Source organism: Megascapheus bottae, chromosome 15 (assembly GCF_031878675.1).
Source record: "Megascapheus bottae isolate mThoBot1 chromosome 15, mThoBot2.hap1, whole genome shotgun sequence".
NCBI lineage: Eukaryota > Metazoa > Chordata > Mammalia > Rodentia > Geomyidae > Megascapheus > Megascapheus bottae.
In genome coordinates, this window is record NC_143523.1 from 55,404,472 (window position 1) to 55,546,922 (window position 142,451).

A 142,451-nucleotide genomic window follows, 5' to 3' on the forward strand; every position below is an offset into this window, starting at 1 on the left:
CCCCACACTCACACCTCCTGAGGATGGCGGACCTCCCACCCGCCCAGAGGGAGAGACTGATGCCTGAAAAAATATTCTATCCGGTCCAAAAAAAACGAGCTGTCCAGGAGGCTGCATAGTCTCCCTACCAGTCTTGGGGTAGGGTCCACCCCTTCCTGGCACTCAGAAGCCTGTAAAGGAGAGGGGTAGGAATGTGCCTACCAGCCCTCCAAGACCCTAGAGTCCACCTGCAGGGCTCTGAGTCTAGCCCAAGGCAATGGCCACCAGGGTTCTCTTCAAGATCGTCTATCACGCAGTACCACCAAGGCCAAATTCAGGAGCCCTACCCAGGTCGGAACTGAGAGGCTGGGTCGTGAAGCCAGGCACCCACAGTCTCCCACAAATTCATACCCAGAGACAGGAGCAAAGCCCCCAACAAGCAGAGAGGGAGGAAAATAAATAAAATACTCCCCTGCCCCTAAAGTGAGTGGAAATGCTCTTTGGAAGGACTTTTAATCCCCCAGCCCAAGTTTCCCAAATAAGGCCCACAGCCCCCCTGGAAACCCAACCATCCCATCCCATCCCTGGGTCCTGAATGCTGGGTGGTGCCTCCAAGGGGGGCAGGCCTGTGGACACCTGAGATTGAGTACCCAAGTGAGGGGTGCCTAGGCTACACCCCCCATTTCCCTGAACACCTCCAATGGCTTTCAGTGGGGTAAGAGTGGGCAGAGGCCCATGGGAACCAGGGTTCACCTATGGCTCTGTGCATACCGTGTCCCACCCTAGAAGGAGCAATGGGGGAGGGGAGGGGTTGAGGACAGTGTGTGTGTGTGTGGTGGGGAGATCCCCAGACCCCATCTCCATTCCCATGGGAAGACAGGGTGAGAGAGTCCCCGACGCCCACCGGGATCCCTGTAGAGGGTTTGGGAAGAGTTAAGAATCATGGCTATTTACAGACAGCCCCAGACCACCTCCCAAGCTGGGTGGACTAAGGTCCAGTCTCAGCCCCTTGCCCCTTTGCTTTCTTGAGGTGGGTAGAGGCAAGGCTAGGGCTCCCTAGTGGTTCCCACCATAGGCCCTGCGAGCAGACATGTTCTCCTGTTCCCTGCTGAGGGCTAACAGGGGGGCCACACCCAAGGCAGGAAGACCAGGGCCCTACAGGCCTGCAGGTGCTGGGCTGGGCACGGGGCTGGGCACAGGACTGCTAGCCAGGCTGCAGGGCAGAGTCGCTGGGCGAGGTGCTGCGAGCCCCTGGGCGTCGGAGCAGTTCCGGGGGGAAACCAGGGTGTTGGCGGGCATGCTTGGTCAGGTGGTCACTTCGGGTGAACCGCTTGGTGCATAGTGGGCACGGAAAGCGCTTCTCACCGGTGTGTGTCCGGTGGTGGCGGGCCAGCTCATCGGAGCGTGCAAACTTCTTGTCACAGCCTGGCCAGTCACAAGCGAAGGGGCGTTCACCTGTGTGCATCCTCAGGTGCGACTTTAGGTGCGAAGACTTATAGTAGGCTTTGGCGCAGCCTGGGAAAGGACAGCGGTGGCTCTTGGTGGTGGTGGCGGGTGCGGCGCCGGGGCGCGGCCCGAGGACAGGAACGAGGCAAACGAGGAAGAGGAGGAAGGCGAGGCGCCCCCCCCCCCCCCCCCCGGGGCGGCACCGGACCCACCCCGCAGGTCCAATCCTGGCTCTCTTAAATCAGTGTTCTTTTTTAAAAAATAGCTCACGCTTGAAGTCCTAGCTGCTCAGAAGGCTGAGATCAGAGGATCTCAGTTCAAAGGCTGTCCCTGCAAGGTAAGTCAGTGAGACTCACCTCCAATAAACTACTCAAAACAAACAAAACAAAAAAACCCCAGAAGGCCAGGAGTTTGGCCTAGTGATAGAGTGCTTGCCTAGCATGCATGCAGCCCTGGGTTTAATTCCTCAGTACCACAGAGAAAAGGGTGGAAGTGGTGCTGTGGCTCAAGACGTAGAGAGCTAGCCTTGAGAAAATCCAAGGACAGTGCCCAGGCCCTGAGTTCAAGAATTAAAAAGTTGCCTTTCCTGCCTCCACTGGTACTAGCGCTTGAAATCAAGACTGAGGCTTTCACAGATTTTTCTACCCATGCTGGCTTTTTTTTGTTGTTCTTTTCTAGAAATTGTAAAAGTACAACGTTCAGATCTCAGCCTCATTCTGTATTAAGCCATGGGCTCCTGGGTCTCTGCACTGCGCTACTTCTGGCTTAAGAGTCTCATGGACTTTCTTGCCACTGTTGGCTTTGAACCACAATCCTCAGATCTCCCTTTTCTGAGTAGCTAGGATTATAGTTGTGAGTTAATGGCACCTTGCCCTTGAGTCTTTTTTCTGCTAGTCCTGGGGCTTGAACTTGGCCTAAGCACCGTCCTTGGGCTTCCTCAAGGTTAGAGCTCTACCACTTGAGCCACAGCACCATTTCCAGCTCTTTCTATGTATGTGGTACTGAGGAATCGAACTTGGGTCTTTGTATATGCTAGGCAAGCACGCTACCACTAGGCCAAACTCCTGGCCCATGCCATTAAGACTCTATCTCCAATTAAACACACAGACACAGACTCAAGTATCTATAAAGACTCAATTCAACAAGATAACTGCTACAACATGGGAAAAGGATTTAAATAGAATGGTGAATATGGAGGCAATAAACTATTGTTTGCAAGAAACCCTGGAAGTGTTTTTTGGGCTCTAGATCAGAATTCTCTGCAAGGAATGATTGCCTATTATGACCCTGTAGATTTGACAACTTGAATACATCATTTTTTTTTCCTTTTTGAGGCACAGTCTTGCATGTATGTCCAGATCTTGCTGATCCTTCTGTCTCAGCATTCTGAGACATTTGATCCTAGGTGAGGGATGCTGCTGGAATCTACAAGGCTGAGGTCAGAGTATTGTTAAGCATTCTAAAAGGCACTGTACAGTACTGCTTCTCTACCCAGGGAGAATTACCGGCATAAAATGTCACTGGATCTGGGTTTGAGAAAGTATATGAAAACTATGTGTCAGTTTGATTTTTTAAAAAAGGTCAGTGGAAGTGATCTGTTAAAAAACAAACAAACAATTGAATACCCACACTACAAAGCAGTACTCCAGACTTTTGTAAAAGGTCCAGAATCCATGTCTTGGTTATTTCATTAAACAGCAGGACTAAGAAGGCCTTAGGGATATGGGATTTGCTTGTGAGTTAAGATGCCAGGCTCTTGCACACACACACAAAGCAGTCGCAAATCACTTATTGTAGAAATGCCCAGAGCACTTCTTTTTGGTGGATACTGGGGCTCGAACGTAGGGTGTCAAGCTTGCTAAGGTTTTTTTTTTTGGACTTTCTCAAGGTAAGAGCTCTACCACTTGAGCCTCAGCACCATTTCCAGCTTTTTTCTATGTATGATACCGAGGAATCGAATCCTGGTCTTCATGCATGCTAGGCAAGCACTCTACCACTAGGCCAAACTCCCAGCCCATTAAGGTTTTTTACACTTTGACATTGCCAGTCAAAAACAAAATTTAATTAACCAAAACAATGAAAATACCTTCTGGCATAGGATTCATAAGTGACCATTAAGAACTCTGGACCTGAGTTGCCTCTGAGCTCTTCAGCTCAAGGTTACCACCCAATCCCTTGAGCTGCAGCCCCACGATCCCTTTTCTAGTGATTAGATATGAGACTCTGGAAGAATTGTAAGGTGTTGGGGGCAGTAATGCTATCTTGTGTTTGGATCGCTGGCCTGGACCAGATTTTTGTTTTACCCATCAAGAGCCCCTTCCTTATGACAACTCACTTCTTTCACTTTAATATTAGTAAACCTTTCATAATCAGTACTCCTGATGTTCAGCACAGGCCATGACTAAGCCTTATTACTCTATTCTGGGTGGGGTGAAACACCGGTCTCACTGAGCATCCTTCCAGATTTGGAAGAGAATTTTACAAGTGCAGACAGATATGAATTGCAAGGAATGGCTACATCCCAATGCCACCAGGCTTGCTCATCTGACTGCTTCGGCTACAAGTGCAGAGGCAGAGCCATGCAAGACAAGCCAGTAAAAGTTACACTTACGCCGGGCAGTTTAGCTGGTAAAACTTCAATACAGGACCCGGCTTTGCTGATGGCTAATATTCTTACACAGTGGTTACAACACTGTGGCTAAGTTATTCCAAATAAAACCTCCCGTAATTTAAAGGGCACTAGAAATCACTTTTAGTATGTCAGCTTTAAGCATTATAGCCACTGATACTGCTTAGAAAGATAAAACAAAGGCATTTAGGAATAAAATTTGAGCAGGTCATAATACTGAGCAGAAAAATTACACAGGCATTATTAATCCCAATTAAAGCTCTACTATCTATTCAGAAATTATCAGTATTAAAAACCACAGAAAGGAAACATAGACTTTAAAAAGGTAGGTTTTTAATAATTGCTCTTTATCACCAGGTTAAGTCATGCAGTTACAAAGTAGTTAGAAATTTCTGAAAGGATAAGGTTTAAAAAAAAAGTGTTCATTTTTACATAAATAATATCTAGGAATTCATTGGAACACTACTGTTCTGAAGGACCCGAGCAAGTGACACCTCTCCTGCCCCAACCAAACACTCAACCTCAGGCTGCTTCCCACCTGCTGCTGAGGCCAAGTGCAGTGTGACTCCCCTGTGAAGGGAGGACACGGTCCAGCCTTTCGCTGGAAGGGCTCACACTCCTCCAGACTCCAAAGGAAGCTCAAACTCCCCCCGCCTTCCTTTTTTGGAATACTCTACTTGAATTATGGTTAAATTACGCAACAGTAGCTCTTCAAAAGGGAACAACATGATAAGGAGGTTGTGTTCTTTGGACTATGTGCCATAATTGTAGTTATTTAGCAAATTCTCTAAAATAGCCTCTGTCATCTACAGATAGTTCTCCATAGGGCTCTTTCTGCTGGATAGTGTAATACATGACTGATAAACTACGAATGATACTACTTTATGTTATAAAAATACTAGCTTTCATCATTTACTATGTTTACAGGCTTTTGCTGCTTGCATCAAGGTTAGGCCTGTTAAGTAATTAAAGGCAATATTATTACAGCAGCATGTTCTCATTTTATTCTGAAAGAATAAAATGCAGTAAGAGAAACCTCTTTAATTCTGGTTTTGTTGATGTACAAAACCAGTAACTCACTTGAGGACCATGCCACCTTGTGAAAATGCCATGTTCTACTTCTTACACATGTCAGAGTCATGTGCCAGGCTTGTCTGGAGCTAAAATAGTGGGTAGCTGCTCTTGATGCATTTCCTGGAAGCAGCATAGACCCTGCAGGGAAGAGCCTAGAATGAGGCAGCAAAGCCAAGTGGGAGAGACTTTCTATTAAAAGGTAAAATACCTAAATGGCTCTCTAGCTAAAGTGATTTGTACTTTTACACTCCATTTATACATGATCCTCTAAACTTAATTTCCTTCTTAAGGGGTTGAATCGGACTGACTTGTTGAGAACAGTGCCCATTACCTATGAGCCATGAGAGAGAGAGTTCTGTGGTTACATGTAAACTTGTGATAGGATGGCAGAAGTTGTGGGTGACAGGGGTGAGGAAGGTGGCCACGATCCATCTATGTGAAAGTCACACCGGCCTCGTTGTACACTTTGAAAACTTTCTCAATGGCGTTGACATAGGCAGCTGTTCTTAGGTCCAAGCCCAGGTTATACTTCATGGCTGTGCGCATAATTTGCTAGAATGAGGAAGAAGAGGAAGAGACCACATGACTCATGTACCTGGGACAGGACACACCAAGTACACAGAAGTATCAAGGCAGTGCTGATGGAAAAAAATAAACTTCTGTGGCAATAGAACTCTCTCTAGGCAGGAAGGACTAGTCTTATAGAATATGAATGATTGTTGTTTAGGCAGTAACCAAGAAGTTACCCTATGATCTCTGTCCAGTAGGCATTCTGTTCTCTGGAATGAGTTCCCATCTATACTAATAACTGCTCAAAGTAACCAAGAATGTGGTGATGGCTGCACATCTTCGTGGATATATGAAAGGCTTGTGAACTGCATACACTGAAATGATGGATTTACAACATCTCATTTTTAATTGGCTTGCACTCTGGGTCTGGGTGTTGCCTAAGCTTTTTTTTTTTTTTTTTTTTGGTTAGCACTCTACCACTTGAACTTCACAGCTTCATTTGCAGCATTTTTTTATTTAATTGGAGAGAGTCTCATAGATTTCCCTGTTGGCTTTGAACAGAGACCCTCAGCTCTCAGCCTCCTGAGTAGCTCTGATTATAGGTGTGAGCCACAGTAACTGGCTGGGTTTATAACACTTAAATCAGATCGCAACAGAAGAACCATCAAAACAAAGCACCACCTTTTTTATCAGCATCTGTTCATGCCATTTCAACTTGGAGCTCCAATTAGAGAGAATCTCGGCTCTAGACAAATTAGAAACTATGCATTTATTTTTGGGCCTTCACTGAATGGTCAAAAACCCCTACTTAGACCAATTTCTATAGTAAGATAGCTTCCTATTGTTATCATGTTGTGAAAAACTAAGTAGCATATTTCAATGTTTGGTTATTCAATATTTAGCCAACTGCCTAGCATTTCTGACTCAGCCTGATTTATTGCTGAAGGCTGAGAGATTTATCTGAGGGCTGACAACAGTGCTCCACATGTGAACAGGCATAAATCTGCTGCACATAAATGTAGATCATGTAAAAGATTGGTGTTTGTTTTCCCTCACCACACACAATCTGTCCCAAGATAAGAGCTGAGCAGAAAGACAGATTCCCTGCACACCTACCCGGGCGGACCGCTCCATGGTGTAGGCTAAGCCAGAGTGCACAATGTCTTTTTCTGATGCTCCCTGTTAGGAAAAAGAACACAACTTTAACAAAATTATACAAAGATTAGATTTCGGTCTCTAAAAGAGTATGGCAGATTTGAACTCTTGACCCAGGTAGGTTCCATCCATCCATCCATCCATCCATCAATCCTTTGCTGGTCCTGGGCCTTGAACTCTGGGGATCTGGACATTGTCCCTGAACTGGTTTGCTCAAGGCTATCAGATGTCACAACTCTACTGACTTTTTTGTAAACTCTGAATCGTGACTCTCAGATCTCAGCCTCCTGAGCCATATTTGCCAACGGCATCTAGCACATGCCGGTTAATTTTGAGACAGGGTGCTACTTCCTGTCTGGGCAGGCTCCTGAGCTGTCATCCCACCTACTTTCTGTGTGCCACATGTCTAGCTTCATTCCTTAGAGATGGCCTGGAAAACTGTCTTCTTTCAGGGAAGACATGTAATTTCTGTATACTTTTCTTTTTGGTGCTGAGAATGGAACCCAGGGTCTCAGGCACGTTAGACATTTGCTCTACTCCTGTACTATGTATGCTCAGCCCAAAGCATAGTATCCTGATAGTCTCTTCATTAAAGAAGTTACATTTTAATCACAATTGAGTTTTAATGATGCCATTTAGAAAGAAACACTCATGAAATAAGATGGTAGAGTAGATTCTGGCTAAAGCTAACAGCTCTAGGGTAGTACTAACTTTAACCAGTATTGACATTTAGCCTGAAGGATCTTGGCAGCAGTAAAGACTCTTACCACTCTTAACATAACATATACAGCTATAAAACAAACCTGGCATGCCAGATACAAAGTGGATCATTAACAAAAAGTTACCTGTGCTGAACATCTTGCAACTCAGACTATATTCATTTGAGAAAGTATACCTATATAACTTTCGTATTAAACTTTGTTTTATTCTGTTAGGGAAAAAAGAAACTTGCTTTGCACTCAGAATACTGTTTCATTGATTCATTTACTCAAACATTAACCAAGTACTTCCTATATGCCAGGCTCTTTCTGGTATCAGGCACACAGCTGAGAAGAAAACATGTTTGCACAGAGCCTACATTTTAGTGTGGGGGAGGGAGAGGGCCAAGATCCACTTATCTTTGACCTTTTCAGCAACTGGGATCATAGGTATGCACACCACTCCTGAGTTTATTACTAAAGGGGTCTCACTGACTTTTTGCCTTGGCTTGTTTTGAACTGATCTTTGCTTCCACTGGGCTTTACAGGCATGAGCTACTGAGGTGAGCAGTTCGTGTTCTGTTTTTGATCTCTGAGGCAGGGTTTCATTAATCATAGCTCAGGCCAGGATCCCATCTAAATCACCCTCGTGCTGGACTAAAGAGGCATGGTAACACAGAAAACGGGAAGTGGGGCTATGGATCAGGGGTAGGGTAGTAGCCTTGAGCTGAAGTGCTCAGGGACAATGCCCAGGCCCAGAGTTCAGGCCCCACAACTGACAAAAGCTGCACATGGGGTCAGGCTTTCCAGCCAGAGAGCAGAAGGAAGAGAGCCATAGTTCTGGGAAGAAGGAAGTCATGGGGGATAGCAATGAGCACTAGTCTTATCTACCATCTGTGCCTGAATAGATGTGAAGTGCCAGACTTACCGATATCCTGTCCTGGAATTCTGCTGTGGGAACGACAGGAATTGTTCCACCATGCTTTCCAAATTTTCTTTCTAAACTCTCTTGAACAGACACTATAAAAAACCAAGAGGTCAAAGTAAGATACTGTTGGTAGAGGAGGGGGAAAATATTCAGAACTCAAAGTAGCCCCAAACTATACCCATAACCCTAAAATGGAATAGTTTTAGATCCTCACTCAGCACTAATGACATGGAAGGGTTAATCATTGAAAACTCAGAAAGGAACAGAGACTGCCAAGTTCCTCTATAAATGTGAATTTAGGTCACTGCTCTGTTTCCATAACACCCAATTACCAGAGGTTTCCCTTAGTTCTAACTAAAAAGAAAATGCTGGGGGAAAAAAAAAGACAAGCACTGGACCCTGCCAGCTTCTCAGTGACTAGGTACAGGAGCTCAGCTGGAGGTCCCAGCCTCATCTCTGCCTGAGGAGAAATTCTCCTCTGTGAGCTGACAAAAACAAGATTCTCATCAAAGGCCTGAAAACATTTCAACGCCAAGGAGAACTTTTCTAGGAGCAACCAGAGACAGAAATGGATGAATTTCAATGATAAGTTTGATGCTTAAAAGGCTTAATTTGCAGATTACATTCTAGAATATAACATTGTCATATAAAAATCTCAGTACAATATGTGAGAATCAATAGACTAAATACTTAATAAGGTAGCCTTTTAACTGTCCTACATGATTATTTCTAGAGAACAAAATTATAGGAACTCACTGAGCAAGTGGTAGTTAGAATCTCTTTCATATTTGAAGGTCAATCGGCCATAGCTGACATGATTTAGATTCTTCAGCCACTCAAAGTAAGACACTGTCACTCCTCCAGCATTCAAGTAGAGATCCTACATACAAATTGTGACAGAAAAGAAATAAGAGCATGAACATGCTGAGTACTTGTGGCTCATACCTGCAATCCTAGCTATTCAGGGGGGCTGAGATCCGAGTATCAAAGCTGGCCCAGAGAAAATAAATCCCATGATACCTCAAGTCCAATTAACCAATAAATTTTCAGGCTTGAGACATGGCTTAAGTGGTAGGAGCAGCAGCCTAGAAAGCATAAGGCCCTGAGTACCACCAGTACCCCAAAACCCCAACAAAACCAAATAAATAATCAATTTTCTAGTTTTTCTTTTCTTTTCTTTATTTTTTGTGGGTCATGGGGCCTGGGCCCTATACTAGACCTTTTCAGCTCAAAGCTACCGCCCTATCCCTAGAGCCACAGCACCACTTCCCATTTTCTAGTGATTAACTAGAGATAAATCTCATATTCTTTAGTGTCCTGGCTGGGTTTAAACCATGATCCTCAGTTCTCAGCCTCCTGAGTAGCTAGAATTACAGGGGTGAGCCACCGTACCCAGCTTCTACTTTTGTTTGTGTGTGTGTGGGGGGGAGGTCAGTTGGGGAGCTTGAACTCTGGGCATGGGCGCTGTCCCTGAGCGCTTCAACTCAAGGCTAACACTCTACTATGTTGAGCCACAACATCATTTCTTTGTTTTCTGGTGGTTTACTGAAGATAACAGTCTCATAGATTTTTGTGCCTAGGCTGGCTTTGTACCTCAGTCCTCAGACTGAGTCTCCTGAGTAGCTAGGATTATAGGCTTGAGCCACTGGCACCAGGCTTTCTAGTTGTTTCCATTTGTGAAGAGATTCAATACCAAGGCAGTCTAAGCTTTAAACAATTCTACAGTACCAGAACTTTCAGAGTTAATGACAGCTTTGCTTCTTTCATTACGTAAGGGTAGCCTAAGTTCAATTTCTTACATGCTTCTTTCATGCATTTCAAAATGCATCTTCTGTCCACACTAACCTCCAATGGCATGAACACATGTTCCTCACAGTAGCTTTTCCTCATTTTTGGATACAGGGTCTTACTATATAGCTGAGGCTGGTCTCCAACCTACTATCCTTCTGCCTCAGCTTTCTGAGTACTGGGATTAGAAGCATGAACTACCATGCTTCATTTACTTTATTTTCTCAAAATAGAAGAAAACAACCTCAACACAACTTGGGAAATAAGGAGGCCTTCCCGCCCCAGAATTCCTAGTGAAGTATACTTATGGTTTCAGATAAACATAGATGACTTACTGGAATAACCATGATGTTCCTCTCCAGGAAAATCTTATCAGCTTCTGGGGTGGTTGGTCCATTGGCACCTTCAGCAATGATCTGCAAGTCAGGCACAGAGGAAAAATGTCAAGAACATACTCTCTGGGCAAGAGGTGTGGTTAGGAGGCTGAGAAGAATAGCATAATTGAGTTATACAAGTTATTTTGCTCTATGAAATTTATGAGGCTATAAAGCTAACTTTCTGTTTCTCAACTTTTTCTTCCTTACATTTTGGAAGTTGTACAGCTCTGTAAATATAGTAAAAATTTTATGTGAGTAGTTTAAGTAAGAGTAGGATTTGTGGTATATTCCAATAAAGCTGTTAATGAGACTTTATTCAGATCACCCTAATGTTATAACACATTGATAATGCTGATTCTGGTTTCTACAATGCTTTCACCTTGGCTTTGACTCTAGGTGCATTGGCCTTGGTCAACTGCTTCTCGCTGGCAGCAGGAATCAGTATGTCACAGTCAGCTTCCAAGATGCTTCCCTCATAGACCTTTGCCTTAGGGAAGCCCAGAATCGATCCATGTTGCTGTAATTGATTGAAAATCAGAATTAATGGCTGAACCAAAATGTACATGGCTTTTGTGCCCACTACACAAAAACATACTCATTAAAAGCTTAATTTATACCTAACAATTTAACAAAGAACGGGAATAAGTTTAAGTAAGATAGGCCTTAAAGTAATCAGATTAACATACCAATTTGAAATCTTCCAGTTCCTTTGGGTCAATGCCATCTGGATTCCATATACTCCCATCAGATTCACCAACACCAACACATTTAGCACCAAAGCGATGTAAATATCTCATAGAGTGCAGGCCCACATTGCCAAATCCCTGTGAAGAACAATTATGGATGACACAAAAAAGGATGGGAATGAATCATATTTTGTTTAATGTAGTACTATGGTTTTTCATTCCACAGTAATATCATTTCCTGGTGACCATAAGTGCCTATGGCTCTACAAAGGTATGTCACTAGGTCAGAGGAATACAATTTCTTTTCTAAAGTATCATTCATTTTCACTTACAGTCCCTTAGATTCACATTTTGGGTAATTTTGAGTCATGCACAAACCTTCCTCCATTCACAACAGTTGTGAGGCTTGGCTCAAGGGTAGGGTGGTAGCCTTGAGCTGAAGAGCTCAGGGTCAGCGCCTAGGCCGAGTTCAAGCCCCAGGACCCTGACCTATACCCACATCCACAAAAAAAGGATGTATTATACAGAGAATAACCATTCTAAAAATCTAAACGATTCAAAAGAATACAACTTAAGCTACAAATCCATAAACATTAAAAAAACAATGTAAATTATGTAAGCTTTTTTTTCTTCTTTTTTACCTGCACAACAAATGTCTTATCCCCAAATCCTGGTGTCATTCCTAAAATGCTCATGTAAGATGCTTCATTGATGAAATTTTCAATCCCATGGAAAACACCACGGCCAGTTGCGGAGATGCGCCCGTGGATGCCTCCTTGACTGATGGGTTTACCAGTTACGCAGGCATGCGCATTAATATCCTGCAAGAAGAGGCATGATTTAAGGAAGGAAATAAGTCCCACGATCAACCAATCTAATGAACCAAAGGAGAAAGCACATTCTCTTTTAACAAAAAAATATTCTCATGAAAAATGTATGACAGGAGGCAAGTTCAAGACCAGTCTGGGCTACATGCTAAGTCTTTGTCTTAAACCACCAAAAAACAAAACAAAACAAAAAAACCAATGCATAGGGTGACATGGTAGCACACACCTGTAATCCCAGCATTTAGGAGGCTGAACTTTGGAGTATGAGGCTAGCTTGGGAAGCCTAGTGAGACCTCAAAAAGCTGAAAAAAGGGTGTAGTGCCAAGTGCTTACAAGTGTGTAAGGGTACATAGACCTACAGCACAATTCGCTAATAGGGATAGCCTCACTTTTTCAACTTTGTGCTCTGGGAAATATATAAAGTTCCTGTCAGGGGAAAATAAAGTTTAGGAATTAGTGTCAAATGCAAATACCAATAAAGCAGGCAATTCCGCATGAAGCTAATTATTTCATTAGATTTAAGTCATTCCAAGTCAAGATAGACAGTCCGTACATGTTAATGTATTCTAAGACTTGACTATGTCACCATATCAGCTCGAAATGGGAAGAGGTAATATACTGCTTTTTTGGGAGATTCAAAAATGCTGAATTCTTCTGCCAAGCTACACTTGAAATTAAATGCTATTTTTAAAAAGGAACTTGGAAAGATACTTAAGTTGACTCAACAGAGATGAAAAGTATTTAAGGATGTTTAAAAGGATGTGTGGACAGGACACTAAGGCCTGTGCCACTATGAGTGGCCAACACCAGCGCTCTGTGAAGTGAGAGGGATCAACCTTTCCTGAGTCCTTACCACTCATCTCTGGCCCCCTTTCCACTGAAGGTCTACATGCACAAGTGGTCAAAACTAGGTTTAATTACAAGAAAGGAAGAAGGCTTCCTTCAAAGCATCATACCTACTATAAACATGGCAAGCAGAAGACTGGAACAGACACATGGGTCATGGGTCATGAACAGGAGAGGAGAGGTAACCTGGCTGTATACTGGAAATCAGAGGACCGAGGCAACTTGCTACCTTTGGCCACATGCAGTGCATCACACCAAATTCTTATTCCCAATAGAATGCTATGGCTGGGAGTTAGTGACCTTGTCTTTATTTATATTCATTAAATATTTTTACAAAGAGAAACCTGTATAATTACCAACAGAACGAATGAAAGAAGGTTTAAAAAGACAGTCTTATAAAGCACTATAGAAACAGTAGTTTTCCCACAGTTTCCCTCCATGAATAATTAAAACTTAACTTGAAGCCTTGTGAGTTGCCAAATGCTTCTGGACAGTGAGAATGCCAACGCTGAGGCTGAAGGACATAGTGTCTGCAGCAGGTCTGGTGCCAGCCACCAGGCTCACCAGAATACCTAATGGTCCTGGAAGCTTGGGAGGTGGAGAGACAATACCATGCTTTCCCAGCACTGCACTGCCAAAAGGACAGGTCTCCAGCCCCAAAATGAAAAGCAAAAACTATGACTGCCTTACGTAGGCCTGGATTTCCAGTTTCCTATCAGTTGGAGGAAGGTCTCTTATCAGTACAGTTTAGCTGACAATGCCATTTTCTTGTGCCTCCATCACTCTATAAACAAATGGCAGGGACAAGGTCGCCTGTACACTTAAGTTACTCAGAGGCTCAGTCTGGGAGGATAGCAGTTAAAGGCCAGCCCAGGGAAAAAAGATGGAGAGACCCTACTGTCAGAAACATTAGGGCAGTGAGTACCTGCTATCCCAGCTACAACAGAAGTGTAAATTAAGAAGACCGTGGCCTGATCCAGGTCAGGTCAGGAAAGAGTGAGACCTTACCTCAAAAAGGGCTGAAGATGTGGTTCAAGAGGAAGAATAGCAAGTGTGAAGTCCTACATCCAAGCCCCAGTACTATATTCCAACTAACCAAAAGTGGAGCTCATTCAATATTAAAAGGCCACATATGGATGTGTTCCTTTTGGGAAGGGCAATCCAGACCAAGATTCTTTGATGTATCTAATGCTGCTCTGTTTACTTCAACAGATATGTGCCATTTACTACATGAACTTTGTCATATCTTTTTGTTCCTCCTTTTCTCCAAGACCTATCTTCCCACTAGAGCTCTTGAAAGACCTGCCCTCATCACCTCCAACTCCTGTATTCCCGGAGGGACACTTTTCATCTATTTCTCACACCAGTGAGTCCATGGCTCCCAGCCAGATTCTGAGCTCTACCATTTCTATTCCTCTAATCCCCCCAGATCTCTAGGTGTTCAAATCCAACTCATTTTTAAGATTTATCCCTCTTTTAGAAACCACAGCCCTCCAGAAGTTCTGCAGTTTAATGCAGTCCCACTTATTCAGCCTTTCTCTGATTTACTCTTGTATTATACTTTTTGTACCTTATCTGCTCATGCACCTTAGCAACTCCTAATTCATAATCTTCTATCTTCAGCCCTGAAAGCTGAGATTACACGTATGCCACACTAGGCCCACCTCGGAATGTTTCATTAGTAACCTATTTCAGTAGTCATGAAGTGAACTGCCCTAGTTGGGGACAGTCCCAGCCCCAGCTTAATCACTATGTTTTTTACAGTTGTAGAACAAAGAAAGAAAAGCGAAGTTATATGCATGTTATGCTCAAAGAGAAGAGATGAACCCAGATTCCCAGCATTTCATACAATTAGCTGGATTGTTTATTCTTGTGGACAGCAGTGCAGGAAGCCTGGGGGCTCCAGTGGATACTCACATAATGCCCTATGGTGCTGGCATAGGTGTCAGCGATCCAGGACATCTCCCGCTCGCCGGTGCTCATGTCCGGGGCAGGCACATCAATGCCAGGACCTGGGATCACAGGGAAAGGGCAGTACGCCAGTTTTGAAGACAAACTTACCCCAAACCAAAAAAAAAAAAAAAGTCCTTGACTACTCAAAGAGAACAAAGTCACTGTGGCTAGAAAAATTTAGATCTCATTTAGGTTAGGAAAGGCCAGAAATCCCCATGAAATGTTTCTCTACATGTAGCACTTTCTCCTACCTGCACTGACAAGCCTGCATGCTAGCTATGCACAACAGATCAAAGCCCCTTCAAGGGAGTTTTCAGTGTGATCACAGGCAAATCAAGTTGGTCTCCCAACATCAGTTTCCTAAACTGCAATAGAGATAGCACTACTATCTTGCTTGAAAAACATGATTATCATGGCAAATGGATACACATGATATATAACACTATGTGGCTTCTGGCTCATTCCTTCTCACCACACTGTGAAGAGGAAGCAATCATTTAACACCCAGAAAACTTTTTCACTTGTGTTAGGATGCTGTTCTGACCTATCTGATGTGTAGTGTATAAAATTTTAAGCCTCAGGTCACTGCAGGTCTAAAACTGATGGTCGGAGTGTGCCCTGAGAAAACATATGCAGTGATGCTCATTCCAATCTGTAAAGGCAGGGCTATGCAGAAATACTCAACAAAGTAACAAAATTATAAACAAGGTACTATTTTATTTGGATTTAAGCCTTCTTACAAAGTTACAACTATATAGTTAATTGTATTGGACAAGTTCATTTTTATAAAAACACAACTTTAAAAGTGGTTTAGCTACTTATTAATTCCCTTCCAGGAAATCCTATAAATCTCATGCTGTCTAGCCTCCCATTACCCTCCCTTTACCAGCCCTGCCACCTGAAACCACTGAAACCCTATTCTAGCCTCTTCCACTGAGAAAAGGGTTTTATGGACCTTAGGTGCTCAATTTCATTCCTTGAGAGTGACATATTCCAGCTGCAGCTTAGTACACTTCTTTTTTTTCCCTATTTATTACTTGTTTTCTAAGGCACAAAGGACACACTGCCACTGAGTATTTTTAGAGATAATCCACAAAGGTATTACTGTTTCTACCAACATGAAGAATAATAGTGTTGATTCAAATTAACAATTCCAATCGGCAAGCCTAAGATAGTTTTGTCAATCAGAAAAGCATATTAACTGTCCTTTAACACATCAGTTTAGACATGCTACAGACAACCTCCCCTACTGAAGACAAAAGCAAAGTACTATTGGGTTTATGAATGTTCTACTTCACAAAAATCAATCTATAGTGGCAAATTGACTACAACTAATTACTGACTCCAAGTGGTTCCTGAATAGCAGAATTTATCTATAATATTTTAATAGAGACAGGTCTGTGGCAAAAATCCCTTCTTTCTGAAGCAATCAACAGCTCTAAGAACATGAGCACAAGGTGAGAGCTGAAGAATATGGAGATGTAGGAGATGAGCAGGACAGAGACAAAGGGAAATGTCACGGTGTGGACAGGTGGTTTCTAATCTGACACAAGGTAATCAGTAATTCCAAACTTCTTAAAAATTAGAAGAGAAAGCAATACTTTCCAACTTATTCTGTTAGGCTAGTAGTGCCTTGATCTTAAGGTTAGACAAAGATACTACAGGAAAACTACAGACCACATATCTCTTACAATTGCAGCAAAAGGAATAAAGTATGTTGCTCTAAAGCTCCTAGTCTGAGAACTATGAAACACCATTGTAAGAAATTAGTGATCTCAATAAACAGAAAGATCATCTATGCTGACAGTTTGGAAGAAAATATGGTAATGCTGCCAACACCCCAGGAATTGGTCTACAGACTCAACATTTCATTATTAAAATCCCACTTGTTCCACTTCCCTCTGGCAGGAACTGGTTCTGAAAATCTGCTCAGAAATTAGACACAAACATAATCTCCCTTTGCCTATGTTCTACGTTACATAGTTTTCTGGACCCAGAAGTTACTTTTGTTGAATTGTAGTTTCATGAGTCTTCGCAGAGAAGCAAAGAAACCAAATTACTAGTATTTAAACTTTGATGTCACCTTTCAACTGTAGGTTTTTAACTTACTGGTCAAGGTTCATCAAATTAAGCTGTAAGCATTCTAGATGTGAGCAATAAACAAGATTGGATAAAGGTTGAAACAAGAAGTTATTAAACGCAACTAAGACTCATACTAAGAGATAAGATATAAACTCTAGCTTTAGTTGTATTTAATTTTCTTAGTAGTTTACCTTATGCTGTAATTTTCTAAAAATAGGCCAAATTTCACAATTGGAATAGCCTAGTTTGCCAGTCAAGGGAATGTGGGGAAAGAAGATAGTAAAGGTAGAAAGTAAACAAGTGAGGAACTTTCTAGATCAAGAAACATAAATAAAAAAATATAAGGCGGGCGTTGATGTTTCATGCCTGTAATCCTAGCTACTTGGGAGGCTGAGATCTGAACACTGCAGTTCAAAGCCAGCCTGGGCAAGGAAGTTGAGACTCTTATCTATAATTAACCACCAGAAAACTAGAAATGGCGCTGTGGCTCAAGTAGTAGAGTGCTAGCCTTGAGCTGAAGAGCCCAGGCCCAGAGGTCAAGCCCCATGACCGCCAAAACAAAAAACAAAACAAAACAAAACAAAAAACACATAAGTTAGCCAGGTGCCAGGGGCTCATATCTGTAATCCCATCTACCCAGAAGCCTGCGATCTGGGGATCATAGCTCAAGGCCAGTCTGGGCAGAGAAGTCCCCAAGACTATTATGAAGACTCCAAGAAAAAGCTGGACATGGAGCTGTGGCTCAAAGTGATAGTGCACATACTATAAAAGCAAGATTGCTTGAAAATTTATACTTTGCAAAATATCCTGTCACACAGAATATATAAACAAACATTAGGCAGTAAGGCAATAAATATCTAGCAAATGAACACAAGTACCCTTAGAAATGCCTCACTACCTATTTTTTTTACAGCTTTAAAGTTACAGCTATACTGTTTTTAAATTACTAAAAAGCAGATTGTGAACCAAAAAGCATGATTCCTCCCCACTTTGGGGAAGATAGGATGGCTATTTTAAAGACTGCTTTCTATATGCAAAAATTTTTATGAATATGGCTATTTCATGCTTATGTCCTTATTCTTTCACTGGCTTGGTAGGGAAGGTTTAAGTGAGTATACTGATCTAAACATGTCAGAGAAATGCACAAGAAGTGGGAACCATTTCTCCAGGTGCCCACATGCAAAAGGAAGAGAACCTTTACTCCTTTTTTTCATTTTGTGTTTGCCAGTCCTGGGCTTGAGCTCAGGGCTGAGCACTGTCCTTGGCCTTTTTCAAGGCTAGAGCTCTACCACTTGAGCCTCAGTTCCACTTCCAGCTTTTTTCTATGTATGTGGTACTGAGGAATCTAACCCGGGTCTTTGTGCATGCAAGGCAAGCACTCTACCTCTAGGCCAAACTCCCAGCCCCGAACCTTTACTTTCCTATTATGGATGGGTTATAGAGTCTTGAGTATGTCTGCCTATGACAACTATCACAGAACTTGGCTTTTAGAAAAGGGCTCTGTGTTCAGGCACACAAAAAGACAGGAGCTTATCATAATTACTTTGTATGTGTTCTCACTGTACACAGAAAAGCACACAGCAATACATACCAATAAAACCCTTCTTTGCCAGTTCCATGGTGAACCTCCTTGTGATCTTTTCCAATTCATTATCCTAGAAAATGGTGGATGGGGAGGGGAGAGAAAACAATAACAAAGCAGTGAAAACAATCATTAAGGGATATTCATATTTTCCAGGATTTTATTGTGATCTTCCATATAACCCATAAATTATATATAATATATTTACATTTTAAAGATATAAAAAAGGATTAAAAAATTAAGATTATAGGGGAAGAGGGTGAGCTCAGCATGTATGAGGCTCTGTACTCAATCTCTATTACAAAAAGGTTAGGAGAATGATGTCAGAACTAGGAGTCAATCCCAGTGCCTACTCTTCAACTGTAAGAAAAAGACTAAACCTTAATCAAGCTTAACTGAAAAATGATGTAGCTAGGTTTGGTGACACATGCCTATAATCCCAGCACTCAGGAGGTCAAAGAGGAGGATCTTGAATTCCAACCTCAAAATGATGTATTATAATATGGAACATGTGAACTATGTCTATTTTCATTTAAATGACATTTTAAAGAGAATAAAATGATATGTATTTATTACATTTGTATATAAACCACTTAGTAATCAGTAGATCACTACAAAAGCTAATTTTAATTATCTTCGAATTGACACAATCAACAACACACTTCTTACTGGATTAAGATATCTGCTCCCTGTAAGATATGTGTACTAAAAGTTTAAATCAGTTTTCAATCCTAGATGCACCTGATCATAGTAGGAAAATTAAAAAAAAAAAAAGTACTGATATATAAGTCAGTTTTTTTTCCTTTGGGTTGGTTATGGGGCTTGAATGATGGGCCTGGGTGCTGTCCCTGAGCTCTCCAGCTCAAAGCCACCACCCTAACCCTGGAGTCACAGCACCACTTCCGTTTTTTGGAAGTGATTAATTGGATAAGGATTTCACAGACTTTAGTGCTGGGGTTGGCTTTGAACTGTGATCCTCAGATTTCAGCCTTCTGAGTAGCTAGAATGACAGGCATGAGCCACTGGTGACCAGCAAATAGGTAAGTTTTGACATGACAACACATTTTATTTGCTTTTTGCATACTGCTTCTGGAAATCATAGAAAAGCATTAGTCTCACTGGTATGGGTTATCAATAGAAGTCCAGAAATGTCTAGTTCTTTGGTAAATGCACTGCGTGTTTACGTCTATGACTTTGTTACTTACTGTATAGCTCTTGGGGTTGATCTTAACACCAGCTTTAGCACCCCCAAATGGCACATCTGAAAAAAAAGTAAAAGTTGTTACTCTACATTAATATAGGTTGATGATTCTTTATCTGAATGTTTGTTTCAGAAGAGTTAGCATTTAAAAATATCTGCATATATATGTGCTACCTTAGGGATTCATGTCTAAACAAGAGGTTTATTTCTGTTTTATAAAGACATGGAAGCATATAAGAAATCTGGCTTGATACTGGCAGTATGCTTGCTCTTTCTTTAACCGACACCCATTGTATAAGGTGGTCAAGTATACAATTTTCAAATTGCTGCATATTGGATTTTAGAAAAGATTCAAATAAAGCTGAGAAACCCTTTCAGAACACTGAAGAAATAAAACTCACACCAATCTCTTCTAAAGTAAACTTTAAATACTAAGCTTTACTCATTAAGACTAATTGGAAAATGTATATGATTTAACATGCAATTAGAAACAAAAAAAAAAATCAATCTGCTAAGATATATTTCCAAATTAAAAATAAACCTTGTAAGGTTTCCATATATGTAAATATACATTGTCCAAGAGTTATTAAGTAGCAACAAAGAGGATCACTTACCCACCACTGCACACTTATATGTCATCAGAGAAGCCAAAGCTTTTACTTCATCCACGCTCACATCAGTACTGTAACGGATACCTGGTGGTGATTTTTTATGAAAAAAAAAAAAAAAAAAAAAGGGAGGGATGTTTATTTAGAACAGACTTCCAGTAAGTTTCAAAGCAAAGAAACTTCCCAAACACAGTGTCCATGCTATTATCATTTTGTTTTGAAGAATACTTGAGCTAGCTCATGTGTAAGAGTATAAAACAAAATGAAAAGATGCTCATTAGACATCCAGAAAGTACTTCGGAAGTAAACACTGAGTCTGGTTGAAAGTATTCAGACAGTGAAGAGAAGAAGTGAAGCAGAAGGTTGATTTCTGCTGAGGCAGGGTCTGCAGGGCCGTGGAGAGGACAAAGGCAGTTCCTTGTCCTTGAGGAAGTTATAGCCTAAGGGTACATAATAACTGATTTCTTTTTTTTTTTTTTGGCCCCTTTCTCTTTCTGGCCCCGCTCGCTCCGGCCCGGCCCTGCTCCTGGCTTGCTCTGGCCCCGCTCGCTCTGGCCCGGCCAGCTCTCGCTTGCTCCTGGCTCTGCTCGCTCCGGCCCCTTCTCGCTCTGGCCCCGCACGCTCCGGTCCTGCTCGCTCCGGCCCCGCTCGCTCCGGCCACCACTCGCTTCTTTCGCTCTCTGTCGCCGTCGCAGTCTCGTCTCTGCCACTTTTCCGGTTTGGTTGTGTCTCGTCTCTGCCACTTCCGGCTTGGTTGTGTATGTGGGATACCGAGGAATCGAACCCGGGTCTTTGTGCATGCTAGTCAAGCACTTTAACCGCTAGGCCAAACTCCCGGGCCCAATAACTGATTTCTTAAGACTAATTTTATCTTCAAATTAATGCTTTTATAATGCTTTCCAGAAGGCAACTAAGTTTTTGTTGTTGTTGCTGCCTAATTTGGGTGATGTTGCAGAAATGATTTAAAAAAAAATTCTGGCTGGGTACAGTGACTCACACCTGTAATCCTAGCTCTGCAGGACACTGAAACTCGGGAGGATCATGGTTTACAGCCAGCACAGGCATGTCCATGAGATGCTTACTTCCAATTAACCAGCAGAAAAAGGGAAGTGGTGCTGTGGCTCAAGGAGTAGAGCAGTAGCCTTGACCTGATGAACTCAGGTACAATACCTAGGTCCAGAGTTCATGTCTCGGGACTGACAAAGATATATTTTTTATTTCATTCTTTTTTCGTGTGTGTGTGTGTGTGTGTGTGTGTGTGTGTGTGTTGGAGAGAGAGGGAGAGAGGGAGAGAGGGAGAGAGGGAGAGAGAGAGAGAGAGAGAGAGAGAGAGAGAGAGAGAGAGAGAGAGAGAGAGAGAGAGAAGGAAGGAGAATATCTGGGCTTTAACTTGTGCTTGCTTGGACTGCTCACTCATTTGATTGAACTCTATCACCCGAGTCATGCTTCCAGTACAGCTTTTTGCCGGGTTATTTTTGGGGATGGTATTTTAAAGACTTTGGGCCTCAATCTTCTGGCTCTCAGCCTCTTTAACAGCTAGGAGGATTACAAGCATTAGCCATTGGTACCCAGCTAGAATTCTGCTTTCTGTTATTACATGAGCATGGGCAAATGAGCCATTATCAAATTTGAGAGAACTTCAATAGGGCTCTAAAAGTTTTGACTGGGATATGAAAAAAAAAATCCTTTTAAATATTAAGTCCCCTCACCCAACTGCCAGCCTCTCTCAACTGGGAGATGAGAAAGGCTACCTCTCCTTTTTTGGGGCTGAGTATTTCTAGCTCTGCTTATACTTCCTCAAGGATAAGAGTTGGCCAATGGATGGCAACTCCAAGTACTGATGCTCCTGAAGACATCACGTATTTGGTAGAAGGAACACAGAATGTGAGCTCGCCTTTTCCACTGGCTTTGGGGATCTGGGTCAATTCCTCTTCTAAGTTTCATAGGGTTAGGTTGCCTCTCCTCTACTGTATCTCAACCCCTGTGGGCTCTGACACCACGTGAAGGACACCCACAGGAAGCTACCTGCTCTTTTAAAGAACTCTGGGAACCACTGGCAGTTAGTTCAACAAAACCTCTTTATTCTAGAAACTATCAATATAAATACTGACTTGCGTATAGAACATTTTTTCATAGGACAACCATAAAGAGCAAATTCTTAGGGGCTAGAGATAAGGCTCAAGTGGTAGTGTACCTGCCTTCCAAGTGTGAAACTTTTTTCAGTTCCACTACCATACAGGGGAGAGGGGTATGTGTGTAGGAACAAATTCTGACTAGGCATCGTGACACAAGTCTGTAACTCCAACACTTAGAAGGCTACAGCAAGAAAATCGTATAGTCAAGGCTGGCTGAGAGGCCTTAGGTTTGATCCCCAGCACTGAGGGTAAGAAACATTTCCTGTCAAAAAAAAAAAAAAAAAAAAAAGGAAAACAACTAGTGCCAAGGGAGGTATACACCTGGGGGTTGAGTCTATATGGACAACATAAAAACTTCTCTCAACCAAGCTCCTTACCCCCAAATAAATCACAGAAGTGTTGGACACCAGTGACTCATGACTTTAGTCCTAGATCTGAATCCAGTTTTGCCTGGGCAGAAATCTTTAGTGGCATGCATCTGTCATTCCAGCTACAAGAAGCTTACAATAGGTGGATCAGAGTCCACACACGCCCAAAAAATGCAAAAATAGACTGGAAGTATGGCTTAGCAGTAGAGTACCTGCCTAGTACCAGCCCTCCCTCAACACCCCCCCAAAAAAAGGAAATTCCTCATGTAGAAGAAGTGTATGTAATCTAAATTTCCATTTAATTTTAAGTCTTGGAACAATACTGGAAACCATGTAACAAAAAACACATTGTCTCTACTGGATGGAACCCAAGTGTTCTTGTTTGTAAAGGGAGAAAATTTCCCCCAGCTACACTCATTTGGAATTACCTGTCACACCACAGGTATTTTTAGGCAGATATGAAGTAAAGTAGAGCTCTACTGACTGAGGCACAGGAGTGGCTGTATGGCATACAGCAGTAGCTTAGAGGAGTAGGTCTTGGAGTAGATATAGGTAAGGGCAGGAAAGGGAAGAAAATGAAGACACACAACTAATGCACAAAAGCTTTTACTTCTGGAAATTGGCAGGCATACTAATAAAGATGTAAGCTACTGACATGAAAAATAAAAATCTCAAAGTACATCCACAAATAAAATATGTAGCAGTACTGGAGACCAACTGCAGTAAAACAAGATACACTCACATTCCAGGATAGTTAAAAGATAACCACTAAAAATATACTGCTACTCCAAAATTCTGCACAATATTCTAATGGAGTAAAAGACTACAAAAAGGAAGATATTCTGCACAAAATTTATGTATTCCGTTACATCAAGAAATGAGTATGATAGGAGTATGTGGACAAATGAAACTAGCATTTGTGAGTGGCTATATACCTTAAAAATTCCTAATTTGTTTCCAAAGTTTTAAAAAATAAGGCCTCAAATAGATAATATGCATACCCACATAAAAAAATCCCTAAAACTTCATAAATCAGAGGAACTGCTTAATTCCTTGGGCATGGCTTGCCTGGCAAGCAAGTACAAGGTCCTGAGTTCAAATCTCAGTATAGGAACAACAAAAGAGAAGACAAGACATTCACTTGCAAGCTAAATATTGACTTCTTCTAGTTAAACAAGTCTTCCTTTATCTATGAGACAGAAGTGTGGCAGGCACTAAAGGTGAGCACGTAAAATGGGAGTGGCCACTTCCCACCTTGCATCGCTGGATTTTGAATTCAGGGTCTCATACTTGCTAGAGACTGAATGAGCACAAAAGGGACAGGAAGTAGAAGCAGCAAGGTAAATGAGGAAAGATATTAGACACAGATGGTTTTAATGAAGAGTAAGTAGTAAGTAGTCCATGACTGACTAAGCCATTATTATTTCTGCAAAGCCAAATACTATTACATATGGGGTCTAAAGTAAAGGACCACATTCTGACCTCATGAAAAAATAATCTATGCTCCTGCCCACCAGAGGAAATGAGAACCACTATAGTAATGTTCATATTCATCAACTGGGTAAGAGCTGAACGAAGGGCGGAGAACAGTATGCAGTTATTACTTTAGCAGGATAGACCTTCTCTTTTCCTTCCTTCCTGTGTGTGCATGCGAATGTGTGTTAGTAATGAGGTTTGAACTCAGGGTTTCATAGTCAGCTATTTTTTTTCCCTCAAGGCTGGAGTGCTCCCACTTCCACTTTAGCCATGGCTTTGGTCCCAGATCTTGTACTTTTTTTTTGCTTGAATTCATAGTGGGCCTGTCCCTGAACTTCTTTGGCTCAAGGCTCGCACTCTACCACCTGAGCCCCAGCACCACTTCTGGCTTTTTCTCTTTATGTGGTATTTAAGAATTGTACCCAGGGCTTCATGTTTGGTAGACACACATTCTACCACTAAGCCTCATTCCCAACCCTAGATCTTGCTTTTTTTTTTTTTTTTTTTTTTTTGGTCAGCCATGGGGCTTGAACTCTGGGCCTGGGTATTGTCCCAGAGCTCTTCAGCTCAAGGCTACCACCCTCCCTTTTGAGCCACAGCACCACTTCTGGTGGTTAACTGGATATAAGAATCTCTCGAACTTTAATGCCAGGGTGGGCACTAAAGTGCACAGTGAACTTTGATCCTCAGATCTCAGCCTCTGAGTAGCTAGGATTACAAGTGTGAGCCACCTTGCCTGCCCAGATCTTAATGCTCTTAAGAGAAACTGACTGCAGCTGTTCTGAGTTTTCCAGCATTCAAAATGAAACAAAAAAACCCACAAAAGGGCCGGGAGTTTGGCCTAGTGGTTAAAGTGCTTGCCTAGCATGCACGAAGACCCGGGTTCGATTCCTTGGTACCACATACATAGAAAAAAGCCGGAAGTGGTGCTGAGGCTCAAGTGGTAGAGCTCTAGCCTTGAGAAAGTCCAAGGACAGTGCTCAGGCCCTGAGCTCAAGCCCAGGACTGGCAAAAACAAAACAAAACAAAACAAAAAAACCCCCACAAAAACCAACACACACTAACTAATGAAATATAGCAGACATCTGTAAGCTACACACAGAACAAAGCAGTCCTCTGCCTTTTAACTATGATAGTTATGGCTCAAGAATCATAATCAGTGTATACTCAAATTTTTCTAGAAGAAATAAAAATCAACAGTAAAAACTAGGCTGAGTTACCATAGCAATCAAAACAGACCCATTTATTATTTTAAATATGATTCAGTGAAAACCACAACTGACTAAATTTTTTTCCCTTCTGTGGGTGACTCCAAACATACTGCAACCTATCACCAGTTTTATGTGAGTCAGTAACTTTCAAGTTTAAAAAAAGCATATGGACTAAAATATTTTTAATAAGTTATGACTTATTCACTAGAAAATCATTTTCCAGCTGTATAAAGATTTCCTATTATCGGATACAAGTGGCTTTTTTTTGGGTGGGGATCCGGGGCTATCTCTGAGCTCTTAATCTCAAGACTAGTTGCTCTACCACTTGGGTCACAGCTCCACTTCTATCTAAACTTTTTCTTTTTTCTGTCATTACTGGGGCTTGAACTCTTTGCTCAAGGCTACTGTCTACCACTATGAGTCCAGCACCACTTCCTTTTTTCCCTTCTAGGTTTTTTAAGTGGTTAATTGGAGATTCTGCTTGTGGTGGCTTCTAACTGTAATCCTCAGATCTCAGCCTCCTGAGTAGCTAGGATTACAGGTATGAGCCACCATCACCACACTCATATTAACCATCTTCAAGAAATAAAATTTAAGCTTCCTGGGAAGCAACTGTTAGTTCAATGAAAAACATCAATTTCTTATCATTAAATGTGAAATTATAGTTAAGATGGAAATTTTGACTCAGTGGAAGAGTGCCTATACTTCTCAGGTCTTATCTTTCCAAACCATTCTCCATGTGCTCATAAAAGACAGTGCTGTCATATGCTTAAATCTTCACCTTATTTCTGGATAGATGGAAGATTATGCATTAAAAGGGGGTTCTGGCTAAATTTTTCTTTCTAAATTTCTTATTCTGACAATGACTAATGGTAAACTCTAAGTCATACTTTCATTCCCAGTAGTCTTGCCCATTCCCCAAAGAAACCCTTAAGATAAACAATATTTTAGAGAAAGAGAATAACTTGTTATATTCAGTTTCATATTTATATTTACAATGCTAGGCAATATGTAAGATGGGTCTTCAGGAAGGAAAAGAAAGATGGGATCTTAGGTAGCCCAGGCTGGCCTTAAACATGAAATCTTCCTGACTCAGCCTCTTCAGTCAGTGCTGGGTTTACAGGTGAGTCACCATCCTTGACTATCTGCATACATTTTGAGATCCCCTTTATCTTGAAAGTTTAACTGTCTCTTCCCCTTTGTTTTGTTTAAATTTAGGCTTGTACATGTTAGGCAAGTCCAGTATCATTAGGCTGTTTATCTGATTGTTTTCTTTCCGTTTCAAAACAATATCAGGAGTAACTTCTGGGTCTTGGGATTACAGATGGGTACTACCAAGTTCAGGCCACTGTCTCACTCCTACTCAAGACTATTCTGGGAGCCTCAGGGATCTCCCAGTGGATAACTGCAAAGAGGAATAGTACTGAACCCTTTAAATACTGGCTTTTCTCCCACATACTTATCTATTACAAGCTTTCATTTTTTAACTAAAGGAAGCATCTTATGTCTTCTCTCTGGTAAACCTGAATGCCAGCATCACTCTTGTGCTTTGGTTCCATTAGTAAGTAAAGTTAGGGTTATTTGAGCCCAAGTACTGTGCTTACCAAGAACTCTAATAAGAGACTTAATGGGGTAGGTGGAACATACAGTAGGGATACACTAACCAAGATAAAAGGGAGCTATTGTAACACTTTTCTGCTCTTGGCACCATCACTTTTATACTAACCTCTTATACTGGAAACAACCTAGGTCTTCCTTCCATACCTACCAACTGGGAAACACCACACTTTCAATTCTGATTACCCAGAGTTGATGCAGATCCTACAGATTACAGTAACTTCAGACACTGGTTTTACGTATAAGTGCACACACTTTTGTTCTCCTTGGGTGCAAATCAGGGTATTGAGGGGAGCCACCTCCTTGGTTCAAACCCTGAACCACCAAAAATATATACATGAAAAACTCCTTAAATTTACAGCATAGCACTTGGTAAGAGTGAGCAATTTAAAAACATAAAATGAATAGGCTATCAGCAACTACTGTGAACCAAGGATTTTTTTTTTTTCTTTTTGGCCAGTCCTGGTGTAGGAACTCAGGACCTGAGCACTGTCCTTGGGTTTTCTCAAGGCTAGAGCTCTACCACTTGAGCCACAGCACCACTTCCAGCTTTTTTTCTACGTATGTGGTACGGAGGAATCAAACCTGAGTCTGTGCATGCTAGGCATGTACTCTACTCTACCACCAGGCCAAATTCCTGGCCCCTCATTATAAAGTTTTAAAGATACTGCTTATAGGTGAGGAAAACCCACAGAATGAAAACCAATGATTTAGAATATGGACCCTAGATCTTAGAGAAGGCTCTTATCTCAATCTGTATATTATTACCCTTGGTTATTCATTTGTTCTTTCTCCCGTGATAAGAGTGGTTAAGGAGTGGAGGGAACAGGCACATGAGCACTCATGTAAATCCTATGAAGGCTCAATATGAACAAGATGTCTTTGAAAGTTATATAGTGGTATTCATCAAGATTAATGTAGAGCTGGGATGTAGCTCAGTGGCAAACTTCTTCCCTAGAAAGTACAATGTTCTGGGTTTGATCCCCAGAACCAATAAAGACAACATAAAAACTCAGTTAAAAAAAAAAAAAGAAGCTGGGTGTGGTGGCTCATACCTGCAATCCTAGCTACTCAGGAGGCTGAATCTGAGGACTGCAATCCAAAGCCAGCTTGGGCAGGAAAGTCCTCAAGACTCTTACATCCAATTAACTATCAGAAAAGTGTTAGCGGGTAGAGCACTAGCCTTGAGCAAAAAAGAGCTCAGGGGGCCAGGAGTTTGGCCTAGTGGTATGCTTGCCTAGCATACACGAAGAACCCGGGTTTGATTCCTTAGTACCACATACATAGAAAAAAGCTGGGAGTGGTGCTAAGGCTCAAGTGGTAGAGCTCTAGCCTTGAGAAAGTCCACGGACAGTGCTCAGGCCCTGAGCTCAAGCCCAGGACTGGCAGAAAAAAAAATAAAAATAGCTTAGGGAGAGTGCCCAGGTCCTCTGTTCAAGCCCTACAACTGATGGAGGTGGGGGATAAATATAAGGGCTTGGGATATAACTCAAGGATAGAATACTTAGTATACACGAGGTCAGGGGGCTCAATCCACAGTATTAAAGAAAAAGAAATGCTGGATTTTCTGATATTTGCCTGTGACCTCAGCTGTATGGAGAGCATTGGCTAGTTAGGAGAATTCCTGCTTTTTTAAGGTCAGCCCTGGACAAAAATTCAAGACCCTATCGGAGAAATAACAAAAGCACCAAAGATGGTGGTCATAAGTGGCAGAGCACCTGCACCAAGTTCAAACCCAGTACCATCCAAAAAAACCCCATAAAACTGCCCAGAGTTCAAGCCCCATGACTGACAAAAAATAAAAATAAAAAAATAAAAGTTTTGAGCAAAATACCTGTCAAAGGTTTTTTATTTACTACTAGGGATGGGCCTAGTGGTAAGAGTGCTTGTCTAGCATGCACAAAGCCTGGAGTTCGATTCCGTGGTATCACATACATAGACTAAGGCAGAAGTGGTGATGCTGTGGCTCAAGTGGATGAGTTCTATGTAGCCTTGAGAAAGCCCAAGGACAGTGCTCAGGCCCTGAGTTTGTCAAGCCCCAGGAGTGGAGAAAAAAAAAAGAAAAGAAAAAGAAAAAAAGAGGCAGGTCATCTTGCTAGGCATGGTGGCTCATGCTTGTAGTCCTATCTAAGCTACTCAGGAGGCTAAGGTCTGAGGAACGTAGTTCAAAGACATCCCAAACACTACAGAATGTGGGACTATTGTCTCCAATTAACCATTAGAAAAGGGGAACTGGGTATGTGGCTCAAGGAAGGGTAGGGTGGTAGCCTTGATTTGTAGAGCTCAGACGCAGGCTAGGGTGGTAACCTTAAGCTGTAGGGCTCAGGGACAGCTCCCAGGCCCAGAGTTCAAGCTACATGACCTACAAAATAAATAAAGTAAATGTAGATCTTTACTGTCAACTATTACTGTTTTATCACTTTGCTTTGCCAGTAGGTAAATGGCATGTGGCTGTGGGATCCCACACACAGCTGTTTTTTAGTAATAGTAAGTTCATCATTTAACTGATATATAAATCACATGTGTTCTGAAAGGGGTTTAAAGAATTATGGGCCATTTATGAATCTGTGTACATTATTAAAACACACAGATTTAATATCTCCTTTACTTGCAATGAAAAGACTGATTACTTTGCAAAACAGAGGAGAAGCAGAGAGAAGTGGAATTTGTGCCTTGGGTTTTTGACATAGTTAAGTTAGTGCTTTAGTCTTTATCAGACCCAAACCCAATCTTCAATATCTCCAGTATTAGTGCACACACACAAAGACTTTTCCAAGCAGACTAAATCAACTAAGTCTCTGCTCTTTGTCTATGAGCAATTAGTATATAGGGCCTCACACTTGCATTCCACTGTATGAGACATGCCTTCAACCTTGTTTTTGCTTGTTAATTTTGAGATAGGATCTCAAAAAAAGGCATGAGTCATTGGTAACAAGCAGATAAATCCATTTCCCCCTTATTCATAAGCCAGAAAACCCAAAATTTAATTTCTTATCCTTAAATGTTAATTACTACAACTTTTACTGGAGTTTAATAATATATACTTGTGCTTAGTTTTCAACTGATGGTGTCCTAATTCTTGCAAAGTGTACTTTGAATAATGAGTGACCAATCTTTTTTTTTCTGCATGTGGGTTTTTTTACTGCCAGAGTGAAGTTGCTAAATGGACTCACACATAAATGAAAGGCAAAATGAAAAGTATCTGAAGCATATATCTATCAGCATTACAGACCTTTTATTCTCTGGTATAACAGTTCTGCTTTTAACTACAAAGTATTAAAAATAGCCTCTGGACAGATTTAAAAGATATACACATTATCTGTCTTCAAATCTAACTATCAGATAGGTTAATTTGCACGCGTTTATCATGTGGCAGCAAGATACAGACACAGCATACTTTTAAAATATTAGAAGGGCTTTGCCACTTGAGCCACAGTACCACTGTTTTTTTTTTTTTTTTGGTTTTTTTTTTTTTTTTTGAGTGGTTAATTGAAGATAAAGAGTCTCACAAGAACTTTTCTGCCCTGATTGACTTTGACCTGCAATCCCCAGATCTTAGTAGACTCCTGAGTAGCTAGGATTATAGGTGCAAGCCACTGTTGCCTAGGCTTGAACTCAGGGCCTGGGCACTGTTTGTCCCTGAGCTTCTTTTGCTAGCATCCTACTTGAGCCACATCACCATTTCCAGCTTGTTCTGTTTACATGGTACTGAGGAATCGAACCTAGGGTTTCATACAGGTAAGCACTCTACCACTATGCCACATTCCCAGCCTCCAAACTGACTTTCAAGTGTTACATTTTCTACTGAAATGGGTACGCCAGGCATTTGCAAAAAAACTAGGATCAATGATTAAAGAACGTGTTCAACATTCCCATGTTCCTACTAATTTAGGAACAAACTGTTGAGAGTGGTGAAGGGACCCCACTAGTTGGCTGGATCTGCATCATCAACCCTTGGAAACTAAAAAAAGGGTAGAAGAGGGAAACACTGAAGCTCATAGTATTTTTAGTATCAGCATGACATCAAGATGAATCATTTTCCTTGGTGCAGTGGCTCAGGCCTGTAATCCTGTAATCAGGAGGCTGAGATCTGAGGATCTGAGGTTCAAATCCAGCCTTGGCAGTAAAAAGTCCGTGAGATTCTTATCTCCAAATTAATTACCAGAAAAGCATAAATGGCCCTGTGACTCAAGAGGTAGGGTGGTAGACTTGAGCTGAAGAGGTCAGACCCACAGTTCAAGTCCCACCACCACAAAAACAAAACAACAAGAAAAGACGAACCATTTTCTTGTTTCTTTTCTCAAGTTTAGGAGACTTAATCTACTATGTTGTTTAGGCTGGCTCTAAACCCCTAGACTGAAGTGATTCTCATGCCCAATACTCCTGATTAGTTGCGAATTTAGGTGTGCACTCTTTTATACTTTAGTGGTAGTACTGGGGTTGAACTCTGGGCCTGATGCTCTACCACTTGAGCCATGACCCAGTTTTTTTTTTTTTTTTTGCTGGTTATTTTGGAAATGGATTATCACACTGTTCTGTCCTCCTGGCTTTGAACCATGATCTCAGCCTCCTGAATCAATAGGATCACATGCCTGAGTCACCAGTGCCCGAACAGCAGTTACTTTTTTAACAACCTTTTTATACATCAAAAAAGCTTTGTCCCACAAAAACAGTCCTGCTTAAAGTACTTTTTTTTTTTTTGCAGTAGAACAAGGATAATGAATACATATGCACCCAAGATGCCGAATGCATCTTGAAAGCAAGACACAGAAATTATACAGTACCTGAATTTTGCCAGCCACCTATTTATTAACTTTTTAAAGGCTTTCACAGCTGTATATTCCTCAATACAGCCTTTCAAATCGTTTAAGATACTAAGTTATTATTGTACCAATTTTCTTTCATTCTGTATCACTTTGTAATGCTTGCTACTTTAACTAGTTTCCCTGCCCAAAGTAAAACAGCTTTAGTATCATGCTTCCTGTAAATGGGATAAACAGAATAAAGACTATCAGACATTCTAGCACAATCCAGTTCTACAATAACAGTGCTCTGCTAAGGAAAGCTGATGCAATTTATTGCTAGGTTTAATATTTTGGTGTTGATACTGCTGTGGCAACAAGAGGAAGAGGATTGACAAACTACATGGAACTTGAGGTGCTTTAGTTAATTTGTGGAGAACTTGGGCACAGAACAGAAACAGAACTTCAGAGACCAAAACAGATTCCGTAGCAAAACTAATATACTGATTTATATGTGGATCTTTTAAGGGATGGAAAACTACTACGGGTAATTGTGAAATATGTTTGATGTCCTTTGTAAAGAAAATCTGTAACTTTGTATTGGCATACAGTCTTTACTCCAATATCCTTGTTAGCTTTTCATGGTTTTTTGAACTTCCATTCCTGTTCTGGAAAATAAGGGAGTGGTAGAAGGAAAAGCAAGTGGGGTAATAATTTTGGAGTTTTTTAAAAGAGAAATTAGAGGTCAGAGTGGCCTCATCAGTTTTTCCGCAGAGGAAACTGAGCCAAAGGACAATTAAACTCCAAAGGTAAAACTTAGAAGTGAGTGGGGTCAATGTAAATTTAGTAAATCATTAAATCCTCACCTGCAATCTTTGTCTCCGCCCCCTGGAAACACCAGTCAAGCTTAAGATTTTGGGGGTAGAGATCTCTAAAAATTAGCCCTCCCCAAGCCAGCTGGTGTTTGAAAGCAATGGGAAAGGTTGAGGCAGACAAAGGATCTTGCCTAACTTCCTTAATGTTTATTATCCATCTCCAGTTAAGACTTTACTCTTGCTGTAAAAGGAAAAAGAAGTGATCTTGTCCTTTCTTCAGTTATTTGAAAGCATCTTTACAGATATATACTGCACAATGTGTTGGGGCGACAATATGAAGAAGGCCCTAAGGAAGCAATATTGACTACAAAAAAGGAAATCTACCAGTTTCCAAAAATTTAAACGACCGGATATGTCCGTGACTACTAATTGGTAACTTTTTCTGACGCTCAAATCTGGTGCTAGCCAGGACCAGTACACACCCCCAAGGCTATTTCATTCCATTGGCTGGCAGGCTGTTCTTCAGTCTAGATTTAATGTCAGGCTGTCCGATGTTTATTTGTCAGAGATGTTTCGCTGCCTTTTTTTTTTTTTTTTGATTAGTGGGTTCCTTTTGTTAATACAACTGTCTAGATCTCTATCCTAGATCTCAAATATAAGTGAGTTCTTTTTCTATCATCTGTTACTGTTGGGGGAGAACAATCAAAACAATTTGTTTGCATTCGAAGTGAGTCACCGAAACCACCCCGGCAGCATCAGATGGGCTGGGCACTGAGTTCTGTGGAAAGGGGCCAGCCAGGCCGGCCCAAAGAAGACCGGTGCGGCGCTTTCTCTGCAAACGGCGCCAGCAGATGCAAAGGCCGGGGGTGATGGCTCCCGGGGTGAAGGAGGCGGGCCGACTACGTGGACACTTTGCGGGGGGGGGGGGGGAGGAATCATTATTCTCCAAGCCTACCACACCCGAGCTGGACGGGGCTGCTGCAAGCAGCGGCCGGGGGTGGGGGGAGCCCGAGGCCCGCAGCCCGAGAGCCGGGGCGGGTCCGCGGCGGGGACGCTCACCTCCCTTGCACGGCGTGCGGTGCTGGCTGTGCTGGGCCCGGTAGCCCTCGATGACCTCCCAGGAGCCGTCGTCGCGCCGGATGGGGAAGGAGACGCTCAGCACATGGTTGCAGGGCTTGATGATCCGCAGGATGCCCCGCACCCGGTTCCGCTTCTGCTCTTCGCTGTCCCGGGTCCGCAGGTCCTCCACCAGCTTGTCCTCCACGATGCTGGCCCCGCGGTCGAAGAAGCCTTCCACCATCTTGAAGAAGTTGGGGTCGTCCTCCCGGTCGGCCGCCGCCTCGCTGTAGTGGCGCCGGGCGGGCGGCGTGAGCCCGGCCGGCGGGGCGGCGGCGGCGGGAGGCCCGCGGGCCCAGCCCAGCAGCGCGGCTGGGTCGGCGGCGGCCGAGCCCAGCGTGGCGGGCCCGGCGCGGGACAGCAGCAGCGCTTCGCCCAGGCGGCGGTACATGGCGGCGGACGGAGGCGAGGAGGCGAGCGGTCCGCTAGGAGAGGAGCGCCTGGAGACCGGAGACCCGAGACCCAGGGAGGAAGGGCTGGGTGCAGGCTGCCCTTTTAAGTCGCAGCTTCCTGCCTGCCGGGCTGTCCCCTCCCCTAGGCGGCTCGTCGCCTAACGGGGGAGGACGGGCCTCCGGGACCGCGCGCCGCCCAGGGCGCCCGGCCTCCGCCTCCGCCGTGGCCTCGCCCGGCCTCCCGGGCGGCGGCGCGTGCCGGCGCAGTGACGGGAGCGCGCAGGCGCGGGCGCGCTCCTTGCGCATGCTCGCTGGAGGGCAAGCGCGCGGGTGGGGAGGGGGGTCCGGGGTGTGTGAGGGAGGACGCCCTCGCCACCGGTGGGGCTCTCAGGTGTGTGCGCGGCGGAGGAGGGCCCTGGTGGGGAAGGGGTGCGGACGTGGAGGCGCGGTGGGGCGTAGTCTGTGGGAGCCGGGCGGGGAAGAGGTCGGGCTCTGGCCGCGGGCCTGGGCGGGTGAGTGACGGAACTCCCCGCACCCGTCTCATTTCCGCCCCGGGGCCCAGGTCCCCGGCCCGAGTCCCGAGTGCGGGCCCGCGCGGGCCACCCGTGCGGCCTCGGCACGGCGGCCTCCTCAGCCCGCGGGCGCGACGGCGGAGGACCTGCAGAGGAAAAAGCCCTGGGGTTGGGGGGATCACTAGCAGACTGGCCTTTTCTGTCCCACTCAGTGTAGCAATGAAGAGGTAAAGTAGCTACCCGGGCAGCATTGGATCTCTTCCTGCGCTTTACCCGCGTGCTTGGCGCTTTCAGAACTGGGTTTGGGGTTTTCTGGTCGGTCGTGGGGCTTGAACTCTGAGCCTGGCCGCTGTCCCTGAGCTCTCCAGCTCAAGGCTGCCGCCCTGCTCCTGGAGCCACGGCACCACGTTCGCTTTTCTGGCGGTTAATTGGACATAAGAGTCTCACGGACTTTAGTGCCACAGATCTCAGCTCTCGGAGTGGCTAGGATCGCAGGCGGGAGTCCCTGCACCCGGCAGGACCCTGTTCTTGAAACAGACTAAAAGGAAACAAGGAAACTAGAAATGTTTCAGAAGCAGGGTAATGTCCTCTCCCTGGAAATGCTGGAGGATAGGTGTATCCCTTAAAGGATCCAGGATCTGATTTGTAGATGGGAAGCAATAGGAGGGTTCTGTGACATGCACATATATATATATATATATATATATATATATATATATATATATATATACTTGGTAAAACCTAACGTTCCTTGAATAAGTCAGGTGCTTAGAAAAGTCATTAAGGCAAGTTACCAGATGCTACATTATCGTCATTAGTGGTCATAGAGTACTTGTGTGGTTTTTATAATGGGACTTTTTTTGTACTTGCTGAAATAATTTATTAAGTGACTTTAACTATCTGGTAGAATATGAAAGAGGTCTTAATTCTCACTGCAAAATTCTGCAAAGCATAAAGTGATCACCTAGACCTATTAAATTGCATTCACCTCTCAAAGTACTCTGAAAGCAAAATTTATTTTTCCTTACCAATGAAGTTTGTGTCTTACTTGCTAAGTAAAATGATAGCCATTAATTATTTTTGTTCTGGGTTTTTCAGCCAAAAAGATGCTCTGAACTGTATCAGGAAATTGTCTCGATGGTTAAAAGACTAAGGTATCAAATTTTCCTTTTCATTTGATGATTTTATTTTACATTAAAAAAACAAAAGACACAGAAATCTACTTTAAAGACATAAATCTATGATGGGATATATATTGTATAGACATTGACATATAGATCGATATGAATGTATGACATACAAACTCTCAGCTTAATGTTAATTTTTTTTAAAATCTATGTGCCAGTGATTGCATATAGCGATTCCATTCTTAAAGTCTTTTAATTTAAAAAATGGACAAGAAAAAGAGACAAATCTGAAGCTTAAAAATTTCTTCAGTTTGCCTTGGCATCAGTGGCTCATGCCTGTAATCCTAGATACTCAGGAGGCTGAGATCTGAGAATCAAGGTTCAAAGCGAGCTTGGGGACAAAATTCTGAGACTCTTTATCTCCAGTTAATCACTTCCAGAAAACTGGAAGTGGTGCTGTGGCTCAGCATGGTGGAGTGCCAATCTTGAGCTGAAGAGCTCAGGGATAGTGCCCAGGTCCAGACTTCAAGCCCCTTTGCCAAAACAAAACAAAAATAAACTTCCTCTGTTGGAAGAACAAAAACTCTTAATCACTAGCCAGGCATGGTGGCTCACACCTGTAATCCTAGCTATTCTGGAGGCTGAAATCTGAGGATCAAGGTTCAAAGACAGCCAATGCACTAAAGTCCTTGAGACTCTTATCTCCAATTAACCACTCAAAAACCAGAGTGGTGCTGTGGCTCCCGGGGTAGGGAAGTAGCCTTGAGGTGTAGAACTCAGGGACAATGCCCAGGCTCAGGGGTAGGGTGGTAGCCTGCAGCTGAAAAGGTCAGGGACAGCCTCCAGGCCCAGAGTTCAAGCCCCAAGACTGACAAAAACAAAAAACAAACAAACAAAAAAAACAGCAAACAAACTCTAAATCATAATGTAATTAGTTCCAGTAAGCTTATAGAATTTTCTTTTATCTCTTTTATCTTGTTTTTGATAATATAACAGTCAGAAAAACAAATGTTTAACTTTGCTGTTTCAATGATTAGTTTCTATTCAAGAGACTTTACATAAAGTAAGAGTGCTGTGGAAATTATCTTTATGGAGCATCTATATAAAGATGTCTTACAAACTGGCTCTCTAAAAACCACATAAGAGCCAGATCTGTGCATCACAGTTTGAATACACCCTAGACAGAAAAGTCTGTGAGACTCTTTTTTTTTTTTTTTTTTAAACCAGTCCCAGGCCTTGAATTTAGGGCCTGAGCACTGTCCTTAGGCTTTCTCCAGGCTGGAGCTCTACCACTTGAGCCTTGAGCCACATAACCACTTTTCCTACTTTTTTTTTTTAATAGTATGTATGTGGTACTGAGGAATTGAATCCAGGTTTTTGTGCATGCTAGGCATGCACTCTACCACTATGTCAAACTCCCTATGTATGAGACTCTTTTATCTCCAATAAACCATCAGAATTGGAGCTGTGGTTCAAGTGGTAGAGCACCAGCCTTAAGTAAAGAAGTTTTGGGATTGCACCAGGCCTCGAGTTTAACCTAGTACTGCTACAAAGAAAATAAAAGAAACTGATAGGAATGCATCTTTGTTTTTTAAAATCTTTGTTATGTTTTACATACAGTAAAATTGCAGAAAGTTTAACTAGTATTTACAGGATTTTCTTTTGGTGCCAGTCCTGGGCCTTGAACTCAGGGCTTGGTTACTGTCCCTGAGCTTTTGCTCAAAGCTAGCTGTCTCTGTCATTTGGGCCACAGCTCTACTTCTGGCTTTTTTTGGGTAGTTTAGTGGAGATTAATGTCTCAGACTTTCCTGCCCGGGCTAGCTTTGAACCATGATTCTCAGATTTTAGCTTTTTGAGTAGCTAGAATGGCATGCCTGGCATTGTATACACCTGAGGAATAGGGTGGGGGTCTGTAGAAAGAATGGGCTGGGACCGGGAGTGTGGCCCAGTGGTAGAATGCTTGTCTAGCATGCAGGAAAACCCAGGCTGAGCACCACATTTAGAGAAAAAGCCGGAAGTGGTGCTACCATTAGGGTAAACTCACAGCCCCTGGAGTTATTTTTCTTAACCTGAAATAAGTATTGTTGTTTCTTACTTACCAAAAAGGGGAATCTCAGCTCAGAGACCAAGTCATTTTTTTTTTTTTTTTTTTTTTTGCCAGTGCCCTGGTTGTTTATTTTCTTATTTTGGACTTTTCATTTAAATAGTCCTTAGTGACTTATTTCTTTCACTTAACATAGTATTTAGAAGTTTTTAGCCACTATTTGTTGTATGGCTGTATCTTTTTTTTTTTTTTTGTCAGTCATGGGGCTTGAACTCAGGGCTAGGCACCGTCCCCTGAGCTTTTTCACTCAAAGCTACCACTTCACCACTTTGAGCCATAGCTCCACTTCTGGTTTCTAATGCTTAACTGGAGATAAGCAGAGTTTCCTGCCCAGGCTAGCTTTGAACAGAGATTCTCAGATCTCAGTCTCTTGAGTAGCTTAAGATTGCAGGCATACGCCATCTACACCTGGCATATATTAATTATTTTTTGGTGGTATTTTACCACTGCGCTCTATCCCAGCTACATACATACATGCATACATACATCTGTATATTTCCATCCATTTGTCATTGGCAGGCATTTGGCTTTTTTTCATTGTTAGTATTATGAATAGTCCACTTACGAGCATTTTTGTCCAATTTTTGTGTGGATCTAATTCTTTCCGTTCTTTTGGATGTTTATCTAGAAGTGGAATTGCTGAGTCCTATGGTGATTCTGTGCTTACTCCTTTGAGAAATGGCCAAATTGTTTTGTATATTGCTTGTACTATTTTAGTTTCTCTTAGCAATATTTCTCTACATCCTCATTATCACTTCCTATCTTTTCTTTTCTTTTCTTTTTTCTTTCTTCTTTTTTTTTTTTTCCTTTTGGTTGGTCATAGGACTTGAATTCTGGACCTGGCCTCTGCCCCTGAGCTCTTCAGCTCAAAGCTAGCACTCTACCACTTAAGCCACAGTGACACTTCTGGTTTTCTGGTGGTTAATTGGAGATAAGAGTCTCATGGACTTTTGTGCCTAGGCTGGCTTTGAACTTTGATCCTTAGATCTCAGCCTCCAAGTAGCTAAGATTCCAGGAGTGAGCCACCAGTGTCGGGCTCCTATGGATCCTTTTTGGTATAGTTTTCCTGTTGCATATGTAGTATCATTTGCATCATGACAGCTAATAATGTTGTTTGAGCATCTTTTCATGTGTTTAATGCCATGTATTCTCTGGAGCTGAAGGCCAGCCTATGCTACATGTAATCCAAGTGCTGGGATTGCAAGTATGTGCCACCAAGCCTGGCTGTTTTATTCTTTTTGATGCTATTATAAGTGAGGTTGTAGCTCACGCCTGTAATCCTAGCTACTCAGGAGGCTGAGATCTGAGGATCATGTTTCAAAGCCAGCCCTCAAAGCCTTACTAAGTTCATTTGAAATTAGGGATGTGTGTGTGTGTGTGTGTGTGTGTGTGTGTGTGTGTGTGTGTGTGTGTTTTCCCATCTCAAACTTCAGGCTTTTTTTTTTTTTTTTTGATGGTTAATTGGAGATAAGAATCTTGGAGACTTTCTTGCTTGGGCTACTTTTGAACCTTGATCTTCAGATCTCAGACTCCAGGATAGCCAGGAATATAGACATTGCTCAACTATAATTAGCTTTTATAGTTATTTCAGTGATTCTTTAGAAACTACATTTTCAAATGGAGATAGTTCTATTTCTTCCTTTCTAACTTAATGCTTCCTTTCTTCTCCTCCTTCTCTTCTTCCTCTTTGTTCCCTCTTCTCCCCTCTTCCTTTTTTCCCCCCTTCTTCTTTCTTTTTCCCTTTTTTGTTTTCTTTTTGCCAGTCCTCAGCCTTGAACTCAGGGCCTGGGTACTCTCCTTGAGGTTTCAAAAGGCTAGAGCTCTACCTCTTAAGCACCACTTCCGGCTTTTTCTGTGTGTGTGATATTGAGGAATGAACCAGTCTTAGTGCATGCTAGGCAAGCACTCTACCACTAGACAAACTCCAGGTCCCCCTGCCCCCTTTTCTTTTTTCTTGGTGCCAGTACTTGGCCACTGTTCCAGAGATTTTCTGCTCAAGGCTAGCACTCTACCACCTTAGCTACAGCAATATGGACAGCTTTTTGGTAGTTAATTGGAGAAAAGAGTCCCGTGGGCTTTTCTGTCTGGACTGGCTTAAAATTGTGGTCATTAGATCTCAGCCTCCTGAGAAGCTAGAATTACAGGCATGAGCTACTGGTGTCCACTGGTACCCAGCCATTTGTGCCCAATTCTTAATCCATAATTTTTATTTTGTGTAGACAAATGATTTAACGAGTATAGTTTCCCTGTCACAACACATGTATACATAGGAGATACGTGCTCTAAGCAATTTTGTCTTGTTTCCCAGTTACAAAAAATGCCATATAATAATAGACAGAATTTAGCAAACAAGGCAGACATTGCCTATAAGTAATCATTCAGTAAAGTTATGAAAGCATTGGTGGCTCATGTTTGTAATCCTCTAGGAGTCGGAGATATGAGGATTGAGATTTAAAGTCAGCAGGAAAGTATGTGAGTCTCTTATCTGCAGTTGACCACCAGAAAGTTGGAAGTAGAAGAGTGCCAGCTTTGAGCAAGAAACTGAATTTAAACCAGAATACTGGCACACACAAAAATTATAAAAGAAGTAAAACTGGATTACTTTGACCGTTTCTTTTGAAATGTACTAATTATCATAGTAGTAGTAATAATAACTATAATTTATTTAGTTTTGTTACACTTCAACAATCTGGTGCATTTTATTTATTTTATTGGTCTCCTCATCTTCCTTTATTGCTGTAGTATTTCATTGTATAGATGCATCACAGTTTTACTCTTGTATTTACTAAGATTTTGACCAAAAGGGCAAATCATGGTTTGGAAATACAGGGTAACATAAACTTTGGCTCAGAACAGCCTAATCAGCATAGCAATTTGACTTGAAAGCATTTAGACTGAGAATTGGACATTTTTAAAATACTGGTAAATTTATTACATCATAGGCTGTTTTTCCAACTTGTGCCCCAAAAGCTTTTGGGAAAAATTTTCCCAACATTTGCTTTTGTGTTTCTAATTGATTTTCTGATAGTTTTGTGATTTTGACTGTTTTCCTTTTTAGGCAGCTGCTTTTGTAAGCAGCAAAACTCACACACACACACACACACACACACACACACACACATTCACACAAAACCAAAAATAAAATAACCTATATCAGGGAAATAGTCTTCTGGAGTCTTTAAGGTTGTAGTCTTTGGTCCCTGTCCCCCCACTCCCCCCCAAAAATCCTCTTTCCTAATAGGTCCAGTATCTATTTGATTTGGTTAAGTTTTCATTTTGCTACATTACTGAGTAATAATGCAAGAAACATTGTACTAATTCCTGCCTGAGGACTCTTTCCATGAATAAACAGGAAAGCTCATGGAACCATGTATCCCTCTCAAAATTTGACTACACTGAAGTTGGATTCCGGTCTCACCTCTGTGTTATTCACTATGCCTCAGTCTCTTTCACTGTTTGAAAATTGAGGTTAGGGGTCATGAGTTTGGCCTAGTGGTAAAGTACTTGCCTAGAATGCACAAAGACCCAGGTTCGATTCCTGGGTACCACATACATAGAAAAAAAAAAGCTGGAAGTAGTGCTGTGGCTCAAGTGGTAGAGCACTAGCCTTGAGAAAGCCAAGGACAATGCTCAGGCCCTGAGTTCAAGCCCTGGGACTCGCAAAAAAAAAAAAAAAAGGTTAATTTTTTTGTTTTCTTATATGTACAAAGCATATTTAGTAACTCATCATTCAGATCTGTCTATCTTAGACAGCGTCTCCTTTCTGCCTCAGTCTCCTAACTGCTGGGATTACCACCTGGCTCAGGTGTATTTATTAATCTATGTGAATGACTCACTACAAAAGCAAATTTTTGCCTGTGGTATGCAAGACCCCAAGTTCTGTTCTGAGTAACACCCACATACATACAATTTGCTGTTATTATTAAGGTGTTGCGCATAGGGGTTACCATTTCATGTCAAGTATGTTTCATTTTTTAGACAATATCATCCCTTCCTTCCCTTTTCTTCATCCAAGTACATTTAAAAGTTAAAAAAGAAAGGAATCACATCTTGCTGGGCCTGGTGGTACGTACTTGTAAATCTTAGCATTTGGGAGACTGAAGCAGAATGGTCAGTTTGGGACCAGTCTGTACTACATAAGGAGCCCTTGTCTAAAAAAACTAAAACAAATCTTTATCCTCTTTGTATTAATTTGTCTTTTAAAAATTATGATTTCTCCATTTTTGAATACTTGTTTGTTAAACCTGACATTTGAAATATGATGTAAAAAAGTCAGTGTTAATAAAATCTTTTAATAAAAATTAGAATTTCTTTGTGTATGCTTGTGCATATGTGGTGCGCACATGCATATGTATACTGGTACTGGGGCTTGAATTCAATGCTTGGGCACTGCCTCTTTGTTTCTTAGCATAAGGCTGGTGCTCTACCACTTGAATCATACCTCCAGTTCCAGTTGTTTGCTCATTAATTGTAGCAAAGAGTCTCACAGACTTTCCTACATGTGCTGGGTTTGAATTGAATCCTCATATCTCCGACTCCTTAATAGATATGATTATATGCATGAGTCACTGATGTTCCCTGCTTAATTGTGATTTTAATATGGGGTTTGTGTTTGGATACTAAGAAAGTCCAAGGTAAGAATTGTGATATATTTGTTAAGTTTTTTAAAAGCAGGAAAGCAAAATCTTATTTTCCCTTGACTGTTATGGAGGAGCTAAAGAAAAAAGAAACTTTACTAGGAAGCATATGAGTATCATTACATAAAGCTTGCTTCTCAGAATCATTCATTTTTTTTTTCTTTCTGCAATTAGTTTTTGAAAGGCAGGAAAAGATACACTCCAGTGAAGCAGAAGGGAGTGAGATAGAAACACTGATAGTGTTGAGTCAGCACTGATAATGTCCAGTCAGCTAATTTCACACTATTTTTCTCTTTCTGCCCTCCTGTGTAATGGTGTGCTAGCTGTAATACTTGGGATGCTTTGGTTCTCAGTAACACTATCCACATAAACTAAGATGACTGTAACCTAGCAAGAAACCTGGAGGCAGAACCTTTCCATGCTTGGTACAGCGGGTCAGGAATCCACCAGATATTACCTGGTCATCATTATCATCTCTATATCCAATTAACTAGTGATACTTTTTTAAATTTTTGCCAGTCCTGGGGCCTTGAACTCAGGGCCTGGTCACTGTCCTTGGACACAGTTTGCTCAAGGCTAGTGGTTTGCTAATTGAGCTATAGCACAACTTCCAGCTTTTTCTGCATATGTTGTACCAAGGAATCAAACCCAGGGCTTCGTGCATGCTAGTCAAGCACTCTACCACTAGGCTACGCTCCCGGCTCCTAGTGATACTTTTTGTAATTGGAAGAAGGCCATGGCAGTTCCAGGGGTCACAGACTCCAACAACTAGATACTGTAGAGACGTAGATCTCTTCCTATTTTTATCGCTTTGTTAGCAAGGTGATTGCCGACTAGCTTCAGCTTGCTGAGCCCCAGTAGTGAGGCTTGGGCTCCATGCCCAGGTCCTGGCTGAGAGGGAGCATGGGGCTTTCTAAAGTACTTTTAGCCTTTGCAGTGTAGGCAGGCTCTGCCCTCAAAGAAGGGTGGAATCATAAGTCAGCAACTAATAGTGTTTGCTGGTGTAGGCCCAGAAAGTAAACCATACTAGTGTTTGTTTATTTGTTTGTTTATTTGCCAGCCCTGGGGTTTGAACTCGGGACCTAGGCACTGTCCTTGAACTTTCTCAAGGCTAGTGTTCTACCACTTGAGCCACAGCACCACTTCAGGCTTTTTCTGTGTATGTGGTACCGAGGGATTGAACCTAGGGCTAGGCAGGCATTCTACCACTAGGCCACACTCCCAGTCCATCCATACTACTTTATTGCAATAAAATAATTCTGTCGATTACAAGTGAAATTTAATAAGGGAGTATACTTCTTAACTATGTCCCTGGAAATTATGATGCTTGTAGTTTGATATTCTCTACAAGGAGAAAGCTGCCCAAATTCTAATTATCTTCAAAATTTTAAGTAATGATGGTAATTGTAAAATTATATCTTTGTAAATTACCATTTATAAACTATTGCTTTGGAGCCAGGAGTTTGGTCTAGTGGTAATGTACTTGCCTAGTATACACTAAGACCCAGGTTCGATTCCTCAGTACCACATACATAGAGCTGGAAGTGGTGCTATGGCTCAAGTGGCAGAGCTCTAGCATTGGAAAAAGCCCATGGACAGTGCCCAGGCCCTGAGTTCAAGCCCCAGGACTGCCAAAAAAGAAAAAAAAAACTTGCTTTATAAAGTGCTTTGAACATGAGCAATTATAAAGCAATGTCTTCATGCTGTGGTATTACTCTGTTGCTAGAAAGGAGCACAGGTCAGAAATACCCCCCAACTTGTTGGAATTACAGTGAAACACCCATGGATAAAATGATGTCAGATTTTCTGACGAAGTTGCCATCAACTACTGACTGTCTTGCACATAGATAGTTAATAAGAAGAGGGTAACTTGGTGGTTAGGTTGAAGTTAGAAATTCTTGCCTTTCTTTACCCTAACTATAGAAATGACAGACTCATGAGCTTATCTAGGTTATAGTAATATAGAATCATAAACATAGTTTGAGGTGAGACTACTTTAAAGATAAGTATGGTGCCCTTTACGTAGTTACTATCTTTTCTATTTCCCCCATTAAGAATATGAAATCTTTACAGTTGCATCCTTGGAGGGCCATTAAACATCAGCAAAGCACGAAGATCCTGTACCTTGGTTCTAGAAATTGTTCTGTGCTGGCCATCCACAATGGATGTTCAAGTCAGGTCTTCCAAATCAAAACTAAATGAAACAAAACAAAATCGTGAAGTGAACATATAAATGTCAGCATGTCAGGGCCGGGAGTTTGGCCGAGTGGTAGACTGCTTGCCTAGCATTCATGAAACACTTGGTTTGATTCCTTAGTACCACATAAACAGAAAAAAACCCTAAGTGGTGCTGTGGCTCAAGTGGTAGATCACTAGCTTTGAGCAAAAGAAGTTCAAGGACAGACTGAGTTCAAGCCCCAGGACTAGCAAAAAAGAAAAAGGAAAGTTGAACAAGTGCTTAAAGATGTGCTCAATATCAGGTGCTGGTGGCTCACCCCTGTAATCCTACTCAGGAGGCTGGGATCTGAGGATCACAGTTCAAAGGTAGCCTGGGCGTGAAAGTCTGTGAGACTCTAATCTCCAATTAACCACCAGAAAACTAGAATTGGCCCTGTGGCTCAAAGTGGTAGAGTGCTAGCCTTGAGCTAAAGAGCTCAAGGACAGAATCCAGGCGTAGTGTTCAAGCCCCATGACCTGGTGGTGGGAGGGGGGAAAAGATGTATTTCAAGGATCATGAAAAGCACACTGATTTATTTACAGTACTAATAAGTGATAAACAGCAATATGAAGGTTTTTCTCCTTTCTTTTTTCCTCTTTGTAGTATTGGAGTTTGAAATCAGGGTCTCATGCTTACTTGACTGGCACTCAGATATATGATCCACACCTCTAGTCTTGCCTCCTTGCCTTTTCTGATGGGGTTGGCTTTGAAACATAATTCTCTTGGTCTCAGTCTTTTACGTAGCAAGGATAGCAGGAATGAGCTACCTGGGGATGGCTTCTACTTCCTGTAATTCATTTTTTTTATTTTAAAGTTGTTTTATTTATTTATTTTGCCAGTCCTAGGCTTGAGCTCAGGGCCTGAGCTCTGTCCTTGGACTTTCTCAAGGCTAGGGCTCTACCAGTTGAGCCTCAGCACCACTTCCGTCTTTTCTCTATGTATGTGGTACTGAGGAATCGAACCTGGGTCATCATGCATGCTAGGCAAGCACTCTACCACTAGGCCAAACTCCCAGCCCCTAAAGTTGTTTTATTTGCACAGTTTGTTTTGAAGTATCTTTAGAAATAATTTTAGATTTACAGACTTGCCAAGATAACCACAGAGTACTCATAAGCTCAATTCTTCCATAGTGATAACATCGTATGTTGTTATGTTACCATTGCTAGAGCTACAGCCTTTTTTGCTGTTGTTTGTTCTAGTGCTTAGGCTTGAACTTGAGACTCAAGCTCTTGCTTAGCTTTTTGGCTCAGAACTGTAACTGTACCACTTGAGTCACACCTCCACTTCTGTTTTTTGTTTGGTTGGTTGTTTGTCTGTTGTGGGACTTGGGCTCTGGGCCTAGGCACTGTCCCTGACCACTTCAGCTCAAGACTAGTGCTCTCCAGTTAAGCCATAACATTGCTTCCTGTTTTTTGTTTCTTGTTTTGCTTAATTAGAAATAAAAGAGTCTTGAATTTTTTCTACCCAAGCTGGCTTTGAAACCTTAGTCTTTAGATCTTAGTCTTCTGAGTAGCTAGGACTGCAGGCATGAGCCACCAGGGTCCACCTACTTTAGCCATTTTTCTTTCTTTCTTTTTTTTTTTTTTTGTTATTTCTGGGGCTTGAACTTAGGGCTTGAGCATTTCTCCTGGGCTTTCTCAAGGCTAGTACTCTGCCAGTTGAGCCACAGCATCACTTCTCCCTTTTTCTGAGTATGTGGTATGGAGGAATGGAACCCAGGTCTTCGTGCATGCTAGGCAGGCACTCTACCACTAGACTCTGCTCCTGGCCCTGGCTTTAGCCGTTGTTTTTTTTTTTTTTTTTTGTCAGTCATGGGACTTGAACTGTGGGCCTTGACACTGTCCCTGAGCATTTCAGCTCAAAGCTACCGCATTACCCCTTGAGCCACAACTTCATTCCCATTTTCTAGATGTTAGAGATAAGAGTCTCATGTTCTTTAGTGCCCAGGCTGGCTTTGACCCTCAATCCACAGATCTCAGCCTTTTGAGTAGGTAGGATTACAAGCGTGAGCCATCACTTGCTTTAGCCATTTTTGAGGGTCATTTGTCATGTTGATCAATATGCTTTCTGCCAAGTACCTGGGACTGGGCTACTGATATTACTTGTAGTTACTTCTGTGTTCTTAGTGCTTTTAGATCGTCATGTTTGGTACCCTGTGATCTTACTCTGTTCTCAAGCTATAGATGACTGCCTTTTAGACAGATGCCCAGCTGTGCTCACTATAAATGCTGGCCAGAAACCTATGAAATGACCTTGTCTGAAAATGGCTTTCCAATTTTAATTTTATTTTTAATTTGATGGCTTTATAATACCAACACCCTTGATTCTTTTAAAAGGTAAACCAAAGAATCTTAATATAGCCATTGAATACCTGTCATGGTTGACTGTGGCTTCAATGTACACGTGTATGTGTGTGTATCTATGAGAGAGAGAAAGGCAGTCAGGCAGGAGAAGGGATGGTGAGAGATTGGGGCATCTCAATGGGGAATGCCTATCCGTAGGGTGAGTTTATTAACTTTTCTGATATTCTTTTTTTAGGCTTATTCTTTTTTTTTTTTTTTTTTTTTTTTTGCCAGTTGTGGGCTTGAGCTCAGGGCCTGAGCACTGTCCTCGGACTTTCTCAAGGTTAGAGCTCTACCACTTGAGACTCAGCACTATTTCTGGCTTTTTTCTATGTATGTGGTACCAAGGAATCAAACCCGGGTCTTCGTGCATGCTAGACAAGCACTCTACCACTAGGCCAAACTCCCGGCCCCCTAGGCTTATTCTTTGTGTTTTTTCCTTGTCTTTTTTTTTCTTTTCTTTTTAAATGAAAGTCATGAGGCTTGAACTCAGGGCCTGGGCTCTATCCCTGAGTTCTTTCTCTCAAGGGTAGTGCCCCACCATTTTGAGCCACCGTGCCACTTCTAGTTGTCTGGTTGTTAGTTACAGATAAGAATCTCACAGCCTTTCCTTTCCTAGCTGGCTTTGAACCCCAATCCTTAGCTCTCAGCCTCCTGAGTAGCTCGGATTACAGGTGTAAGCTACCAGTGCTTGGCTATCTCTCTATTTTCTGTGTGTGTGTGTGCGTGCGTGTGTGCATACACACGCACGCACACACACACGCCAGTACTAGGACTTGAACATGAGGCCTAAGCACTGTCTCTTAGCTTTTTCATTCAAGGATGGTGGCTCTACCACATGAGGGGTAGCTCCACTTCTGTACTTTTTCTGGTAAATTAGATAAAGGACTCTCACTTTCCTACCTGGGCTGGCTTTGAACTGTGGACCTCAGATCTCAGCCTCCTGACTAGCTAGGATTACAAGGTGTGACACTAGTGCATATCTACCTATAATAATCTTTTATATTGCTCTCTCCTTACCAATATATTAGGATTTTCCTCCTTCATCCTCAAAATGAGCCTCCAAATAGGACAGGAGGTCAGATCAGACTTACATCTAGACTGGTTAGTTTTTTCTCTGAATTCCTGTGTTTCCATATTGTTTCAGTGATTGTGAGAACTATACTTGTCAATACCTGGTCTTCTAGCTGTAGTTTATATGACAAACTTTGCTATTAAAGTTTTCTTCCGTTGCTTAATGATTTTTAAAGTCATAGTTTTACAGAGTAAAAAGCTGTCATTTATGCTTTTAGATTTTGTAATTAAAATTTTTTGCTTTCAAGAATTTCGATTTTAATAGATCAAAAGAGAAACTATAAAACTTTTAGAAGATAGCTGAGTATGATGGTTTATGACTATAATCCCAGCACTCTAGAGGCCAAGACAGATGGATTATGAGTTTAGGTCAGCCTGGGTTACACAGTAAAACCCTGTTTTTACAAACAAACAGAAACAAAAACCAATTCTCCCCATTTTCTTCTCCTAAGAAGAAAATGTAAGTATTTATGATGTGGGTTTTGGCATCAGTATCTTCAATAAAGAAGTTCATATAAATAAATTATAGTTTATCAAAATTAAAATTTCCATGCTTCTCAAGAAAAGACAACCATGGAATGGGAGAAGACAGTTAAAGATTGGGTATTTGATGATAGTCTAGTATCTAGAATATATAAAAAGCTCTCTTGTGTTGACAATAAAAAACAGATTAGTCAATTAAAGGATGGTTAAAAGATTTGAGTATATATTTGTCCTAAGAAGATTTACAAATGACCACTAAGCTGGGTACTGGGTATTTATGCCTGTAATTCTAGCTACTCAAGAGGCTGACACCTAGAGGATTTTGGTTTAAAATCAGTCTGGGTATAAAAGTGGATGAGACTATATACAATACAGCATAATGCTAGGCTGGAGGCATGTATGGTTCAAATCGTAGAGTAGTACTGAAAAAAAAAACACTCAAGCTCAAAATAGTCCCCCCTCGCTGCAGTTCCCCACAAATGGCCAAATAAACATGTGAAAAAGATGCTTAATGTCACTATGCTTTAAGGAAATTTAAATAAAATGAAATTGAAGTTAGTATTTGCTTCCTTTATGTGTATAAAGGATAGCATGTTCAGTTATCATTTAGCTCTTTTCATTCATTCATTCATTCTAGACAGAGTCTTGCTGTGCAGCCTAAGTTGTTCTTGAACTCAAATCCTCTTGCCTTCAACTTCCCAAGTTCTGGCATTACAGGCTCTAAGTTTATTGAGGACTCCATGACTGTGTTATGCTCATTTTTTCCTTCATTCTTATCATAAAGTTATTTCAGTAAGTGCTTGTTGAATTAAGTCTGGGAGATTTTAAGGAAAGCCATAGTCAGCATTGTCAAATGTAGCAATAGTTCCGTTACTGTGAGGACAGAGGAGTAACCCTTGATTGTGCTAGAAGGCTGGTCAGTCATCTTCTGAGGAGTTTCCATGGTAGAGATAAATGCTGTGGTGCTAGCATGACTGGATTGGTAAGACAGTGGAGATATCAAGTGCAGACATTCTTTTAAAAAAGTAGCAACAAAAAAACCCTCTTTACTGGGCTGGGAATTTGGCCTAGTGCTAAGAGTGCTTGCCTGGCATGCCTGGCATGTTCGATTCTTCCATACCACATACATAGAAAAAAGCTGGAAATGGTGCTGTGGCTCAAGTGGTAGGGTTCTAGTCTTGAGAAAGCCCAAGGACAGTGCTCAGGCCCCGAGTTCAGTTTCTGTGACTGCCAAAAAAAAAAAAATCTTTACTATGATGAGAGATCTCAGCATATTTATATGCTAAGGAGAAGGATCAATAGAAAGTGAAATTGAAGATGTAGAAAGAAGATTGTATAATTGATTGGACTTGTCCCTGGATTAGCAGGAATGGAATGAGATACCAGGTTCTATGAAGGATAACAATATACTTTCTTCTGGTCCTGGGGCTTGAACTCAGAGTGTTAACACAGTCTCAGAGCTTTTTTGTTCAAGGTTATTGCACTTCCACTTGAAGCATAGCACTACTCCCAGCTTTTTGGTTGCTAATCAGAGATAAGAATCTACCTAGAGCTGGGCAAGGTGGCTCAGGCCTGTAATCCTAGCTACTCAGGAGGCTGAGATCTGAGGATCATAGTTCAAAGCCAGCCCAGGCACTAAAGTCCTAGTGAGATTCTTATCTCCAGTTAACCACAGGAAAATGGGAAGTGGGGCTGTGGCTCCAGGAGTAGGGTGGTAACCTTGAGCTGAATAGCTCAGGGAGAGTACCCAGGCCCAGAGTTCAAGCCCCAACAACAACAAAAAGAATCTAGCTAGAATTACAGGTGTGAGCCACCTGCACCTGGCCAAAAGAAGTACTTATATGTGAGAGTGACAAAGTCATCCTGGGCAAAGGGTGTCTTTTGAGGTCTGTGTTTGTTGGGTGAGAGAAAGTAGTTTGCACTCCAATTTTAGCTTAGGTAAGACTTGCAGAGTATTAGTGGACTTGATTCAGGATTTAGGTATCTGTTTACAAAGGAACAGACAAAAATGTGTCAAGAGAATGCAGCTGTTGAAGGCTGTGTGAAAGGAAAGAGGATTCACAGAGCAGAACTGAGATGAGAGTACAGAGAATTTAATTTTGTGGGAAAGCTGGGTGCCAAGACTCATGCCTGTAATCCTAGCTAGTCAATGAGGCTGAGATCTGAGATACAGCCCAGGCAGGAAAGTCTTTGAGAATCTTATGTCCAATTAATCACAGAAAATAGCTGGAAGCGGTGCTGTGGCTTAAGTGTTAAGAGTGCTGGCCTTGAGCAAAAGGAACTTAAGGACAGTGCCCAGCCCCAGAGTTCTAGCTCAGGATTGGAAAAATAAATAAGTAAGTAAGTAAATAAATAAATAGATTTGGCATGATTGTAACAATGAAAAACTTGCCAGCCTAGGCTGATGTCAAAATTGTGGTTAGTTTTTCAGAAAAATGTGTTTATGTGGATGGATTGAAATCCTACCTTATGTATAAAGCCATGAGTGAAAAAAATCTAAGGGGTAGTGTCTAGGCCCTGGGTTCAAACTTTAGTACACAACACACACACACACACACACACACACACACACTTTTTTGCTCAAGGCTGGCATTTTAGCACTCTACTTCCCACTGTTCATTGGTTAATTAGAGACGAGTCTCATGGACTTTCCTGACTGGGCTGGTTTTGAACTTTAGTCCTCAGATCTCAGTCTTCTGAGTAGCTGGAATTACAAGTGTGAGCCGCTAGGGGCCAGCTGCTGTCTTTTTTTGGGTGGGTCATGGGGCTGGGTGCTGTCCCTGAACTCTTCAGCTCAAGGTTGCTGCCCTACCCCTGGGCCTGGGCATTGTCCCTAAAGTCTTCAGCTCAAGGCTACTTCTCTACCCTTGATCGAAAGCATCACTCCTGTTTTCTAGAGTTAATTAGAGATAGGGGTCTCAGGTCCTTTTGTGCCCTCAGATCTCAGCCTCCTGAGTAGCTAGGATTACAGCGTGAGCCACCACGCCCCACGCCCAGCTCCAGCTGCTATTTTGTTCTTTAGCAGAGCTCATCCCTGAGTGACAAGGAGAGCCTGGATGGAAGCCATGGTGCTCATTTGATTGTTGGCCTTTGGCAGTCTTGTTTCTAAGAGGTACATGAGTGGGGAGGGAAAAGTTTGTGTCTGAAGTAGGGTGAGAAAACATTGAATCCATTAGTGGCAGATTGAGAGGACAAGGAGGAAGCTGAATCGCATTAGGAATAGCAGGATGAGTGAGCCTTTGCTCTTTTTCTTGACTAGCTACATGGCCTTAGAACAGTTACTTCATTTCTCAGAACTTCTGTTTCTTCCTCTATTCCACAAGAATTATATCTTACAAGATGGTATGAGAATTAAATGAGGATATTTATGTAGTATATAGCATATGAAGGGCTTTCAGTTAATTATCTCTTTTTTTTTTTCCTTAAGGAGATGATCTTTGTATACCATGAGTGAATGAATTATAGAGTAGTTGGAAAGGAAGGGACTGCTTTAATAGGAAATATCTTTTTATGCTGGCATCAGCTACATTGCTGACAAAGTGATATAGTCGTGATACAGGTTAGATGGGAGTTAAAACCAGTTTCCTTCCGGTTTCCATCGGGCATAATAAGCAAAACCTGACTGAGTGAGTAAATGCAGGCCTGTTTATTAGTTCACTTATTATTAATGTTAAACTAGCTTTGGTGCTGACTTCTATTCTTTTGGAAATTTCACTGTTGTCATTTGAAAGATGACATACTTTCAAAAGCTTTACAAAATGCTCAGTAGCTCAAATCATCCTCCCAGAGGCCTGAAGTGTCTTTTCTAAAGTGGCCTTATCAGGCTGTGTGTTCACAATCATTGCCTGGAAGATGAATGTGCTGGAAACCACCATATGCTCATTTGGGTTTGGTAGGTGTCAGCATTGAGGTTTTATAGATAGAACTTAACATGTATGACCTAAGTAAGGACAGTCATTTCAAAGCTATTTAAGAAAAAAAATCTACAGGGAATTTTCATTTTCACAGCTTACTTACTCAGGTGGTGAGGAACAAATACGGTCCTGTGATCTCAGCATTTGGGAGGGAAAGGCAGAGAATTATGAGAATCATCAGCCTGGGCTGTAAATCAAGACCTATTCTCATTTTTCATAGAAAATGAGAATGTTGCTTGAGCAATATGCTGAAACCCTGTTCGAACAAACAGCTCTGGGACATAATAGGTACTTAGTGAATTTTATGCATTTATTCATTTATTTATTTATTTCGGTGCCAGAAATGGGGCTTAAATTCAGAGGCTGGACACTGGCCCTAGCTTTGTTCACTCAAGACTGGCACTCTACCACTTGAGCCACAGCTCCACTTCCAGCTTTTGGTGGTAAATTGGAGATGAGTCTCATGGACTTTTATGCCCAGGCTGGCTTCATATCTCAGCCTCCTGAGTAGCTAGGATATAGGCATGAGCCACCAGCTCCTGACTCATCTATTATCTTATATTCATACCTTTCCTTCCTTCCTTCCTTTTTCTTCCTTCCTTCCTTTTTTCTTTCCTCTTTCTCTCTGTCTCTCTCAGAAGGATATTCCTTAACCACTAAATTTTCGTTATATTTGTGCCTCGCCCAGCTCTGCTGTAGGTTTGCTTCACTGAGTGTTTCCTGTATGTGGAATTCTACAATATGTTGTCTTGTATCTGGCTTTTTTCTTTTAGCATTAGGTTTTCACTTAGCTTAATGTTTTCAAGGGTTATTTGTGTGTGTGTGAGTTGGGGTGGGGGGGTCAGTCATGGAGCTTGAACTCTGTGCCTGGGCACTGTCCCTGAGCTCTTTAGCTCAAGGCTACCAGTCTACCACATTGAACCACAGTGCCACTTCTGTTTTTTTGGTAGTTAATTGGATGTAAGTATAAGATTCTCCTGGACTTTCGTGCCCAGGCTAGCTTTGAGCTACCATCCTCAGAACTCTGCCTACTGAGTAGCTAGGATTACAGGTGTGAGCCACTGGTGCTGCGCTCAAGGGTTATTGTAGCACAGATTAATACTCCATTTCTTTTTATAACCAAGTAATAATTCATTATGAGCAAATGGCCACATATATTTTGCTTATGAGTTCATGGACATTTGAATTATTTATACTTTTTGGTATTATGAAGAAAATACTGTTATGAGCACTCATAACACATATTTGTTGGGGCATGTATTTTCAGTTCTCTTTGATATTTACCTAGGCTGGAATTACTGAGTCATATGGTTAAACAGTTTTTTGTTTCTTTATTTTTTTGGTGGGAGGGCGTCCATAGGGCTTGAACTCTGGCCCTGGCACCGTCCCTTTAGTGAAACATTACCACTCTACCACTTGAGCCACAGCACCACTTCTGGTTTACTGGTGGTTGATTGGAGATAAGAGTCTCACGGACTTTAGTGCCCAGGCTGGCTTTGAACTACCATCCTCAGATCTCAGCCTCCTGAGTAGCTAGGAGTACAGGCGTGAGCCACCAGTGACTGGCCAGTTTTCTGTTTCTTTTCTTCTTTTTTATGATGTTACTGAGGTTTGAACTCAGGGTTTTCCCCTTGTTAGCTGAGCCCTTACTTTATCACTGGTTTTCACCCGTTGTCTAAAAAAATAAGAGTCTTGCTTCTTGTCCTGGTACTCATCTGAACTCTGATCTGCCCTATGTTTAGCTTATTAGTGCTAAGATTACAGGTGTGCACTACTGTGACCAGTTTCCCTTTGTGGAGATGGAGTCTCAAGAACTGTTCTGCCTAGGCTGGGCCCAAATAGTGATCCTCCTGTTCTTAGCTTCCCAAGTAGCTGGGATTTGCAGGCAGGAGTTATATGACCGCATGCACTCCCTCCCTCCCCCCCACCCCCCCCCCCCTCTCTCTCTCTCTCTCTCTCTCTCTCTCTCTCTCTCTCCCACTCTCTCTCTCTCTCCCACTTTCCCACTCTCCCAGGCTAGCCTCAAATTCAAAATTGTCCTTCCTTGCCTCCCAAATGCTGGTTTTATAGACATCTCAGGCCATGTTTAACTTTTTGAGGGACTGCCCCAACTTTCAAAGAAGCTACATTTTGTTGTTGCTTGTTTTTGTGGTGCTAGAGATTGAATCCAGAGTCTTGCCCATGCTAGACAAATATATTACTACTTAGCTACACCCACAGCACTGTTCTGTAGTTTTTGATGTTCTCACACTTGAATAAATGACAGAACTCTATTAAAATGTTAGCCTGAGGCCATTCATTCTCAACACAGCCCTTCTGGCAAGCCAGATGGAGGGTAAGAAACCTTAATTTGCCTCATTTGCTTCTCAGAATGAAAACATTCCAATATAAACCTACACTTGGGAATAGAGCCAAGAGTTTCAGCCAGTTATTCCACCCACCTACTTCTAACAGTTATAAATACGCTTAGAATTGAGGGCGTTTACTGTCAAATGGAGATAGTTGTCCTAAAGTGACGTGTTACAGTTCTTATTTTTCTTCTTAGTGAGTTTCATATTTTGTTACATAGTATATTAAAACAGGAACTTGAGTAGTGCCTTTTCTACAAAAAACATACTGGCTCAAAATTTAAGTGTAGATTTGTAGTTTGTTAGGGAAGGGTAGTCTTAATGTGAATCATGGACTTGAAAAATGTACTAAAGGCAAATTAATGAAAAGTATTCTGTGAAGGTGTTTGAATGTTTTATGAATAAAAATATGAAATTTAAAGTCTCTGGAATAGATTTACTTGATTATAATTAAATTTATTGGATATAAAATAATATTCAAGATTGTAAAAAGATATTAAAAATCTCATTTAATTTTCTTTGGTCGGAGAAAAAAGAACCTCCACACACTGTCAATGGGAATGTAAACTAGTGCAACCACTATGGAAGTCAGTATGGTGTTGCCTCACAAAACTAAACATAGAATTACCTTATAACCCTGCCATACCACTTGGGCATATATCCAAAGGAGAGTAATTAAGTATACAAGAGAATTACCTGCATATCCTGTTTAACTCTTCACAATAGCCAGACTATGGAATCAGCCATGGTGCTCAACAACTCATGAATGGATAAGGAAACATGATGTACATGCCATAGAATACTGCTCAGCCATAAAAATGCAGTTTCATTTTTAGGAAACTGGAGGCTATCATGCAAGTGAGAGCAAAAATGAGCAAGCCAGGTTCTGGTGACTTATGCCTGTAATCCTAGCTACTCACAGGAGGCTGAGATCTGGGGATCTCAGTTTGAAGCCAGCCTAGGCAGGAAATTCTGTGAGACTCTTACCTCCAGTTAACCACCAGAACAATGGAAGTGGTACTGTGGTTCAAAGTGGTAGAGCGTGGTAGAGCTCTATCTAGCCTTGAGTCAAAAAAGCTCAGGGACAGTGCCCAAGTTCTGACTTTAAGCCCCATGACAAACTGCCTCCCAAAAATAAAATGACCAAAGGAAAACCTGCTCTGTTGGGAGTGGACACCAGCAGAAAGTGGATGGGCCAGCCAGGCATGGTAGCTCACGCCTGTAATCCTAGCTATTCAGGAGGCTGAGATCTGAGGATCAGGGTTCAAAGCCAGCCTGGGCACAAAAGGACCTGAGACTCTTATCTCCAATTAACCCCTAGAAAATGGGAACTGGGGCTTGGGAAGTATTTTATATGTATGCATATAAGTAAAATAGGGAAGCCTGTGAAAGTTTGTTTAAGAACAAGGAAGTATCAGGGAGTGATGCAGGGGTGAGTTTGATCAGGGTACATTGTGTACATGTTTAGAAATGTCCCAGTGGTACTCCACTGTGAATGAATACATGCTAATATATGTTTGTGTGTTTGGGGTGGTGGTTGGGGACGGGGGTCCTGGAGCATAAATTCAGCGGCCTGAGCTCTGTCTTTTAGCTTTTTTTGCTCATGGCTGATTACCACTTGAGCTACAGCTCTACTTTGGGCTTTTTCTGGTTAAGTCTCAATGAGACTTTCAAGCTCCTCCAGAGCAGATGACTTCTCAGATCTCAGCCTCCTGAGTAGCTAGGATTACAGGCATGAGCCACTGGTGCCTGACATGGACTTTCATATCTGTTTTTTCTGTGCTGGGATTACAGTCATGTACTACATGCCTAGCTAAGGGAATTTCCTCTCTCTCTCTCTCTCTTTCTCTCTCTCTCTTTCTCTCTCTCTCGCTCTCGCTCTCGCTCTCGCTCTCTTTCTTTCTTGTCAATACTGAGGTTTGAAATCTCAGGAGCCCCTTCTTCACTAAGTGGACATCCCGCCTCTTGTACTATTCTACCAGTCCCTTTTTGTTTGCAGTGGTTAATTTTAAGATATGGTCTCAGTTTATGTGTAGACCAACTTGCACTGTTCTCCTTCTTGTTTGTTCTTCACTTTGTGGGAGAGAGCTAGGCTGGGTCCCTATTGTTTCGGTGCCATTTTGCTTCTCTTGATCATCACTTTATGATGTGTGTGTGCTGTCACGCCCAGCCCTTGATTGAGATTGGTTCTCCTAGACTTTCATATCTGGGCTGGCCTGGCTTTCTGTTTCCTAAGTAACTAGGGTTATAGGCATGGGCCACTAGTGGTGCCTGGTGACTTTTTGTTTTCATTTTTAATGATTGAATTCAGGTCCTTTTGCTTACTTGGAAGACTTTTTAGGTTTTTTTTTTCTTTTAAGTTTTATGAAGGGCAGTATCATCATGAACATAGGTTGTATAATAAATTTTATAGTTTTCACTTAAAATCTTCAGTAATTGTTGTATCATCTTTGTGCTTAAGTTTTTTTTTTTCTTTTTTTGGTCATGGGGCTTGAACTGAGCCTGGGTGCTGTCCTTGAGCTCTTCAGCTCAAGGCTATCACCCTACCCTTGAGCCAAGTCCCACTTCCCATTTTCTAGAGGTTAATTGGAGATAAGAGTCTCCTTTTGTGCTAGGGCTGGCTTTGAATCTTGATCCTCGGATTTCAGCCTCCTGAGTGGCTAGGATTACAGGCATGAGCCACCGTGCCTAAGATTTTTTTTTTTTTACTATTGACTTTGTGTTATGTAACTTTTCACTTTGGAAATGTGTGAATACAGATGTATTCAACTTAGAAAAAAAAATACTGTGCAGGGTTTTTAGCTGAATAGAGTCTTTTGACAGGTACCCGTGTGTGTGTGTGTGTGTGTGTGTGTGTGTGTGTGTGTGTGTGTGTATGTGTGTGTGTGTCTATGCAATATGCGTGTGTGGGTGACAGTACTGGAACTTTTAAATTCAGAGCCTCACCCTCTTACTTGACTTTTTTACTCAAGGTTGGTGTTCTATCATTTGGGCCACACCCCCACCACCAGTGTTGTGGTTAATTCATTAATTGGAGATAAGAGTTCCTCAAATTTGCCTGCCATGGCTGACTTTGAACTTGGATTCTCATATTCCAGCCTCCTGATTATCTAGGTTACAGGAATGAGCCACCAGTGCCCAGTTGAATACTGAGACATTCAGTACTTTCTTTCTTTCCTTTTTCTTTTCTTTTTTGTAGGTCATGGGGCTTGATCTTGGCCTGGGTACTGTCCCTGAGCTATTCGGCTCAGGGCTACTGCCTTACTTCTGGGCCTATGTATTATCCCTCAGCTCTTCAGCTCAAGGCTAGTGCCCTACCCTTGAGCCAAGCCCCACTTCCCATTTTCTAGAGGTTAATTGGAGATAAGAGCCTCAGGTCTTTTTGTGCCAGAGCTGGCTTTGAACTGTGATCCTCAGATCTCAGCCTCCTGAGTAGCTAGGATTACAGGCATGAGCCACCATACCTGGCTCATTCAGTACTTTCTTGGGGAGATCATTATGGCCATAGTAAGTGCAATTAATAGCTTTTGCACTAACTAGGATTCTACAGAAACTGCAATAGAAAACATGACCAAGAGAAAAATATTGATGGTTGTTGTTTTTATTTAATGTAATGATATGAATGAAGAAATATAATGATAATCCAAGCTACTCAAGAGGCTGAGATCTTAGTATTTCAATTCAAAGCCAGCCTGGGCAGAAAAGTTTAAGTAACTCTTATTTACAATTAACCATCCAAAAGCCAAGAATGGAGGTATGGCGCAAATGGTAGAGCATCAGCCTTAAGTGAAAAAACTAAAAGTGAGCATGTAGCCCTGAGTTCAGGTCTTTAGTATTTGCATTAAAAAACAAAGTAATCGAAAGTTGTCTAAATGTATTCCTTTTATTTTCTGTGAGTTTTAGGTACTTTATGTATTAAATTGGTCTTTTTTTTTTGTCTGAATTTTCAACTTTATTCCACAACTCTGTTTCTTTGGAAAAATGTTCCTCAAATTTATAGTGATGCATAACTACTCTTGAAAAACACATTCTATGTGTGCTGCCTCAGAATTACTGAGTTCATCTGTAGTTGGTAAAAAGTTTTCTATTTAAATTGCTAACTTGCTTAGTGAGAGTGAATGATTGATTACAACAACTAAAATGTGTAAGATAAATAAAGCCTGAGTGGTTTATAGCATATCCCTTTCTTATGCTTGATAGGAATCTCCATAAATAACTTGCACTGATTGTTTTGTTGGTCATAGTTTCCAAGATCAGATTTAACTGCCAAGTTGAATTTATAGTCTAAGGAAATCCTCAAGTACTCACCTTCTACCATTTTTTTCTCATGCTGGTTCTGAGGCATGAACTTAGAGCATGGGCACTGTCACTTAGCCTTTTCACTCAAGGGTGGTACTTTATAACTTGAGCCATACCTCCATTTCTGATGGGTTTTTTTGTTTTTTTTTAAGCTGGAGATAGGAGCCTCACAGACTTTTTTTCATATATTTTTTACTGTAATTAATAGAAGGGTTACATTATATTTGCCAGATAGAAGGTGCATTAATTCACATACATTGATACCCTTTCTCATGTTTTGGTCCCCATTTCCCTCCCCCTACCTCCACCCCTCATCTTGTTTTCCCCCCTTCCCTATCCAATTTCAAATAACCAGATACAAATATATCCAATATATCAGATAACAAAGTGAGATACTGTAGCAAAAGAGATGAGAGATAACATAGTACATTAAGGACAACAATCACTCATTATATGGCTTTTGTTTCTCTATCCTAGAGGTCCTTTCATTTAGCGTCATACTGTATGGCCTTATGTATCTAGTTTTTGCTCTATTGCAAATCTCTGCTAGGAGAGCCCAAGGTTTCTACTGATTATGACAAATGAGGAAACCCATTGAGCTTATGTTCCTTTGAGTCTGGCTTACTTCACTTAATATGATTTTTTTCTAAGTCTTTTCATTTCCTTACAAATGGGGCAATGCCATTCTTTGTGACAGCAGCATAGAATTCCATTGCCTCACAGACTTTTTTGCTTGAGCTTTGAAACTTTATCCCCAGATCTCAGCTTCCTGAGTAGCTAGGATTACAGGCAAGGGCCACTGGTGTCTGGCTCTCTTTTGATTTTAAAGTTTCAAAACTCCTTATCTTCTATAAATGTCCTTTGCTTTAATAAAATAGGGATCTTATATTTAATCAGCTTCAAACCAAGCTAAATTATTATGTGTAAGCCATTGTATTTGTTCCCTACTGTTGTCCTTAGTTATTCAAAGAAATAGATGAGCTGATCAAAATGCAAAATAATTGATCAGAATGCCAAATAATTTTGAGAAATAATGAAGTGTTTTATTTCCTGATGTGATGATTGTCTTTAAAGGTACAGTCTCATCTTAATCTAGGTGGAACACAATAGAGAGTTCAGAAACAAACTATGTTTGCCACTCCAGTGCCAAGCTAAGTCAAATGGAGAAAGAAAAATTCACCATGAATCTTTATGTACCTAGGAAACAGTCAATTCCCCTCTTATTGGGTCCACACACAGAAATAAGTGCAATGGACTATCATATGCCTAAAATGCAAAAACAAAAACTCTAAGAACTGTTTTCTCTTGCTATATAACAAAATTCCCTAAGACCTGGTGGCTACAAGCAGCAATATATACTACCTTACACTTTATGGAGATGTCAGGAGGAATTAACCAGATAATTCCAGCTCAAGGTCTCTAAGGAGCTTGCATCCAGATATTAGCAGGGAAGTCATCCAAAGCCTGGACTGGGGCTGGAGAATTCCAGTGTGAAGCAGTCATGTCCCACAGCTGAGCTGGACGGAGCAATAGCTCTTCCCTAGTGTCAGCTGGAGAAGCTGGTTCCTCACCCAGTGAACCTGCCCAAAGGGCCTCTCCAGTGCCCTTAGGACTTGGCAGCTGGCTTCCCTCAGGCTGCGTGACCCAAGAGTGAGAGCAGGGAGGAAGCTTCAGTGCTTCATGTCACACTCTGTCACCATGCTGTGTTATAGTCTACTTGTTACTCAAGGGTAGAAGAATTAGTTTCCTTCACTCTTTTGAGGTAAGACCTTGCTTCGATTCCTAGGCTGGCCTCAAACTCGAAGATTCAAGGGACCATTTCCCCCACCCTTCCAGCTCCCTTATTCTTGGCTTATTTAGCCCCCTGAGTAACAGAAACTGTAGGCATGGTACCTGCCTCCTTCCCCTCCCCCTCGTTCTCTCTTTGTACAAGGATTTTCAGCTCAGGGCCATATACTTGCTAGGCAAGTACTCTGCCACTTGAGCTAGTTCCCTGCCCTAGAGCCCTACTCCCTTCAATAGAGGACTATCAAGGAATTGGTTTATTCTCTATATATGTGTGTGTATGTTGCTGGAAATTGAACCCAGGACCTCACATATGCCACACAAGGTCTTTACTACTGAGCTATGAGTAGAAAAACACCAGAAGGGAAAAAATATATCAGCATATCCATCTGTTCCACCATTTATATATGGAGTATATAAGCTGGGTGATAGTGCTTCTAGTTATTCTGGAGGTTGATATCTGAGGATTGAACTTCAAAGCTAGCCTGAGCAGAAAAATGTTCAATCTCCAATTACTTCAAAAATGGACACGGGGGGGCCGGGAGTTTGGCCTAGTGGTAGAGTGCTTGCCTAGCATGCATGAAGACCTGGGTTCGATTCCTCAGTACCACATACACAGAAAAAAGCCGGAAATGGTGCTGAGGCTCAAGTGGTAGAGCTCTAGCCTTGAGAAAGTCCAAGGACAGTGCTCAGGCCCTGAGCTCAAGCCCAGGACTGGCAAAAAAAAAAAAAATGAACATGGGAGAAATGGAGAGACAGAGGGTGAACAAATTCAGCAGTGGTACCCACTAGACACTATATTGAAAATGAACTATACAACTACTTGGGAGTGTTGATGAGAGGGAAAATCTGGCGGAAGAGTAGGGGAAGGGGTGACATTGTCCAAAAAGAAATGCTCTCTATACCTGAGTTATGTAACTGTAACCTCTCTGTACATCACTTATGATAAAAATAAACATTTTCAAGTCATGCAAAATTAAAAGAAATGGGGAAAGAATAAACAAATTGTATATTCACACAAACAATTGCTACTAAAAAAAGTATTAAAAATACTGAGTTACTGGAGCCTCTAACTTTTTTCCCATGTATTTTTATTGTAATTAATAGAAGGGTTACATTATATTCACCAGATAGAAGGTACACTAATTCACATGCATTGATATCCTTTCTCATGTCTTGGTCTCCATTTCCCTACTCCCACCCCTCATCTTGTTTTCCCCTCTTCCCTATCCAATTTCAAATAACCAAGTACACATATATCCAGTATATCAGATAACATGGTGAAATACTGTAACAATATGAGATAACCAAGGGACAGCAAAAGAGATGAGAGATAACATAGTACATTAAGGACAACAATCACTCATATGGCTTTTGTTTCTATATCCTAGAGGTCCTTTCATTTAGCGTCATACTATATGGCCTTATGTATCTAGGTTTTGTTCTATTGTAAATCTCTGCTAGGAGAGCCCAAGGTTTCTACTGATTATGACAAATGGGGGAACCCATTGAGCCTATGTTCCTTTGAGTCTGGCTTCACTTAATATGATTTTTTTCTAAGTTTTTCCATTTCCTTACAAATGGGGCAATGTCGTTCTTTCTGACATGGGGAACAGAAAATGTTTCTCTCCTTTTCTATTTCTCCCTATTGTAATCTTCCTTTTTTTTTTTTCCCCCCCAGTCCTGGGCTTGAGCTCAGGGCCTGAGCACTGTCCTTGGACTTTTTCAAGGCTAGAGCTCTACCACTTGAGTCTCAGCACCACTTCTGGCTTTTTTCTATGTATGTGGTACTGAGGAATCAAACCCGGGTCTTCATGCATGCTAGGCAAGCATTCTACCACTAGGCCAAACTCCCGGCCCCCCCTACTGTAATCTTCTTATACTAAAATAAATTCTTGCTAAAACTTGCTCCCCCCCAAAATCTACTGATACCTGTAATACAGATAAATCTTAATACCATGTATTTAGAAAAGTGAACATTAGTGCTCATTGCTACATGATGTTTGTGGAATAAAAAAAATGGAAAAGCTATTCTATAGTTAGACACATCAAAAAATAGCTGTGGGGTGGAGGAAGCTATAAGAAGACACAGGGGATTGCAGAAGCCCTGGAAGTGCCTCTGTCCTGCTTTCGGTGGCTTTTCAATAATCATTTGATTGAACTCCAAAGTCCTATGCATTTTATTGAGTGTTTAATTATACTTCACATTTAAAGGCAATAAGTAAAGCTGGGTGAGGGAAGGGTGGCGATGGGAGCAGGCTTTAGGACTGGCAGGCACTTCCCTAGAACCCAACTTTTGAGATTGTGATCTCTAGTCTTAAAGTGGCAGACCTTTAGGTGCTATGTAATTGGGGGAGTGGAGTAAGGTGTGATGTTTTAGGATGGGTGACCATGGATAGGTCTCTAAGGCATTTTCTAGTAATAGATCTATTCCATTGTCTGCTGCTTCAGTGCCCACACCTGTCAGTCTGGCTCTTTTTCCCTTAGTTACCAAACATTGGCTATTTTCCTTCCTATCTGCCTTTACTTTTTCACATGTGTATAATTAATTGTTAGATACTATTTAATCTTATTATTTCACAGTTACTTAATTTTTTTATTGTAGTAATGATTAAACTCAAGGCAAGTTCTCTCATACTTCAACTAAACCCTTACTTAAGCATTTTAGTAGGAAAACAAATCAGAATGTTTCCATTTAGTGCTTAAGTTGTTCCTATTTCTCATACCTTCTCAAAGAAAATGCATGGAGACCGTCTCTTCAGAAGTCAAATATATAATCACTAGCTGACTATATAACCTGTTTCCTAACAGAGGCACCAGTGAGAGTGAAAGAGAAAGTTCATACTTGGGTAGCATGCTTAAATTAGAATTGGTGAGGGCACAGCTGAATGTGTTGTCACCCTATTTGTAAGGTAAGAGAAATAAAGCAAGCCATGCACCAATGGCTCACCAGCTAGTAATCCTTGCAACTAAGGAGGTCGAGATCTGAGGTTTGGGGTTTAAGGCTGGGGTGGAAGGTCTCTGAGACTTTTATCTGTGATTAGCCACCAAAAAGCCAGAAGTGGAGCTGTGGCTCAAGTGGTAGAATGCCACCCTTAAGCAAAAAAAGCTAAGGGATGGGGCATTGAGTTCAAGTCCTCCTCCTCCCCTGAAAAAGAAAAAAAGAAAAGAAATGCAGATTAATATTCATTTACTGTTGAAATGCTTTATTGGGAGAAGCTGGAAAGGGAGATAGAACGAGAAAGAAAAAGAATCCTTACCTGTGTTATAATTATAAGCAGGAGTAAAAGGCTCACCTGCATTGCTCTAACCTTAGTGCTTGGTGATGATGGGAAATAAGAATAAGAATTAGATTACACGTGTCTTACTTGAATTCCAAAGACAACTTCAAGCAAGGGAAAGATGAGAGAATCGTTTGTTTGCTTTTGCCTTTGTTTAGGACCTATTAGTTCAGATAGTGATAGTTTTAAATTTCAGTTGGCTTTTGTTCTTAAGATACTAATAATATACACCTGTCTTATGTCTTTTCACAAGTAGTAAAATGTGTAAATATTGCATTCTAAATAGTAATTCAGAAAACTGGTATCTTATAAATACTGGCAATTCTGTGTGTATGAATGTGTATACAGAAACTGGACCAGGAACTCAGGGCCTAGCACTAACTGTCCCTTAGCCTTTTGAGTCAAGGGTGGCGCCTTACTACTTGAGTCACTGCTCCACTGCCAGCTTTTCCATGTTACAGACAATTGGAGACAAGAATCTCACAGATATTCCTGCCTCAGCTGGCTTCAAACCTCGATCCTCAGATCTCAGTCTCCTGAGTGAGCCATTGGCACCCAACCAGTATTGGTAATTCTTAAGAGTAGAGATTATTTGGGCACCAGTTCTGTATGCTATAATGTTAGGAAATGTAGAGATAGAGAGTACGAGGTTTGAGGCCAGCTGGGGCGGAAGTTCATATATTAATGATATTAATCTAAGTGAAACTTAAAGTGTCTGCCTTCAGTTTTGCAGGTAATTAGGAAATGGACTGAAACAGCAGTGAACTCTGTTAAGGCAGGAACTGGTGGCTCACACCTGTATTCCTAACGACTCAGGAGTCTGAGATCTGAGAATCACACTTCAAAGCTAGTTCAGGCTAAGAGTCTATGAGACTCTTTATTTCTAATTAATCACCAGAAAACCAGAAGTAGAGATGTGGCTCAAATGGTAAAGCATTAGCCTTGAGCAGAAAAGCCCAGAGACAGTACCCAGGCTCAGAGTTCAAGCCCCATGACTGATGAAAAGATGGGGGTAGTTCATTAGTACCCTTATTAGCAAAATTACCTTTTAAGATACTAGCAAGGAACCGTACTGTGTGTGGCGTTATAACTGTCCAGTTCTTCTGCAACCAACAGTAAAATATATGTTAAGAGCCATAAAAGTATTTAGTAATTCCATGCCCAAGAGTAAAACAAAATTGAAGTAATGCTAAATGCATTTTTATAATAAGTTGGTGGATTAGAGGTATGTTTACCTAGCTTAGATTTATGATTCAGATATTAAGGTAATGTCAAAATGATTAAGAAAATTGTAAATGATTAAGAAAACTGGTGTAGAAAAATGATTAAGAAGATTCTAAATTGATGTAGAAAAGTGGTCAAATATGTATTAAAGAAAAAAATACAAAAACCACTTTAATTTTATCATTACCATATTATAAAAAGCACATGGGAGAAGTATAGTGGGTCTATGTACCACCAAGTATGTTTAAAACCATAGAAAGCTGAGGCCAGGAGTTTGGCCTAGTGGTAGAGTGCTTGCCTAGCATGCATGAAAAGCCATGTTCGATTCCTTGGTACAACATATATAGAAAAGCTGGAAGTGGGGCTGTGGCTCAAGTGGTAGAGTGCTAGCTTTGAGGAAAGCCCAAAGACAGTGCTCAGGCCCTGAGTACAAGCCCCAGGACAGGAAAAACAACAACAACAAAAATCATAGAAAACTAGTGTTCATTGAGTAATTACTATGCGCCATCATATAATACCAGGGGATAGGAATGGTTGTTATTCTCAACAGACAAAGAATCTTAATTCTCCTTTAGCTGAGAATATTGTGTTTTCAGATATACAAAGAAGCAAAAATAGTAGCATAATGAATCCTGTGATACTGTGACCTGGTTCAACATTTTTCATTTTGCATGTTTAATAAATTTCAGGGTAGTTATTGGGCATTAGTGGCTCACACCTATTACTTTGGAGGCTGAGATCTTAGGATTATGGATTGAAGCTAGTTACAGGTAAATCTGTAACACTCTTACACAATTTATCAGCAAAGAAAACCAGAAGTGAAGTTGTGGTTCAAGTGGTAGTGTGCCAGGCTTGAGAAAAAAAATGAAGCAAAAGTGTCCAATTCAAGCCCCAGTACCAGGTCTGACTAAAATAAGTAAATAAATAGATAAATAAATAAATGTAGAGTAGAGATTTGAAGTCACATATCTCTTATTCCAAAAGTCCCGTATTTAGTTACCATCTCTCCCTGTTGCCTCTTGATTTTGTTATTGATGCTATTAAGTAATCCTCTGATTGCACAGTCTTTTGGGGAAGGGCACATGAAAAGTTCAAAGTAATTGTAATCTGAAATCTTTATAGAAGCAAGACTTTTTTGTTGTTGTTGTTGTTGGTTATGAGCTCAAAAAAGCACTCGCATTTTTACCACAGCTAGTTTGGAACAAGTTTTTGTTTTGTTTTTTAGTTATCGTGTTAGGAAAAGACAAAACGTGCTGATATAGTTCATCCTGTTTTATAAATCTTTGACCCATCCGTCAGACTCTGACCATTCTAAAGATAAAGGATGATGGTTGTATTGGTTTTCCTGAGTGGTGGCCTTCTGCAGATTGAGAAACTGTATAATTATTAACTGTGCTAATGGATATGTACTTGCAGGTTTCATCTGGTATCATGATGAGCTTTAACCTACTCTGTGCACACCCAAAACGTATCCTAGAATATTTGAAACTCATCAGTTGTCAGTGCTTGTAATTCTGCTATGATAAATGTTGTTTTCCTTGTTCTCAGCCCTCACACACACTTGTGCCTCCTGTAAGTGCTTAGGAGCAGCAACCTTTGGTATAAATATTTTTAGTACACATTATTGAACAATCAAGGGGTACTTTCTAGTTAATTTTTATTTTTCATTATTTTTATAATTATAATTGTAATAATAATAATTATTACTATTTGTTTTGCCAGTCCTGGGGCTTGAGCTCAGGGCCTGAGCACTATTCTTGGACTTTTCTCACGGCTAGAGCTCCACCACTTGAACCTCAGCACTAATTCCAGCTTTTTCCTGTGTATGTGGTACCGAGGAATCGAACCTGATCTTTGTGCGTGCTAGGCAATCACTCCACCACTAGACCAAACTCCCGGCCCCTCCAGTTAATATTTAGAGGGCTGGGAGTCCCACACACAAACAGATATTTATGGAGGCTAATAGCCAACGGCTATGCAGTGAAAATTTTTGTGCTTTACCCAATTTTGATTAATATCAAACATCTCTCATCCTGGGAGATTAGATTCCTGTGACATTTAAGACTGATATGTGTTATGGATGCGCTGCCATCTTGCCCAGCAGGCAAGGAATGCTTTGAAGCTTGTCTTTGATTCTTTCACCATAATGTCAAATGAACTGAGGCTAGAAATAGAGGCCTGAAGTAGGGAGAGAGAGCTTTCAGTGCCAGTTTGGAAAGCATAATTGGATATGGGGTAGTTAAACAAATGGGATTCAATGTAAATCTCTAGAGATGTATGAAATGGAAGAGACAACCCAAGGAGGAAGAGAAAGAAGAACCAGAACAGTGAAAAGGATAACTAGGAAAGAATGGTGTTCTAGAAGCTAAGGAGTTTCAAAGTTGGGGAGATGTAATAATGTGAATACGTAACTTAGCAATTTGGACTTCGTTATTGTTAATAGAGATAGGAAGTGAGCCTGATTTCAACACATTTAGAAGAAAATGGGGAGCAGGGGGCAAACAGGAAGTCTTTTTCACAGTCTTTTTTACACATGTTGGCGATTACTGGCAGCAGGCCTGACCCTTGGCTAAGTCAATTTACTGCAGCTTACTTAGGCTACCTTTGAGCTGGGGAGTACAGATCACTCCTGGGCTGTGTTGAGCTCTCTCCTCTCACCCCTACCCCCACCCCAAACATTATTAGATTCAGTGTCAAAATTTTATGATTAGCCATAGTCCTAAGAGTCCACGGAAAAGGCAAGTATAGAGCAGCCTGAACCCACATTGGTTTTGTCCCAGGTTTTTCTCTTCCAGTGACACTCTGCTTTCAATCCTGTAATTTTCTAAGTCATTCTTTTCTAGTTACCACTCTGAGCTCCTTTTTAGGGTTGAATTCCCAGTATTCAGCAGAATGCCCACAAGTAATGTTTGTTATGTGAATGATTGAATACAAAAGAAACAATAAATATCTGTCCTTAAAGCTTCAAATAATATATTTTGGTGGCCACACAAATTTAATAAGAATACAAGGATTATGGAAAGGATTGATAAACAGTTGCAAATGTCAGTAATTGATGAGGACCAAAAATTATCTGATCTTCGGATTTTCTATTAGACTACCATTAGTTTACATACTGAAAATATTAGAGCAGAATTCTGAAACAGAAGGCATATTTAAGTTTGTTGAGCAAAAAAGAGAAAAGAGAACAAAGAAACAACACAGTAGAAGTTTCTCTTTTTCTCCTCCATTTTAAAAGATTTAAGGCTAAAGGAATGAAACTATTGCAGAAGAAACCAGCTCATTATCATAGTTACTTGTATACACCTATTTGTTTATATCTATGTATTCCTACATTATGACTATTTATTTCTGCCTTCCTCCTCTCCTTGGTTCTTTTTTTGGTGGTTGATGTTGGTTTGTTTTCCTGTGCTGGTTTGAACTCTGGCTGCTGTCCCTTAGCTTTTTCACTCAAGGCAGGCACTCTACCACTCTACCGATAGTTCCATTTCTGTTTTTTTGCAGGTTAATTGGAGATAAGAGTTGTTACGGGTTTTCCTGCCTGAGCTGGTTTTGAACCATGATCCTCAGATCTTAGCTTCCTGAGTAGCTAGGGTTACAGGTCTGAGCCACCAGCCCCATTCCCCCTTGGTATTGATACAGATTTTGAATGTGAAGGCTCTTGCTATGCTATTTGAGGGCCTCCTAGTGGCATATCTAGTACTGGCATTTAAATAGTAAATTAAAATGTCAGGTTGGGCACCAGTGGCTCAAGCCTGTAATTCCAGGTACTCAGGAGGCTGAGATCTGAGTATTGCAGTTTGAAGCCAGCCAGGCAGGAAAGTCTGTGAGACTCTTACTTCCAATTAAACACCAGAAAACCAGAAGTGGAGCTGTAGCTCCAAGTGGTAAGCTGTAGCCTTGAGCAAAATAGCTCAGATAAAGCACCTAGGCCCCAAGTTCAAGCTCCATGTCTGACTGACTGACTAAATAAATAAATAAAACCACACACATAACACATATATTGTCAATGTATCTTTGTGCTGAATTGTTCTTTCTCTGAAGATTAACTGAAAAGATGCTTGGATCTTTGAGTTTCAGTGAGTCACTAGTATAAGCTGTTGGAAAATTATTATATATCTATTTGAATTGCTAATACTGCAGCAGCTGCTATCATTGTACCCCGATACTGAAATCTTATAGGGTCATTGTTCTGTAATGTATTTAATGTTATATTTGATTTGAAGGTCAGGCAAGAAATGTATGAGTTACCAAACAAAAGAGATTGCCTCAGGCCAGGAGTTTGGCCTAGTGATAGAGTGCTTGCCTAGCATGCACGAAGACCTGGGTTCGATTCCTCGGTACCACATACATAGAAAAAAAGCCGGAAATGGTGTTGAGGCTCAAGTGATAGAGCTCTAGCCTTGAGAAAGTCCAAGGACAGTGCTCAGGCCCTGAGCTCAAGCCCAGGACTGGCAAAAAAAAAAAAAAAGAAAGAAAAGAAAAAGAGATTGCCTCTATGAAAATAATACAAGTTAATTATTACAACAAAAACTTAGAGTGTAGATATATTTTAAAAATTCATCCATTTGAAGCTAGAGTGAATCATGTTGATTGAGATAAGTCAAGACCAAAGGAACAAAAGGTATGTGGTGTCCTTAATATGTGGATATTAGATCCAAAGAGTACAAGAGCAATGACTCAATATTTGGGTACCCAAGGTTATGGACATAGTATTGGAGATATAAACTTAACTACATAGACATAAAAATCCATGATGAATTATATACTCTATAGATATAATGTTTTATTACGTACATTAATATGTGCCTATGACATTCAAACCCTCAGCTTAATTTTAATTATGTTCTAAAATCTAAGTGCCAGTGATTGTATATAGATTCCCTTCTTGATACTTTTTGTTAAACATAACATTTGAAATATGATATAAAAATCAATGTTAATAAATTCTTTAATAAAAAAGAATACAGAACCAGAAAAAAAAATTCATCCATGATGCTGAATGTCAGTGGCTCACACCTGGAATCCTACCTACTCAAGAGGCCAAGATCTGAGAATCGTAGCTTGGTAGGAAAATCTTTCCCCGCTCTTGCTCTCTCACTCTCTCTCTTTTTTTTCTACTCCTGGGCCTTGAACTCAGGGCCTGGGCACTATCCTTAGGCTTTCTCAAGGCTATAGCACTACCACTTGAGCCACAGCATCATTTCTGGCTTTTTTCTATGTAGATGGTACCGAGGAATCGAACCTGGGTCTTTGAGCATGCTAGGCAAGCACTCTATCACTAGGCTAAACTCCCAGATCTCTCTTTCTTTCTCTTCATTTCTTTCCTTGTTCCTTTTCTTTCTCACTCATTCTCCCTCCTTCCTTTCCTTCCTTACTCCCTCCTTCCCTCGATCCCATCCTTCCTTCTTTTTCTTCCTTTCTTTCTGTTCTTGTATTAGGGCTTGAACTCAGGGCCTGGAAACTGTTCCTTAAGCTTTTTTGCACTTGAGCCACAGCAGTTTCACTTCAGGTTTTTTTTTGCGGTTAAAAATGAAAGTTCCATGGACTAGCTTGCTTCAAACCACGATCCTCAGATCTCAGTCTCCTGAGTAGCTAGAATTACACATATGAGCTTCTGATGCCTGATTGTGGTATGATTCTTTTTTTGGGGGGGGGGTTGGGGGGGTGTCATTTGGCTTGAACTCTGGCTCTGGGTGCTGTCCCTGAGCTCTTCAGCTCAAGGCTACAGCCCTACCTCTGAGCTACAGCCCCACTTCTCATTTTCTAGTGATTAATTGGAGCTAAGAGTCTCACAGACTTTAGTGCCCAGGCTGGTTTTGAACTGTGATTCTCAGTTCTCAGCTTCCTGAGTAGCTACCATGCCCAGCTATGATATGATTATCTCAGGAAATAAGATATTTACTTAGATTTACTTATATCAAGTGCCAAGGCTAATGAGAAGCTTAAGTGGAAATACATTTCTTATGTTATAAAATGACTACTAACCAGCTATTTGGATTATAGGAAAGAAGATAACTAGATACAATTATTGATTGTATGAACAGATTGAAGGTAGAACACACAATCACATGCATATTTTGATGAAAACTTCACTTTTTTATATTCTTTGCCTCCTCGCTTGAACCTTCTATTTTGGTTTGGGAAAGTTGATTTTGCAGTTGAAGGAAAGGAAGCTCAGAACTTTATGGAAATAATCTATGTAGTAAAGAGAACAAACAGCTAATTGTCATGCAATAAAATGAATGCCGTTCCATTTTTAGGCCAAATTGTTATTTCAGTGACAAATTTTTGCAAGTATGACAAATGAGTGTACTAAAAATTTATTTGTTTAATACCTAGCTTTATTTCTCTGAGGCACTGTTTATTTATTTGTTTGTTTCATTATTTATTTATTATGGGTCATGGGGCTTGAATTCTGGGCCTGGACACTGTCCCTGAGCTCTTCAGCTCAAGGCTACTTCACTACCCCTGGAGCTACAGCCATACTTTGCATTTTCTAGTGATTAATTGGAGATAAGAGTCTCACGGTCTTTGTGCCTGGGCTGTCTTTGAACCACCATCCTCAGATCTTCAGCCTCCTGAGTAGCTAGGATTACAGGTGTGAGCCACTGTGCCCGGGTCTAAGAATCTTTAGATGAAGATTTTTGATGACTGTTTTAATTTCTCTTATAGGTATCATATTTCTCTTAGGATTTCTTGTGTACTTATGAATTCTATAAATAAGTGGAATGTCAGGAGAAACCACCTTATTAATTGTTTTTCATTCAGAATTTATATTTTATCTTGGTAAAAAATATATAAGCTGACAAAAAGTAATTTTGTACTTTTAAATTTTTATCAGGAATGATGAGTGGAAGATCTCAAGTCCACATTTTTTGGGGTGCTCCCCCTGTCCCACTGAATATGATGATATCTCAGGGAACAACTTCCTCAAAGCCCACTGCTGCCCCCTGGAAGGAAATGCAGCTTTTGTACAATCAGGATTGTTTCCATCTGAATGAAAACCATGAGCTCAAAGATCTGAAAGATTGTCAGATCCCAGAAGCTGAGGGACTTCCGAGCCTTCTTAGTGACCATCTTTTAGAGACCTCTGCACACGGATCCACTCTGTTGAAAGATGGCTGTATACATTCCACACAGAAGATAAAATCCCAGAAGGGTCCCCCTTGCGGCCCAGATGATGAGCCAGGTGGATTTAAAAGTGTTGTTCAAAATTCACCTGAAGAAGAAATGTTTCAAGAGCTTCACTGTGAAAATAAGAACATTGTAGGTGAACAGCCCCCAAATCAATCAAATAAATGTAGTCAAAACTTCCAAACAAATTCTTTTCAGTTAAATCTTAATTGTGCAATTGTGCCGGATTTGGCCCATGGTGCTGAACAGATTAACACAGAGCCAGAAGCTACAGAAACAAAGAGTGTGCCAACAGAACATCACAAAATACAAAACCAGCCTGGCACAAGAGAAGAATGGTCTGAAGGAGCAGTCAGAAAAGCCTCCATTCCAAGCATATCCACTGACACAGAGTTCCTCAGTATCTTGACCTCCAGCCAGATTGCTTTTTTAGCTCAAAGAAAGAATAAAGAGAAGGAGGATATAAATAAAGGCATCATAAATACGCAGACTGAACCAATGCCGGCCCCTGGGGACTTAGGAATAACTGCAGTTAATGCGATTCAGCCAAATGGTTTTGCAGAAGCTTGTGAAAGTGGGCAGAACCAAGCCTGTTCTGGAGAACTTCTGAGCCGTGTTTTTCCTGAAACAAAAAGTAGTCACATTTACATCAATCCTGCAAAAGGTCACGAAGAAAATTCAGGATCTGAAGAACTTTTCAGTTCTGATGATGAGCTGCCACCAAATGAGATACACATTGAGCTGTGTAGCTCAGGGATCCTGTGTTCCCAACTAAATTCTTCCCATCAAAGTGCTGGCAAACGAAGCTGGACTTCTGAAAATAAATTGGACCACCCTTATGCTTGGTCTAATGTCCTCCCAGTGCCTAAGAAGCGGAAGTTAGATTCTAATGCAAGAGAGGCAGCCGGAGCAGTGTGTCAGAGGAATGTGTCCACATTTAAGAATATTAAAAAAATATCACTAATCAAAAATTGTAATTCTAAAAGTCAGAAGTATAATTGTTTAGTTATGGTGCTAGCTCCATGTCATGTGAAAGAAATAAACATAAAATCTGGACCAAATTCTGGTTCGAAAGTGCCTTTAGCAACAGTTACAGTAATTGACCAATCAGAAATTAAGAAGAGGGTTGTGCTATGGAGGACTGCAGCATTTTGGGCACTTACGGTGTTTCTCGGAGATATAATTTTACTTACAGGTGAGGTCATCAAGGTGGTGGTGTCAGCTTATTTTTAAAGCTGTTTTTTTTGTTTCCTCCTCCTCCTCCTCCTCCTCCTCCTCCTCCTCCTCCTCCTCCTCCTCCTCCTCCTCCTCTTCTTCTTCTTCTTCTTCTTCTTCTTCTTCTTCTTCTTCTTCTTCTTCTTCTCCTTGTTCTTCTTGTTCTTCTTCTCCTTCTCCTCTTCCTCCTCTTCCTCCTCCTCCCCCTCCTTCTTCTCGTGTTTCTGCTTCTTCTTTTTTTTTGCAAGTCCTGGGATTTGAACTCAGGGCCTGGGCACTGACCTTGGACACTTTTTTCTCAAGGCTAGGACTTTACCACTTGAGCCACAGTGCCACTTCTGGCTTTTCTGTGCATGTGGTACTGAGGAATGGAACCCATGGCTTCATGGATGTGAGGCGAGCACTCTACCACTAGGCTATGCTACTGGCCATTTCTTTTTCTTTTTTTGTATTGATGTTGGGGCTTGAGCTTTTGGTCTGGGGACTGTCTGTTAGCATTTTTTTCCCTCAAGGCTGGTGTTGTACCTCTTGAGCTGCAACTCCTCTTTTGGCTTTTCAATGCTTTATTGGAGATAAGAGTCTCACAGACTTTCCTACCTGGACTAGCTTGGAATCAAGATCCCAGATCTCAGCATCCTGAGTAGCTAGGGTTACAGGTATGAACCACTAAGGCCCAGGAAAACTGGAGTTTGATTTTTGTTGTCTGTCACTTTTAAGTTTTTGAGGACTTTTTGCCTTTACTGGACTCAGTGTTACTGACCCTTATAGCATTGTGTTGGTCTCCTTACTGAGTATCCTAGATGTTGCTGTTTCTGGGTCTCTTCTCCCTTTATATCTTCTTTATTTATTATTTGCTTATTTTTATTATTCTCTCCTTACTTCAAGCATACCTTTCTACTCACCTTCTCCTCTAAGAAGCCTTCACCATCTAACTCTATGATTTTTGTCTATATGTCTTCTTGTTAGCCCTTCACTTTATGTTAACAGTCATAGATACAATATTACTGTTTTGTTATTGCTGGTAATGCTGTGTGTATCATGCTTTTTACTGAATAAATAGGTAAAAACTGTATGAGGAAGATCCTATTTATTATCTCCATTTTTCAGTTGAGAAAACTGAGACTTAAGAAAATAAAGTAACTGAGCACTGGGTGTGGTGGCTCATGCCTGTAATCCTAGCTACTCAGGAGGCTGAGATCTGAGGATCACAGTTCAAAAAAGCAAGCCTAGGCACTAAAAAAAGTCCGTGAGACTCTTATCTCCAGTTAACTACCAGAAAACTGGAAGTGTACTGTGGCTCAATGGGTAGGATGGTAGCTTTGAGCAGCTTTGAGCTGAAGAGCTCAGGGACAACGCCCAGGTCCAGAGTTTTAAGTCCCACAACCAATAAAAAAAGGGGGGGGAGGAGTTTGTCCTAGTGGTAAAGTGCTTGCCTAGCATGCACAAAGACTCAGATTCGATTCCTTGATACCACATACATAGAAAAAAGCCAGAAATGGTGCTGAGGCTCAAGTGGTAGAGCTCTAGCCTTGAGAAAAAGAACCCAAGGATAGTGTCCAGGCCCTGAGTCCAAGCCCAGGACTAGCAAAAACATTTAAAAAATTAAAAAAAGAAAAGAAAGTAACTTTAACAAGCAAGGAACAAAGTTATACCTGGACGCCAGGATCTATGCTTATCTAGTTATAAACATAACAGTTAATTTCTGTCCTGCTTTTTCATTTATCATAAGAAATAGAGCATTTTGTCATATGTTCTTTGAGATTAAAATCAATACAAAGATATTAGTGCCAAGAGGAAACAATTTAATAACCTATCCAAGAAAGTATATAACGGAGAAGAGGTATAGGTTTCTTTAGCTTCACAGTAAGGAAACCGTGGTATTTAAGAAACAGAAGATTTAATTTATCGAAAATATTTCTTTGGATACTGGTGTTGATGGCTCATACCTGTAATTGTAGCTCCTCAGGAGGCTGTGCTCTGAGGATTGCAGTTCAAAACCAGTTTGGACAGAAAAGTCTGTGGAACTCTTTATTTCCAATTAATCAGAAAAAAGCTAGAAATGGAGTTATAGGAAATACCCATCTGTCTAGCCTAAAGAAGGTAAGATACAGTACCAGCTTTGAGTAGAAAGGCCAGACTAGAACACAGGGTCCTAAGTTCAAACCCCAGTACCAACACCAAAAACAAAAGTCCTTAGATCAATTGCCTTAAATAAATGGAAACTTTTTCTGTAGAGCAGTGAGCTTCGATACCAACACCATTAAAATTTTTTTTGTACTGTTCCTAGGGCTTGAACTCAGGGCCCAGGTAGCTATTCCTGTGCTTCGTTTACTCAAGACCCTACCACTGAACCACAGCTCCATTTCGGCTTTTTTGGTTATTTTGTGGAAATAAGTTCTCACAGACTTTCTTGCCTGGGCTAATTTTGAACCATGATCCTCATATCATAGCTAGGATTACAGGTGTGAGCCACTGGTGCCTGGCAATAATACTATTTGAATAAATAGGAGTGCTTGGATCTCCCTTACCTATATACAGACACCTCTCAGTTCTAATTTTGGACTTGCTGGGATCTTTTTGTACCTTAGATCATCAGCTTGTATGAGCTTGTTTTGACAGGTATGTAGGAAGCATGCATACTCTTTTGCTATGATGGGTCAGTTAACCACAGAGTAAAGTGATATACAGCATGGTCACAATCTTTCTCCCTCTTCTAGATGTTACTATTCATGAGGATCAGTGGGTTGGTGAGACAGTACTACAATCAACATTTACCAGTCAATTATTAAATCTTGGGAATTATTCATCTGTTGAGCCTGAAAAATGTAAGACACATTTTGACTATATAATTTTTTTTCTTTTTTTTTGTTGATTGTGGGACTTGCAGTAGTTAACTGTAGCTTGAATCCTTGTTTTTCTATTTACCACTGTTAAGAAAACTACCTGTCTTCTCTGATGACCATTGCTTCAGTAAGCTTTTCTCCACAGTAAACACAGTAAAGGAAATAGTTCAAAGAGTCATGTCTCTGGAATGAAATCGACAAATTTGAATCCTAACCTTAGTTAGGATTAACTAAGTTATCTAATTTCATTTGTCTCCTAACTCATCTGTGCAGTGAAAATAGAGACTATGTAGGGGATTACATGAACCCTTCGTTCAGCTTGCCCAAAGAATGACATTTTTTTAATATATTTTTTATTGTAATTAATAGAAGGGTTACATGATATTTGCCAGATAAATGGTGCATTAATTCCCATACAATGATACCCTTTCACATGTCTTGGTCCCCATTTCCCTCCCCCCCCACCCTTCATCTTGTTTTCCCTCGTTCCCTATCCAATTTCAGATAACCAAATACAAATATATCCGATATACCAGGTAACAAAGTGAGATAGTGTAACAATATGAGATAACCAAGGGACAGTAGAAGTGATGAGAGATAACATAGTACCTTAAGAACAACAATCATTAATTATATGGCTTATGTTTACATCATATTTTAAATGACAAGTTTAACAAACAGTTGTTCAAGGAGGGAATCTCTAATAAAAATGACATTTTATATAGCTCTAATATAACCAACATGCTTATCAAATTAGACTAGGCTGTGGTTGCTCGTGTCTATAACCCTAACTACACGGGAGGCCGTGAGATCTGAGGATCATGTTTTGAAGCCAGCCTAGGCAGAAAAATCCAACTACCCAACAGAAAACTGGAAGCAGAGGTGTGGCTCAGATGGTAGAATGCTAGCCTTGAATGATAAAGCCAAGAGATAGTGCCCATGCCTGGAGTTCAAACCTCTGTAACTACCCCTCTCCATCTAGATTTATCAGCAAAAACAAGAAACAAAGTTGCCCTTTTTGAGTGTTAGATTATTTTAAAACAAATTCTAGATGAAAGGAGAAATTCAACACCCACTTATTTAAAAAAGCAAAACAAAACATATTAGTAAGACTAGGGATGTGGCTCAGTGGTAGAATATTTTTACCTAGCATGCTTCAGGCCCTAAATTTGATCCCCAGCACCACAAAAGCAAAACAAAACAATTCAAAACAAAAACTACTCTGGGAAATAAGAGCAAAAAGATATTTTCTCCTTTGATGCTAATACAGAGCATCAATATTGTACTATAATTATTGTATAGCAAATAGTAGATCAGTAACTTAAATATACTTAGTTCTAAATCCAGCGCTTATTTAAACCCTGAAGCACTTCCATTAGCATCATGAGGCGGATGGGGAGTCCACTCTGGGGGCAGCTGTTGATCTCATGCTGTAGTTACCACCCAGTGTCACTATATGAAGAGAGGCTTCCTGGCTAAAGAACAATACCAATGATCTCTGTTTACAGGTGCTAAGATAACATACCTGGAAAACTCTATAGACAATGAAAGATAAAACTAATTCACACAATAAAAGGATTCAGTGGAACAGGAGGATACCAAATTACTGTTAGCAAATTTAAGCCAGGCTCTGTGGCTACTAAGTAGCTAAGTTATCCTAGTTACTGAGGGTGGTGAAGAATGGGGGATCATGATTTAGGGACAACTGGCCGGCACATGTGGTGGTACGTGCTTATTTGTCAGCTACAGGTGCTTGAGCACCGAGGTGTGTGCCTGATCATTGTTTCGTTCTCTTTCCTATGTGACATTTGGTTGGGGGAAGGAGGATGACAGCACTGCAGACTCATGAAAGTGGTGACAGTGCTCTGCCTGGGAGAGAGCAGGACATGCACAGGGAGATACAGCCAGGTAGCCTCAGCCTGGGAAGGAGCAGGGCATGCACAAGGAAAGTCAGCCAGTTGGCTCATAGAGTATTTCACATGAGATGTACCAGGATATTTGGGAAAGACATGATCAAGTAAGACACTAGGAACTGAGAAATAGAAAAGGAACATGTGTAACTGCATAGAGAAGTAAAGTAACAAAAGAAAAATTTTGGAGATGGTAAATAATTGTTTCCATTGCTTAAAACCATTAGCCTTTAGTTTTGCTTCTAAACAAACTCAAGAAAAAGTTACATGTTTTATAGAAATGAAATCCTGTTTTAACATCTAATCATACAACATAAAACACAGTTCTCTCTCTCCCTCTCCCTCTCTCCCTCTCCCTCTCTCCCTCTCCCTCTCTCCCTCTCCCTCTCTCCCTCTCCCTCTCTCCCTCTCCCTCTCCCTCTCCCTGTCCGCCTCCCCTCCCCCTCCCCCTCCCCCTCCCCCCTCCCCCCCCCCCCCTCTCTCTCTCTCTCTCTCTCTCTCTCTCTCTCTCTCTCTCTCTCTGCCTGAGCACTGTCCCTGGGCTTTCCTCAAGGCTAGAGCTCTACCACTTTTGAGCCACAGCACCACTTCCACCCTTTTCTATGTATGTGGTACCAAGGAATTGAACTCATGTCTTCATGCATGCTAGGCAAGCACTCTACCACTAGGCCAAACTTCTGACCATAAAACACAGTTCTAAGAAAATATACAGTTGTCAAGAAAGTACCATGCTGCCATTTTGTTTGTGTGTGTTTTTATTCCTTAGATTTCAGTATAATTGGCAATGTTGTGCTTCAGGACCTACTGGCATATGTGAATTCACAGCACCCATATCTCAAAGATCTTCCTCCCAGGCAACTTCAGAGAACAAACACTGTAGAATTTGTAGAACTGAAACAGCTGCAGCCTGATGTCCTGGTCCATGCCCTACTAAGAGTGGTGGAGATTACCATATTGACAGGTAAGCATTTGGCTGCCTTTTTAATTTTTGTTTATGAACATTAAGGTATGTGCCAGGCTGAAGAGCTGAGGATTACAGCTGGAAACCATCTGGAGCAGGAAGTCTGAGACTTTCTCTCCCCACCCCCTGCCAGTACTAAGGCTTAAACTCTGAGCAGTGTCCCTGAGCTTCTTTTGCTCAAGGCTAGAACCTTACCACTTGAACCACAGAACCACTTCTGGCATTTCCTATGTATGTAGTACTGAGGAATCAACCCCAGGGCTTCATGCATGCTTCTTTGTTCATGCTAGACAAGCACTCTACCACTCAGCCACATTCCCAACCCAGGAAGTCTGAGACTCTTATGTCCAGTTAACCACCAAAAAGACAGAAGTAGAAGCATGACACAAATGTTAACAGTGCTAAACTTCAGCAAAAAAGCTCTGGGGCAGGCCCTAAGTTCAAGCTCCAGAACCAGCACCAAAAGAAACAAAACAAAACAACAACCAAAAAATTAAGGTAGGGATGAGAGTTTGGCCTAGTGGTAGAGTGCTTGCCTAGCATGCACAAAGACTTGGGTTCAATTCCTCGGTACCACATACATAGAAAAAGCCAGAAGAGGTACTGTGGCTCATGTGGCAGAGCACTAGCCTTGAGAAAAAATGTCCAAGGACAGTGCTCAGACCTTGACTTCAAGCCCCAGGACTGGCAAAAAATAGAAAAAAAAATAATAGTAGAGGGGCCGGGAGTTTGGCCTAGTGGTAGAGTGCTTGCCTAGCATGCACAAAGACCTGGGTTCGATTCCTTGGTACCACATGCATAGGAAAAAAAAGCTGGAAGTGGTGCTGAGGCTCAGGTGGTAGAGCTCTAGCCTTGAGAAAGTCCAAGGACAGGGCTCAGGCCCTGAGCTCAAGCCCAGGACTGGCAAAAAAGAATAAAATAAAATAAAAAATAAAATAAAAAAATAATAGGTGCCAGACCATCTTACTGTATTTTAGTGATCACTATGCATCTTTTCCTGAAATACAGTGTTACCTGTACCCTAATGCCAACTAAGGTACTTCTTTTTCCTCTTGCAGAGTCATTGTATACTTACCGAGGGCAGAAGCAAAAGAAAATCCTATTAACTGTGGAACAGACCCAAGGACAACATTACATGCTTGTGTTATGGGGTCCTGGAGCAGCCTGGTGCCCTCAACTTCAAAGGAAAAAAAGTAAATACTCTAAAAAGCCGTTAGTCTATTTATACTGCAGTAAATGATTAATGAGTCCAAGATGCAGAAAATCTGAACACTAGACAACTGTAAAACGTGATAATAAATATTCTGCATATTTCTCAGGTTATAATTTTATGCTTATAGCAATTTAAAAAGTATACTAAAGTCTTCTATAATTAGTAGTGGCAAAATAAAAGATTAAATTAATTTCCAGATACACTACCTTCTTTGTGAAAGTCTTACTTTGTTTAAATAATGTTATTTAGACATTTAATTATGGAGCAGCTCCTTCAGTTTTTCAGTTTTGTTTTATTTCTAGTTTCATTTTGTCTAAGAGCTCTGGTTTTAAGGTATAGGTTAGGGGGCTACCTAATCATAGGCATTAGTCCACAAATAACTGTCTGAGATTTTTTTTTCCCCAGTTGTTTTAAAAGCATGAGCTATTAGATATCATAGATGCTCTCTTTAATTTTGGCGTTTCTTATTATCATTATCATTATTATTATAAGTAGCTGTACATGGGATTACATTTCCTTAAGTCAGCTTATGAGTACAATGCTTCTTGGTCACTGTCACCCCTCCTTTGTTCTCACCCATTTCCCCCACCCTCATTCCTACCCTCAAATTACATAGTTCACTTTTTTTTTGTCAGTCCTGGGGCTTGAACTCAGGGTCTGGGCACTGTCCTTAGACACTTTTTGCTGAAGGCTAGCACTCTGCCACTTGAGCCACAGCGCCACTTCTGGCATTTCCTGTGCATGTGCTTCTGGGGAATCAAACCTGGGGCTTCATGTGTGCTAGGCAAGCACTCTACCATTAGGCCACACTCCCAACCACACTTTTTTTTTTTTTTTGATAGATTGTGGGGCTTGAACTTTGGGCCTGGGCACTGTCTCCTAGTTCTTCAGCTCAAGGCTATCACCCTACCCCTTGAGACACACACAGCATCACTTCTGGTTTTCTAGTGGTTAATTGGAGATAAGAGTCTCAGGGTTCTTTAGTGCCTGGCCTGGCTTTGAACCTCGATCCTCAGATCTCAGCTTCCTGAGTAGCTAGGATTACAGACTTTGAAGCCAACCGGACTATACTAGCTAGATCCTGTCTAAATAAACTTAAAAAGAAAGAAGAAAATAAAGCACACATGGATTAATGTTACGTTTTTCTTTAAAATATAAATCAAGATTTTGATACTGTGTGGATTTGTTTCTATAAATTATTGTCTTTCTTTTGCTGTTGTGAGATTCTTTTTTTTTTTTTTTTTTTGCCATCCTGGGCTTGAGCTCATGGCCTGAGCACTGTCCTTGGACTTTTTTCAAGGCTAGTGCTCTACCACTTGAACTACAGCACCACATCCAGTTTTTTCCTATGTTTGTGGTACTGAGGAATTGAACTTGGGTCTTCATGCATGCTAGGTAAGCACTCTACCACTAGGCCAAACTCCCGGCCTGTTGTGAGATTCTTTAGTAGTTAAACAGTCAAAAATGGTTTAATTAATGGTCTAAAAGTTATTTTTTTCATTAAGAAATAGTTTGGTCAAGTATATAACCCTCACACACACTTTTTCTTCTGTTACTGGGGCTTGAACCCTGGGTCTTACACACTCACTTGACTTTTTTGCTCAATGCTGGTGCTTTACCACTTGAGCCACCTTCACTTTATAGGTTTTTTGCTGTTAGCTGGAGATAAAGGTCTCATAGTCTTTCTTGCCTGCACTGGCTTGGAACTGCAATCTTCAAAACTCAGTCTTCTGATTAGCTAAGATTACAGGCTGGGAGCCACTGGTACCTGGCACCTTTTTTGTGTGTGTATGTGACTGGGTCTCACTCTGTCATCTAGACTGACCTGGAACCCACTATGTAGCCCAGGTTGGCCTACAATTCACAGTCTTTCTGCCCGTAGCCTCCTGAGTGCTAGGATTACAACTGTGCAGCATAACAGCCAACTCCACCCATTATTTTTTACCTGAAGGAGTTACTGTCTCTTTCCAAACTTCTGTCTCCTTCTTAGTATCTGTAGGTAGGATCTGTCACATTGCCTCTTAATCATTAATAGGGCTTGAGATTAGTCTGACTTTTGGCTTTTATGTTAAGGTCAATGACAAGTATTTGTTGAGTTGAGAAACTTGACAAACATGTGTTCATGTTTGAGCATGATTCCTTCCCAACATGTGTCCTCTGGGAACACGCTACTAGTGCATGCTGGGCAGATAGGTAGGTCAGAGGTGGAATGGAGCTGGGGCAAAGTTGATGATCCCATACCTACTCTGAATATCCTCTTAAAATAGTTATTTGATAATAGAAGAGAAATTATCATTATTCCTAGTACTTCTATGTACTTGTTACTACTCCTGGATTCCTTCGAATCCAGGAATTAAGATATAGTTGTTATTTGTGTAATTCTTTTGTTAATTTGGCTTGCATTTACTTATTTTTTATTGTAATTAATAGAAGGCTTACAGTTATATTTGCCAGATAGAGGGTGCATTGCTTCACACACATTGATTCCCTTTCTCATGTTTTTGTCCCCATCACCCTCCCCTCATCCTCTTCCCTCATCTTGTTTTCCTTCTTCCTTTTCCTATTTCAAATAAACATATATACAATATACCAGATAACAAGGTAAGATACTGTAACAATATGAGAATAACCAAGGAACAACAAAAGATGAGAAATAACATAACACATTAAGAACAACATTAAGTTTTAAAATCTATGTCACTTTCTCAAGGCAATTTTTAAAATAGAAAATAGCAATTTTGAAGTGGTTCTGCTTTCAGGAATTGTTAGCTTTCTGTTTATTCATTTAGTGTGTTCTCAGTGGATCTCTGTATTGACCTCTGTGTCAATCTGCAGCTACTGGTATATTTGCTCCCAGGGACAATGAACTCACACTGAAGTGATATAATCAGGAATGTCTCCCAAGCAGACTTGATTGAGTACTAGAGGAAATGGAATTGATTTTTTTGTGTGTGTGTAGGGGTGTAGGGGTGAGTAATAATAAATCTCTGGTTCACATTCCTTTGAAGCATGGCATTGCTGGTAGGAATTTGGCCTGCTTTTTTACACCAAGCCTTGGTTACAGTGTAGGTACTAATGAGGGTAAACTAGGGACATAAATTATATTTGCAAAGAGAATTTGCTAGGTCAGGCTCTAGTGGCTCATGCTCTGAAGTCTGGAGGTGTGGCTTAAATGGCACCAGTCTTGAGCAAAAAAAGCCAAGGGACAGCATTTTCTTTGAGTTGAAGTCCCACTGGTACTGGTGTGCTCACATGTGCACATGCGCGTACATAGACTTGGTAGCTATCCACAGCTAAACTTGGATACCAAGATATTTTTCTTTTCTTTTTTTTGTGGGTCATGGGGCTTGAACTTTGGGCCTGGGTGCAGTCTCTGAGCTCTTCAGGTCAAGGCTACCGCCCTACCCTTGAGCCACAGCCCATTTCGCATTTTCTAGTGGTTAATTGGAGAGAAAAATCTCACATTCTTTATTGCCTGGGCTGGCTTTGAACCTCGATCCTCAGATCTCAGCCTCCTGAGTAGCTAGGATGACAGGCGTGAGCCACTGGCAGCCCATTCCAAATTCATTAGTGATAAAAATTATCTTTAACTTGTTTAATTGGATCAATTTATTTAATCCAATCCTAGCCTACACTTTTTCCCTCTTTTTGATGACTTTCTGTTTTTATTTTTTTAAGATTACATCTGGGAATTTAAGAACCTTTTTGTTCAGCACAATTACATAGCAGATAACCTCGAACTGCATACAACGCCATGGTCAACCTGTGAATGCCTCTTTGATGATGACAGAAGGGCTGTTACATTCAGAGAAAAATTTCAAAAAAATGAGCATTCGTTTGTCAAGATGTTGCACTTGGAGACTCACCTAAAGGATAGATGTTCAGGTGAGATCTTTACATAAAGGGTAGCTAGGTTTAATACAAGCAAAGGAGCTCCCATTTGTGAGAAATATATAATTAAATGTAAAAGTAAACTATAGATCTTTGCATACAGGTGATCCACATGTTAGCTTTCTGCCTCCAAATCTATGAGATTAATCTATATGATTCAGAACCACTTAAAATGCTTTTCATGTAACTCATTGCTCGATAAAGCAGAAAGAAAAATGGCTTTAATTAGAGTCACTGTTGAGATAAACAGCTAGCTATCATGTAGACATGACTGAGATCTAAAAATGGATACTTTCTACTGTGGTTTAATGCTTGTCCACAAGGCTTCATGCATTGGAGGCTTGGTCTCTACTGTGGAGTTCGGAGGCGAATCTTTAAGAAGTAAAGTGGGAGAAGGGGTGAGTGGGAAAGTGAGTGAGGATAAATGTGGTCAAAGTACTTTACACACATGTATGAAATGGAACAATGAAAACTGTTGCAGTTATTTATGTAGAAAATGAAGAGGAATAGAGGGGGTGAGATTGATGGTATATATTGTATGCATATAGAAATACCACAATGAAACCCACTTTGTACAACTAATGTATGCTAATTAAAAAAAAACATTTAATAAAAAATAGTGGACCTGGGTGCTAGTGCCTCACACTAATCCTAAGGTACTCAGGAGGCTGAGATCTAAGAATCGTAGTTCAGAGCCAGCCTGGGTGGAAAAATCCGTGAACACTTATCTCTAATTAGCTATAAAAAAAAAAAAGTCAGAACTGGAGTTGTGGCTCAAGTGGTTGAGTGCTAGCCTTGAGTGAAAAAGCCAAGGCGCACACCCCCAGGCCCTCATACTGGCACCACTACTGACAGCATGTCAGGTGAACTTGTAGAAGGGATTGTGGGATCGTAGTGTCCCTGAGAGTTCCTGTTAAGAAATAGGAGTTCTCACATGCACCTCTGTAAGTCACTAGGAGACTCTCATCAGAATCAAGCCAGTACCAACACAATGCCCTTGAATCTTTAGAAATGTGAGTTAACTAAATCTATCTTCTCCAAAAGCTAGCTTGCATCACGTATTTCATTATGAACTTATCTGTGTATGTATGTATACATACATAAGTTAGTCCTCGGAGGCACTGGTATTCATATGTTCATACATTCTCCATTAATTAAATATAATTACAACAATTTGTTTTCAGTGGAGAAGAAAATGAATACATTTTGGTTTAAACTGTCACAGAGTTTGGATTGAAGAGGAAGTACAATAGTGAAAATAACAAGATGAATTTCTACAATCTAAGTAAGAAATAGATTTTAGTAGACTGCATTAGCTTCCTAATGCTATTACAGATTAAGTAATATTTGAAGCCCGTTTCAGGTTTTCTGAATTGGAAAATGATAGTGATAGTGATTTTGGAAGCTAATGGAAAGTTTTCCATTGGTCCTGATAGTAGATGCATAGTAGGAAGGGTTGAAGAAAACAGAATGTACAAACCTACATCTGCATGTTATTTTGGGTTTTGGTGGTACAAGGTTTCAAACTCGGGGCCTCTTACTAGACAGGTTCTCTATCTCTTTTTGGTGCTTTTTTGCACTGGTTATTTTTGCTCTGGCTTGTACCTGGACCACAATCTACTATTTCAGGTTTCCTGTTGTAGTAGAGATGACAGGTGCATGCCGCATACCCAGCTTCTTTAAAACCACATTCTTCCTGGATGGCCTGGAACGATGTCTTCCTGGTCTCCGCCTCCCCTATAGCCAAGATGACTGGTCTGAGCCACCACAACCAGCTATTGAGTTGAGAAGGGTTTTGGGAGCTCTTTGTCCTTGTCGGGCCTTATACTGTAAACTTCCTGATGCTAACTCCTCCCAAGTAACAAGTAAACCTGATTGAGGCCTTTACTCTCATGGATCTCATCTCTAACAATGTGTAGAGTTAAGAGGGATGAGATGGGACATCTTTATTTTCTGTGGCTGGATTTTTTTTTAAATAGGACATTTCCAACATATCCAAAGTATTGCTATACCACAGAGATAATATAAAAATTAATGAGAGTTTCCACTTTTCATTCTAAATCTTTACAATCCCCACATATATTTTGAACACAGTCACACCTCACTTTCACCAGCCCTAGTTCCTTTTTTTAATCAGCATATATTCACTATACAAAGAGGTTTTATTGTGGACTTTTATGTATTAGCCATACAAAGAGGCTTTTATCACAGTGTTTCCACACATACATGCAATGTACTTTGCTCAAATTCATTCCCTTTATTACTTATTCTCTCTCCATTTTAATATATTTTAACAGTTTTCATTATTCTGTGTTCACACCTACATATAGAGTACTTCAGTCCAACCCCCGCTCCCCAGAGGGGAGCTCCCTCTTATATACATGTCTTTTTCTGTTTTCTTTTCTTTCTTTCTTCCCTTCTTCCTTCCTTCCTTCCTTCCTTCCTTCCTTCCTTCCTTCCTTCCTTCCTTCCTTCCTTCCTTTCTTCCTTCCTTCCTTTCTTTTTTATTTGTTAGTCCTAGGCTTGAGCTCAGGGCCTGAGCACTGTCCTTGGACTTTCTCAAGCCTAGAGCTCTACCACTTGAGCCTCAGCACCACTTCCTGCTTTTTTTCTATGTATGTGGTACCCGGGTCCTTGTGCTTGCTAGGCAAGCACTCTACCACTAGACCAAACTCCTGGCCCGACATCTTTTTCTTTAAGATCCATTTCCACCTGTTAGAGAACAAAATGTAGCATGATCAAGATAGGAATAGATAAGGACTACCAGTTCTCCCAGTAACACCATTATTTTTTTCTTTCCATAAATCTTCCCTATTGCAATACATGACACCACTATTGGCTGTTCAGCAAGCGTCCAATCCATCAGTGTGGCTGGGATTTTTGAAACAGTCTTGCATTTTCCAGAGTCCAGTCCCCATTTTGTGGCCAGTAATGCCTTTCATTGCAAGATATTCTCTAGGGACCCTGGAGCCTAACTAACTTGCCACATGATTTAACTTCTTAACTAAATCTACCAATACAATTAGAAGAAGTGCTATACAATTGGAAGAACTGATAAAGCTATCTTTGGGTACAAAAAGACTACAGCAAATAGATGAACTTAAGAATGAAAGAGTTAACCATTGTAAGAAAATATAATAGGAGTTCAAAGTGTTTAATTCTTCCCCCTCCCTTTTTGTTTTTAATATATTAAAAAGCAACACAGTACAAATGTCGTTGTTGATAGTAAAAAGGACCCACATTTTCCAGAGTGAATTTTTATAAACAGTTCTTCAATGAAACAGAATCTTGGCACAAAAATGTTTTTGTTAACAAGATTAAAAATTTAAATCAGAAAATGTTAACTTTCTTTCCAGTCAATACCCCCCACCCCCCAAAAAAAGCAACTTATAGAAGCTGGATAATAAACTGTATCCTTACACCCTTTTCTGGCACTTTGAAGAGTTAAGATTTCTGAAGTCTGAGTAAAGCCCATAAAGGCTTCCATGAATCTTTTTTCCCAAAAAGAACATTTTTAGTTAAACATTTTACTTTTTTATCTGACTACACTTTAATATTATTGTTCTAAAAGAAGAGAATTTACATTAATGCTGTAATCTTTAATGTAAGAAAATGCACAAGGAGAGACATTTAACTTTCTGAGTGGCCAGTCTTACATGAAACATGATTTAATTTTTTTTTCTTTGCCAGTCCTGGGCCTTGAACTCAGGGCCTGGGCACTGTCCTTGGGCTTTCTCAAGGCTAGAGCTCTACCACTTCAGCTACAGCACCACTTCTGACTTTTTTCTATGTATGTGGTACGGAGGAATTGAACCCCAGTCTTCGTCCATGCCAGGCAAGCACACTACCACTAGGCTAAACTCCTGGCCCCATGATTTAATTTTTTTTAACTCCAAAATTTTGTTAGCACTGGTGGTTCATGCCTGTGATCCTAGCTACACAGAAGACTGAGATCTGAGGATCATGGTTCAAATCTAGCCTAAGCAGTAAAAATCTGACTTTTCTTTCCAATAAACTAACAAGCCAGAAGTGAAGCTATGGCTCAAGTGGTAGAGTGCTAGAGGTAGCTGCCTAGAGAAGGTCTCAAGATTAGACAACCCAGGACTGGGAATGTTGCCTAGTGGTAGAATGCTTGCCTAGCATGCACAAAGCCCTGGGTTTGATTCCTTGGTACCACATACACTGAAAAAGCTGGAAGAGGTGCTGTGACTCAAGTGGTAGAGCTCTAGCCTTGAGAAAGCTCAAGGACAGTACCCAGACTTTGAGTTCAAGCCCCAGGACTGGCAAAAAACAAACAAAACAAACAAATAAACAAAAAACCACTGTAGAGAACAGCTCTACAGGTTGCATATTTCTTATAGAAGTTTAAAAAACCCATAGCTGCAATTTCATACAAGACGAGTATTGAGGAATTGAACCCAAGACTTCATGCATGTTAGGTGAGCACTCCCAACCCTCTGTACAGTTTTACATAATTTTTAGACCAGCTTAGTCACAACAACCTAAAATGGCACTACATGATAATCTCGTTGTATCAATTTTTAGCATCAAGATAAGCACTATTTTCCATGTCTACTAATGTCTCTTCTGTTATTATAGTCCTAGTTCCAGCCATCAGGAATCCTGTCTTCATAGAAGTCATCTCTGATTTCTCTGTAATGGTAGTCAAGGCCCATGACCAATGTTGGCTATACCCTGTCTGCTAGGTAGGGATGGGAACTGGGTCTTTGCGCTATGATGACCACATATCTTGGTACCACTAGGAGCTTAAAGACTGGTTAAAAGTATGACCATGTGACTGATGAAAATCCAGACTGATCCACGTGCAAAGAACCACATTTCCCACCATTGTTCATCACTGCATGTCTCCGATGATTTTCTGGATCTCTGAATGATTTGCAGTGATGGAGTCATACTATACACAGTCCATTCATATCTGGTAGGAGATGTGGAAGCAGGATTTGCATTTATAACTTGATGCTGGGAATATGATAGACTGACATCCAGTGAGGCAGGTCTACTTCCTGATCTGAACTGAATTTTGATGGGCCTTCCCAAAAGTTTAATTCCATTAAGTAGAAGTAGTGGCATAAGAAACAGATGTTTCATGTTTGTATTTTAACTATTTTTGTATAGTGTAAACTGATACATGCACATTTGTACATTGTGCTTTTTTTTTGTTTTTTTGAGGGATCTATGCAGAGTGATCCAGTCTTTTTTTTTTTTTTTGCCAGTCCTGGGCTTGAGCTCAGGGCCTGAGCACTGTCTTTGGACTTTCTCAAGGCTAGAGCTCTACCACTTGAGCCTCAGCACCACTTCCGGCTTTTTTTTCTATGTATGTGGTACCGAGGAATCGAACCCGGGTCTTCGTGCATGCTAGGCAAGCACTTTAACCACTAGGCCAAACTCCCGGCCCCAGAGTGATCCAGTCTTTTTCCATCATTTGGTTGTGCTGACGACCTAGGAACATTGGTCATACCAAACATGAAATTTTAAAATGACCATTCTTGTAATTAACTTTTAAATGTTTATAGGAGCATGTGCTGTGGAGTAATCTGAAATTTGTCATATTTTTGTCATGAACTGTACTGCTCCTAATTATTGTAATGGAATAAAAATAGTTAAGGATGAAAAAAAAAAGAAACAGATGTTTCATGTTTGAAACTAACAAATGCACACTGCTTTAGTTAAAATCATATTTATTCCTGGCCCAGCCTGCTGGAACAGCTCAAAAAGGAATTCCTTGGTGACTTTAGTTTCAAGGCTCCCCACAAAAAGAGTGTTGAGTTATTGACTTGAAGCATCAAGTATCCATACTTCTAAGAAGAGTATGATGGTTAATCTTGGTCGTCAGCTTGGTAGGACTGAGAAGTTCAAGCACAGCTGTGGTGGTGGTGGTGGGGAAACCACCCCGAATAGATAATTGTCCAGTATTTGTTCAGTAGGTGAATATGTGAACCATTAGTTGGTGAGCATGCTTGAGGTTCCAGTGAGTCACACAAGAAACCTTTCTTGTCTTGTCTCATCTTATCCCATCTTCTTCTCTTCTCTTTTCATATTTATTTAGTACTGGTGCAAAGCTTGAACCCAGGGCCTGGGTATCCCAGTCATGGCTGGAACTCTACCACTTGAGCTATTTCTGGCTTTTTGCTGGTCATTGAAGACAAGAGTTGCACAGGCTAGTCTTCCCAAGCTGGCTTCGAACTAGATCTCAGCCTCCAGAGAAGCTAGTTTCATAGGCTTGAGCCACCAAATCCCTGCTATTTTTCTTTTATTTTTGAAATAGAACCTAAGTACATCTTCAGTCAGTTATAGGTTAGTCCAGACTTAATATGGAAGATATAGGTAAGTCTCTAGGAAGGGATAAAGACCAAAAGCAAGACTTCAATGTAGCCTTTACTAGAAGTGACTGGCAATCAACTAAATCTAGCCATGTTTGTAAGTTAAAGTTCTTATTTGGGTTCAATAAGTATTTCTTTTTATTTATCTTTCATAGGAGTAGTTCTGATTAAAGCCCGGATTGTAGAGCTGGTCTTTCTTATCCCAGCTGCTCAGAAGATCATCTTAAATGCTCACCGTTCTTTGGAGAACATTTTTTCCTCTCTTCCCAGTGTTATATTTACTGGCTGTGCAAAATGTGGATTGGAATTAGAAACAGATGAGAATAGGATCTATAGACAATGTCTTAGCTGCCTGCCCTTTGTTGGGAAGAAAACATACTATCGGTAAGACAACAAAGCCAGCCAAGTGGTGGAAATGTCTTTTATCCTAGGGCTGGAAATGACTGAAAAATTACACCTATCAATGCTTATTTTATATTAGAACTAATGAGAAGCCCAACAGGGAGCATGGCCTAGTGATAGAGTACTTGCCTACACAAAGACCTAGGTTCGATTCCTCAGTACTACATACATAGAAAAAGCCAGAAGTGGTGCTGTGGCTCAAGTGGTAGAGCGCTAGCCTTTCGGAAAGCCCAAGGACAGTGCTCAGGCCCTGAGGTCAAGCCCCCAAGACTGGAAAAAAAAAAAAAAACACAAAAAACAAAAAAAAAACTAATGAGAAGCTACTGTAAAAGCATAAATATTTCCTTATGTGACAAATAGCTATTTTGAGGGGTGCAAGGAAAATAGTGGATTGGACCCAGGACCTCAGGCCTGCGAGGTGACATTGTGACCCATACACAAATGGGAATTTTTGTATGTATTTATGCCATAGTGGGGCTCAGACACACAACCCAGGGCCTTGCACTCTTGCTTGGCTATTTTGTTCAAGGCTGGTTCTCTGCCATTAAGTTACATCTCCACTTTCAGCTTTTGGCTGATTAATTGGTGATAGAGTCTCATGGCCTTATTTTGGCCTGAGCTGGCTTAGCATTGTGGTCTTCAGCTCTCTGCCTCCTAAGTAGCTAGGATTATAGGCAGGAGCTGGGGATTTATTTTATTTTTTTATTTTTATTTTTGGTCAGTTGTGGAACTTGGACTCGGGCCTAGACACTGTACCTGAGCCCAGTGCCACTTCCAGTTTTCTAGTGGTTTAATTAGAGATAAGAGTCTTTAGTGCCCAGGCTGGCTTTGAACTGCTGTCCTCAGATCTAAGCCTCCTGAGTAGGAGTATTATAAGCATGAGCCACACCAGCAGGAATTCTTTTTTTTTTTTCAACATTTTTTTTATTGTAATTAGTAAAAGGGTTACATGATATTTGCCAGATAGAAGGTGCATTAATTCACATACATTGATACCTTTTCACATGTCTTGGTACCCGTTTCCCTCCCCCCCACACCCCCCACCCGTCTTGGTTTTCCCCCCTTCCCTAAAGAATAAATTGGAAGATTTTTTAAAAATCATCTTCACTTTCTTAGGAGAGAGTACTGGGCTTTGAACTCAGAGCTGCACATGATTTCACTGTTTTAGACAACTGTCAGAAAGATTTTTATTTACATTTTTAATCAAGATCTAAGTGTTTCATAAATAATGCATTTCCCCATCCTAATATATAAATAGAATTTAAATATTGACAGCATTGTATGATCTTACCTCTGCCTTGTTTGTCAAAGCTAGTAAATGTTTAACTTAATACCTTAGTTTTCCCATCTTTACTTTTGAAATTAAAGATAGCAAATGCATGTTGTATGGTAAAATGGCTAACTAGCTCAATAGAAAATCAATGTTCAAAGTCTTACACATCTTTTTTAAGCTTATGCATTTATAAAATAGGATACAGTATTTTATGCTCTTATTTCTATTCATTATCTAAAAACTAAATGTAGAGATAGTCACCATTTTTAATTTTCTTGAGTCTAGGTCTTGCTTTATAGCCTAGGCTGGTCTTATATTTATGATCCTCCTACCTCAGCTCCCAAGTGCTAGGATTATAGTTGTTAGCCACTTAAATTTAGCATTTTATCATGACATATTTCAAAAAATGTACAGATGTTTAGTCCGTATACTTCATTTCTATTTGCAAGTAAGTATGTTTCTTCTTTTTCTCCTTCTTCTTCTTCTTCTTCTTCTTCTTCTTCTTCTTCTTATTATTATTATTATTATTATTATTATTATTATTATTAAACTTGGGCTTGAACTCAGGGTGTGGGCACTGTCCCTGATCTTTTGTGCTCAAAGCTTGCACTCTACCACTTGAGACCCAGCTCAACTTACAGCTTTTTGGAAGTTAGTGGGAGATAAGAATGTCATAGACTTTCCTGCTTGTGCTGGCTTCAGACCATGATCCTTAGCTGTCAGTTTCCTGAGTATCTAAGATTACAGATGTGAGTGATAGGTGCCCAGTTTGTATGCTTATTATAAATAAATGGATGTATCTTGCTAGTACCTTATATGTTACTTTTGTAGGAAAGAAATTAAAATGACATCTGGTTTATAACAATTAAAATCAACTTATGTTAGTATTTAAAGCTGTCAATATATGCATAGGTGTGCGTTTTATACAGGAACTTTTTTTTGAAATATCTCTGCCTGTGTAGCTCAGGTAAGCCTTGAAATTGTGAACCAATTACCTCCCAAATGCAGGTAGGTTATTTTATCATCTCAAATGTTCATATTTAATATCATTATTTTTTTGCATTTTTTATTGTAATTAGTAAAAGGGTTACATGATATTTGCCAGATAGAAGGTGCATTAATTCACGTACATTGATACCCTTTCACATGTCTTGGTACCCATTTCCCTCCCCCCCACACCCCCTTAATATCATTATTTAGTATTCTTAGCATGGTTATCATTTGTAAAGTAATTATGGTAGATATTCAACACCATCTTTAATAATTACTTGTGTATATTCAGAATTACATTTTTGTATTCAGAATTACATTTTTGGAATATAGGAAATACATTGCATTTTGTTTTGCGTAGTAGTACACCAATGGTTCAGATTCCCTAGTCAGACTCCAGAGAGGCAGCGATATAGCAGGAGGTCTCTTAAGATGCTGTAGGCAAAGTATAGACTGGGGCTGGAGCATCTGTGATCCACGTGGTTAGCTGACAGGCTTAGATTCTGTCCACACGGGTATCTGCAGGCTGCCCGAATCTCCTCACAAAGAAGATTCCATTCTTCATTTCCCCAGTGCAAGCCAGCCAAAAGAGATTGCCAAGTGGAAGTGCTCCTTTTAGGACTTCTCTATCCTCAGAAGCCTGAAGGCATGCCCTCTGCTAAATTCTATACATTGGAAAAGAGATTTTGTTTTGTTTTGTTTTTATTGCAGAGCTGGAGCTTGAACTCAGTGCCTGGGAACTATCCATCAGTTTTCTTGCTCCAGGCTCATGCTCTCCCACTGGAGCAACACCTCACTTCTAGCATAGTGCTGGTTAATTGGAGTTAAGCATCTACTGACTTTACTGCCCAGACTGGCTTCGAACCATGATCTTCAGATCTCAGCCTCCTGAGTAACTACGATTATAGCCGTGAGCCACTGGCACCCAGCTCTGGAAAGCAGTTTAGTTATGGCAAAATGGACTAGAATATGACTAAGTACACACAAGACTTAAGAGGCCTTGTGTTTGGGAGAGAGACAGTAGTAGCTTGACTGCTGTGCCATAACTCAGTTTTTCAACCTCCCCCCTCTCCCCCAGTGTTTTTCTCCTGGGAACTTTCTGTGTTCTTTCTTGGCTGGAATTCACAAGTCTGGCTCTTTTGTCTTTTTAAGTGTGACTTCATCAGAAAAGCCTTCCTCAGCCACTCTCATATATCTCTGTGCAATTTGTAGTTTTTCAAGTCTTTGTTTATATGCTAGTACTGGGGTCCTGGGGCCCTGTGCCTTTTCTTCTTCCATTCATGTCTAGCATTCTCTCACCTGAACCACATCTCTATGCTTGGCTCTTTGGCTTTCCTGCCCTGGCTGACTTCGAACTGTGATCCTTAGCTTCAGCCTCCTAAGTAGCTAAGATTACAGGCATGAGTCATCCAATTCTCCATAGTCTTTTCCATAGAGTATTTTTTTACTGAGATATAACTCACATGCCATCAAATTAGCCCATCTAAAATGTACAATTCTGTGCATAGTCCACAGGATTGTGCCACCATTACTGTGAACAATTTTAGGACTTCTTTTTAATCACACACTTCCTCCAAAGTCCTAACTCCTCACCCCCTACCCCACAGTGCTTCCTAATCTACTTCTAGCCCTGAACATTTCATGAGAAATAGAAAAGCTAGTCAGAGTAAAGCCTAAGTATATGGTTTGTGGCAGTTTGTGGCTGGCCTCTCCTCTAGCATGTTTTCAAGTTTCCTTTACACTGCAGCATATATTAGCTGTTTCTTTCTTTTTGTTGCAAACTACCAGGTCAGGTGGATAATGATCACTAGTCATATTTTCTCTCTGTTATGCTATGTTTTTCTCTTGGTATATCTAATTCTAAATTCTGTTCTCAATTTGTTTTGGGCAGGCCAGCTTTAATGACTGTTGTGGATGGAAGGTACAGTGTTTGCATCCATGTAGGATCAAAGTTGATGGAGAAGATTCTTCTCAACATCTCTCCAGACTGCCTCCACAGACGAATAGGTAATGTATCAGCACCCTGCGGAAGCTTCTTTGTGAGATCATTAATTCAGCAGCATACACGACCTATTAGAACAAAAAGAATGCTGTGTTGTACATAAAACTTTTGGGGTCAATGTAAAAGCAGAGGTAATTCAGCTTGAGTGAAACGTAAGTTGAGTGGTGAGTGGTAAGTTGAGTGGTGAGACTCGCTCTCCTCCTCATTCAGTGAATAGAGGGAAGCACCTAAATTCTCTTTAAATTCATTTCTGTTCATGGGGCCGGGAGTTTGGCCTAGTGGTTAAAGTGCTTGCCTAGCATGCATGAAGACCCGGGTTTGATTCCTCGGTACCACATACATAGAAAAAAAAAAGCCAGAAGTGGTGCTGAGGCTCAAGTGGTAGAGCTCTAGCCTTGAGAAAGTCCAAGAACAGTGCTCAGGCCCTGAGCTTAAGCCCAGGACTGGCAAAAAAAAAAATTCATTTCTGTTCAGCAAAAACACAAGGACCCTTGTTCTGTAATAGTTTAAGAAGGGAATGTATAACACTATGCATGTGAAGATTGTCCACTGACTCAGCCTGGTACCAGGGACAGGATAAAGGAAAAATATCTGTCAGGTGATCAGTCTCCATTCCTGTCCTCATCAGATTCAAGGCTCTTTTCTGTAAAAGCTAAGACTGATTAGCATCCCCAATGCAAAAATCAGAAGTCTGGAATGTTCCAAAATCCCAAACTATTTCTGAGCGGCAGTGTGATGCCCCAAGTGGGACTTCCACCCCAACATTTTTGTGATAGATTATAGTCCCAATGCAGATTCGAGCTCACATCTGTAATCTTAGCTACTCAGGAGGCTGAGAACCAAGGACTGTGGTTTGAGGCCAACCTGAAAAGCCAGAAAAGTCTGTGAGACTCTTATCTCTAAACAGTAAAAAGCTGGAAGTAGAGATGTGGTTCAAAGTGGTAGAGCACTAGTGCCTAGGTTGTGAGTTCAAGCCCCAGTGCTGGCACAAAAATAAATAGAAAAGAAAGGAAGAGGGAGGGAAAGAGGGAGAGAGGGAAGGATGTGTGTAAGGTGTACATGAGGCATAAATAAACTTCATGCTTAGACCTAATACTTGTCCCCAAGATAAATCATTATGTCCCGTCCAAGACCCAAGCCACGTTTGCACAAGGCTTTTTGGATGAGAGCGGGGCACCTGACTGTGATGCTCCCGAGACAGCATGCCCTGAGCCTTTTCCAGGCTGTGCCCCCTCAGCTCAGTTCCTCACTATGTTCTCAGCCTGGTGGATACTTGAAACCAGAGGCTGAGAAAGCTAAATGAGGAACCAGGGAGAGCGTGAACCCCCTCAGAGTGGAGTGGTGGAGTGGGGTGCTGCCTGGTATGCAGAGGGCTCAGTGCATGCTGTGTTCCTCCTCAGTGCCTGCCGCTGACATCACGTTCGGGATGGTCGCCGCGGACCTTCTCCATGCCCTGCTGGCTGTCCGCGCCGATCCCTGCCTGCTGAAGATCCAGAGCCTCTTTGTGTCGGATGAGAACAGCTACCCACTGCAGCAGGACTTCTTCCTGCTGGACTTCCACCCTGACCCGTGGGAGGCCTGGAGCCTAGGCCGGCCTGAAGCCAGAGGAGGCCCGTGCCGGCCCCCAATGGAAGAAGCACTGAAATGATGTCTCTTTGGAAGTAAATGAGTCTCATGAATTCTCCGGGATTAAAATCATTTAAATAAATGAATTTGAAATATATTTATTAGGTGGGTGCTAGTTGCTCATGTCTGTAATCCTAGCTACTCAGGAAGCTGAGATCTGAGAATCTCGGTTCAAAGCCAGCCCAGGCAGGAAAGTCTGTGAGACTTTTTATCTCCAATTGATCACCAAAAAGCTGGAAGCAGACATATGGCTCAAGTGATTGTAAGCCTTGAGCAGAAAAGCTCTGGGAGAATATCCAGGCCCTGGGTCTAAGCCCCAGGATAAAGACACTTAAAAAAGCCATGAATAAATAATGTACATTTAAATAAATACAACAAATAAATGTATTTTATTAGCACAATAAAATTGTACTAAATGAATAAAAATCTGTGAAGTTTTTATTATTGTGTTTGCTTGTTGCCTAGCATGCATGAAGACACAGGTTAGATTTCTTGGTACCACATACATAGAAAAAGCTGGAAATGGTGCTGTGGCTCAAGTGGTAGAGCTCTAGCCTTGAGAAAACCCAAGGACAGTGCTCATGCCCTGAGCCCAATCCCAGGACTGCCCCACGCCAAAAAAAAAGGTTCATTTAGTTCATTGAAATTTTTTTCTAATTGAAGAGTTTAAAAGTTGGCTTCTCTAACAATGAACCTCAGTAGTTTTGTGGGTTTTTTTCAATAATAATGTGCAAAATGGCATGTGTAGGCATGTGTTTGTGCAGGCACACATTTTCCCCTAGCTTTCAACAAGTCCTCAGACGGATCTGTGACAGAAAAAAAAAGAAAGAACAAAGCTTAACTTGATGAATTTCTTCATGGGGAAGGAAAGAGAACTCTAGCAAGTTAGTCAGATGGATAGAAAGCAATTGTCCTGATCCTGTTTCCAGAGTCTAGAATTTAAACAAAAACAGCTCTGTGGATAATCCATCTATTGGGTGATGTGAAGCCAGCCTAGAAATGATGGCTTCCATCTGAGTTCTTTATTTTCTCAGTTGCGCATGTGTGTGTGTGTGTGTGTGTGTGTGTGTGTGTGTGTGTGTGTGTACATATATGCTAATTCTGGGGCTTGAACACAGAGCCTAGAGCTCTCCTTTAGCTTTTTCATTTAAAGTTGGTGCTTTACCATTTGAGTCACACCTCCTCTTCCATATTTTTCCTGTATTTGTCTATCTGGATTGGCTTCAAACCTCAGTTCTCACATCTTAGCTTCCTGAAGAGCTAGGATTACAGGCGTGAGCCACCAACCAATCCATGTTAGACTAACACCACTGAGAACAGACTCAGAATCATGTAAATTCTGCCCATCTAGTGGAAGCTCAACAAGATAAGCAGTCCAAGTTCCTGCCATACTTGGTTCATCCTGTATTGACCAAAGCATAATCCGTTGGAGCAAGTAGCTCCCCTGTCCGCTGGGAAATTCTTACTCTATTTCTACCAAGACAAAGCATACCCGCTTATATCAACATCTGCCTTTTGCAGAATATTGCAGCGTTTCAGGAATCTTATTCTGTGAACTATTTCTTCCTGTCCTAAGGAATCTCACTCTCAGAAGTTACAGTCTATTTCACTGGGGTTGAGGGAGTCAGACTCCTATGTTCTGAATGACCTGCCCCTACTTTTACGCAGTTGCCCAATTTCCAATGTGGAGGGAATTAGGGGGTGGAGCTTCTGGGACTTCTCATGAACGGGACATCTCATTGAAGGATACAGCAAGAAGGTGCCATTTGGAAGCTCTCATTGGACTTCCATTGCTCTACAGCTATCAGCAATACATTTCTAGTACTGTAAACTTGAGGTACCAGCAGATTTGAGAGACCCCTGGCCTCTGCCTGGTTCTTCCACTTCTAGTCAACTTGGTATCATGTTCCTTCCTTTTCTTTCCCTCCTCCTCTCTCTTCCCCTTCTAAATTTCCTTACCTATCTCCATGAGAAGAAGATGACTATTGGAGAAGTTAAAATTTTCTTCTTTGTAGGAAGGGATTCTCTTTTTTACTAGCATCTACATAGGAAAGTACCTGGAGGTTTTGCTTGAATCTGCTTAGATTATCTGTCCTTCTTATAATATGACCAGGGGCAGGAGAAATCTTAAAGGTTGAAAGGGGTTCCCTTTGTTAGATGGAAGGAGATGGTAGACATAGAAGATGGAGAAAAATGTCATAGAAAAATATTTGCCTGTGTCTTTAAATATGCAAGATAGCTAAGTGTTGGTGGTTCAGATCTGTAATTCTAGCTGCTCAGGAGGCTGAGATCTGAGGATCGCATTTGAATTCAGCTCAGGTGGATGATTTGTGAGACTCTTACCTCCAGTTAACTTGTGTTCTGGACTTAGGGTTTGAGGGTTTCATATTCTTGTTTGCCCTTTTCACTCAAGACTAGTGCCCTACCACTTGAGCCATGTCTCTATTTCTAGCTCTTTGCTGCTTCATTGGAAGTAAGTTTCATGGACTTTGCCACCCAGGCTTTCTTCAAACTGCAATCCTCAGATCTCAGCATCCTGAACAGCTAAGATTATAGGCCTTAGAAACCAGTATCAGGCAGTCTTAAATAATCCATTTGTACCTGGTAAGTTCCCAGAAAGCTAGGAATCAACAGTGGAAACAAAAGGATCATCTTGCCTGGTAGTTTAAAGCTGACTTTTGTCTATATATCAGTTGGAGAGTGAGATAGGCCAGGGAGTCAAGATTTGCCAATCAATTCTCATTCTATCTCTAGAGATATTGAACTTGGTTTGTTATTAACTCCACCCACTTAAGGCATATATTTACTAAGGGTGACCTTTCTGCTTCCACATTGTACTTCATCATGTTTTGAAAACCACTACTGGCTTGAGAGTTTTGTGGAAAGATCTTGAAGGCTGTACAAGTGGATTTATCATATCTCAGGACAGGAAGCTCAGATACCATGTGGAGTTTAGACATTATGCACAGGGCCTAGACATAAAGTCTTTGACTTTATTCACTCAAAGCTGGCGCTCTACTGCTTGATTCACAGCTCTGCTTCTGGCTTTTTGGTGGTCAATTGGAAATGAGAATCTTATAGCCTTTTCCACTGGCTTGGAACTGCAACCCTCAGAGCTCAGCCTCCTGAGTAGCTAGGATTACAGCTGTGAGCACCAGTGCCCAGCAAGCATGAGCAAATTAACTGTGCCAATCGAATCCTCTGAGTGAACCAGCCATCTGCCACTGGAAAGTCTTGAAATACATTTTTGCTAAGATTTCGTGATCTTTGCAAAGTCCAGGATCAGTTAAGAAATGGCACTGGATAGGGCCGGGAGTTTGGCCTAGTGGTTAAAGTGCTTGCCTAGCATGCACGGACACCCGGGTTCGATTCCTTGGTACCACATATATAGAAAAAAAGCCGGAAGTGGTGCTGAGGCTCAAGTGGTAAAGCTCTAGCCTTGAGAAAGTCCAAGGACAGTGCTCAGGCCCTGAGCTCAAGCCCAGGACTGGCAAAAAAAAAAAAAAAAAAAAAAAAAAGAAATGGCACTGGATGGATGCCGAGGGAAGGGATCCTCAACACTTAATTTAGTTTTTTATTTTAATTTTTATCATGTCAACTTATTTTTGCAATGCTAACGACTGAAACTAGAGCCTTGTGCACACTAGGCAAGCATTCTACCAACTAAGCCACACGCCATCCATCTATAGAATACTGTTGGCTTCTTTTGTTCAGCGCAGTATTATTATATAGCCTATGCTGACCTAGAATTTGTGATCCTCCTTCTTTAGCTTCCCTAGTGCTTTCTGGGATTTCAGATATAGCCAAGACAAAACAGTCAGCTACAACATTGTCATTTGAAAATGAAAATGTCCTCAGCCTCTCATTAAAAAAACAACAACAATTTGCAGAACAAAAGTAGAATACTACAGTGAAAATTGACCCTTTATACCTATGCTCACTGGATGTGACCAGTTTGGGCCATCTGCTCTTTCTCTAGTGACCTCCTCTCCAAGTCACAGCCTAAGTGTTCAGCCCCTCTGAAGATACGGTCATTCGTCTGTAGTCTACCACACCTCAACCAGCTCCATTATTGTAAACACTGCAGTGTGCCATATTGTCTGGTGCATTTCTACTTCCCTCTGTGTGCTGGTTAACCCAGAACTACAGGAAGTAGCTCTGGCCCCACACCTCCACATGATTACAGGGCCAAAGCCCACCTCCCTCCAGGACTGTGCTACTCTGAGGAGGAGCTACCATCACTTGTTTCCTGCCGTTCTAATGTAGAATCTTTCCTGAACTATTAGACTATAATGGCTGGATGCTGGCTCACACCTGTGATCCCAGCTATGCAGGAGGCTGAGATCTGAGAATCCCATTTTCAAGTCAGCCCCAGGCAGGAAACTCCGAGAATGTCATATCTCCAACAAACAAGTACAAAGCTGGAAGTCGGGTGTACATCAAGTGGCAGAGGACCAGCCTTGAGCAGCGAAGGAGAGTACTGACACAGACAAATGAGAGCAAAAGGCTCTGAGTTCAAACACCAGTACCAGCACACACACAGACAAAAGGCTAAACACAATGTAAAACACACACACACACACACACACACACACACACACACACACACACACACTATAAGCCTTTAGCTTGGCACAGTGGCTCATACCTGTAATCCTAGCTACTCAGGGGGCTGAGATCTGAGGATCACGGTTCAAAGCCAGCCCAGGCACTAAAGTTCATGACACTCTTATCTCCAGTTAACCACCAGAAAACTGGAAGTGGTGCAGAATCACAAGTACACACCACCTCATCCAGTTTGAAAAGCTTTGGGGGACAGAAAAAGGGAATTTACACACAGCAAAGAGAAATGAGGAGCAGAGAAAGGTGGCTGGTTCCAGCTTGGCATGGGTCTTGCTTGGGCAGCGTGGGGCTGACTGAGGGTTATCTGCTGTGAACGATCTGGGCTAAGCAGGTGGCAGGGGTTCCAAGGCCAAATTGCAAAAATAGATCGTCAGTTTGCTTAGTTGTGAAAGTTACTTAGCAATTCTTCTTTGTTGTTGCTGTTTGGTGTGTGTGTGTGTGTGTGTGTGTGTGTGTGTGTGTTACTTCCTGCCTCAGTTTGCTAAGTGCTGGGATTACAGGCTTGTACCACCATGCCTAGCTTTAGATTCTAGTTATTCCTATAAGGAAGCAAGTATTTAATTAGAGTAGTCAAAAATTTGTAACTTTCTTTTTTTGTTTGTAGCTACACAGGAAGTTGAACTCAAGGCTTCATGCTCTTGCCTTTTATTTTTTCCCTCCCTAAGGCTGAAGCTCTACCACTTCAACCACACCTCCACTTCCAGCTTATTGGAGATGAGTCTTACAGACTTTTCAGTCCAGACTGGCTTTGAACCACAATCCTCAGATCTTAGCCTCCACAGTGGCTAAGATTGCAAGAGTGAGCCACCAGTGCCCAGCAGAGACCATGTTTATTCTGAAGGAGCTAACAATTATAGTAAACCTTTTCCTCATGCAATGTAGAAAGATGTCTGAAAACAGAAATAACAAGTAACTTTTCTCTATACCAACAATGAACAAGATGAGAATGAAATCAGGAAAACAATTCTATTACAATACCTTCAAAAACCAACAAGAAAACAAGAAAAAGACAAGTTAGGAACAAACAACTAAAGAGGTGAAAAACCTTTACAATGAAAGCTATCAAACCCTAAAAAATTATATTGCAGGGCTGAGAGCGTGGCCTAGTGGTAGAGTGCTTGTCTAGCATACATTAAGCCCTGGGTTTGATTCTGGAAGTGATGCTGTGGCTCAAGTGCTAGCCTTGAGAAAGCCCAAGGTCAGTGCCCAGGCCCTGAGTTCAAATCCCAAGACTGACAAAAATATAAAAATATAAAAGAAAAACAACATATATTTAATATTGAAGAAGACACCAGAAGAAAATATATATGTAATATAATATATATATATACAAACATTGAACAAGACACCAGAAGATGGAAAGAACATTCATGTTCATAAATTGATAGCATTACTATTTATTAATTGCAAATTAATATAGAATAGTTTTATGAACACAATGTAGAGACCCGGTGCTTTTTCCTATCGGAACCTCAGTGTCACTTTTTCACAGATATACAAAAATCAAACCGAAAGATCATATAGAAACAGAAAAGGCTCCAAATAGGAAAATTACTTTTCCTAGGCAAGAAGAGCAAGAAGAGTGGCCTCACAATCTCAGACTTCAAAATACACTGAAGAGCCCTGGTGACAAAACCCACACGGCACTTGCACATGCCCGATGCTGAACAGGAGAGGGCGCCAGAGGCACTGCGGATTGCCGCGCGACGTCGGAGCAGGAGGCCACGCCCAGCGAACAGTCCTTGCCCCCATCTAGAGGGACCTGTCAATCACGTCCCTATTTTTCCTAGCTCTGGACACTTTTCCTCTCTGCCGCGCCCCCTCTGCTCACCAAGTTTGTCCATCAGCAAACGGATGCAAGCAGATAATCAGAAATAAAAGGGCCAACAGACAGGCTGTTCATTTGCCCTAGGTTTTATTTCATCATTGGAAATTTACATCACAGAAATATGGAAGGAAATGTGACTGGTAAAGGAAAAAGGGAGGGAGACAGGAAGGAAATGCTGGGTATGCACACACACAGAAGACTTCATTCAATAGATACCACAGGATCTTTGACAGACCCCTCTCCAGGAATGCAGACTGTGAACCAATGGCAGATGATGCAGAAAAGAAAGGCAATATGTAAAAATAATTAAATTTTTCATCATCTGGAATCAGTCTCAAGTTCCAGCTTCACTGCTTTTGTATGAGTGTGTGTGTGTGTGTGTGTGTGTGTGTGTGTGTGTGGTGCATGAACTTGGGCTTGATACCTTGGCTTTCTCTCCCAAGATTGGTGTTCTATCACCTAAGCCACAGGTCCACCTCTAGTTTTCTAATGGTTAAGTGGAGATAAGTCTCAGAGACTTTCCTGCTTGGCTGGCTTAGAACCTTGATCCTTAGATCTCAGCTTCTTGAGTAGCTAGGATTACAGGTGTGAGCCACCAGCATTCAGCTAAATCCTCTTAAAATAAAGCTGAGAATGGAGAGGAGGAGAGCAATTAAGGCAAATAATCCCATACTAAATAGTAGGGGAAAATACAATCTGTCTTTAAATGGCATACTAACTTCAGTAAAGAAATATAGTCAGCGAGTTTGGCGTAGTGGTAAGAGTACTTGCCTTGCATGCACTAAGACCCAGGTTTGATTCCTTAGTACCACATACATAGAAAAAATACACAATGAAAGAATCAGGCTTATGAATCTAATCAGTACTTTTTTTTGCGGGGGGGGGGGGGTGGGGGCAGTTGTTGGGCTTGAACTCAGGGCCTGGGCCCTGTCCCTGAGCTCTTCAGCTTATGGCTAGTGCTCTACCATTTTTAGCGCCACTTCTGGTTTTCTGGTGCGTAATTGGAGATAACAGTTTCACAGACTTTCTTCCTCGGCTGGCTTTGAACCATGATCCTCAGATCTCAACCTCCTGAGTAGCTAGGATTGCAGTGTGAGCCACTGGTGCCTGGTAAATTACTTTTGTTCTACGTACTTATTCAAATCTGCTTAGCAAGTACAAAATATAGAGCAAGGCCAATGACTTTTTATTTGTTTGTTCAATGACTTTTTCAGATTACTGTTATGTAACAAAATCTCCTCTTGTAACTTCTGGTTTCAAAAGCAGGCTCTTCAGTTCTTAGGCTACAGTTAAAAACAGACTGTTGGGTCTTTTCTTTTTCATTCCTTTCTATCATTCCTTCTTTCTTTCCTTCCTTTTCTAGCAGATTTGTGGTCAGGATCATTGCAGGACCACATTCTAGAAAAAGCAACCCACAGGTGACAACCCAGCCTCAAGTGAGTTCAGAATCTGGTTAGAAAAGATGCCCTCAGAGGCTGGGAGTTTGGCCTAGTAGTAGAGTGCTTGCCTAGAATGCACAAAGATCAATTCCTCTCTACCACATACATAGAAAAAGCTGCAAGTGGTGCAGTGGCTCAAGTGGTGGAGCTTTAGCCTTGAGAAAGCCCTGAGTTCAAGCCCCAGGACTGGCAAAACAAAATGGCCTCTCCATGCTCTGTCTACCAAAGGAAGAAATTATCAAAGATAAGTTAGCTGGAGCCAATGTAATGTTTTATGGCCAGAATTCATTGATGGAGTATACTAGAAAACATGATTAAGGATGGAACGCACACACAATAAAATGGATCCATAAATGACTCGGAGAGTGATATTATCAGATTCTTGACTGACTAAGAAAAATAGAGTTTCATTCAATCTCTGGACCCTATGGGAAAGCATTAAATGGAATTTAGAACTAGAAAAAATAGTAAGTTGAATAAAGAACTTAGCATCTACCATAACCACAGTTTTACCCAGCAAAGGGCATTTTCCCTATATGCCAATACTGCAGCTTTTGAACACTGGGCCTTTTGCTTGGCTCCCCCCCACCTTTTTTCCCCATATATATTTTTTATTGTAATTAATAGAAGGGTTACATTATATTCACCAGGTAGAAGGTGCATTACTTCACATACATTGATACCCTTTCTCATGTCTTGGTCCCCATTTCCCCCCCCCACCCCCACCCCTCATCTTGTTTTCCCCCTTCCCTATCCAATTTCAAATAACCAAATACACATATATCCAATATATCAGATAACAAGGTGAAATATTTAACAATATGAGATAACCAAGGGACAGCAAAAGAGATGAGAGATAACATAGTACATTAAGGCCAACACTCACTCATTATAAGGCTTTTGTTTCTATATCCTGGAGGTCCTTTCACTTAGTGCCATACTATATGACCTTATGTATCTAGGTTTTGTTCTATTTAAATCTCTGTTAGGAGAGTCCAAGGTTTCTACTGATTATGACAAATGAGGGAAACCATTGAGCCTATGTTCTTTTGAGTCTGGCTTACTTCACCAAATATGATTTTTTTCTAAGTCTTTCCATTTCCTTACAAATCCCCCCCCCACCGTTTTTTTATGCTGTCCCTGGGGCTTGAACTCAGAGCTCAGGCTCTTTCTCTAAATTTTTTCTGCTCACTGCTGGCACTCTACCACTTGAGCCATAGCTCTACTTCTGGCTTTTGGGTGGTTCAAGTTGAGTTGGACACACTTTTCTGCCCAGGTTGGCTTTGAGTTTTGATCTCCAGATCTCAACCTCCTGAGTAGTCAGAACTGCAGGCATGAGCCACCAGTGCCCAGAAAGGGAAGATTTCTTTTTGCTGGGGTTGTGTGTGGACACGATTTCAGCGGTCCAAGTTGCTCACACTGAGGCATAGAAACACACGTGTAGTTTTTGCTCTGTGTCTATAGCACCACGCTATAGCTGTTCCTTTGTCCTTGAGCAGGACTGGCAGTCTCCTGCCATTTGGATTTTTCTCAGATGAGTCAGATTCACTGGTCCACCCACTTTTCCAACCGTACACTTACAACCTCTCCAAGTGATCCAAGAAAGGCCACTGTGAATCATGAGCCTCAGAAGTGAAGGCGTGGCTCATGCCATGGAGTGTCAGCTTCCAGTGGAAGAAGCCAACTGAGAGTGTGAGGCTGTGAGTCCAAGTCCCAGTAATTGACCACACACACACACACACACACACACACACACACACACACACAGAGTCTGGCATTGGAGGCTTGGCTCAGTTGGTAGTGCTAGCCAATGAGCAAAAGCATCAGGTGTTTCCTGGTATTGGATCAAAGAAAGAAAGAGAGAGAGAAAGAGAGAGAGAGAGAGAGAGAGAGAGAGAGAGAGAGAGAGAGAGAGAGAGAGAGAGAGAGAGAGAGAGAGAGAAGAAAAAGAGAGAAAGAGAGGAAAACACATTTAGTAATGGGCGGGGTGTTTAGCACTGATTGATTCCTGATCCGATGGAAAGAATACTACTTTAGTAATGTGGTTGATAGACAGGTCTAATTCTGTGTGTGCTATGAAGCTGTTAGAACAGTGTGTCTTAGGAGTGGGAGTTTGGCCTAGTGGTTAAAGTGCTTGCCTAGCATGCATGAAGACCCAGGTTCGATTCCTCAGTACCACATACATAGAAAAAGCTGGAATGGTGCTGTGGCTCAAGTGGTAGAGCTCTAGCCTTGAGGAAAGCCCAAAGACAGTGCTCAGGCCTTGAGTTCAAGTCCCAGGACTGCCTCCCCACAAAAAAGATATAGAACAGCATGTCTTATTTGGAAATGTGCAAGTGAAATACAGTAGCAAAAACACTTGCAAGCTAGTCTGTCGGGCAATGCCAGGCAAAACCCAAAGTCTATGCATTAAGGGATCAAAAGTGAAATCAGAGGCACAAACTCAGCTGCTTTGCTATGTAAGGAAAGAGACACACGGGTTCAAAGTTCTGCTTTAGTTATCCAGTAACAATGGTAAATTCTGCGGGACTAAGGGGCCCCTAGAGAGCCTGCTCTGTGACAGTAACGGTGACAAGCACAAAATTTGGGGAGCTTATGGCAGTGACTGTGAGAATTACCAGCTTATTTTTTCTTTTCTTTTCTTTTGTACCAGGGCCTCAAGCTCTTGCTGCCTTCATTTGCTCAAGACTGATACTCTACCACTTAAGCCATACCTCCAGTTCTGGCTTTTTAATGATTAGTTGCAAATAAGAGTCCCATGGATTTTTCTGCACAGGCTAGTTTTGGACAATGATTCCCAGCCTTCTGAATAGGCAGGATTACAGGTGTGGGGACTAGCTGCCCTCAGAATGACCTTGACACTTACCAGGCACAAAACCCATGCAGGGACTGTCAGGTGTAAGAGAAAAGCTCTCAGGCCCAAGGACTACGCCATGGCCTCATTCCTTCACCATTTTCTACCCAAACTGAGATCCCAAGAAGCTCCATGCCACTGGCCAAAGCCAACACATCAACCAGCAGTGGATGACATATGAGAGAGGGGAATTTGGCCCTCTGGGGTGGTGAGTCGTGTGCAAGACTTGACAGGAAACCAGGGCTTGGAAAGCAACACTGCCAGCTTTCCAAGATGCGGGACCCAAGGTCACCTTGACCTTCCATTCAGGCAGGTGTTTGAAACGCCCGAGATCCCATTTCAAATCATGACTGCGATGAGCAGAATCGAGATGTGAGTTCCAGTGTAGTCAGCCCACAGGTAAAGGGGGGTGAGTGTGTGAGGAGGGGTCCTGGCCACAGCTGAGGACAGAGCAGGCTCCTTCGTCCCCTCTTCTCCCCTGTACAGCAGCACTCTTGTAGCCAGACCTCATGTTCGCCCCACAGTTCCGCGGGATGTTGGAGGAGACATCCATGTCCCTGGCTTCCTGCTGCATGCAATTGTAATGGAGCAGTGTGGTCCAGGAGCCACCTCATAGCTCACAGGGGCTGCAGAGAGCATGCCAGCGCTTCACTAATTCCTTAGGTTTGTTGAGCATCTCATTCCAGTGTTCCAGCTCTCTGCCTCTGGAGTACATGTAGGGGCCCAGCACCACTCGACCCAGTGGGAGGCTCTCTTCTGTGTAGTGAGGAAAAGGAAGGAGGGAAGGGGGGAAGGAAGGAAGGAAGGAAGGGATAAAGGAGGGAGGGAGGGAGAGAGAGCACTCTGTTAATCTTGAGCATCCCAACGTATCTGATTTCTTGCTTTTGACTCTGTTTCACTTCCCTGGAAGGAAGTATCAAGTCTCCTTTCTATGCACCTCGAGATCTTCAAAGGGTCCTAAGTTTGCTTTAAAGGGCTGTGTGAGTGTGTGTGCGTACATGCATGCACATGTGTGCTAGGACTGCAGCTTGAACTCAGGGCCTTGTTCTCTTGCTTGACTCTTTTTACTCAAAAATGGCCCTCGACACCTTGCGCCACAGCTGTACTTTTGGTGCCGTGTGTGTGCGCGCGCACGTGTGTGTTTGTGTGTGTGTGTGACTTCATTGGAACTAAGAGTCTGACAACAGGTTTCTGGCTGTTCCCTGTGATCCTCAGATCTTAGCCTCTTGGTAACTAGCATGACAGGCATGAGCTGTAGCACCAGGCAGAAGCTGCTTCTTGTCCCTAGGGAACTCCAACACATCTTTAGGGTGTGCTATTCCCACTGCAGGCCAAGGGGACAGCGGAGGAAAAGAGCCTCTCCAGAGAGATGTCTCTCATGGGCTGCCTTCTGAATTTAGGAGAACAAGCCACAGGGCTGCTTCTGCCTTACTGTCATGCGCACTGGGTCTCTCCCGACACCCTCTCTTTTGCCAGTCCTGGGCCTTGAACTCAGAGCCTGGGCACTGTCCCTGAGCTTCTTTTGCTCAAGGCTAGCGCTCTACCACTTGAGCCACACCACCATTTCTGGCTTTTTCTGCGTATGTGGTACCGAGGAATTGAACCCAGGACTTCCTGTACGCTAGGCAAGCACTTTACCACGAAGCCACCTTCCCAGCCCCTGGGCCCAGCTCCTTACTGTCCCCTTTGGCGCCCTGCAGCACCGTCAGACTGAGGCTGGCTGTGTCCAGCTGAGCAGCGTCAGCCTTGAAGCTGAAGGTCTCATTGTACACGGGATTGATGGAGCCCAGCACAGTCGAAGTCTTCTTGCACTTGACAAATTTGTTGTGGTTCATCAGAGACAGTTTGACAAACACACCTAAGGGGTAGCCATACACCAGTGGGAGGGGAGAGGAAGGCAGGGGCCTGACCTCCACCCATGGGGGCTCTGGCTAAGGAGACCACATGCACAACCTCCATGCCAAGGCCCCACCACACTCTCAGCCACAGAGCGGGTGACCAGAGGAAACAAGGTTGATTAGTCGATGGCCTTTCACCAAGGAAACACTGGGTTTCCTTTCTCTGCCTCAGAAGGCGCCAGGATTAAGCTGGTCCTTGTTTACTGAAGCTGGCTGTCTCTTTTGGGAAGGCCACCACCTGCTGGGTCCTCAAGTCCCCAGGGGTCTCTGGAACAGCTGTTTGTTCAGAGGGCTGGGGGTTGGACTCAGTTGGCTTTGGATCCACCATGGATCCTGCTTTTGACACCCCAGATGCAAACTCCACCAGGCAGCAGCAGGTATCTCCATCTTGTTGGGGGTACCCAAAATGGTCTGCTTAAGAGGGTCAGCCAGGTTCATGTCTCTGTTTCTATTTCTGTTTCTCTCTCTCTCTTGTCTCTGTTTCTCTCTCTCTTTTGGTACCAGTCCGGGCTTGAACTCAGCACCTGGGTACTGTCCCTTAGATCTGTTACTCAAGGTTGGCACTTTGGCACTTGAATTACAGCTCCACTTCTGTTTTTTTGTTTTGTTTAGTTTTTCCTGATTAACTGGAGATAGGAGTCTTACAGATGTTCATGCCTGAGCTGGCTTTGAACCCACGATCCTCAAGATCTCAGCCCCTTGAGTAGCTAGGATTATAAGCATGTGTCGCCAGTACCCAGCAGAGTTGTGGTTCTTGACTCCAGTGCTCTGGGAGGCAGAGAGAAGAAAACCAATCCACGGGCAGGGGGTTCCTCCTGGGGCAGAAAGGTGCCCCGCTGAGGGATAGGTAGAGGTATAGGACAGTTCCAGGAGACTCTGCCCTGAGGAAGGGGTGGTCTCAGGGCAGGGCAGGGTAGGCCAGAATGGCTGCAGCGTGGGTTCACCATAGAAAAAGGCTTCTCCTACCAGATCTGTTGGGCATAGGAGATCATGAGTAGCTGATGATGGGTGCATGCTGGTATAAAGTGTGGTGAGCTGGGAACCAGTGGCTCACACCTGTAATCCTAGCTTCTCAGGAGGCTGAGATCTGATGATCGCAATTCAAAGCCCCCCTGGGCAGGAAAGTTCTTAAGACTCTTATCTTCAATTAACCCTCCTCAAACAAAAAGAAAAGCAAAACACGGTGGAGCTATGGCTCAAGTGGTAGAGTGCTAGCCTTAAGCACAAAATTCAGGGACAGCACCCAGGCCCTGAGTTCAAGTCCCATGACTGACATAGAGAAGTGGGGTGGGGAGGGAGAGGGAGTGAGAGAAAATAAAAAGAAAGTGGGATGGTGCTGGTCAGATCCCAGCCCCAGGGCCCATGCTCAGAGGGTAGGAGATTCCCTAAGAGGGGGATGGAGAAGTGGGGGGACTCACTGACAGCACCCCGGTGCTCCTGGAGCTGGAGGCCCTTAGCACGCAGCACAACCACGGTCAGGCGGCTCAGGTAGTCATTGTAGCCCAGACAGAACTGGAGGTCGCCGAACTCCGAGGGAGGCTGCAGAGGCCAAGATGGAAGCCCCTGATCAGAACCCCATAGTGCCTCCTTCTCCCTCCCAGTGGTCAGATACCGCACTGGTGACCTGCCAGCCCAGTCTCCTTTAGCCCCTACCCTTTACAGGTGGGGAAACTGAGGTGTGGACAGGTGAAAGGTCTTATGCAGTTTAGGCTGGGCACTGTGGATACAAAAAGCTGAACTCCGAAATGATCCGACAGCCAAAAGGCTGAGTAAGCATAAAGTTACACAATGAACACTGTTGTTTCGAATGCAAAATCATGTTGAAAAGTGTACAAAATTATCTTTAGGTGAGCCAGGAGTTAGTAGCCCACACCTAAAATGCTACTCAGGAGTCTGAGATCTGAAGATTGAGGTTCAAAACCAGCCTAAGCATACAAATCCAAGAGACTCCATCTCCAATTAAATAGCAAAAGGCCAGGAGTGAAAGTTTGGCTCAGAGAGAGAAGAGCCAGCCATGTGGGGAAAAGTCAAATGAGAGCATAGGGCTCTGAGTTCAAGCCTCAGTATGGCACTCCACACCCTCTCCCCACCCTCAAAAACCCCAAACTTACCTTCAGGATACATACATATATATATATATATATATATATGTTGCATTTAAAATGTAAACGAATTTTGTTAGACTCGGGACCTCTCCCTAAGATGTCTCATTATGTCTTTAAAATCTGAAACAGAACCATTTGCCAGGCCAGGTGCAGAGGCTCAGGTCTGCTACCCTAACTACTCAAGAGGCTGAGATCTGAGGATAACGGTTCAAAGTCAGCCTGGGCAGGAAAGTCTATGAGATCTTATCTCCAATTATTCAGTAAAAAGCCCGAAGTAGAGTTGTAGCTCAAGTGGTAAAGCACTAGCCTTGAGCAAAAGCAGCTCAGGTACAGCGTCCAGGTCCTGAGTTCAAGCCCCAGGATTCGTAAGCCCCTAAATACATATATAATATGATGTATAATATAACATACTATACATATTATTACATTATGCATTATATACTACACATTATATATATATATATATATATATATATCCATGATCTATTTATCACTTGAGTAGGAATGCAACTGGGGGGGGTGCCCTTCCTGCTCAGGAGCAGGTCCCTGTCCCTTCACCCCATGTAGCTCAGTACCACCCCAACTCACTCCCATAGCTGAGGACTGATGCTACCACAAGTGGCAGGTGGATCCTGTCTGTACCTGGGGTCTGCCCACAGGGAGGCTGACAGCTGGGGTAATCACCACCTTACCTCCAGGCTCTCGGCCTCCAGGTCTCTGCAGATGATCCTGTGGCAGTCACCTGCCAGGGTCTCGCTCTTCAGGGGGAACAGCACGTGGCCTAGCAGCTGGTGCTTCCTCTGCTTATCCACGTGGTACACCGAGAACCTCAGCACTCTCTGGATGACACTCTTGCTGGGTACCTGGGGGTGACGAGGACCCGGCCAGGACCAGACATAAGGGTACAGGAATGCGATGATGTGATACACGACATACAGAGACTTTGGGGCGGGACATTTCAAGATTACACATCTCAAACCCAGGTGTCCTGAGGGAAGCCTTCTGAGAACTGGGACCAAACACTGTACCATAGTGTGGTCCCAGAGTAAACTGGGTGGACCTGCAGTGTCCACCAGCTGTTGGGGTCTTGTTAGAAAGGTAGGATCTTTCCTCACTCCCCCCCCCCCGCCCCCATGGCCCCTTCTCTTCAGAGCACAGAGGTTAGAACCAGGTTGAAGCTGGGTAGAGTGGAGAGTGCTGAGTGGCTGAGTGCCTTGGTCCTGATCTAAGAGGGGCAGATTCACCTCTGAGTTCTCAGGGCTTGGCTCCTGGTGGGATTAGGCCACGCCCCTTTCCTAGCTCTCAGTCTCTGAAGGAGGCGTGAGCTTTGGCTCTGACCTCAGAAACTACACACTTTCTGGAAGCCAACTGACTTCTCCTCACCTCTCAGGTCACCTGGCTGCACAGCTCTTTTGAGAATGTTTGTCCAAGGTTTCTGAGCAGGGTATTGACTTCTGGTGTTCCCTAAGGGCCCTTGGTCACCTGCTGAGGCTCTGAGGTCACTGTGGACTTAGGGCCCTGAGTGCCTTGTCATCTCCTAAGCTAGCCCTCCCAAGGGGCATGCCCTGGCGTGGCCTTGTAGCCTCTGACAGCTTGGGCATTCCTGTCCCACTCCAAGGTGCCTGGGATGGGGGAGGGGAGTTTCCATGCAGAATATCCTGCCTTCCTGGTATAACTTTGGCAAAAATCCCATACTGCCCAGGTTTGGGGCTGCCTCTGAGCCCTGTGGGCCAGGGCCTGGCATTCAATAGGAAGTCTAAAGCACCTATTGCCTACATCTGGGGTGTGTGATTGTTTTTAATTTGTATGTATTTATATGTTTGTCAGTTGTGGGGCTTGAACTCAGGGCCTAGGCGCTATCCCTGAGCCTGTTGGTGTTCAAGGTTAGCACTTTACTACTGGAGCCACAGTGCCACTTCCAGTTTTTGAGTGGTTAATTGGAGATAAAAATCTCACAGGGACTTTTCTGCCTGGGCTGACTTTGAACTGCTCTCCTAGATCTCAGCCTCCTGAGGAGGCTCAGATTACAAGTGTGAGCTACAGATGTCCAGCTTAATTTTTTTTTTAAATTGTGCTGGAACTGAGAGCTTGAACTCAGAACCTGGGCCCTTTTCCTTAGCTTCTTTTTTTTTTCCTCAAAGCTAGCATTTAATCACTGGAGCCACAGGTCCACTTCAGACTTTTTGGTGGTTCATTGAAAATAAGCCTTAGACTGGCTTCAAAGTATGATATTCAGATCTCAGCTTCCTGAGTAGCTAGGCTTATAGATATGAGCCACTGGTGTCTTACTCTGGGTTGTGTAATTTTTTTTGGCCAGTCCTGGGGCTTGGACTCTGCCCTTGACCCTTACTGTGCTCAAGGCTAGCGCTGTACCATCTGAACCACAGCACCACTTCCAGCTTTTTTTGTTTATGTGGTACTGAGTAACTGAACCCAGGACTTCATGCATGCTAGGCAAACACTCTACCACTAGGCCACGTTCCCAGCTCTGGATTGTGTACTCTTGAGACCTCCTCCAGGCAGCCAGCTTCTAGCCTCCCCTTCCAGTCTCTCCTTTGTCCTCCCAGTGAGGCACTGGGACTTCTGCAGGCCCAGATTCTGCTTGCTGGGTAAAGCAGGACAGGAAGCATAGAGGTTCATGGGAAGTGGGCGTGCAAGGCCTTGTTTATTCAGGGGCCTGGACTGTCCTGGGCAAGGCTCTCTCCAGGGACAGCCACCAACACACAGGCCCCTGACTATTCCAGAGGCCTTACCTGGAAGATGAAGTGTTCATCAAACTGCGGGTTGGAGGTTTTGCATTTGCTCTTGGATTGAAGGAAGCGGCGCTCATCGGGTAGCAGGTGGAGCTTCACCAGGGGGTTGCAGGTCCCGGAGGGGGCTTGCAGATGCTGTGCCTTGATCAGGCCTACCAGAAGCCGCTCAGCCTCCTGCTGATACTCCACCGAGAACCACAGCCTGCCCAGGCAGCCAGCGGGGAAGTCAGTCTCACTTGTGTCCTCAGGGAACTTGTATAGCTCTGGGTTGATGGCTCCCAGGGCACATGCTTTCCCTACAAGAGAGGAGCAGAGAGGTCTGGCCACCCAGAGGAAGACAGGGTCATGGGGGCGTGGGAAATCATTGGTGAACCCCCACCTTGGCCCTTGTCTGCTCTGATCCTCAGCTAGGCTGACCCCTCTCTCTACTCCTGTCCTTTTCAGACTAAGTCCGACTCCTCCATCTGGTACAGTGTCTCCAGGGAGTTTTCCAAAGCCAGGCTGAGGGCCTCAGTAGAATCTAGAATATTCATTTCACACCTCTCCCTCTCCTCACTGAACCAACTCTTTAGAGGTAAACATCAGGCTAGGCACGTGGCATGATGCCCAGTGTCCAGCCTGGCTCTTATCTGTGATGTCTAGAGAAAGATTGATTCATTGGGTCTGATCACCAGGGCCTGCTCACTGTTTCTCAGCTTTTTTTGCTCAAGGCTAGGACTCTACCACTCAAGCCGCAGCTCCATTTCTGGATTTTTGCTGGTTAACTGGAGATAAAACTCTCACAGACTTTCTTGCTGGGGCTGGTTTGGAACCATGATCTCAAATCTCAGCTTCCAGAGTAGCTAGGATTACCGGCGTGAGTCACCAGCACCCAGCTAAGATATTTTCTTTCTTTCTTTCTTTTTTTTTCTTTCTTTCTTTCTTTCTTTTTTTTTTTTTTGCCAGTCCTGGGCTTGAGCTCAGGGCCTGAGCACTGTCCTTGGACTTTCTCAAGGCTAGAGCTCTACCACTTGAGCCTCAGCACCACTTCTGGCTTTTTGCTATGTATGTGGGGTACCAAGGAATCGAACCCAGGTCTTCATGCATGCTAGGCAAGCACTTTAACCACTAGGCCAAACTCCCGGCCCTCTTTCTTTCTTTCTTTCTTTCTTTCTTTCTTTCTTTCTTTCTTTCTTTCTTTCTTTCTTTCTTTTTCTTTTCTCTTCACATTGGAAGGGTCAGAATGATTATTGTCTGATGGCTTGGAAGTTCTTTGGGGAGCTCTCCAGAAAAAAAAAAGGGACCCCCTAGGAAATTGTCTCCCTTTCCTAATCTTCTGCCCTCCATCATTCTAGGGCAGGACCCGCACACAGCTCTGCAGCTACACGTGGCTAAGCTCCAACCCATTATTACTTCAGTGACTTGGAGGAAGATAATGCCCATCTCCCCACGCCTCTATGTATAATCATGTAAAACGGGGTGATATTATGTCCCCCACAAAATCATGACAAGGTCAGGTTACTAGCACGGAGTTCAGCTGGCACTTAGTGAATGGAAAGTAGCAGAATGAACGGGATAACTCTGACATCTCTAGGCTAGCCTAAGCTGTGTTCAGAAGCCAGGCTGGTGAAAACAGATGGATTCTTCTCAGCTCCTGCGCATGCTCAGCCACGGTAGTACGGTAGTACGTACCAAGGTTGTCAGTGGAGGTGTGAGGCAGGAGCTCAGGGGCTGGGCAGGGGTCCTGTGAAGCCTGAGCCCTAGCTGGGCTGTCCAGGGGCACCCAGTCTTGGCCTTGGAGAGAAGGGGGCACCATAAATGGCACACTTGACAGCCTGTCCAGAGGTAGGGAAACACAAGACAGTATGTTGGTGGTAAGGGCTGGTACAGCCACAGAGGGCTCAGTGGAGAGGTCCAGTGTCCTGGGCAGGAGGGAGAAAAGACACAGGAGCCAGGCAGAGATAAGAGCATACTTTCCTGTGTCTGTTTGCCCTTCCCTTTCCACTCTCTTCCCCTCCCCTCCTCCTTCCCCTTTTTCTCTCCCCTCTCTTCTTCCTCCCCTTCCTCCATCTCCATCCTTTCCCCTTCCTACTCTTTCCCTCTTCCTCCTCCCTCCCTCCCTCTCCTGCTCCCTCTTCCTGTATGCTTACAGCACTGGGCTGAGAGAGATTTAACATAACCTCTTCTCTTGCTAGATATGCTACCTATTATGCGTACATTCTGGACCTCAGTTTCCTCACCTGGAAAATCCAGTTCACAATGCCTGCCTCCATCAGTGGCCAGGTTTCTGAGGTTTCTTGCAGAGTCTCCCATATGCTGATGGCCTATACGAAGCACTCTACACACCACACGTTATTCCCCACTGCACTCCAAAAGCAACTCCACAGGGCGATCCCTAGAGAACGACCCAGACCAGCCCCCCCCCATAATCTGCCTCACCTGCTCAGCTGGGCCCCCACGGGTGGCTGGCAGAGCCTGTCCTCCTGGCTGTTGGAGGCAGCCACAGTGGACATGTCTGGTGCCTCTGGCAGCTCCTCATAGGTGAAGGTGACACAGAGCCTTCTCCACAGGCAGCAGCTCACCCCAATCAGCAGTACCAGCAGCAGTCCCCCAATGACACCCCCAATCTCCAGGGCCAGCTGTGCTGGGGACAGAGGTCACCAAGCAGGCTGTGAGTCCACTGGAGGAATGCCACTCCCCCTTCCCTCCTACCTCTGGGACAGGGGCAGGGGCCACAGCCCCAGGAGGGACAGGTAGGTGAGCAGGCTGCTTGCTGGCTAACTGCCTGGGTCTCTGTGGAGAACGCATTTCCTTGGAGCTCTTCTGGTTCCTCTTGGCAAGCTGGAAGTCAGCTTGGGGGCAGTGGGAATCATGTATTTGTGTGTCTGAACAGAAAGCAAACCTAGCTGGGGCTCGGGTGACTCAGGCCTGTCATCCTGGCTATGCGGAAGGTTCAAAAGTCCTTGAGACGCTTCTGTCCAATTAACCAGCAAGAAGCTGGAGGAGAGGCGTGGCTCAGGGGGTAGAGTGCCATGCTCGGATGAAAAAGTTAAGAGACAGCTTTCAGGCCCTAGTACTTGCACACACACACACACACACACACACACACACACACACACACAGGGTGGGAGGGATGGAGGGAGGGAGGAAAGAAGGAAGGAAGGAAGAAAGGAAGGAAGGAAGGAAGGAAGGAAGGAAGGAAGGAAGGAAGGAAGGAAGGAAGGAAACATACATCTCCGGTAGAGCCTCTGTCTCCCCGACCTCCTCCTGTGAGGTTTGAGAGTGGAATGCTGGCAGAGGTACCCCAAAAGGGCTCGGATGTGCACCCCGAGCTCGACCTTTGGGACTCTGGAATCTGCTGCAGGACTGGGCTCACACCCCGATCCATCCCTCCCCTCCCCCGGAGCCTCTACTTCCGACGTGGGGGAAGCTCTGGGGCAAGATGGAAGAGGGGTGGCAGGCGTGAGGAATCTCCGCTTCAGATCCTTCTCGCTGGGGCGCCCCGCCCCGTGTTGAGGGGACCCGGGACGCTGAGGACAGTCTAGGGGGCGGCCCGTGCCGGCGAGGGGCTCCCCAGCTCCGGGGTCTGAACAGGGTGGGTGGCGAGAAGGCGGGATCGCCTGTACCTGTTTGCCTAGTGTGGCCCACCTTCCACTCCATGCCCGGCGGGAGCCGGGTGAAGGCTGGCGGGGGCGCCGTGGACGGTGGGCGGCGAGGGTACTTACCCGCCATGGCGCTGCTCTGGCCGGCTCCTTTGGGGAGGGGGCGCAGCCTGGCCGGGGTCCTGCGGGTCTGCACGGCGCCGGCTCTCAAATCTCAGCCCTTCCGCCGGGATGGCGCGGGGAGGTGGCGGCGGGTCCGGGCTTGGTGGCCTGAGGCAGGCGGGACCCGGCACCCCGACGCCCCGGCTCCGCCCCACGCCTGGCCCGGGCGGGGCGCCGAGCGGCCACTGCGCTCGGGAGAGGAGAGCGCGGGACTCGGCCAGGCCGGTCGTGCTCGGGCCAGCCTGGGCTGAGCAGCTGCGAAGATCGGTGTGATCTTAAAGCATCGGGGCCCTCAGACGCGCTTGGCACGCGCGTGTCCACGGTCAGGAAGGGGCCAGCACGCGCCTCCACCTGCCCCCAGATCCCGAGCTCCTCCCCGATCCGGGGTGGAATCTCCACTCTTGTCCCTGGCTCCTGGGTCACCTGCCAGGCAGAGTCAAGTGCCCAAGCCCATCTAACCACTGTCCTCGAGGGACTCGACGACCAGGAGCTGAGAGTGGGGCGATTCTGTACTCCGGCTTACTGCCTTCCAGCTCACCAGCTGTGCATCAGGGGGCTGCTTTAGCACCTGGGTTTACTTTCCTTATTGGGTTCGTAATAATATATGTGAAAGTGACTGGTCCACAGGTGTACCAGTGTATAAGGGGGCCTTAAAAAGAGTAGCAACAATGCCTGTAATCCTAGCTACTCAGGAGGCTGAGATCTGAGGGTCTCGGTTTACAGCCAGCCAGATCAGGAAAGTCAGTGAGATTTTAAAAACATATATATTTTTTAATTTGAAAATGCTAAAAACAGAGGGGTTACAGTCACAGAAGTGTGGTAAAGAGTACATTTCCTTTTGGAAATGTCACCCCTTCCCTCTCTCCCAGTGTTTCCCTCCACCCCCCTCCACCCAAGTTGTATAGTTCCTTTTTTTTCCCCCACCAGTCCCAGGACTCCAGCTCAGGGCCTGAGCACTGTCCTTGGGCTTTCTCAAGGCTAGAGCTCTACCCCTTGAGCCACAGCACCACTTCTGGCTTTTTTTCTGTGTATGTGGTACCAAAGAATCGAACCTGGGTCTTCATGCATGCTAGGCAAGCAGTCTACCTCTAGGCCAAACTCCAAGCTGTATAGTTCACTTTCCATATAGTATCCAGTGAGTACCATTGCTGCATGTGTTCACCCTTTCATTTTTGTGCTTCCCCTTACACTGCCAAAGACATATAGACAAATAAACAAGACAAGAAAGAAAGAAAACACAGTAAAAAGAAAGAAAAAAATCTCTCGTTTCCATTTCCTGGAGTTCATTTTGATAAATATTATTTTGCATGATCAGTGAGACTCATCTCCAATCAGTCATCCAAGCAGCCAGAAGTAAAACTGTGGCTAATGTGGTAGAACATTAGCCTTGAGCAAAAAGGCTCAGGAGCAGTGCCCAGGCCCTGAGTTCAAGCCTTAGAACTGGCAACACACACACACACACACACACACACACACACACACACACACACACAGAGTAGTGCTATGTGTATCCACTGCTCATCTGTGATTGGAGGGAGGTCATTGCCTGAATCCTCTCACTATGCACAGCTCCTATAATTATGGCAATTATCATCAGAAAGCACGGCCCACACTGATCAGGGATCATGAAATCTGTCTTGACACAGGCTCCTTTAAAGGCACTGGGGGTCTTCATTCACTTGAGGATGCACGCTGTTGTCCTGCCTGCATAGCTCCCTCACTCTAGAGAGGGTTTGGGGGTGAGCATTTGAGACCTGGAGGTACCTGTAAGTAGTGATCAAATGAAATGGGAGGTGTTTGCTCGTGTTTTCCAGCCTCACAGGTGATGTCTGATGCTGAGCACCGGCCCTCTTCCTGCAGTCTCCTATGTCCATGCACCAAGGTGGAACAGGTTGATTGCTCTCTGGGAATCAGCAAGCTTGAGGCTTCTCCCCTCTGGCTGGAGGTGGATGACTGGGGAACGGAGGTGTCCTTTACCACTTGGAGTGAGAATTCAGGAACCCTCTGTGTACATGTGCTTCTGGGATCTGGATGGTGATTTGTGAGAAAGAACCAGGCAGGCCCAGTCCTGGTCCTTTACCTACCAGCCTCTCCTCCGGCATCAGCAGGAGTTTCAAGAGACCCCAGAGCTTAATTTTTGTTTCTAGAGGTGACCATGAGATAGCAACTGGGAAATGAGTTTCCAGTTCCACCAAACCTCCCTCTTTTGCTTCGGGTCAGTACATATAGGCCTTAGTTTCCTGTTATAACTGTAACAAGTGGGCATAGTTATAGCAGTTTTAGACACAATGTATTAATTTGTCTTTCTGGAGGGTTGGAAAGCTAAAACAATCCTCCTTTCCCGCCTCTCCCTCCCATTCCTCTTCGTCTTTCCTCTTCCTTTTTCTCCTCTTCCTCCCTCTCCTCCTCTTCCTCCTCCTCCTCTCCCTTCTTTTCCTATCTCTGGGCTTGCTGGGTTTCCTTGCTCAGCTGATGCTCTGCCACTGACACATGCCTCCAGCCCTGATTTTTTCTGGTTAATTGGTGATGGAATCTCATGCATTTTTTTTTTTGCTTGAACTGCAGTCCTCTGAACCTCTGTCTCCTGAGTTGTAAGCTTGAGCCACAGAGCTTGTGTCCATGTTTTTTTTTTGTTTTTGTTTTTTTTTGTTTTTTGCCTCTGCCTTCTAAGAACTCCCAAGTCTGCATGAGACACACAAGCCAATCCAGGGTAAGTTTATGATAGGAACATTACATAAACCCATCTGCAATGTCTCTTACGTAGGTAATCTACTCATAGTGTCTGAGGTGTGTGTGTCTTTGAGACCATTATTGGCTGACTTCAGTGTCCATGCAGTGACTTTGAGGTGATGACTTACAACCTTCCTCCCTCTGTCTGTTCAAGACTTGGGTTCAGACAGCTATTAAGTCCTACATGAAAATTCTATGGTAATTCTCTCTCTCTCTCTCTCTCTCTCTCTCTCTCTCTCTCTCTCTCTCTCTCTCTCTCTCTCTCTCTCTCTCTCTCTCTCTCTGCATGCATGTGCTTGGGCATGCCATGTATTCTGGTACTAGAGCTTAAACTCAGGGCCCCATAGACTTTCCTCCCTGGGCTGGCTTTGAACTGTCATCCTCGTATCTCAGTCTCCTGAGTAGCTAGAATTACCCACACGAACCACCAGAGCTCAGCTATCCTTTAGCGCCTTTGATCCTTCTACTGGCTCCTCAGCTGGATACCAACTTTTAGGATAGGGCTTCTGTTCTTGCTGCAAGCATCCAGACATCCCAAATAGTTGTGAATATTCCAAGAGGTAGGAGGGAATGGGGCTTTCTGCCTTTCCCCAATGTTCGGGCCGTTATCGCGCAGGCTAAATGCACACTATGCCAGTGAACCTGGCATCAGCCCCACAAAAATGGGGCGGTGTCTTGGATAAAGAAATCAATGAGGCGCAATCACTCACACCTGTCTTCCTAGCTACTCAGGAGGCTGAGATCTGAGGATCACAGTTCAAAGTCAGCCCAAGCAGAAAAGTCCAGGAGACTCATGTTTCCATTTAGCTAGCAAAAAGCTGAAGTGAATGTGTGGCTCAAGAAGTAGAGTGCTAACCTTGAGCAGAAAAGCTCCAGGAAAGGGACTCAGCCCTGAGTTCAAGCCTCAGGACCAGCATCAAATAGAAAAGAAAAGAGATCAGAGAGGGTTCTTGGTTGTTCCAGTAAGTGGTACAACAAACCCAGTACCTGGCGTCCATCATTCCAGCCTCCCTACTGACTGGCTGAAGGCTCACCCAAGGCTCCAGGAGACCATTTCTCATCGAGATGCCCTTGACCTAGGCCAAGAGCCTCAGGCACTCTGGTCAGTCTCCCCTCCATCCACAGTTCCACAGTCTCCCAGAGACCAGCGTGGTCGAGAGCCAACTTTACATAACGGAAGCGCCACCCAGGGCTGACTATAGGCCTGACCCTACTTCCTGTTTTCTCATCTTGCTCGCTTCTGGGTGTCTGGAGCTGGGAAATTTGGAAACAGCAGCACACATGGTTTCTCTCTTCCACGGCCAAAAGGATGTCATATCTCCATTGGTAAGTACATTTCCAAAGAGAGTTACAGGAAGCCCCAGAGTTTAAAGGTCTGCGAATGCCTGCAGGTGATTAATAATTCAAGGCAGTGGATGATTCATGGGAAAGGACACTTGCAATTAACCTTAAGAATCATCTGAGGAAGTGTCATCTTTCATCACTTAGAAACAGAGAGGCCAGAGTGGGATAAATGTCACACTAAGGTGTCTAAGATGGTCTTTCTTTCTCATATTTACATAAATTCTACTCTGGTTTTGCTAGACCCTTCTTTATGAGATATAAAAGGGTTCCCACTACCAGCCTTCTTTCCTTCCTTCCTTCCTTCCTTTCTTTCTTTCTTTCTTTCTTTCTTTCTTTCTTTCTTTCTTTCTTTCTTTCTTTCTTTCTTTCTGTGCTTGACCTATAAGAACTTATAGGACTGATAGGGTATGCACTCTGTCCCTGAGCTTTTGTGCTCAAGGCTAGCATTCTGCCATTTGAATTACATTTCTATACCCAACTTTTTGGTGGTCAACTGAAGATAAGACACTCTGTGGACATTTCTGCCCATGTTGACTTTGAACCTGGATCTTCAAATTTTAGCTTGGATTTTAGTTAGGATTGCAGGCACGAGCCCCTGGTACTTAACTTGGATATTATATTCTTATATATTATCTCAAGGCTTGGTTGGCTTGATCTCCAGCTTGTAGTGGGGTTTTTTTTTGTTGTTGTTGTTGTTAGCATTGGTGTTTTGTACTGTACTGGTACTGGGCTTGACTTCAGGGTCTTGCACTGTTGTTTGGGTTTTTCACTCAAGGCAAGCATTCTACCCCTGGAGCCATAGTTACTTCTGGCTTTTTGACATAGCAAGATAAATGTACATTTATACTTAGACATTAACTGTCAGACTTCAAAGGATATGGTAAACTGAGTTATGGTCTTTCAAAGGTATCAACTAGCCAGCAGTGAAGGAGAGAGATTTGTCAGCTTCCTTTGATGGGGAAAGGCTGGAGCTGTGAAATGGTCTCCCACTAGGGGGCAGGTGGAGTAGCTGGCCCCTCCCTTCTAGCTCAGAGAGCTTGGGGCTTCACTGAGACTACACTTAGACCAGCAGCTAATGTGATTATAATTCCTGACTTGGGCGTGGTGAGGTGTGAGAAAGAACAGAGCAAGCTGTTGCTGTGTGGAGAAGTAGCTATACATCCTCTCCTGGTGGGACCAAGACTTGTAGACCACATACATTATTTGGATTTCGAGTATAGTCCTGAATGTGATGGAAGATGGATACTGGTCTTTATCTGGGTAGACTTTTGGGACACGGAATATGAGCATTCTTCTTCAATGATCAGATCAAGATCCACATGAATGATAGAGTCAATGTGTGATTGTCTTGGTTTTATTCATGTTGCTATAACCAAATACCTGAGACTGGGAACTTTACAATAAAGAGAGGTTTATTTGGTTCATGATTTTGGTGATCGGGTCTAAAGAGCATGTAGCCCACGTCCTGACGCATGCGCCTTGGCTGTCATATTATGGCAGGGCAGTGAAAAGGACACCATTTGAGAGAGGCCAAGCACACGGGTGACTTCACTTAAAATATCTGCTCTCTTTCAGGTACCAGTGGCTCATGGTCCTGATGACCATAGCTTCTCATGAGATTTGAGGATTGCAGTTTGAAGCCAGCTTGGCCAGGAAAAGCCCCTATGACTCTTCAGTTAACTACAAAGTGGCTCAAATGGTAGAGTGTTGGCCTTGAGTACAAAAGCTGGCAGGATCCAAGCTCTGTTCCTGCCCCAGAACACACACACACACACACACACACACACACACACACACACACACACACAGCAAAAAAAGAACCTTACTTTCTTGAAAACTAACCTAGTCATTGAAGACCTGCCCCTTTCTTAAAGATTCTACCACCTCAAATGGCATATTGGGAACCAATCTTCCAGATAAGGAATACTAGGGGAACAAGCTCCATTCCATCACAGCAGTGATAATCTTAGCTATTGGGCCAAAATCTGGTCAGAGGACTGATGGAAGCAGCACAGTGGAAAGAAGGGGACTTTCTAGAGGCTGAGGGAACAAATTGTTTCTGATTATTTGATTGGATCAAGGGATTCATCTTCGGAGCAGGATAGGGGTTGGGTCCTACATATCAGAGTGCCTATGAATTGAACATTTAACTTCTTCCAGACCCAGAAAGCATAAGGTCATTCATTTTATGGACATTAGGAGAGAACTCTGCAAAACCCCTTTCCCTTCTCTGCTCTTCCCTCAAGAGTTTTCTGTATTCATTGAAGGAAAGGCCAAAGATGCTGCTCAAAGCACTGCTCAGGTGGAGCTTTCAATATAATAAACAATTAAAAGGGCTGAGCTCACAGGGAAGATCAGATCATTCTTTGGTTACTGGTTGTTGTTGTTGTTGTTGTTATGGGGTTTGGATTCTGGGCCTGGGCGCTGCCCTTAAGCTTTTCAGCTAAAGGCTACCATCCTACCCCTGGCCCTGGGAGTTGTCCCTGAGCTTTTCAGCTCAAGGCCACTGTCCTACCCCTGGAGCCACAGCGTCACTTTTGGTTTTCTAATAGTTAATTGGAGATAAGAGTCTCACAGCCTTTAGTGCCTGGGCTGGCTTTGAACTGTGATCCTCAGATCTCAGTCTCTTGAGTAGCTAGGATTACAGGCGTGAGCCACTGGGTCCTGCTTCTTTGGCTCCTTTCTATGAATAAATGCATGGTTCCATGTCTTCCCTTTCCAACACTAGTATTATGCTTCAGTACCCTTGCAACATGGGAGAAAATATGCTTGATTGCTATTGCATGTTGAGCTTGGTCATGTGGCTTGCTTGGGCTAATGGGATATTAGCAGGGATGATAGTGCAGAAGCTGGACATGCTCTGTAATTGGCCTTGCTCTCCTGGGCTTTAGTCATTACAGTAAGAAAAGCATGGCTCAGGGAGTGCTGATTGAAAGCCAATGGAAAGTCAGGAAGCTGGTCCAAAAATGAGCCGGGAATCAATGGGTCCAGCCTATGCCAGCTGAACACACGTGGGAGAAAGAGACAGATACTTATGAATGAATAAATGCCGCAGAAATTCTGTAGCAGAAATAGCTGAGTGAAGCACCATCGCTTTCTGATTCCTTTGATAAGAAGAAATATTAGGCCGAGCAGTACCACTATCTGTGGTCCTCACCGTGCTTTGAGGCTTTGGCCCAGGATTGGATGGTCTTGACACTTCTCTTCATCAGCTGGCTTTGGTCGTGTGTGTGTGTACACTGGGGCTGGAATCCAGGGCCTGGGTGCTGTGTCTTAGGTTTTTAAATCAAGGCTGGCACTGTACAACCTAAGCTATGCTTTCACTTCTGACCTTTTGGTGGTTAATTGGAGATAAGAGTCTCATGGACTTTTCTGCTCCGATCTTAGCTTCTTGGGTAGCTTGGATTACAGGAGTGAGACACTGGTGCCCAGCTTTGGCTTTGGTCTTCTAAGTGATTGTGGCTGTAGAAGTGACGGGGCTGAGGACTGAGTGGTAACACAGGTAGAAGGGGAAGAAGACTTGTAGAAGATTTGGAGGTCATTGACACCCCATGTTCTCAGCCCTTCTGTTACAGCAGCACCTCTGAGATGCTCTGAGAAAGGGCTATCTTCCTGCTGAGTGTGAGTTCACCCTCCATGTCTGGCTGGCTTCAGTTCCTCTATAACTCCCTCTTCTGGCTTCACTGAGTAGCGACTGACCTGAGCCAATGAACAGCAAGCAACTCCAGGACAGAACATGTTCTCGAAGGATTTACTTATTATTATTATTATTATTATTATTATTATTATTATTATTACTAGCCAGTCCTGGGGTGTGAACTCAGGGCTTGAGCTCTATCCTTGGGCTTCCTCAAGGCTAGAGCTCTACCACTTGAGCCACAGCATCACTTCTGCCTTTTTCTCTTTCTTTCCTTTCTTTCTTCTCTCTTTCTTTCTTTCTTTCTTTCTTTCTTTCTTTCTTTCTTTCTTTCTTTCTTTCTTTCTTTCTTTCTTTCCTTTTTATTTTGTGGGTTATGAGGCTTGAACTCTGGGCCTGGGCACTGTCCCTGAGATTCTACCCTACCCTTAAGCCAAACCCCACTTCCCATTTTGTAGAAGCTAATTGAAGATAAGAGTTTCAGGTCCTTTAGTGCCTGGGCTTTGAACCTTGATCCTCAGATCTCAGCTTCCTCAGTAGCTAGGATTACAGGTGTGAGCCACCACGCCCGGATACTTCTGGCTTTTTCTCTGTATGTGGTACTGAGGAATCGAACCTGGGTCTTCATGCATGCTAGGGAAACACTCTAGCACTAAGCCAAACCCCTAGCCCTTAAAGGATTTGATTCTAGTGAACGAGTCTTGAATGACAACAGAAGAACCTAACCAAGGAAAGGGCCAGCTCAGAATAAGTGGTATCCAGAGAATGAGAGAACAGGAGACATTGGGTCTGGCTAACAGCTGAATCAGACCATCCCTGAAACAAGAATATCACTGGACTTTTACTTAGATAAGCAAACAAATTCTTATTTGTATGCAAAATCAGAATAAATGCCATGTGCCATCAAAAGCCCAGATGAAATCAAGTACTGGTAGCTTGATCCTGCAATGCTAGCTACTTGGGTAGCTAAGATCAGAAAGATCTCAGTTTGAAGCCAGACTTGGCAAAGAAGCCCAAAAGACTCCATGTCCAAAATAATCAGCAGAAAGCCAGATTGGATAAATGCATGGCTCAAGTGGGATAAATGCATGGCTCAAGTGGCAGAATGCCTGCTGAGCAGACAAACCTACCAAATTTGAGGCCCTGAGTTCAAACTATGGTTCAAAATCTTCAAATGATACACTTGTTACAAATCTTTGATTTGTAAATCAAAGTTTCTTTATGTAGTCCTCTTTTCTGCAAATAGAGTTCTCTTGAATTAGTGTTGCATAATTACGCAAATGTGTATGTGCACGAATGCATGTGTGTATGTATGTGTACGTGTGTACATCTGGACATGATAGAAACAAATGATTTCTATATAAGGTGACCAAACCCTTGACAAAAAATACTGTTCTTTTAAAACAATTAATATTACTTCTTGGCTTTTTGGCTAGGATGAAGTGTAGTATCTGTTCTTATCCGTTTAATATCTGATACGTCCTCTATCCAAGAACAATACATTAAATTTGGGGGCCTTGGAGATGGAATAGGAGCTTCCTTCTTTCACTCCACACATTGACCTAGTATTGCAGTACCTTTGGGAATTGTGCATCCCTTCGGAGAACAGGAAGGAAAGAAGGAAGGAAGGAGGGAAGGAAGGGAGGGAGGGAAGGAAGAATCCATACCAAAGTAGGCATGATGATATACATTTGTAGTCCTATAAGGAAGGGAGAGGTAGGAGGATTGAGATATGAGGTCTCAAAAAATATGAGATCCTGTAGGGAGCTGGTGGTTTATGCCTGTAATCCTGCTACTGAGAAGGTTAAGATCTGAGGATCTCAGTTTGAAGGGAGAGACTTTATTTGCATATATTTGTGCAAAAAAAAAACCCCAAAACAAAACAAAACTGGAAGTAGAAATGTAGTTCCAGTGGTAGAGACTAGCCTTGAGAATAAAAGGAATAAAAGCGAAAGGAGAGAGTGACAAAGAGACACAGAGAGAACCATCTGGAGGTGATTCAAGGTTTCAAATCAATACACGCCCTTGTCAGTAGAGGGTGCTAGCTGGTTAAAAAATGAGAAGCAAAGATAGGCGCAAATTAGACAAGAAAGCTTCTGGATGAAAATGATAGGTCTATGGATATTGCTGGAAGCATCTCACTCATTCGGGGGACTCCCAGTTCTGCTCAAGTTCATGTACACTCTTAGAACAAATTCACTTCCTTCTCCCACTAAAATAAACTTCAAATGGCTTCCAACTTACCATTTGTGACTTCCTTTTGGGAAGACTTTCAGGTTCTGGGGGGGCGGGGGGGGGGCGAGGGAGACTGTGTATGTTTTGGTATTGGGACTTAAACTCAGGATCTTACGCTGTTGGTTGGCTGCTTCTTCTTCTTCTTCTTCTTCTTCTTCTTCTTCTTCTTCTTCTTCTTCTTCTTCCTCCTCCTCCTCCTCCTCCTCCTCCTCCTCCTCCTCCTCCTCCTCCTCCTCTTCTTCTTCTTTTTGCTCATGGCTAGAACTTTACCACTTGCAGCTGTTTGGTGGTTGGTTGAAGGTAAGAGTTTTTCAGATTTGTCTGCCTGGGCTGCCTTTGAACTCAGATCTTCAGATTTCTATCTCTTGAGTAGCTAGGATTACAGGCATGAACTGTCAGCGCTCTGCTTCCAGGAGGATTTCTTTGTTGTGTATCCTTGGTTATAAATGGGAGGCATGCTTATCTTGAACAATCTCTCTTGTCAGTGATTGGCTCAGGCCTACTCACACGCCCCTCTTCTGAGACCCACCCAAAGCACAGGGGTGGAGAGGAGAGGGGTGAGTAATCTTTAGAATGTAGGTTGAACTGCAAGAAGAAAGTCTTCAGTAAGGCTGGCTTAAACAAGACAGAAACGTCTTTTCTTGACTATAGGTAAGCATCCTTGGAGCCTAGGGTTTTTTTTTTTTTTTGTTGTTGTTGTTGTTATTTTTTCCCATCATGTATTGTTTCACTATGCCTGGACAATAGACAAGGGCAAAGATGGAAGCCTACTTTTCATTAAAGGCATCAGCTCTTTTCATGTCAGCCCTTCTGACCAGTAACTTGACCAAAGATAGATTCTGAAAGATGTGCTGCTAATCTTGCTCTTTTCTTGTCTCTCTCCTTTCTTCCTTCCTCCTCCCCCTGCCCCATTCTCTCTCTCTTTCTCTTTTTTGCCAGTACTGCCGTCTGAACTCAGGGCCTGGGAACTAGCTCCTGAGCCTCTTTGTGCACTAGGCTAGCACTCTACCCCTTGAGCCACAGCATCACTTCTGGCTTTTTCTGAGTAGTTTATTGTAGGTAGGAATCTCACAGACTTTCCTGCCTGGCTGGCTTTGAAACGATCCTCAGATCTCAACCTCCTGAGTAGCTAGGATTATAGGCATGAGCCGCTGCCACCTGGCTTCTTTTCTTCCCTTTCTTTTTCCCTGTCTCCCTTTCTTTCTCCTCCCTCCCTCCCTTTCTTCCTTCCTTCTTCCTTTTTTTCTTTCTTTCCCAGAAAGCTAATTAGAAAACATCTCTTCCTTTAAACATAGGATATGAGAGCAATTCACAATCTCAACACCAGTCTGTCCAATGGACCAGCTGACTGTGTTCTGGCCCTCTGATGTAAAGAATATTCTCTCTTTGGTGGCAGGGGGACGTGGGGGAGCCAATCCTGAAGTTCTATCTTGTGTACAGCTCCCAGCTGGGGAAAGACAGCGGGCACTAGCAGGTCTGCAGGTATTTCATCACAGTACAGAATCTTCTAGCATATACCCAAGTGTGCATCTGTTGTAAGGATAAGAGAATCCATGTCTACAAGGAAAAGTGAATTCCAGGTCCTCCAGGAGCAGGACAAATGCTCTAGATGAGAGCCCCTTCCCCATCAGGACTTTTCCTTAGCAGCAGTCTTTAGTTCTGTGGTCTCTTCATTCCCTGTCTTTTGTGGCCATTTCTGAAGAGGCATCAATGGCTATTCTTCTTTGGGTTGCCTAGCTCTGTAGCTCACTCTGCTGGTACAGGTTAGGTGGCTTGGAGAAAGGTTGCATTGAGTCAGAGATAAAGACTGGTATTGGCCAAGCACACGGTGTCTTTGGCAACATGGATGTCTCATATTCTCAGTTGGCTTGCTCCCATTTGCTTTGTTGTTCTTTTGGAAAAGTAGCAATGTTCAAGACAAAAAAAATCCATTCATTCTTCTCCCTCTTGAGATTGCCTGAGATACTCAGCATGGGTGAAAGGGAATAGCCTTGGTCTGGTATTTGCCACTAACCCTCTGTCATGATCAGGTTGAGGACCCTTGATAAAAAGTGCAGGAGAGGCTGGGAGTTTGGTCTAGTGGTAGAGTGCTCGTGTATCATGCACGAAGACCCAGGTTTGATTCCTTGGTACCACATACATAGAAAAGCCAGAAACAGTGCTGTGGCTCAAGTGGTAGAGCACTGGCCTTGAGGAAAGCCCAAGGATAGTCCTCAGGCCCTGAGTTCAGTCCCCAAGACTGGCAAAAAAAAAAAGTGCATGAGAGAGCCAGGCATTGGTGGCTCATACTTGTAATCCTGGTTACTCAAGAGGCTGAGATCTGAGGATTGTGGTTGCAAGACAGCCAGGAAAGTTTGTGGGATTCTTATTTCCAATTACCCCTATCTGGGGTGCTCCCTGGGAAGCTCCACAGCCTGGGGGACCTTAGGAGGGAAGCCTCCTAGTCAAGCCACAGATGGAAGAAGGGGCTAGTGGGCCAGTCACCAAGGCCAAGGTGATGCTGGAGACCATTCCAGTCCAGTCTAGCCAGGCTCTCTGTGGGAATCTAATAAGGCAGACATCCAGCTGGCTTCCTTGAAGTACACAATAACATTCTCAGGGACCTCTCAGGAAGCTCAGGGACCTGGGAGCCCCAGATTTGAAACTTGAGTCTGGCACTAATTGTTAGTGTAGCCACACATACCTCCTTCTTTCCACTCTCCCTGACTCCTAGTAATGGGGCGTGAACTCAAGTCCTGGATACGGCCCCTCACAGAACCTTTCTTGCTCAAAGTTAGTTCTTTCACGATTAACTTGCAGTAAGGGTCTCACAGACTTTCCTGACTTGGTTGGCTTTGAACCTCAATCCTCAGATGCTAGACTCCTGAGTAACTAGGATTATAGGTGTGGGCCACTGGTCTTGGCTCTTCATTCCTCCTTAGGGATAGGGGATGGAGGTTCAAAGACACTGCAGGCCCTGGTGTTAAGTAGATGGAGTTCCTTGAGGGGAGAAGGGGTCTCATGGGATAGAATGGGGCTCCCAGATCCCCAGTGGGACCACGAGATTGTAGGGTGTGAAGAGCTCTGGCGATGGACCATGGAGGGAGAGAGGAAGGGCATTTTGGATTGTGGGGAGTGCGGGGGCTTGAGTAGCATCGGCACAGTCTGGAGGTCACTGTGACCTCCACCTTTGGAATTCTTGCCGTAGGGCTGGGAAAGGGAGGTCCCAAGTTGAGCTGAGTTGGGAGGTCAAGGGTAGCAAGAGGAACAAGAGGGGCAAGGATAGAAGACAGACAGTGGTGTCTTTTAGGAACACTGATGAGATGATCTTAGGGAGAGTCTAGGACACTTGAGTCTTAGGGGCTGCAGAGGATACTCTTCAGACTAGGCTGGGCACAGAGTTCAAAGGCTCCATCAGGCTTGGAGCCCTGGAGGCTAGAACTGAGAAGATCGGACTGTGGGATCCAGGATCCCGAGAACCTCTAATCCAGATTCAGGGCTAGGAGTGGCGCTAAGGCCACCAGTCCTGGAATCACAGTGCTCGGGCCCTGGAGGAAGGGAGTCTCCAGAGTGTGTCTCTGGGAGGCAGGTGAGGGTGATGAAGGGGCGGGAGCATGGAGGAGGTCACCCCTCAGCGTGTAGGCCCAGGTGTCACCGGACCGAGGTGCAGGAGTCAACGGGGCAGAGCGATGGGAAAGCAAACCCCAAATTTACTTGGGGAACAGGCTGGGGGATTATGGGAAGCAGGTCTGTAAGGCAGGGGAGGCCTGGAACAGGGGGAATCATGAAGATCTGGTAGAAGAAACCAGACAGTGGCAGGGGGTGGGGGCTGGGGAGGCAGCAGAGAGAAGGGGCGTGGCGCGATGGGCTGGGGGCGTGGCCGAGACAAGGGGGCGTGGCCTCACGCCAGCGCGGACGGAGGGGCACAGAGGCCGACCTAGCTAGGAAACACCAGGCAGTGGGGGGAGGGGCGGGAGGCAGTGGAGCACAGGGGGCGTGGTTAGAGGGCGCGGGGGCGGGGCCGGGGGCGGGGCCGGACGCGACGCGGGAGGAGGACGCGGGGGCGGACCCAGGTGAGCCCGGCCACCTCCATCCCCCCGCGTCCCTCCCCGGTGCCCCAGTGCCGGCCATCCCTGCCGGTCCCTCCCAGCATTGGCCTCGCGGCCAGCCTGCTATTGGCGGGCGGTGTCTGGAGCTCTGACCGGGTCCCGCCCAGCTCCATCTTGGGCCGCCGCGCCGGGCACCTGTGGCCGCCGCAGGAGCAGCGCTTCCGCCGGCCTGCGTGGCGCCGGGAGGGCGCGAGGGTGAGAGGTCAGCTCCCTGCGTGTCCGTGGGAGGCTGGGGAGGGGGGCTAGGCGGCGCCTCCCCCTTCCTGCACCCCAGAACCCACTCCTCACTTCTGCCCGTCCCCCCTCATCCGCCCCCCGCTCGATGCCAGTTGTCCCCAGGGCCGCATCCCTCCACCGCGTCGCCTCCCGCAGCCCGATCCTGCCACCTACCTCGCCGTCTCCTCTGCTCGCCCCTGCAATTTCCCTCACTCTGCCCCCCCGGACCCGGCTCCTTCAGCATCCGCCCTTCCCTCTCCCAGCTCTCCTCTCTTCCAGCCGCATCCCCCCTCCGCGACACCCCGCCCCCCACCTCCGGTCCTTCCCCTCCAGCCCCTGCATCCCTGCCCGCCGGCCCTCTGCCCCGTCTCATGTTAGGCTTCTGTGCTGAGAAGGTCTGTAGCCTGGTCTCAGGGGCTTTGTTGAGGTCTGGGGGGCTTTGCTGAACAGGCTGGGCAGTGGAGCCCTGCCCGGGCGAGGCCACGTGGGATGATGTGTTTGGGCCTTCGGCCCACTGCAGGGCGGCCTGTGCTTGGCCTGCAGCTTGAGGCCGGGTGGACATTGTTTCCTGTAGGCTTGGGCCTGTGTCTTGGCCTCTGGCTGTCCACGGTGGGGCAGGTGTCCATGCCCCATCCTGGGGCATGTGCTGGCGCTGCTTCTACGCTAGGGCAGCTGGCCCTGGAGACTTACCCTCCTCTGCCAGAAGAGTAACCTCCCCAGGAAAGTGAATGGTATGGTGTGTGTGTGGGGGAGGGTGGGGGGATGGTAGTAAATCTCTCTGATGGGCAAACAGTGTCCTTGGGACCACTGACCCCACACTCACCCCAGAGCCTTTTACCTAGTACCGCTTGTGGTCAATGTTTCGTTGCTCTTAGGCCTGTGTTATTTTGTCCTTAGGCACCGTCATCTGTTGGGGGTAGTTTGGTTGCATACAGACCTTCCCTTTTAGGAGAACTCTGGTGCATTGTTCAGCTTTGGCCCAGATGGTTGCTTTCGGCCCTCTTTTGGCTCAGGAATGGATTTAAACCACCTGATGGAGGATCCAGCACCCCCATGCCCTCTGTTCTACTCAGTAAGGGATTTGTGGGGTGTGTGTCCCTACCTAGTCCTTGAGAGTTAAGTTCCGTATTTTCACTATGACTGGCTTCCCTGCCCCGCCCCTCTTGCCTTTTGTGGGTTTGCTTTTTCCATTGTGTTTTCCTGAACACACAGGTTACATCCCAATGCCTGGATGGTTAATAAGGGACATACGTGGTTTAGGGTGGGCATCTTGAGAGCCCAAAGGCCTGGGCTCCTCTGATTGAGAATTAGAACCTCTGACCACATAATCTCAGAGTCTCTATTCTCTTTTGTGCCAGTACTGGGGCTTGGATTCACATCTTGGGCACTGTCCCTTACCTTTTCTACTCAAGGCTGACACTCTATCATGTGTACTGGAGTGCTCTGAGCATATGTGTTGTCTTCTTTCTGCCCTATTTCATGCATTTTGGTGGTTCATTGGAGATAGCAGTCTAGTTGGATTTTCCTTGATCCTCAGATCTCAGCCTCATGAGTAGCCAGTATTATAGGCATGAACCATTGTTGGATGGACTAGTCTGGAAGTTTCTGCAGAATTTGGAGCATTTACTCAAATTGGCTTGGGTTGATTGCTTTTTTTTTTTTTTCTTTTTAAATGTGTACTGAGGATTGAACTCAGGATGTTGTACTTAATGAGTAAGTTGAACTACACCCCAGCCCAGCATGGGTGGATTGCTCATGCGAGGATGTTCTCCAGCTGTTGACAGTAGAACCTCAGGCAGCAGATCAGTGCAGCATTGACCACCAAACATCAGCTCCAGCCATTATGACTATAGCATTAAATGAGGCAGGAAAGAAAATTTAAGTATCTAGTACCACTGTTCCTGGATGCCTCCTTGGGCCTGTCTTTTATCGTGTGCTAACACACCTTCCTGGGGGCTCTTTTGAGTGAAAACAGAATCTTTTCCATGGTTTTAAACTACAGGCAGTAGAGGCTTGCCATTTGGGGCCACAGTCTGTGTACTGTCTGTGTTTATGTCTGTGCGCATGTGTACACATGCCCATATTTTCCAAGATAAAATGGGTGCTGGGAAGCAGCATGGCAATGGGGACTCTGGGGCCAGTCTCTCTCAAGTGGTAGGATGGGGGGACGGTATTAAGCATGAGAAGCAAGATGAAGCTGATCTGGGGGGGGATGCCCTAAAAAGGTCTCCTTGCCCCATAGTACAAGAGGAGAAAGAGAAGAGCATTAATTATGTGTAGTCTTCACAACATGCAGGGTGGGAACTACTTTGATTTTACAAAGCAGGGAAAATGAGGCATTTACCTGAGGGCCTCTTTCATGGGGAGCGCCTCTCTTGGCGCAGCATAGTGTTGGCCACAGGGAGTATAGAAAGGCCTTCTAAGCAGGGGCAACCAGGAGCGACTTCCCTCAGCCCTTTCTCCCCCACGACTGGGGAGCCAAGGCTGTACACTGTTGGGGTTCTTTCTGTTTTGGGTTCTTTGACATTTTGAACCATTTCAGGATTCAGTGTAATTACTTTCCATTTGTAGATTAGCAGGGCAAGGAAGTAAACCCTCCATGGTCATTGATCATCCTGGGAGAGATGGCTAACTGGGCACTGACAGTGCCTACGGAAGCCCAAAAAGACCTCTCCCCCACCCCTCTCCCTTTTCCCTAGCTTTTTTTTTTTTTTTTTTTTTTTTTTTTTGCTCAAGGCTGGTGCTCTGCACTTGAGCCACAGCTTCCCTTCTGGCTTTTTGCTGGTTCATTGGATCTCACAGACTTTGCTGCCCAGGCTGGCTTTGAACCTTCATCCCTCAGATCTCCATCTTCTGAGTAGCTAGGATTAGGAGCATGAGCCACCGGCTCTCAGCAAAGAAGACTGTTCTAATGTGTTCTTTCTAGGTCTTAGTGGGACTGGGAGGTGATGGAAGTCGTGGGTGTCTCTGGTGGTGTTTCCTCTGTGGGCCAGGGACTAACTCGGTTCTTTCTGGCTTTATTCCCTAAGAGAATCCTAAATGGTGGGGTTCACTGCAAGACTGTCCTGACAGGACGTTCTTGGGGTTCTTGCAGACACAGCCGGCAGGTTCTCTTCCTGCCAGTGGCTGTTGATGACCACAGAACTTCTGGGCAGCATATGACCACCTGCCTCCCTTCCTCCACATGGCCTGAGAAGCGGTGGGGTGGGCGTGGAGCTAGGTTTTGCCCCCACTCATTCACTTATTCCACCGGCATCCACCAGCCCCATTGGCAGTGCCAGGTACAGCCATTCCTGGGGCTCTGGGCACCGATGCTGGAGGAGAGCATTAACCTTAAGTGCCAGTAAAGTGTTGTGTTCAGAGAGGCAGGGTATGGTGCACACGCAGGGACTGCCTAGCGAGGACCCTGGCCAGCTGGGTGCCTTTGGGCAGGTCACTAAGCTTCTGAGCTCTCACTTTCTTTGTAGTGTGGGACAATGACTTGCCTCATGAACTTGCTGTGGCAGTGAAATGAGAACGTGCTTGCAAAGGAAGTGGCACATGCTGGCACAGGAATGGTGATCAGGGCCATTGCCAACACCATTGACTTTATCATCTGTGCTGTTTATCTGTCCATCTTAGCGTCCTTGACAGCAGCTCTTGGGCTACAATCCTCTCCTGGCTACTCACCCCTTTCCTGATCCTCCCAAGTACTCACAATGGCTTTGGCTATTGGGTGCAGCCGGATGGGACCTTCCCTACCAGGCTGAGCTATGTGCCAAGCTACGTGGTTTAAGATAGCAGCCATTAGCCACTGGTAGCTCCTTAAATTCTAATGAATTAAGATTAAATAAAATTAGAAATCCAGTTCCTTGATCAATGTAGCTGCCTGTCAGTTGTTCAGGAGCCATGAGCGACTGGTGCCTAGGGCCCCAGACAGCAATGGGAGGAGACTTTCCGCCACGGTAGGACATGTGGGCTCCAGACTCTGGTTTCAGAGCCATACTTGCTATTGTCTTTCCTGACACAGAAACTGTTGCCTTTGCAGTAACACAGAAACTGAGTTCTGGAAGGGTTTCTACATTTCTGTTTGGGTGGCTATGCTCACCTGACCTGGGTAGTTTCTTTCCTGACAGTTCTTATCAGCCCAGGGGTGGAAAGGCAGGGCCAGGATTGCCCAAACCAACCTGTGTTGTCTTCTGTACCTATTCCTAGCTCCTCCTGCCCTGCAGGAAACCCTGAGGTTGTCTTTCTCATTCAAGGCTTTGGCCAGGTCTGGAATGGCCCAGGCACTCTGACTCTTTGGACCCTGCTCAATCCCCCTCCCTCACTGTTCCTGACTGCTCTGTCTACCTTGTTCCTGCTACCTGGTCACCTTCTTTCTCTCTCTCCCTTGACTTCCATGACTGGCCCTCCTGAAAGCCTCTTCCCAGCATCCTCTGGTGTGAGCTCAACTGACTTGGCAGGCACCTCACCTCAGACCCCGTCTTGGGCACTCGGCCCGTTCCTCTATGGGCTTGCCCTTGGACTTGCTTCTTCTCTCAGAGTCAGGCACGCAGCAGACAGCTCTCTGTGCCAGCTGCATTGTGTCAGGTCAGTGCAAGGGTGCTGGTCAGATGGCGAGGAACAGGCCCTAAGGCTGGCTTTGCCAACTGGCTGATGGAGAAGCTGACAGCCAGCCAGACTGTTCCATCCAGGCCTGGAGCTGCTCAGTCAGGGATGTAAGCAGCCTGGCTGGAGGGTCAGGAAAGATTCCCAGGAGGGGCACTGAGGTGGAACAAGACCTTTACTGACAACACTTATGTGGCCAGCCAATAGGGAGCTCCAGGGGTACAGGGGGGTCACTGTGTGGCTGGTGGATGTAGGTACACTGGCCACAAGGGAGTTGAAATTTTGTGGAGAATATGTCAAATTCTTGTTGTTTTTGTTTGCAGCCATGGGGCTTGAACTCAGGTCCAGGGCTCTGTCTCTGAGCAATTTTGCTGTACCATTTAGATCCATAGTTCCACTTCTGGTTTCCACAGATTTTCCTGTCCCGGCTTGATTCAGACTGTGATCTTCAGATCACAGCCTCATGAGTAGCCAGGAGCTACAGCTACCAGCATGAACTACTAGTGCCTGGCGATATGTCTGAATTTTGATGTTCAGTACTTTAACTCATTGCTGGACCACCACTTTCAGGGAACAGCCAGATCTAAATGACTCTCACGTTCTCAGCTGCAGAGCCAGCCAGCATGCAGTAAGGGCTCGGGAGATGGCTGCAGAACCAAGGAGCAGTTGCTCAGCAAGTCCCATGCATAAAGGGCTTGAGGGGACTCTGAGAACTCTATTACCCTTTACTGCTGCCCAGACTGAATCTTAGAGACATAGCAGGTCAGAGAGGATGAGTTGGGGACAACAGAAGAACCTGGACAACCCTCAGTCCTATGTTCCCTGCTTATAGTCACCAGTCCAGCTAGAAAGGCTATATTAATCTACAGTGTTTCTCCTGTGCCAATCAGTTCAACGCTGTTGTCCCAATCCCATGTCCCCAGTGTTACAGGCCCGCCCCTAGGTGTAGCCAGCCTGTAAAAGTCAACATCTGGTGGGTTGGAGGCCTGGCTCAAGTGGTAGAACACCAGGCAATGAGTGAAAGCAAGGGTCAGCTAGTGAGATTAAGTTCCAGTCTGGGACTAAAAAAGACAAAACCCCCAAACAAAAGAAGATCTGGCATGGTGGTGTCCTCAGGACTCCATGCCCAAAAGAAATAATCATTAGATGTTCACCGTGGTGGCCCTGTGTGTCGTGTGGGATGGCCTTGATTTGAAGTGTCTTATGTCACTGGCTGGCTTATGGCTCTGACCAGTCAGGCAGGTTGGGCTTGAAATTGCCTTCTTGCTCTAGGAGGGTTTAGGGCAGAGTTCAGCATACAAATCTACTCCACTCACTCGCTTTCTCTTTCCCTGCAGGCAGCCATGAGCTCCAGCCACCCTGAGCCCAGTGCCCGATCACCCCAGAGTCCCCGGGCCCAGCCTTTGTCCCAGAGCTCTTCCAGTCTGCTGTGTGAAGGCCGGGAGCAGAGGCCAGAACTCCGCAAGAGTGCCAGCAGCACTGTGTGGCAGGCCCAGCCAGGCAAGGCCAGCACTCATTCTCAAACCCCAGAGGAAGAGGGATGCCAGACAGAAAGCACGGAGCAGGTTCAGGCCTTCAGCCCACAGCCACAGCCTGCTGCTGTGGGCCGCTGGCGGAGCAGCACCGTGGGTAATGTGTCTGCCATGGGCTCCGGGGATCTGTGTCGCCTGCGTGCTCCCAGTATGGCTGCTGTGCAGAGAAGCCACTCTGACCTGGCCCGTAGCAGCCAGGCCCGAGGTCATGGTGGGGCCCGGAAGGCCAGTCTCAGCTGCTCCGCTCTAGGCTGCTCACCAGTCCGAGGGGCTCATCATCTTCCCAGTAGTGTTTCTGGCCAGGGTGACCAGGCCCATGGAGGCCTGGGAAAGGACGTGGCCCCAGAGGATGCGACTTCTAACTCCGCCTGGATGCTGGAGGAGAGTCAGGTGTGGGAGCCATCCTTGAATCTGGAGGGTACAGCTGCCCACGGCAGTGGCCCCCAAGTCACGCCCAAGGCTTCTGGACAGCCAGCTGCCACCTCCTGCCATGCTCTGTCCCCAGCTGCTCTGCTTGGAAGCATGAGGGAGACTGGGGCTGCTGGCTGTTGCCATGTCCTTCCTGCCACAGGCATCCTGGCCTTTCCCAAGTTGGTGGCTTCTGTGAGCGAGTCTGGACTGCAGGCTCAGCAGGGGTTGAAATTCCACTGTAAGTTGCCTGCGGGGCTCCCCGGGCACTCCCACTGCTGCGCCCACCCTTGGGGGACCGCAGGCTTAGCCACAGATCCGGGCTCCAGGACCAAAGATGTGTGGACCATGACCTCAGCTAGTGACTTGGCTCCAGGGCTGTCCTCAGCCCAGGATGCGGGTGTGCAGGCGGCCCCAGTGGCTACCAGCAAGGCTGTGGCTACCAGCCCATCCCTGGAAGCTCCTGTGTCACTGCACATCTTCCCAGAAGTCACTCTGGGGTCCAGTCTGGAAGAGGCGTCGTCTCCTGTGCGGGATGTGCGGTGGGACTCCGAAGGCATGACATGGGAAGTGTACGGAGCCTCAGTGGACCCTGAGGTGCTCGGCGTGGCCATCCAGAAGCACCTGGAGATGCAGTTTGAACAGCTGCAGCGGGCGCCAGCAAGCGAGGATAGTCTGTCGGCGGAGGGCCGGAGGGGTCCCCTGCGTGCAGTCATGCAGTCCTTGAGGCGCCCCAGCTGCTGTGGCTGCTCTGGAACAGCCCTCGAGTGAGGAGCAAGGCCCTCAGGCTGGTCGGGCCTACAGACTTGGCCCTCGGGCAGGATCGACAACCATGGGGACCTGTGCCCCTTGACCCCCCGCCACAGGTGGGCACCTGAGCACTGACTGCTGACCCACTGCAGGACTCAGCCTGGGGCTTCTGGCTCCACACAGCTGGGCTACTTTGTTGTTGTTTTTCAGGATTTGAGTCCCAAGAAACATAGGTCAGGGTTTCTGCACTGTGAATAAGTAAGATCCTGGGTGTTGTGTAAAATCACTTTATTCAGTTTGCCCTCAGTACTTTCCATGTCTCCCCCTTCCCCCAGGACTCTATTGCCAAAGGCCTCTTCCTGTGTGCCATATACTGTGCTTGTCACCTTATCTGGTTGAGTCTTTTACCTCCTCACCCCATTTTACAGATGGAACCACAGACATTTGGCAAAGCTCTATACAGTGAGCCCCCCATGGTGGACTGCTTACACTGGTTGCGTAAGATTCATGCCCAGGGTGGCAAGTTAGGCACAAGACAGATTTATCGAGGTCATGTTCTATGGGTTCTGAGGAACAAGATTGAGGCAGCCCCTGCCCTGGCCAAGCTCAGGGAGTGGGGTGGGGGAGGGCAGGAGGAGTGGGGCTACCTGGAGGCATTGAGGTGCTTCTAAGATCTAGCCTCCCTGTGGACAACAAGCGGTCACCTGTCCCCAAATATACTGCAGGCCTGAAAGTACACCATTATCCCCTCATTGTTTTGGCTTAACTCTTGATTCCCAGTGGGTGAAGCTGCTCAGAGAGGAAGCCTGCTGGGGACCCTGGGCTGGGGGCTCAGGTCACGCCTGATAGAATTTGTCTGGTACTGAGGGCCTGCAGGGGCCAAGGAGGCCTGTGATCTATGCTTACTCCTCACATGCTGTGGACAGTGAGGGGCAGGAGATTTGGGGGAGGATGGGACACAAGGGCTGCCTGACTTCATTACTCAGGGGCTTCCTTCCTTCCTTCCTTCCTTCCTTCCTTCCTTCCTTCCTTCCTTCCTTCCTTCCTTCCTTCCTTCCTTCCTTTTTTGCCAATCTAGGGGCTTGAACTCAGGGCCTGAGTGCTATCTCCGAGCCTTTTGCTCAAGGCTAGTACTTTGCCACTTGAGCTACAGCCCCTTCTCTGCCTTCTTTTTTTTTGCCAGTCCTGGGCTTGAGCTCAGAGACTGAGCTCTGTCCTTGGGATTTCTTAAGGCTAGAGCTCTACCATTTGAGCCTCAGCACCACTTCCGGCTTTTTCCCATGTATGTGGTACCAAGGAATTGAACCTGAGTCTTCGTGCATGCTAGGCAAGCACTCTACCACGAGGCTAAACTCCCAGCCCTTCTAGCTTCTTTTGATTGTTAATTGGAGTCTCATCCCTGCCTGGGCTGGCTTCGAACTGCAATCATCAGATTTCAGTCTCCTGAGTAGTTAGCATTACAGATATAAGTGTATAGTGCCTGGCAGGCTTATAGACTTATCTGTTTTCTCCCAAACTCTTGGATTAGAAGCCAAACAGAGTCCAGGCTCCAGACTTAGCCCCATAACTGCATGGATCAGCTTCTAACTATTTGGGAAAGAAAGTGGGGACCAGGGGGTGATGGGCTACTTCCTGGGAAACCAAGACCTGAAATTTGGTTTCTCTTTTCCCTTCCCCAAGGATTTGGTGCTCACTAGAGGGCGTGGCTTCATCTTGGAGGTGGGAGGGGCATTCTAGCAGACCAGAAAACAAGGTGAGAGAGGGAACCGCCAGACCAGAAGTCTCACCATGCGTGTGCCTTCTCCACGGGAGCACGTGCAGATGCTTTCAGGGGCTCCTGGGCCAGCCTCTCTCCCTCTGGTACAGAGCAGGAGCTCACACTCTGGGCTCTGGAATTTTGAGTCCCCCCTCCCCCTGCCCCGTGTCCAGTTCTGTCCAGAGGCAGCCTGACTTGAGGACAGATGGGAGAGTACAAATAGCCACGAGGACATGAGCTGGGGTGGGGTATCTTGACATAGGCCACAACTGAGAAGGATCTTAAGGACACATTGAGGATGGGCAGGTAGGTGAAGAGGGGACAGCCAAGTCAAAGGCTTGAAAGTGCTGCATTGTGGGAGTTCATGCCATGAAGGCTTTTTGGGGTGTTCAGGCTGGGAGGCTGGCAAGGGTCTCCACTGTGAAGATACTGGTGTGACTGAGCAAAGCCTTAGGAGAGCTGTGGAAGGGCGGGGCGGGGGGGTTGTCAGGTTTCAGTGTAAAGACTCTTGAGTACCAGTGGAGTGTGA

At 43.6% G+C, this 142,451-nt stretch overlaps 4 protein-coding genes, 1 non-coding gene and 2 pseudogenes across 9 annotated transcripts; 3 read left to right on the top strand and 4 right to left on the bottom strand.

Moving 5' to 3' along the window:
* Positions 1–1,134: 1,134 nt before the first annotated feature.
* Positions 1,135–5,166, bottom strand: LOC150054378 (Krueppel-like factor 16 pseudogene; annotated as a pseudogene).
* Glud1 (glutamate dehydrogenase 1) lies at positions 4,366–34,350 on the bottom strand. Its single transcript, XM_090346730.1, has 13 exons — positions 33,793–34,350; positions 20,376–20,456; positions 19,766–19,821; positions 18,570–18,633; positions 14,861–14,955; positions 11,912–12,091; positions 11,271–11,408; positions 10,964–11,101; positions 10,543–10,623; positions 9,176–9,299; positions 8,420–8,511; positions 6,755–6,817; positions 4,366–5,680 (listed from the first exon to the last, which is right to left on the bottom strand). Exons 1-13 carry the CDS (start codon positions 34,238–34,240, stop codon positions 5,561–5,563), a joined length of 1,680 nt encoding a protein of 559 aa, XP_090202856.1. The 5' UTR covers positions 34,241–34,350; the 3' UTR covers positions 4,366–5,560.
* Positions 34,351–34,557: 207 nt separating this feature from the next.
* On the top strand, positions 34,558–97,832 carry Shld2 (shieldin complex subunit 2). 3 transcript variants are annotated; one of them, XM_090346731.1, is made up of 9 exons: positions 34,558–34,632; positions 35,852–35,907; positions 72,434–73,921; positions 76,659–76,766; positions 79,461–79,655; positions 80,714–80,848; positions 84,547–84,753; positions 91,256–91,484; positions 95,657–96,014. In XM_090346731.1, exons 3-9 carry the CDS (start codon positions 72,436–72,438, stop codon positions 95,868–95,870), a joined length of 2,574 nt encoding a protein of 857 aa, XP_090202857.1. In that variant the 5' UTR covers positions 34,558–34,632; positions 35,852–35,907; positions 72,434–72,435; the 3' UTR covers positions 95,871–96,014. The 3 variants fall into 3 exon arrangements, with proteins under 3 accessions (XP_090202857.1, XP_090202859.1, XP_090202858.1); XM_090346733.1 differs by lacking the exon at positions 34,558–34,632 and adding an exon at positions 97,168–97,832 and having other exon boundaries at positions 35,483–35,907; positions 95,657–95,772; XM_090346732.1 differs by lacking the exons at positions 34,558–34,632; positions 95,657–96,014 and adding an exon at positions 85,944–86,044 and having other exon boundaries at positions 35,483–35,907; positions 91,256–91,344.
* LOC150054381 (RNA-binding protein 7 pseudogene) lies at positions 89,361–89,868 on the bottom strand (annotated as a pseudogene).
* A 9,711-nt stretch (positions 97,833–107,543) lies between the features above and the next one.
* Syt15b (synaptotagmin 15B) lies at positions 107,544–118,782 on the bottom strand. 3 transcript variants are annotated; one of them, XM_090346735.1, is made up of 8 exons: positions 118,598–118,782; positions 117,312–117,516; positions 116,565–116,707; positions 114,894–115,189; positions 112,833–113,003; positions 111,454–111,574; positions 109,816–109,995; positions 107,544–108,890 (listed from the first exon to the last, which is right to left on the bottom strand). In XM_090346735.1, the coding sequence occupies exons 1-8, from the start codon at positions 118,602–118,604 to the stop codon at positions 108,748–108,750; spliced, it is 1,266 nt and encodes a 421-aa protein (XP_090202861.1). In that variant the 5' UTR covers positions 118,605–118,782; the 3' UTR covers positions 107,544–108,747. The 3 variants fall into 3 exon arrangements, with proteins under 3 accessions (XP_090202861.1, XP_090202860.1, XP_090202862.1); XM_090346734.1 differs by having other exon boundaries at positions 107,544–108,893; XM_090346736.1 differs by lacking the exon at positions 118,598–118,782 and having other exon boundaries at positions 107,544–108,893; positions 117,113–117,389.
* An 8,977-nt stretch (positions 118,783–127,759) lies between these two features.
* LOC150054383 (U2 spliceosomal RNA) lies at positions 127,760–127,946 on the top strand. Its single transcript, XR_016537988.1, has one exon. It is a non-coding gene; the product is annotated as a U2 spliceosomal RNA (small nuclear RNA).
* Positions 127,947–129,160: 1,214 nt separating this feature from the next.
* Positions 129,161–140,357, top strand: Gprin2 (G protein regulated inducer of neurite outgrowth 2). The gene is made up of 2 exons (XM_090347005.1): positions 129,161–129,233; positions 138,814–140,357. Exon 2 carries the CDS (start codon positions 138,820–138,822, stop codon positions 140,185–140,187), a length of 1,368 nt encoding a protein of 455 aa, XP_090203131.1. The 5' UTR covers positions 129,161–129,233; positions 138,814–138,819; the 3' UTR covers positions 140,188–140,357.
* The last annotated feature ends 2,094 nt before the right edge of the window (positions 140,358–142,451 follow it).

Coding starts and splice junctions, on each gene's coding strand:
- Glud1 (XM_090346730.1), bottom strand. CDS start 34,240: ATGTACCGCCGCCTGGGCGAAGCGCTGCTGCTGTCCCGCGCCGGGCCC. Junction 18,634..19,765: donor TCAACCCCAAGAGCTATACA/GTAAGTAACAAA, acceptor ACCATTTTCTAG/GATAATGAATTGGAAAAGAT. Junction 8,512..9,175: donor TTCTAACTACCACTTGCTCA/GTGAGTTCCTAT, acceptor GGTTTTTTATAG/TGTCTGTTCAAGAGAGTTTA.
- Syt15b (XM_090346734.1), bottom strand. Junction 115,190..116,564: donor CACCTCCACTGACAACCTTG/GTACGTACTACC, acceptor CCTCTCTTGTAG/GGAAAGCATGTGCCCTGGGA. Junction 111,575..112,832: donor TGGAGGCCGAGAGCCTGGAG/GTAAGGTGGTGA, acceptor TGGCCTCTGCAG/CCTCCCTCGGAGTTCGGCGA.
- Shld2 (XM_090346733.1), top strand. CDS start 72,436: ATGATGAGTGGAAGATCTCAAGTCCACATTTTTTGGGGTGCTCCCCCT. Junction 79,656..80,713: donor GGAGATTACCATATTGACAG/GTAAGCATTTGG, acceptor TTCCTCTTGCAG/AGTCATTGTATACTTACCGA. Junction 84,754..91,255: donor CCTAAAGGATAGATGTTCAG/GTGAGATCTTTA, acceptor TATCTTTCATAG/GAGTAGTTCTGATTAAAGCC.
- Gprin2 (XM_090347005.1), top strand. CDS start 138,820: ATGAGCTCCAGCCACCCTGAGCCCAGTGCCCGATCACCCCAGAGTCCC.